This window comes from Amblyomma maculatum, unplaced genomic scaffold (assembly GCF_055883805.1).
Source record: "Amblyomma maculatum isolate TAMU_Amacu unplaced genomic scaffold, ASM5588380v1 scaffold_28, whole genome shotgun sequence".
Taxonomy (NCBI): Eukaryota; Metazoa; Arthropoda; class Arachnida; order Ixodida; family Ixodidae; genus Amblyomma; species Amblyomma maculatum.
The window spans coordinates 1,321,296-1,465,474 of NW_028146753.1; the positions used below are offsets into that span (position 1 = coordinate 1,321,296).

Below are 144,179 nucleotides of genomic sequence, written 5' to 3' on the forward strand. Positions count from 1 at the left end.
TTTGTTGCTATAGCCGCCGCCGAGTTGCTTAGTTCTTTCCCGGGCGCAAGTCAGCCCAATAAAGAGTGAATTTCAGTACCATCAAGACTGTGTCTTCTTTGGTGTCTACGGCCTCGTCACCACTACGTGGCATCTGGTGGAGGTGCCGCCATTGAACCTTCAGGCGAGGATCCCAGCCTTGTCTGCCTGACCCCGTGACTCCAGAAGGCATCAACTTTGGAAATGGCCCAGTCAACAGCACCAGTCGTCTTAGTCCAGCCCCAAGAGCGTTCTCCCTCATTTACTAAGGACTGCCCAGTGATGATGCGGTAGTCTGGATTGACATTTTCAACCGTGTGGCAGAATTCAACGGCTGGAACGCCGCTGCGAAACTCAGGCAAGTGTACTTTGTTCCTCAAGGACATGACCGAGCTTGGTTAGAAAATCACGAGACTTCTTTAAAAGATTGAGAGATACTCACAGCAGAGTTTTTGATGGCCTTTGCAGGTTCTGTCCGAAAAGAAAGAGCTCCGGCCCTCGTCCAATCAAAACTTCAATTCCCAAACGAGCCCGTCCTCCTCTACGTAGAAGACATGAAGCGCCTGTTTTGCCGCGGCGACACTAACATGCCCAAACGTGAGAGAGAGAAATTTTTAATGCGGGGCGTTAAATCGCAGCTTTTTTGCAGGGCCTGTCCGTGACCCGCAAAAACCTGTGGACGAATTTCAAGGTAAGGCATCCACCATCGAGAAGGCGTTGGACACCCGGATTTGCCAGTACGAGCGACCACTTCAACCAGACTACTTAAGCCACTACACCAGCGCATCTGCAAGCGGGAGAACCTTCGGAACGTCATCCTGGAGATCGTGCGAGAGGAGCTCCGCTGTTTGCTGCCATCATCGCAACAACTAGAAGTGGCGCCGCTCGCGGACGTCGTCTCTGAAGAAGCCCAGCAGGCGCTGGGCGTTCCTGAAGCGACGGCTGTAACAGTTACAGCACAAGAGGCAACAGCGATGAACTACGCTGCTGCATTACGTCACCCGGCGCCCCGACGCGATTACTTTCCAAGCCCTCTCCGCTACCGTCCTGTTCCAGAAAGATGCCTCTGTCTCTGCCCGCCCAGCCTACCAAAGACACCCAACCCCCAGTAAGTGCGATGCCTGGAGGACAGCGACAAACCGGTCAATATGCTTCCACTGCGGTGAGGCCGGTCATATTCTGCGCCACTGACCGTACCGACGAATCAGTCTCCGCAGATTTGCAGTCCACGACCACGCTCAAGTGAATGACCGCAAGAAATCGACAAATATCTGCATAGCGGTGAGACTGCGCCACCAAGCCGTCGGTTCAGGCCTCCATCTCCGTACAGTGCCCGCTTTGCGTCGCCAGGCCGTAACTACGATGAGAGTGTGCGCGGAAGGTCCCCAAGCCCACGCAGGGGAAACTAAAAGCAACCTTTGGAGGCGAGGTCGCTTCACAGGGAAAACACGAAGATCCTCCATCGCCGACGATGAGTTATGACGACGCAGCCATTAAATCGGCGATCCACTAGACAACGTCGACGAGATCACGACCAGACATCAAGTTGACATCGCCGTCAAGCGACGTTACGACGGTGTGCCCCGGCCGTGACCTCAGCACAAGACAAAGCAGAGAACGAACACCGAAGCCAACGTGCAATGCGAGGACACGAAAAAGCGACCTTTAGGTTGCTGTCGACGAACGCAACAGTTAGCGCCCTAGTGGACACCGGTCCCGACTATTCTGTCATCAGTAAAACTTTCGCCTGCCATCTGAACGAAGTGACGACCACTTGGGATGGTCCGGTAATCCGCACCGCTGGTGGTAGCCTTATTACACCGTCGGGGCGATGCACCGCAAGGATTGCAGTATATGGACGCACCTACCCTACCAGCTTCTTCGTCCTACAGCACTGTTTCCGCGATGTGATAGTGGGCATGGATTTTCTGAACATACATCGAGCGATCGTCGACCGCCGATCCAAGCTAATCAAGCTCTCGACGACAAAGCCATACCTGCTACGAGAACTTCGACGCATCACGTCGCTCTCAACGTTTTCGAAGGAGAATTGACAGTACCGCCCCTATCAAGCGTCATCGTCTCTGTGGTTACAACAGAAGTCGAAATCACACAAGGGGTTGTCGAAGGAAACATCTGTTGTTACAGGATGGAGGACTTGGCATCGCAAGAGGCATCGTCCGTTTCAGTCATGTGCACGCTGAAGTGCTCGTTACGAACCTTACCGACGAATAGCGGCACCTGAACAAGGGCATGACGATTGATTTCCTTCACGAGTTAGCGGACACCAGAGAAGTCGTATCGAGTGGACTAGACGACGACACGTCGTGTGTCACTTGCCGGGACAAACTGCGCCCCAGCGTTCATTCAGCACTGGTTTTGTACAAGATGTGACTAGGCGGGTAACGCCGTTATCACAAGGGGGGCGTATGTTGCCATGAACACAGACCGCGCTATATGCTGGGCTGATTGCGATGCAGATTACGATACATTCCCCTTTGTAAACAAAAAAGAAAAAATGAAAACAAAAATAACTTTGAAAAAAAAAAACGAGAAAGAAACTACAGCAGATGTCAGAGAACTGAATCAGTCAAGGCACTTGTTGAAAGTTCGCGTCATACATTAAGCGCAGAGGTGGTTTGTGTTGTCTTGTGGACCTTTTTGGAGCAACTGTTTCTTGCGGGTTTGTCGGCACAATTCTAGCTGTACTGTTTGGATTTTGCGCCGCATCTGGGTCGTGTTGTGTGCTGGCAGGGGCAGCGCATTCTTAAAAATGACTTTCGTCGTCGTGAGAAGGACCACTAAGGCGGAAATATTCCCTGGTGGGCAGTAGATGCTCGCGATTGCGTCGCCGGAGTTGCCCATCTTCCGTCATGACTACGTAGGATCTTGGTTGACCAGATGAGCGAAGAACTCGAGCCTTTCTTTTCCATGCTGAGCAGTCTTTTATTCTAACCATACCACCATTGTTGAGTGGCGCGAGTAGCCCTCTTGAGTGGTCATTTTGCTGGCGTTTGTCAAACCGCTGGCTTTGACCGGCCTGCACGGCTGGGAGGGTTGTTCGCAGGGAGCGTCCCTGTAATATTTCGGCTGGTGACCGGCAGCATTCCAGTGGAGTTGACCTGTAGGCGAGAAGAACAAGCCAAAAGTCTTGCTTAGCTTCAGTAGTTTTTTTTTTTTTTCAAGATTCTCTTGATTACTTGTACTCCCTTTTCAGCGAGTCCGTTGGAGCGGGGAAAATACGGGCTTGAGGTTATGTGTTTGAAATCGTATACTTTTGAGACCATAGCAAATTCTCTACTAGCAAACTGAGGCCCGTTATCAGTGCATACCTCTACAGGTATGCCATATCTCGAAAATATGGCGCTTGCTGCATCCACAGTAGCTCTTGCTGAAATGTCTGCTAGGTGTTGGACTTCAGGAAAATTGGATAGGGCATCATAAACACATAAGTATGACCGACCTCCGTGGCTAAAAATATCCATGCCGATGCGGTACCATGGTTGGTCTGGAACTGGACGCATATTCGAAGGCTCTTTTGGCAACTTGTAAGCGCATGTATTATACATGCCTTTACAAATGTTTTGATTGCAGCATTCATTCCTGGCCAGAACACCAGGCGCCATGCCCTTCCTTTGCATTTGTTAATTCCCATCTGGCCTTGACGAATTCTTGCTAACATATCGCACCTCATACTGGCTGGAATGACAATCTTACAGCCTTTCAAGAGAACCCCTTTTACTTCCGACAGCTCAGTGGCAAAAGGCTTGAGCGGTCCTCCAATTGGTTGCCCGTTCTCCAGTTGCTGTAGCACAGCGGTGAGCTGCGTGTCCTTCGGCGTCTCAGAAGCCAGTTCTTTCCACGTGGTTTCGCTCACTTGAGAATCGACCACACTTACTGCGTGCACTTCGACGTCGTCGTCGTCGTTCTCTGCGTTATCTTCTGCGTCCTTAACGGGAGCCCTTGACAGCATGTCCGCTAGCAGAAGCTGTTTTCCTGAAACATAATGCATGAAAATGTCGTAGCGTAGCAGACGCAAGAAAACTCGCTGTAGTCTTGGCGGCATGTCACCGATCGCCTTCTGCGAGATGGAGATCAACGGACTATGGTCTGTCTCAACGACAACCTTCCGCCCATACACGAAATCGTAAATTTTTCGCAGTCGAAAACTATGGCCATTGCTTCCTTTTCAATTTGTGAATAGCGTTGCTGCGTCTCTGTAAGCGCTCTCGAGGCGTAAGCAACCGGCTTCCATGCACCGTTGTGATACTGCAGCAAGGCAGCACAGGTTGTTTTGTGATGCATCGCATGATAACCTGGTTTCTTTTTCAGGGTGAAAGACTGATAGCAAGTGCTGCTTGCTAAGGTTGTCGCACAGCGCTCTCCACTCTTTTTCATGATTTGCTGACCATTCGAAAACAGTGTCTTTTTTTTTATTTTTTAGCAAGCTTCTGAGACGCGCTCTTCTTTCCGATAGTGCTGGCAAAAACTTTCCGAAATAGTTCACGACCCCCAGCATGCGTGGAACGGCTAGTTTATCACTCGCGGGTGGCATCTGCAACATGCACTCGACAATGGATAAATTTGGACGGATTCTCTTTTCGTTTATCACGTCACCAAGGAATCCAGTTTGTTGAACGCCAAACTCACATTTTGCTGGAATGAACGTTAGGCCCATACGTTCTGCCGCTTCTAGCACTGATCTCAGACGTTGGTCGTGCGCTCGTTGGGAGTTACCCACACGAGTATGTCATCGACATACACTCTCACGCCGGGAAGCGCGTCAAAGGTTTCACTTAGGGTTTGCTGAAATACTTCGGTGGCCGAGGATATTCCGAAAGGCAGTCGCAAAAATCGATAGTGTCCGAAGGGTGTCGCAAAAGTGCATATCCTAGACGTCTCATCCAAGGGAATTTGGTGAAGCCCTGCGTTTGCGTCTAGACGAGTGAATATTTTTAAGCCGGCCAGCTCGGCCTCTATGTCTTCCCGCCTCGGCATCGCTTAGTGCTCGCGCTTGAGGCACTCATTTATTTTCCTAGGGTCAATGCAGACTCTCAGCTTCCAGTCTTTCTTTCGTACGATAACAAGGGACTTACCCAGTCGGTTGGCTCAGTGACTTTTGCAATTATTCCGGCTTGCTCCATGCGTGCCAACTCCTTCCGTAGTAGCTCCTCTAAGGCTAGTGGTACTCGACGAGGTCTCTGAACCACTAGCGCGGCGTCCTTGCGTAGCACCATGTGGTTTGACGCAGCCAGTGACAAGGTGACGAAAACTGACAACCACTTCTTCACAGCTGTTTTGCGACACGCTGTTCACGCGCGAATTCAGTCCCAGGTGTTCCGTCGCCTCAAGTCCTAGGATGGCTTGGCGCCCCTTTCGTGCCACGAAAAAGCGTAGCATGGTAACACGACCATTTAAAGAGACTTCTGCACGCATGGCGCCAATGTGATTACATCTCCGCCGTAGGAGCGTAAAATCGCACTGCTAGGGTACAGAGTCGGCTGTGGGTTCATTTTGGTGTATATTCCATAAGGTAACAAATTTGCCTGTGATCCAGTGTGAACCTTTAACTGAACTGCCACGTTTTTGATTTGGACTTCCACCGTCCAGTCATGCTTGCTTGACACGTTTTTTGCAGATACGTCAAGTACCTCGAAATCATCTTGGCCGCTTTGTAGCTCGCCAACAACTGCCGTCGCTTTACAATATTTCGCAAAGTGGCTTTTCCGCTGGCATCTCCGGCACGTTTTACCAAAAGCAGGGCATCTTCTTGGAGCGTGTTTTCCCCCGCATTTTCGGCAGTCACAACGTCTCCGTTCTCGGCTTTCGGGGCTTGCGGCAGCCCTGCTGCGGTAGCCCTGCTGTGTTCTTGGTTCCAAATTTGCTTGCGAGCTGCTGATGTTTCAGCTGCTTTACAGGCTTGTTCCGCTTTCTGCAGGGTCAACTTGCTGTTCATGAGGAGCTTTTCAAGAACCTTGTCGTCATTTGTCCCGAATACAATTTGATCCCTCACCATCAATTCGTCAAAGCACCAAAGTTGCAAGCACGTGCCTGAGTCTTTAGGTCTCGTATGAAATGCTCTACTGGTTTGCCGGCTGCTTGGGTTCTTCTCCTGAATATGTACCGATCGTGAACCTCACTGGTCTGGGCAATGCAATACTCATCGAACTTTTTCACCACTGTGGCATAGTCATCGTTCTCGCCTTCTACAAACGTGAAGGTGCTAAAGACTTCAATGGCTTCTGCGCCCGCGACGCTTAACAGCAACGCTGTCTTCTTGGACTCAGGTCGAGGCTTTTCTGCGACCTCTGATGGCGTGAAGAAAATTTAAAACCTTTGTTTGAAGAGCTGACAGCTCTTGCGCAGGTCGCCTGTTGTAAGCAGCGGCTCCGGTGGTTGTACGAAATCCATTTCCCACTGCAGTATCGTTGGTTTTCACGCGGCGTGCAGGAAGTGCAGTGCCGCGCTAACCACTTCTGACACCATGTATCGAGTGGAATAGACGACGACACGTCGTGTGTCACTTGCCGGGACAGACTGCGCCCCAGCGCTTATTCAACACTGGTTTTGTACAAGATATGACTAGGCGGGTAACGCCGTTATCACAAGGGGGGCGTATCTTGCCATGAACACAGACCGCGCTATGTGCTGGGCTGATTGCGATACAGATTACTCTACAGTCTTCGCCCTCCTCAGCCAACTTGAATACTATGCACCCAACCAAGCCAAGCAGCCCAATCTCGATATTAACCCAGCGCTCCCCAGAGACAGCTAAGACCGGATTCGCACTACAGCGAGTGCTTTTCTTCAGCGTCAGAGGTGCGGTAAATCCCATTGGCCAAGCATCGCATCATGGACAAAAGCGCTCGACCGCTTCGTCATTGCCCCTACAGTGTATCGCCGCGGGAATGCCAGGCAATACCTGATGAAGTTGAGGAAATGCTGCGTGTGACGTGATCCAGCCATTGAACAAACCATGGGCGGCACCATTCGTTTTGGTGAAGAAGACAGCACACTTCGCTTCTGCGTTGATTACCGCCGCTTCAAAGGCATAACTAAGAGGGATGTTTACCCGCTTCCCCTCATCGACGACACTCTGCACCGCCTCTGTAATGCGATGTACTTCTCGTCGATGGACCTGAACAGCGGGTACTGGCCAATTGAAGTCGACGAAAGAGACCTCGAGAAGACAGCGTTCATAACACCGGACGGCCTCTTCAATTTCAAGGTAATGCCATTTGGCTTGTGCTTCTCACCAGCCACATTTCAACCGATGCTGGACACTCTCCTTGCGGGCTTAAAGTGGTAGATTTGTTTGGTATACTTGGACGACGTCGTTGTATTCTCGTCAAACTTTGAAAACCATGAGAAGGCTTCGAGCAGTACTTGACGCAATCAATTCATCAGATTTAACACTGAAAGCAGAGAATTGTCACTTCGCCTACAACGAGTTGTTGTTCCTTGGTCATATTGTCAGCAAGGAAGTAGTTTGCCCCAACCCGTAGAAAACAGCTACGCTCGCAAAGCTTCCACAGCCAGGTGACAAGAAAGCTGTGCGTCAATTCCTCGGACTGTGCGCATATTACCGACGATTCGTCAAGAACGTTTCGTGTCTCGCCGAACCTTTGACACAGCTTACAAAGGCAGTCGTGCCATTTCAATGTGAAGCACCGCAAGCGGGAGCCTTCGATGACCTTAAGCGCCGCCTACAGTCTCCTCCTGTGTTAGGCCAATTCGATGAGAACGCCTAGACTGATGCATACCGACACGAGCAGTCTGGGCCTAGGCACCGTTCTCATTCAGAAAAAAAAAACCGGACAGGAGAAACCAAGCACCTACGGTAGCAGGTCCCTCTCGAAAGCCGAAGCGAATTACTCGACCACCGAGAAAGAGAGCCGTTTGATGATCTCGACCACTTCAATGTTCCGCCCGTACATATACGAGCGACCATTCAAGAGGGTAAGCGATCCCCACGCGTTCTCCTGCTGGTACATTTGAAGAACCCCTCCGGCCGTCTTGCCCAATAGAGCCTACGCCTTCAAGAATTCCACATGACAGTCGTCTACAAGTCGGGCCGCAAGCACTCCGATGCAGACCGCTTGTCATGAGCCCTTGTTGATGCGCCGGCGAAAGAAGACGACGAAGATGCCTTTTTGGGACCGGTACGCGCCACCAGTTTCGCAGAACAACGATCAGACCGTGAGCTGAAAGCGCTATCCAGGTACTTAGAAGAGAAGACCGCTTGCCCTCCTGCTTTGCTCAGGTGACATTTATCATCGTTCGCGTTAAGCAATCGCCTCATTGGTAAGAAATTCGCACCCAACACGACTGCGCAGCTTCTTGAGCCTAAAAACCTCCGGCAGGAAATTCTGCGGGAGTTGCGCGATGAGCCTACAGCAGGCTACCCGGGTTTTCACGCACGTTGCGTTGAATCCAGGAGAAGTACTACTGGTCGCGACTGCCTGCCGAAGTTTCCCACTACGTAAAGACATGTCGCGAGTGGCAACGACTCAGGACGCCGCCGATCAGACCAGCCAGACTACTAAACCCGTTTGCGCCTCCAGACCTGTCCTTCCAACAAATTGGGATGGATCTCCTCGGCCCCTTTCCAGCTTCATCTATGGGTAACAAGTAGATCATCATGGCCACTTACTACCTTACCCGTTACGCCGAAGAAAAAGCACTGCCCAATGATACCGCGGCAGAAGTTGCCAAATTTTTTGTCGAGCAAATTCTCTTGTGACACGGCGCCTCAGAAGTGCTCATCACGGACAGGGGATTGGCGTTTACGGCAGAGTTGACGTAAGCCATCCTGGAAACAGTCATACAAGCCATCGACAAACAACTGCATACTATCCCCAGACCAATGTCCTTACGGAGCGCCTGAATAAAACTATCGGGGACATGATCGACATGTACGTCGAAGCTGAACATAATACCTGAGACGCCATTTTGCCGTACGTGATCTTCGCATATAGCACGGCAGTCCAGGAGACGACCAGAGCGACCCCGTTCAAGCTTGTGTAAAGCAGAGAGCCCACGACGACGCTCGGCGTAATGCTGCCGCACGTAACCAACGAGGACAACTTTGACGTCGCCGCCTACCTGCAGCGTGCAGATGAAGCCCGACGACTCGCACGGATGTGTAATCAAAACGAAGAGCGCACAGACAGCCGACGATGCAACTTATGACGATGCCACGCAGAGTACAATCCAGGAGACCAAGTATGGGTTTGGACTCCCATTCGCCGGCGTGGACTAAGTGAAAAGCTGCTGCATCGATACTTTGGGCCATACAAAATCCTGTCCCGCGTTGGACAACTGGACTATGAGGTCATTCCCGACGGTACGACAGCATTACAAAGGCGACGCGCGCGCCCAGATATCGTACAAGTTGTTCGTCTGAAGCCTTATTACGCGCGTTACAATCCACGGTGTTTAAATTTTGTGATGTTTCTATTTAGGTTGGTTTGTTTATTTTGGAACTTCGAGGCGATATTTTTTAAGGGGGGAGTAATGCCGCGAACTGTTTAAATCTTTATTTGTTTCTGTTCAACAGCTGCTGGCATGCAGCCTTATCATTGAGATTCTGGCGCGCTTATCATTTGTGTATCCTGTGTTTGTTCATGGTCGTCGTCCCAATACGACGCGTTATCATTTTCGTTGTCGCAAACGATGCGCCGAGATCTGTCTCGAAGATTCCGATCACTTGCGTATGTTTCTACTATGTTCCAGGTTGCGCTAGTAGCGGTTTGCGACGTTATCTAGATTGTTCTGAGCAGCCTTTAAATTGGGCGTTGACGAGTGTGACGGGCATTCTTTGTTCGACGATCGACGAGCACGTTTGTTGCTATCGCCGCCGTCGAGTTGCTTAGTTCTTTTGCGGGCGCAAGTCAGCCCAAATAAACAGTTTATTTAGTGCAATCATCGACCCTTCAATTGTGTCGTCGACCTCGTCACCACTACGTGACATCTGGTGGAGGTGCTGCCTTTGATCCTTCAAGCGAAGACCCAAGCCGTGTTCCTGTCGCCCTGGAAGACCAGCCTACAGGTCACCGAGCCAGCCGCCGACTTCAAGGCCTACAACCCGAACACGGTCTGCTGCTTGACCCCAGTCGATCTCGGAAGGCATCGACGCTGACAATGGCCCAGCCTACAGCACCGTTTATTTTCGTCCAACCCCGGGAGCCCCACTGCTTCCATGGACTACCGGATGAAGATGCTGGAGATTGGATGGACCTTTTCGACCGTGTGGCAGATTTCAACGGCTGGAATGACGCCGCGAAACTTAGGCAAGTCTACTTTGTTCTTCAAGGACATGCCCGACTTTAGTTCGAAAATCATGAGGCAACTATGAAGGATTGCAAGACTTTCAATTAAGCGTTTCTGACTGCCTTTTCAAGCATTGTCCGAAAGGAAAGAGCCCAGGCCCTACTTCAGTCAAGACTGCAACTTACTAACGAGTCTGTCCTGGCGTACGTTGAGGAGATGAAGCGCCTCTTTCGCCGCGCCGACCCTAACATGACTGAAGGTGAGAGAGTCAAACTTTGAATGCGAGGCTTCAAAGAATCGCTTTTTGGAAATCTTGTCCGAAATCCGCCAAAAACAGTGGCGGAATTTGAAATGGAAGCGTCTGCCATCGAGAAGACGTTGTACACCCGGATGCGCCACTACGAGCGGCCACTTCAGCCAGACTACTCAAGCCACTACCCTAGCGCATCTACAAGTGGAGAGAACCTTCGTGACCTCATCCGGGAGATCGTGCGAGAGGAGCTCCGCCGAATGCAGCCATCATCGCAACAACCCCAGGTGGCGACGCTCGCGGACGTCGTCCGTAAAGAAGTCCAGCAGGCGCTTGGCGTTCCTGAAGCGACGGCTGCGACTTTTCCAGCACAAGAGGCAACAGCAATGAATTACGCTGGTGCATTACGTCGCCCTCCGCCCCGACGTGATGACTTTCCGAGCCCTCGCCGCTACCGGCCTGTTCCTGAAAACCGCCCCTTGGCTCCCGCCCGCCAAGCCTACGAACGACCAACAAGCCCCAGGAAGCGCGACGCATGGAGGACAGCGAACAACCGGACATTATGCTTCCACTGCGGTGAGGCCGGCCACATTCTGCGGCACTGCCCGTACCGACGAATCGGTCTCCGCGGATTTGCAGTCGACGCTCCACGACCACGCCCAGGTGAACGACCGCAAGAAATCGACAACTATCTGCGTAGCCGTGAGATTGCGCCACCAAGCCGTCGATTCAGGTCTCCATCGCCGTACAGAGCCCGCTTTGCGTCGCCAGGACGTAACTATGATGATAGTGTGCGCGGAAGGTCCCCAAGCCCCCGTAGGGGAAACTAAAGGCAGCAACCTTTGGAGGTGAGGTTGCTCAACGGCGAAAAGACGAAGATCCTCCGCCGCCGACGACCACTAACGACGACGCAACCATTACATCGCCGCTCCACACGACGACATCGACGACAACACGACCAGAGTGCAAGCAGACACCGCCGCCCAGCGAAGTAACAACGGTATGCCCCGGCCATGACCTGAAGAAACGACGGAGCCGAGATCGGACACTAAGGCCCACGTTCAATGCGAGGACGCGAACAAGTGACCTTGAAGGTGATGTCGACGGTCGCAGAGTCACTGCTCTAGTAGACACCGGAGCTGACTATTCAGTCATTAGTTGACCGTTAGCTTCTCAGCTAAGAAATGTTACCACCGCTCGGGATGGCCCGCTGATTCGCACAGCATGTGGCAACCTGATTACTCCATTGTGACGATGCACTGCAAGAATAACCGTAAATGGGCGTACTTACCCCACCAGCTTTGTGGTCTTGCAGCAGTGCTCCCGCGACGTGATTTTAGGCATGGACTTCCTAAATGAACATAGGGCTATTATCGACCTGCGATCCAAGCTCATCAAGTTCTCTGCAGACAAAGCCATTCCTGCTACGACGACGTCGATGCAACACATCCCTCTAAACGTCCTCGACGAAGAATTCAACGTCCCGCCCCGATCAAGTATCGCAGTTTGCGTAGGTAGCGCCAACATCGAAACCGCTGAAGGCATTGTCGAAGAAAATATCCAATTGCTCTTAGAACGAGGTGTCGGCATCGCAAGAGGCATCACGAAATTCCGGAGAGGTCAATCAGGTTCTGGTAAAAAATTTCACCGAAGAATATCGGCATCTCAACAAGGGCACGACGATCGCCTTTCTCGACGAATTAGCGGACCTCAAAGATGTATTCACCCTCCACGACCAAACGCTGGAAGACGCACCGGACCTATTCCGTCAGCCCACATTTGACATCAACCCGGCATTGACCCACAACAGGAAAGACCAGATTCTCAGTCTGCTTCGAAGCTACGGGGAGTGCTTCTCATTGTCATCGAAGGTAGGACAAATACCACTGGCCAAGCATCGCATAATAACGGACGAACACGCCCGACCTCTGCGCCAGAGCCCTTATCGTGTATCGCCGCGAGAACGCAAGGCCATTCGCGATCAAGTTGAGGAAATGTGCGTGATGACGTAATAAAGCCATCGAACAGCCCCTGGGCGGCACCAGTCGTTTTGGTCAAGAAGAAAGACAGCAGACTTCGCTTCTGCGTTGATTACCGCCGCTTGAATAGCATAACGAAGGAGGATGTCTACCCGCGTCCCCGCATCGACGACACTCTAGACCTGCTCTGCAATGCAAGGTACTTCTCATCGATGGACCTGAAGAGCGGATATTGGAAAATTGAGGTTGACGAAAGAGATCGCGAGAAGACCGCATTCATCACACCGGACGGCCTTTATGAATTTAAGATGATGCCATTTGGCCTCTGCTCCGCACCAGCCACGTTTCAACGAGTAATGGACACAGTCCTGACAGGCTTGAAGTGCCAAATTTGTTTGGTATATTTGGGCGACGTTGTTGTCTTCTCGTCAAACTTTGAAGACCACCTAAAATGACTACAGACAGTGCTGGAAGCCATCAAGTCATCGGGGCTAACGCTAAAAGCAGAGAATTGTCACTTCGCCTACGAAGAACTCCGATTCCTAGGTCACATCGTTAGCAAGGACGGTATTCGCCCAGACCCGGAGAAAACAGCTGCAATCGCACAATTCCCACCACCTGCCGACAAGAAAGCTGTGCGCCGATTCCTTGGGCTGTGCGCTTATTATCGACGATTTGTCAAACTTTTCACGGATCGCCGAACCGTTGACGCAGCTTACAAAGGCTGACGTACCTTTTAAATGGGAAGCGCCGCAAGGTGAAGCCTTCGACGAACTTAAGCGCCGCCTGCAATGCCCTCCTGTACTTGGCCACTTTGATGAAAACGCCGAGACCGAAATTCACAGTGACGCGAGCAGTGTAGGCCAAGGAGCCATTCTCGTCCAGAAGACTGCCGGACAGGACAAAGTAATCGCCTACGCTAGCAGGTCTCTCACAAAAGCCGAATTACTCGACGGCCGAGAAGGAGTGCCTTGCGATCATCTGGGCTACTTCTAAGTTTCGTCCATACCTATACGGCCGACCATTCAAGGGGGTAAGCGACCATCACGCGCTCTGCTGGCTGGCTAATTTGAAAGATCCTTCCGGCCGCCTTGCCAGATGGAGCCTACGACTTCAAGAATTTGACATGACTGTAGTCTATAAGTCGGGCAGCAAGCATTCCGACGCAGACTGCTTATCCCGCGCTCCCGTCAATTCTCCCCCGAAAGACGATGACGATGACGCCTTTTTGGGACCGGTAAGCGCCAGCAGTTTCGCAGAACAACATCGATCATACCCTGAGCTGAAAGCGCTAGCCGATTACTTGGAAGTAAATACCGCTTCCCCTCCTGGTGTGTTCAGGCGACATTTATCATCCTTCACGTTAAGCAATGGCGTCCTCGTGAAGAAGAACTTCGCACCCAACAAGACCGCGCAGCTTCTCGTAGTGCCTAAAACCCTTCCTCAAGAAATTCTGCAGGCGTTGCACGATGAGCCCACAGCAGGCCACCTCGGATTTGCGCGCACGTTGCGTCGAATCCAGGAGAAGTATTACTGGCCGCGACTGCCCGCCGAAGTTTCCCACTACGTGAAGACGTGTCGTAAGTGCCAACGACGCAAGACGCCACCGATCAGACCAGCGGGACTACTAAACCCGATTCCGCCCCCAATCCTGCCCTTTCAACAAATTGGGATGGATCTCCTCGGCCCCTTTCCATCTTCGTCTATGGGTAACAAGTGGATCATCGTGGCCACTGACTACCTTACCCGTTACGCCGAAGCAAGAGCACTACCAAATGGTACCGCGGCAGAAGTCTCAAATTTTTTGTCAAACAAATTCTCTTGCGACACGGCGCCCCAGAAGTGCTCATCACGGACAGGGGAACGGCGTTTACGGCAGAGTTGACGCAAGCCATCCTGGAATACAGTCACACAAGCCATCGACAAACTGCCTACCATCCCCAGACCAATCGCCTTACGGAGCGCCTGAACAAAACGATCGCGGACATGATCGCTATGTACGTCGACGCTGAACACAAGACCTGGGACGCCATCTTGCCGTACGTGATCTTCGCGTATAAGACGGCAGTCCAGGAGACGACTAGAGCGACCCCGTTTAAGCTTATGTACGGCAGGGAGCCCACGACGACGCTCGACGCAATGCTGCCGCACGTAACCAACGAGGACAACCTTGACGTCGCCGCCTACCTGCAGCGTGCAGAGGAAGCTCGACGACTCGCACGGCTGCGTATTAAAGACCAACAGCGCACCGACAGCCGACGATAGAATTTACGACGACGCCACGCAGAGTACAATCCAGGAGACCAAGTGTGGGTTTAGACACCGATTCGCCGTCGAGGATTAAGGGAAAAGTTGTTGCGTCGACACTTTGGACCATACAAAATCCTTCGCCGCGTCGGACCACTGGACTATGAAGTCATTCCCGACGGAACGTCAGCATCACAACGGCGACGCGCACGCCCAGAAATTGTACATGTTGTACGACTGAAGCCATATTACGCGCGTTAAAGAATCTGTGGTGTTTAAACTTTGCAGTGTTTATGTTTAAGTTTCTCTGTTCTGGAACATCGAGGCGATGTTTTTTAAGGGGGGAGTAGTGCCGCGAAACCTTCAAAACAGTATTTGTTGTTTTTTAAGAGCCACCGGCATACAGGCTTATCACTCTGATTCTGGACCGCGTATCAGTTCCGTAATCTTTGTTTGTTAATGCTCGATGTCGCGAGTCACACCTTTATCAGTTTTGTTGTAGCGCAAGATGCACCGAGATCTGTCTCGAAGGTTCCGGCCACTTGGGTGTCTTTCCACAATGTTCCAGCCCGTGCTGGTAGCTGTTTGCGACGTTATCTAGATTGTTCTCCGCAGCCTTTAAATTGAGCCTTGCCGAGTGTGACGAGGATTCTTTGTTCGACGATCGACGAGCACGTTTGTTTCTATCGCCGCCGCCGAGTTGCTTAGTTCTTTTGCGGGCGCAAGTCAGCCCAATTAAACAGTTTCTTTAGTGCAATTCGACCCTTCAATTGTGTCGTCGACCTCATCACCACTACGTGACAATATAATAAATCAGCCAACGTGGGAAGGCTGGAAAGCGGCCCTGTCCAGCTAGCAACACTTCACGCCATTTGGTCTGAGTCCTTTTCGGCGCAGTCCAAATTTTGGGACCAGAAGGGAAACTTATACCATATGGTATGGGCTTATGAACAAAATACTAGTATTGAAATAATAAATAAGCCAATGTGGAATGACTGGGAAGCGGCCCTGTCCAGCTAGCAACACTTCACGCCATTTGGTCCGAGTCTTTTTCGGCTCACGCAAATTTTGTGGCCAGAAGGCAAACTTATACCATGTGCTATGAGCTTGTCCACCCAATAACAGTATTGACATAATAAATCAGCCAGCGTGGGAAGGCTGGGAAGCGGTCCTGTCCAGCTCGGACCTCAAGGAACAACGAACCCTTCTCTTACCAACGGTGTCTCGGCTTTTACTAACGGTGTCTCGGAGTAGAGACCCGATCAGCCTTCCCCCTAATCTAAGCCAGTGTGGCCTTCAATAAACGTTTTCATCATCATCATCATCTGCACAGCAAGTATGACATACTGCGCCTTGGCTTTCCTGTGAGCCATTTTAACAATATTATTAATATTATTACTATAGATATTATTGCCCTCTGCTTTCCATAACATCGTTTTATATTCATTGTGACTTGTGCTGATCTAAACTTCATCCTTACTGCCACTGGCATGCATCACGTGGTAGAGCACCCGAGGACAAAGTTGTCCATTTTTTTCGCGCATGCGCACTAGTGGCCAGTTTTATACACAGCGAAATGCGCTGCTGACAAGCAGAGTGTAGGTCTGGCTACCGAAGAAGAAACTACCTATCGGCCTCGTCGATTTGCTGCCACAATCCGCTCAGATGTCCATCTATGCTGATGATATCTGTTGGCGTCAAGTGTGACTCGTCCCCAAGTCCGTGCGAAACTTCAAAGCGCAGCATCAGTCGTGACGTCTTACCTACATTTGCAGGGCCTTAGCATTTCCAGAGAGAAATGCTCTCTTGTGGCCTTCACACGAAAACCAATGTCGCACTATACTATATCTATAAACCGGAAAGCCATTCCCTATGAAAAAAGTCATTGCTTTCTTGGAGTTGTCATCGACCGGAATCTCTCGTGGAGCCCACATTTGAAGGACAAGAAAAAGAGACTACTTGCCATTGCCCATGTTCTCTCCTTGCTCGGGGGAAGTCAAGGGGTGCTTCATTGCACGAGATGCTACAACTTTACCGATCATTATTCATTAGGTACATGCGGTACAGCCTTCCAATATTCAACAACATCACGAAGACGAACATTCGGACTCACCGAAGTTTGCATAAATGTACCTCAACGACAGCAACTATTCTAGCCGGGGAACATCCTGTCACTGCCTATGTTGCCCTCGAGATGCAGAGAAAACTTATTAGACACCTCGCTTGAGTTCCCAGTCATCACCTGGAAAATGTCCTAGCAACTAGACGATGTACTGCCTTTTCCAAAACCATTGAAGTTCACCGCAGGTATCTTCTTTCGGAGGTCACCCCTGCTTCAAGACCGTGCGCACCCATATGGAGCCTACATGAACCTCAGATTCACCTATTAATTTCTGGCATAAAGAAGGAATCTGGGGTACCACTACTTGCCTTGCAAGAAATGACGCGAATCACCTCCACTCTAAGCACAATCGCTGAATAGATGTGTACGCTGATGACTCAGTTACGTCAGCCTGCTCCGCGGGGTATGTAGTAGTACCGGCAAGGTCCGTCTTGATTAAGCTAAACACTGCACATTTCATCTCTTCGACTGGCACGGAACTAGCTGCCTTAGGGGTGCAGTCGAATATATCAGCCAGGAACTCTCTCAAGGATGGTCAGTTTTCATTGCCTCCAAAGCGGCGCTTCAAGGCATGCAAGCGGCACTACGCCACGGCTCAAATGAACAACTAATTGCAGAGTTTCGCACGTTGCACCACTCCCAAATATCCAAAGGCCACGACATCATCCACTAGTGAATCCCAAGACAATGTGGCATTGCAGGAAATAACCAGGCGGACGACGCTGTCCGTTCTACCCACAACGATGGCTGTTTGGCAGTGGACCCTACACATTCAGCGTAGAACACCGGAGAGTTCTCAAACCGTCCCCTTAAGCCATTGAACCCCGGACTACGCCTGCGTATTCCCTACCACACAAAAGTTTGTGAAACAACGTTACTGTGCCGCGTATGGCTTCGCTGCATTCGCAAACAAATACGCCTTCCTGATCGGGATGGCTGACAGCCCTCCTTGTGAATGATGTTGCGGTAGTGAAACGATTGAGCACTTCCTTTGTGATTGCCCTGCTTTTGCAACTGAACGACATACCCTGCGTACTGCTTGGGATCACCTGGACGTTCACCCCTTAACGGAATAGATCTTGCGACCATGGCCACAAAAGTCATCTGTGCTCAAAGCCTACAAGGCACTTCATCGCTTTTTAATAGAGGATAGCAGGATTAATAGATACTTTCTCCCCCCCGATCCTCTTCTTCCCTCCCCTTTTAATCCTCCACTCCCCTTCCGCAGAGCAGGGTAGCCAACCGGAATTCTATCTTTCTGGTTAACATCCCTGCCTTCTGCCCTCCTCCTCCTCCTCCCCCTTCTCCTCGGTTTTAGACGCCTACATCAGAGTAGTTATATGGTCGTTTTCATATGCATTTAAAGGCATAATCACGGCCTTTGTTGAGCGTCATGGGCGCGTTTGCACGTTCTTTGCGGTTTGTTTTCTTGCAGCTTTCTCTGTGAACACAGCTACACAAATGTGCATCGCAGTCCCAAAATACGCCGACTCTGCGCCTCTGCATTGCTTGCGGGCGCAGTCAGAACGGCATCGCTCTTAACGCGTCCAGCGCCTCTGAAGTGGCATATTACAGCAGAAAAGGGTTTAGGAAGCAGCACTCGCAAACGACTTGTACCTAACGCCAGTCACGAATGAGCAGTATTCTTATATCACCAGGAGCGCAGTTCACACTTCAATTCTTCACCTCTTCGTACTGCCGCTTAAACTTTGCGACATAATAATCATCATCATCACCAGCCTGACTATACCCACTGCAGGGCGAAAGCCTCTCACATATTTCTCCAATCAACCCGGTTCTGCTGTAGCTGCATCCACTTCACCCCTGCGAACTTCTTAACCCCATCCGCCCACCTAACTTTTTGCCGCCCCCTGCTGCGTTTTCCTTCCCTTAAAATCTAGTTACCATAAGCGACCATCGGTTATCCTCTCCTTGTACTACATGTCCTTCCCACCCCCATTTCTTCTTTTTGATTTCCAATATAAATTCAGTAACTTGAGTTATTTCTCTGAAATTACTACACTTTAGAATTTAAAGTCCTAAAATAGGGCACTCGAGATGCATTTTTACTGGTTGTTGCTCCGGCGAATATATTACCACGCATCTATTGTAGTTACCCTTGATTCGCTGGCTTTAATTCCATGCCATGTACCGTGAGTATTACTATAACAGCCTATTGTTTGAGGCAGTTATAGCGTTAACCTGCCAGACACATGTTGCATAATGTACAAATAAAAGCGAGCTAAATCTACGACCCTGTCCGCAAGCTGAATGTGAAGATTTGGCTGTTTGTATAACATTTCTAGAACGCTGTCGGGCGCAGTTGTACAGGCTCATTACTAGTGTTCCGCAGGATGGCTTATCAATAATATAGGTTTAACCTGCCGAAAAAAAAGCCTCATGTTTATTTTCAAAAATTTTATGCAATTAGTGAAAGAGATGCGACTTCTATTATGATGCTACTTTGAAAACCATAAATATTGCCCAACCATGTTAATGCAGTGGTCGCGGCACTCGGCTGCTCAGTGTATGGCTGCCGGTTCAAATCTCCGTCGCGTTGGCTCATTTTTAATGCAGGCATAAATCAAGACGCTCATATACTGTGCTACATCACTGCAGTTTAAAAATCTCAGGTGGTTGAAATTTTCGCCCGCATCCGATACGATGAACTTTATAGTATACTTCCCTTAGAGATATTAAACCACCAAACAAAAGCCAGACGAAATCAATTCGCTAGTCACCCTGCTAAATTTGTCAAACTTCTAGCGTTTGCCATTGTGCAGAGTGGATGGCACATGAAATATTGCGTGAAGCCCCAATATTTGGCAGCTGGCTCATCCTCAAAATTCATGCTCGACATCAACCTTAGTACAACGAGCAAATCTTCTGGAAAGAACTTAATAAAAGTATATGAAGAGGTCTTATCTGTATATAATTCCATGTCAATCCAGTTTAACTTCCAAGAATATTTCACAAAGAAGGTTTCGTGCATTGCGAGTGCTATGACATAATTGTTTTGGGATGGCTTAAAATGAGTCGCGAATTTCATTGCATATCTGACTGCGGCTCTTAACTGGGTTTGTTTTTAAAGTAAATGATAAACCAATTTTTGCTCACTGAATAACATTATTATATTTTAAATGCTGTTTACGTTTAAAGTGATAAGCCGTTCATACATTGCACAACACAAATAAGTATTTATTGTTCTATTCACTGACATCTGTTATTCAGAAAAAAAGAAATTTCTAAGGGCTAATGAGATATTCCCTAATATGCCAAATTTCAGCGCATGTCATTACTTAGGAGGCACCAACGGCAGGGCCCTCAATGAGTTGGCCTTACTTTCAGCTTCAGCGGCGTGCAAATCTGGATTTTCAAATTGGTGGTGTAGGACCTCGGCTCAGGAAGATGGCAACTCGAGCTTCCCAATTAAGATGAGGTTGTAAGATCAGAATACTGCCTTTGAGGACATATAAATCCCGAGTTACGCTTGGTTGTCCAGGCAGCGCAGGCACGTTCGTACGGCCAGCCTCAAGGCCGGCTGTATATGTTAGTCAGTCATTTCAACTTAGAGTACATGACAATTCTCCTCGCCGACGTGCATGCAGTTTTTATTGGACAGATGACATGGTGGCGCCGGCAGGTCCCTAGATGTGACACGCCACGTGTCCTAAAGACACTTGCACTTATGATTGCCTACGCTAAGCGGTTGCGAAACGTTGGCAGTACATTTCTTAGCAGCACTTGTCAGGACCTCAGAAAGGGTTCTTCAAGCGGAATTTCCCGAATTTTAACCGCCGCATTGCGTCAAAAGCCGTCAGGAGATTGGCGGCACTGCTATCTGGAGCCAATGTCTGCGAACTTGAATTAACAAAAACGTAAAAAAAAATACAGGAAGAAAAAGCAGCGTTCCCTAAGACAAAAAAAAAATGAGCTACATTAAGCAACGGCTTTATGCATGATCGCATACATTCTTGCTGTAAACTGCCACAATTCAGTGTCCAAATTAAAATATACATTCTTAAATTACAGTAATGCATATAAGGTAAAACTAAGTCAAGCTGACAATGCTTCCCCTCGAGCATTCTGCTTGACGACGTTAAAACGCGATGTCGAATTTCTTCAGTTTTTGTAGTGTGCCTCCCGGGGCAGATAAGCACCTGCGTCTGTATAGCCATGTGAACTTTATATCCAGAGACGTTGACGCAGACTACTTCAGTGTGTCACAATAGCACGTGGATGTAATTCCGTACAGGGCGAGTCCGACCTTTTTTTTTTTGAGAGTTGCAGGTGTGCTGCGACGTCAAGGCTGACCTCCTGATATATGTTTGTTATTGTTGGACTCCAAAATATGTGCTGAACAGAAATTAGGCAGGCGACGAGTAGTCAGGCTAAAATGGTGCAGAATTATTGTGTTCGTTTTTTACCTGCACGTCAAGTGTGACCGCAGTATTTGCTTTTATACACACTGTAAAGCACCTCTTTGAAAGCAAGGCCTCGCCTTGATTTCAATATAAATGTCCTATCCGGTGCTGATCAGGTTTATCGCCATTCCGGTATCTTTACACCTATAAATTACAGCATAGCTAATTTCTGTAGAATTCAGTTTTCCGGATTTTGAAAAGGAAACGGACATTGTACCTTTCTTTCCGATCCTATTTATTTATTGGTCTTGTTCATTCCGCTGTACTTTCTGCCTTGATATATTGTTATTTTTGCGTTTTATTTAGTAAAAAATGAATATATAATGCCACTGAACTTTAATTCGTAATTTATAATGCCATATTTTTTTATTTGTAATCGAAATGAAAGCATGCTTAAGAGAGTTGTTTTCTTCTGGCTTTTGAATTTTGTCTGCGTTTTCAGCTTCCATTTAAAATTTTATCTAGTCCGAGTGTAGCTCTGCGACTGTATCGGTTGCAGGCATTTGCAAAACCTCTTCTCCATTGTTTTGCTTGCTCGATCTCACTGAGAATTCTTACAGGGGACGTTTGAACTGAAGATAAATATGCTTCGGGTTCTGGATGACTGAATAAAGTATGCGTTATAGCGGTAAACAAACTCTGTGGTGTCAGGCAACAAATGTTCTAAATTGATAATGTAATTGGCAACTTAGATCAGTAATACTGCGGGGTTTGAATCTAGAGAGTAGGTTAAGCAATGAAATGATTATTAACTTCAATCTTGACGCTTTCGTTGCAAAAGGAAAGAGATCAATTTTAATCTGTTTGTTAACATTTCCTGTATTAGTATGGAGCTGTGCTTAAGCTGAACAGCTTTTTGCGTCTTGCATCGCTGACAAAAAGTTTTCACAGAATTAGATCGGGACCGGATTGAATGCGGCTAATACTGATAGTAAAATATATAATGCAACGTTCCTATGGTCTCTGTGGCAACTGCTATAAATGGATGTGTGATGCATGAAGAATGCTTCTTCCAAAGGTTTATTGCGCACAAAAACGTACATTTGCTTGTTTTCAGCTATACTTCCCATGCGCACGCCGTTCTATCAAATTGTTTAGAAATGGCTGTTTAGAAATCAAACGCATTAATTTGTTCATTTATTCATTCATTAATAATCCAATTCATCTTGCCCTAGGCAGGGACTTCACACTAAGAGTGGGCTGGTTCAAGCAAGGAATTTGATATTAATCCCTTAATTAGTCGGACGGGATGAATGACAACTGCTTAAAGTAGATCACCCAAGCCCATCGCTTTTGTGGACAGAATGAAGGAAGATGCGACATAGTATCCTGGTGTTTATATACGCTGACAGTGAGTGATGAGAAAACGTTACCGGGAGATATGAAGTTCTCTATTAAGAACATAATAAAACTTGTGATAAAACGTGAGGCTAGCTAGTTTACATCTTGTTTCGAGTTGGGATAATTCGGATTAGGTTTCAGTGCTGTGACGTCAGTGTAGAAAGAATAATGAAGAAAAATAAGAATAGCTCGTAAGTTTTCGATTAATTCAATGGTGTGAGAAATGTTAGTCTTAGAGGTCTGAAAACTCTTCATCCATAATTTAGATCTAGTCAAACAAGAGACGGTCTTTACGGAAGAGAAGACAAATTTGAGGCCTTGCCGGAAAAGCCGAGGGTGCTCTTGGTGTAGAGCTATTTTTGTTATGTTAGCCGAGTATGAAATATTGTGTGCAACGATATATATGAGGTGTCTATGGGATGATACAGTTTATCTTAGGGTTACCAAATGATACCGCAGGTGCCATATAAGTATAGCGGCGATAAAAAAAGTAGCAATGCTTTACTGAGATTTTCATCTATTTGTAAACCCGATTTTAAAATGTGGACGCCTCAACAATTGTCCATAGGGCGGTAAATAGCACAGTCAAAGCAAATAAACGTTTTATTAGAAGACATGGCATTACGGTGGTCAGTGATATAAATTAAGAATGGGACCCAGAACGGAACCTTGTAGAACCTTGTAGTGGATATTTGTCAAAACGCACTGATAATTTCCAGTCTGAAAGCTATGTAAGCAGTCGGGCGATTAAAATGCAGCGGTGAAACGTTTCCCAAAATTTCAGGATGTGACACTTTATCAAAATCTTTCTCCAAGTCTCAATATAAAGTTTTGTTATTGTAGTTGACAGCAGATGGTGATGGCATATGTGTAAGTTGTGCACGATACGACAAATTCTTGAAAAATCTATTACTACAAGGAAACAAAACCTTGTTAGAAAAAAAAAACATCATAATGTTAAAAACCATGACACTCTGCATTAGTTTAAAACAGATCGTAGTAATGGACTGTAGCCGGTACAGTCAGGATGAGATGTAGAAGATCTGTTTTTTGGGACCGGGGTAATCTTGCGTGTTTTCCAATCTAGTGGTACCACTATTGACGAAAGAGAATTGTGCAATATGTAGGTCTGAATGGTACTTTTAATTTTGTTTGTGTTTGAGATGCTGGTACGTTAGTGTCGTCAATTCCAGCAGGTGATAGAGCTAAGGTTACAGTTGATTAGAAATACCGTGTTGTTAAAATTTTACAGCAAGCATTACATGGAAAGGCAGGAAATTCTAACCGCTTCGTCTTTGCTCCTGCCCCGATGAACCAACCGGGCTTTGAACACACTGCCTGCGTAACGACGAAACTGACTTCAATTGCGGCATGATAACTGAGCTCGGGCAAGCGTTAGCGCAGAAGGCCTAACACAGAAAGAAGGGATCGAGCAGGCAAGATTGCGCATTTTTGTTACGCATTGCAGTGATGCGCCAAACTGTAGAAACAAGATAAGAATGCGCTTTAAGTGTCATTCTCTAATATTAGGGTCATATGAGACCATACTACAGCTGGATAGTTTAAATCTCCGAGTAAGAGGATTCGTGTTATAGAAAAGTAATGTGTCAGAAGACAAAGCGTATACTGGAAGTCTACGACCAAAATTGAATTGGCTTCGGGGAGACACCAACGCGCTCCTAGAAATAGAGGCGAGTGGAATATTTAGTTCCAACAAAAACATTCTTGCGAGGAATATACAGTACATATGAAATAGTACAGCTTATTCGCAGCTGCTATTGGCACACTTATTGGTCGATTTACTTCCTGGTAAGAAAAAAAAAAGGTATAAAAGTTATTTAAATCAATCTTATGTTTTATGGCTTGATAGCCGGCTTTGCCAAGACTTCAGTTAAAATATCAACATTGTTTTCAGTGGTACCAGAAATGTTACAAAGTTAGTCAACCTTCGGCAAAATAATTATGTTGTTTATGTAAAAAATTGAACGAACCTTTTTGTCGCTGCTATTAGGATTTATCTTGTCACTATGAAGGACGTTCAAGAACTTCATGAGTAGCATGTTCTTCAACATAGGCACTGTTATGTACTATTAAACATCTCGTTCGAAGGTGATGTAATGTTACTCCGGGCGTTTTTCAAATTAAAAAAAAAACTTATATTATTTTATTTTTTTATGGTTTATTTTGTGGGCTTTATCGTGATAAATTCCCTCAGAATATGAAAAGTTTTCGCCGGCGCGCCAATTGTTTGATGAATATCAGGCAAGACACTGAGACCGGCAACTTTCGTGTTACCTGAGTGTGACAAAACGGGTCTATATTTCAAAATGTTCAAATTAAACGTAATAGACAGATCATTACAACTTTTATTAGGATAAATATGTTATGCCATAGTTAAAAATTTCAGTGAGCGGACGCAATGATCGTACGCATCCATTTGTGACGAGAGCTGCGAAGGCTTCCATTTTCATTCTCGTTGGTTATCAACATCACCTAACCTCTACTTTAGTGCTGAAACGAAGGATAAATACTTCTAATTCTAAGTAGCTCGCAGCTCCAACAGCTCCATACGATGCAGCATGCAACGCAGGATGCAACGCCGAAGACAAAATACTCGCAGGCATAGGGGACAATAAAACCAGCTTGTATTAGGGCGGCTTGTGTTCGTTAGAAAGCTGAAAAATCCGTACGCGGATAGCAAGAAAGGGGCTCCGTGTTTGTCACAGAAAATAATTAATGGTACTCTTCGCTGCCATTAACATAAATCGGCCAAAGGACATTTAAGACAGGATGAGCAAACCATCTTCATTGTTATGAATAGCATCGAACATAAACGCTTTTCTCGTCCTGCCTATTGACTACTTCAGGCATAAATGAACTAACAAACAAACAAACATTAGAATTGTAACAAGGTTTTTCAGCCTGGGGATCTGAGAGAGAGATCTCGCTGAAGCGTCAGTCCGAGACTTCTTCTACAACACAATCTCCCGTCATGCGCTCGCGTTGCGCATGTCTCCAAAACTCATCTTCCTCTTTACAATTACCCCCCGGCGAAAAGACGAGCCATCCTGGCGGCTCACGGCGATGGCAACACAGACGGGTTATAGTATGGTTTGAGGCGGCCTACATAGACAGTTTCGCGGTTACGTCGTCGGAGATCGAAGGGTGGCTTCACGAGTTCCACGATATAGTTGACTGGGGAAGTGCGGTCAAGAATCCGATAGTGTCCATGATATTTCGGTTGAAGTTTCGAGGAGAGACCGGGAGTTGTAGATAGCACGCGAAGCCAGACGAGAGAGCCGGGTAGGAAGATGTCAGGAGTGTGAGCAGAGTCGAAGCACGACTTTTGGCGTCCCTGCTCTCCTGATGTCAAAGACTGAGCGAGCCGACGGCATTCTTCAGCGTGTTTGGAAGCTTCAGAGACAGTAGTATATTCAGATTCCTCTGGCCGATAAGGCAGAATCGTGTCCAACAGAGAGGAAGGTTCAGGACCGTAGAGAAGAAAAAACGGTGAGAAGCCAGTTGTAGTCGATGTGGCGGTGTTATAAGCATACGTTACGAATGGTAGGAGCCGGTCCCAGTCGGAATGGTGTGGTGCGACGTACATGGTGCGTCCCATGTACATGGCCCAAGGTGCGGATAAACCTTTCCGTCAAACCATTTGTTTGTGGATGGTATGCCGTAGTAGTGCGGTGAGTGATGTTGTATTTTTGCAATAAGGATTCCACTACCGCCGAAAGGAAGACACGTCCTCTGTCACTCAAGAGTTCGCGGGGTGCACCATGGAGCAGAATGAAATGGTGCAAGATGAAGGATGCAACATGGGATGTCGTAGCCTCTGGGAGAGCCGCGGTTTCAGCGTAACGAGTCAGGTGGTCAACGGCTACTATAACCCAGCGGTTGCCGGCAACAGTAAGTGGAAGCGGTTAATAAAGGTCGATCCCGATGCAGTCGAAAGGTCGCGAGGGGCAAGGAAGAGGCTGCATCGCGCCGACGGAGGTGTGAGGGCCAGACTTGCGACGTTGGTATTGGGCGCACGAGCGGACGTACTTGCGAACGTAAGTAAACATACCGCGCCAATAATAGCGAAGACGAAGCCGTGACTACGTTTTAAAGGCGCCGTCATTAGCGTACTGTGGGTCATCGTGAAAGAGTGCGCAGATTTCCGACCTCAAGTGAGCAGAGATGACAAGTAGCCACTTGCTACCGTTAGATATGTAGCTACGGAGGTACAGGAGGCCGTCGCGAATGGCGAAGTGAGCAACCTGGCGGCGATAGCCCGAGGTACTGGTGAAGCAGATGGATGCGAGAGGTTCGGGGATCGATACCCAGCGCCTCCACCAAGTTGTAACAAGGCTTTTAGCCTGGGGATCCGAGAGAGAGATCTCGCTGAAGCGTCAGTCCAAGGCTTCTTCTTCTACAACACGATCTCGCGCCGTGCGCTCGCGGTGCACATGCCTCTCAGTCGAAAACACTACAGAACTGTGTCAAAAATACGACAAAATATCCTGTAGTTATGTCGTAACCATCAGATTTTTCTGTTCTTCTGTAGTACTTTTCTGTAGTTCTGTAGTTTTTTGTAGTATATTTCTGTTGTCTGTAGTTCTGTAGGACTTTTCTGTTGTAACTACAGAAATTTCTGATGTTACTACAAAATATTCTGCTGTCACAACAGGTTTCCCGTCAAAAACCGCACAGAAATCCCGTCGTAACATCAGAAAATTTTCTGTAGTTTTTTTCAACTGGGCTCCAAAACTCATCTTCCTCTTTGCAGAATAGATGTTAAATTATACGAAGATTTACCGTCACACAAATGTGTTAGGTTTAGCAAAAATGCAGGGCAAAATGTATGCAGCCTTTACTACTTTGAATCAGAATCGTCGGTGGGCTGGTTACCTTTAGTATGCGGCCAGTCGTGATTACTGGCCAGCATAGCGGCCTGTTTATTCATGGCAAAATAAAACTCGAGAGAGCGCAAATTTTGCTGTGCGTCTAAGTTCAGAAGTATCCGCATAACCTTTACATATTGTCTATCTTGGCAGACAGGCGGGTAACCGGAACTATAGGCAATTCGCTTAATATAAATTTGATAGAAGCAAGAAGCGCATCTAACCGGCTGCTGAATTGAAGTTCCTTTTAAATGTGCCATCGCGGCTAGAATTTTGCGGGATGGCATATTAAAATCTAAATTCATGCTGATTGACCTGCATTCGAGCATCCATACGAATGCGTATGCACAAAATTACCAGAACATGAACAAAAAAAATACGCACTGAAAGACCGTGTACATGGGGCTCAAAGAATTTTTCTGCAAGAAAGAACGTTATATTGCACGAATACGCTATTTGTGTTACCCATCCTAGACAAGAGAGTAGACGCTCAACAGACACTCAACTGGGTATCAGATTTTTACAGCTATCAGAACGCCGGAGTTCCTCGATATGGTTTTCAGTGAAAGTTATGATGTCTGCAGGGGTCTTAAACAATAATGATTGGATTGAATAGACGGCAGCGGATAGGACCTAGCTTGGCGACCATATGGAAAATTGTAAGCCTATTTCAAAGCACTATCACATAGACTGAATTATGCTGCAGTGAATCGTAGATTTAGAATAATCAGCAGGTGTGAAAAACTTACTGATGTTGCCATTTGCCAGAGTTAAACAGCAATTTATAAAGGGGTCCTAAGAAAGCACAGGCAAGTGAACAGGGAGCAGTGGATTAGACTACGTTATGTGCCGTGTAAAAGGAAATTTTCAGCAAGAACTGATTGTGCACAATAAGTAGGTGTTGTTCAAACTAACTCTACAACTGTGAAATTTTCATTAGCGTCTTATGTACGTGAAATATAATCCGTCATCAGTGCAATATCTGCACAGGTTGCAAGAAAGTTTAATGTGCAAATTATTCCAACAAGAAATTACCAACTAGCCAAACTTGAAGTTTTAATGTAATGTTCATAGAGAAAACACAAGCCAAGATGTCAAATGACTAGAACACTGACTCATATGCTTTTTTTGCTGTTCGTGTATTACACTTGAAACAAAAATAATATCGCGAAAGAAGGCATTTGTTGACCTGATACAGACACCAATTTTTACCGTTAAAAGCAGGCAGGTAGCGCGCTCTTATTCTCGACGCCAGGGGCCATCTGTCGGCCGTGTGCCGCCAGGGGACTGCGGGTCGCGTGGGCGCCTCACGTTGAATACGTGTTGGCGAGTGAGCGTTTTTCGACTGTGTCCTTAACGCGCTCTACAACCTATGCATGTAGGTGTGTGCTGTGACTGTGTGATGTGTGCTAATGTCGTGGTGTTCATAAATAAAGCGCAACAAATTAGCCTACCGTTACCTTGTTAACTCTGATGAACACAGCGATAATTTGTTTATATGACTGCGCAAACAACGCAAACGACAAAACTGAAGGAAGAAGATCACACTGAAAGTGGAAATATTTGCGAGTCATACGCAAGAGTAATGTTTGCAATTGTCCACAAAGGTTTTATCGTCTCTAATGGGGCAGACTTTGCTTTACTGCGTGATGACCACTAGCACAGCTCACGTAAACCTCAAAATAAACCCCTTCAATAACAAGTTGTTTCCAACTCTACGACAGGAAAATAAACTCGCTCTATTACAACCGTGCGGTGAAAATAATTTTGGCGATGTACTCTTGCCGCCGAAGGCTAGCTAAACGTGGTTTCCGTGCAGGCGCAGCTGCGGCCACACTGCGGCCTTGCGTGCACCATGAAAACGCCCGCGCGGCAGCGCGCTAGTCGGCAGAAGATGACCGCCCCCGGGAGCGGCTGAAAATCTGGCGTATGCAATTCTTTGCATTGTCACATGGTGTTGACAATGACGATGGAAACACGGGGAGTGTCTTGCGGCGCAATGAAAAGAACTCTATGTTTGGCTCACTTGCGCAAGCAAAAGAACTAAGCATTTCGGCCACGGCGATAGCAGCTAACGGACTTGACGATCGTTGAACTACACATGCTTGTAATGTGGCATAAAAAATGCTTATAAAGAAATTCGGGAGACAAGAACATTTCAAAAGAATGCGGGAAGAACAAATACTTGCGAATGGCTCGTTAGATTAAAAACGAAACTCGGTGCACCTTGTGGAAGAGCTAAACTTGAAATGATGCGCCTTCGTGATACTGATCGTGAAAACAAAAAGAAACCATTATTTTCATCTCTGTGCTGCGAGCAAAACTACGAAGGCTGCTATGTTTCGATTTTTTAATAGTAACAAATTAAGATTACTGTAATTGGTAGCAATATTACTGTATATTTCAACCTTTTATTTTACGTTATTGTCATTTATTAGATTTCCTATTTTATTTGATCGATATTTTGCTGTCTGAGTAGGAAACATTTCCCTGAAACTGAGATACTACAAAACAAATCTCAAAATTTCAGTACCGGTGAAGCTCCACATTGAAAGAGGAACGTGATTATCGCATTTTCCTACTTTATCTTTTTGACATACCTCATCTCATAAGTACTGATAGTTGAAATATGTTGCACGACGCACTAATGTCATGCACTACCCATACGCCTAGTAAAGAGCAGAGATATTACACTGCCAACCAATATCCGTATAACTCGTGCTATGGTCTTTCCAGTTGTGATGTTTGGATGCGAGAGTTGGACTGTGGAGAATGCTGACCGCCGAAGAATTGACGTGTTTGGATTGTGGTGCTGGCGGAGACTTCAGAGTTCCTTGGGCGGCCAGAAGATCAAATCAGTCAATATTGTCGACCATAAACCCTGACTGCTCACTGGGGGGTCAAATTCTAAAGTTAAAGCTCAGACACTGATAAGCGGTCATCTGATAAGCAAAGAGGAGTCGCTAGAGAAACCTTTGATGTTGGGAAAGGTTGAGGGTCACCGGAGAAGAGGTAGGCAGCGAACGCGATGGTTAGATATGGCATCCTCGAGGCGCTGCAGATGAAGTTATGTGACGTTAGGGAGATTGTGAGAGACCGGAAAGCGTGGCGTGATATGGTCCATAGGGTCACGAAGAGTCGGACACAACTGAACGACACTACTGAACTGAACCCATATGCACAATACTAAGTCTCAAACACGACAACGCAACTAATAGTGCCCCCTAACATTCCTGCGCCCGATCGTTTATAGCCTGTATTTTACAAGCCCGTTTGGCACGCAGTAATTGGAATTATATTCAAAACACAAACAAGAAATCATTTCAGTAAATATAAATATTTTTATTTTTAAAGTACATCTATGAGAGGATGCACCTACCCAACTATAATGTTAATTCGACATTGCTTTGATTTAGCGCCCTGCTTTTCAGATTCTCAAAATGTTTAGAATGGACGCTATCAGCTCACGCACCTTCTTTTCGGTGCCATGAGCGTTTTACCAATATATCATATATACGATGAAATAAAGATTCCTACCATATCTGTTGATGTACTCAGAACAAATTCCATTATTCTTATGCTTGAATTGGTTGCCTTCGCTTTGTAATTCTTCTATACGTTTAGAAAATGCGAAATGAGCAGTCACTGAATTTAAGCGCAAATGTTCCTTGTAGTATCATAATCATCATCATCATTATCATAACCGCTATTATTGTCATTTATAGATCTCTCAAATGTCCCATAGGAATATTACATAAGGGAGAGACAATGGTGTGAATTTATACTCATTCATAAGCAAGTGGACATAAACACATAAATTCAATAACAGTAACAACTTCACTAGAAACTTCAGATGATTACAACAATGCAAACAAAAATATGAAGACGCTAAACGGAATAATAAGGAACACAAAAGACCGATGATATAGGTCAAAACGAACTACGCTGAAAGCAAGTCACAAAAAAACGAAGAATTATAGAACAGATTGTAATGCAGGACTTCAAGCAACTCAGATTGATGCAGCAGAACGGAGAGAAAAATACCTATCGCTGGTTTAAATGAACTGTTATTAGCTGCCCAAATGTTTCAAAATAATAGATCAGCACAAATGAGCAAGTAGTAGTAAGATTTCATTCAGGGCCGGAAAGTTAAAGTATAATTTTTGGAAGAGAAAAAGCACTGTAATTTTCCTATGAAACATGCAGAGTAAAAGACCGACAGACGAATTCGAGATTTGCAAAGGGCAAATAATAGCGACCTTTTTCAATTTTGAAAACAAGTACGTCAAAAACGAGCATTGTAGGACCAGGCGTACAAGACAGTTCAACAGCTGGAAATCAGAAAAGGCCAAAAAGTCAGTCTACGTTCATAAGACATTGAACGCAGAGCAAACTTAAGTGTGATAAAGTAAAACAAATTACAGAATTTTATATTTCTTCGGTCATTTTTCCTTTGCACATTGCGCTGCCTTTGCCTAGTAGTGACCTCCACTATTTGATATATACTCATGTACTGTACTAAACATTTAGTTAAAACGACGACATCAAACCATTTGTGAAAAAATCAATGTCAGCATTAAATACCGCAATTAGCTGAGAGCGATAATGACAATTTCGCCTAATAGTCAATAGTGGGAGAGATAGCACCAGCCAAATGCAGGCTTTGTGCTGAAATAGCTTAACAATTGGAAGAAATATTGGCGATTGAACCATCATGGTTCTCTGATACTTTGTACTTTCTGAACTTTTGGCTACGCAATAAAAATAATTTGGTGGAAACAACTTTGCAGCTTGTGCAAGAAATTTTTGTTCGAAACCCTTAAACAAACGCTCGCTTCCGTCGATTTGGTAAGCTAGGTTTCTCCACCAAGAAAACAGATTATTTAGATGCAGTGAAAGAGCAGTTGCTTCTTTATTGTAATATATCAAAAACTGAATCGGACTGCAAAAGGTCGGCTTGTATATCACTGCATCTAGATCACTTGGGAAAGAAAGATGAGAACGTGGTATAGCAGAAAACATGAGGCATATTATCCTTTATAGTAAGTGTCTGAAACCCCAGTGTTAGTTGCAGTCCACAGCAGAAAAGAAATGCGATATTGGTGGGCTAAAAAATGTACATATTCATTTTTTGGCGGCAATTGCCCTCCTACGTCGGTCGTGCGTCATACTCGACAGCAGCCTGCACTGCGGCATGAATGCTGACGAACAGCTACACAAAACAAAGGCTAAAACCCCAGAGGGAACCACTGTACTATCAAAAACACATTTCCTTATATTGCATTCGTAAATGATGAAAAAGCCCCTGATATTCATTACGCTTAACCCGGGGTTAGACGCTGCTTTTAATGTAAAGTCAACAGTGCAGAATGCGTTTATCGCTTTTGCTAGTCTGTACCTCAGATAGAGATATTTTTTCGTACGACACCACACGTGATCGGAGAGCAGATAACAGAGGAGCCTTTTGCGTTACTAAGAAGTGCTGTAAAATTTACCTCAGGGCAGTGCGTCACCCAATTCTGTACGTGGCCTTATCGCAGTAATTGTAGCGTACGGATCGATTTCGTATTATTTGTTTATCCATGCTCAGTGTCGCGAGACGCAGCTTTATCGTTTTCTTTGTCGTGCAAGATGCGGCGAGATGTAACTCGAATATGTAGCCACTCGCGTGTGTTTTTTCAAGCTATGCCAGTCACAATTTCTGGTTTCATATAGATATCTCTTCACCGCCTTTAAGTTGAGCACTGAGAGCTGCGATGTGCCTACGTAGATCAAGGAACGCTCTGCAAGCTTCGTGCCATTGCTCCTGCCGATTGCTTCATCTTTTTTCGGTGCAAGTCAGCCCAATAAAAAGTTTCCTCTAGCATTGTCACAAGTACGTAATATCCGGTGGAGGTGCTGAGTACATATATCTTCTGTTAGCCCCGAAAATAGCTCCAGTCAAACAGAAGCGACATTTTGTTTTGATGCAGCCATGTGAGGTCCCATGCTTTCAAGGCAAACCGGATGGCCATGCGGAAGACTGGCTTAACTATTGGAACGCGTTTCAACGTACAACTCCTTTAATGACAAATGAAGCTCCGGCAATGGTAATTTGGCCTTAGATATCTGCTGGAACCTGGTTTAGAATTACGATGTTATGCTTGAAGCATTGGAACACTTTCAAGACAGGGTACGTGAATGCCTTTACAAATGTCTTCAAAAAAGAAACTGACCAGTTAGACTTTCAGTCACGAATCCAACTCCCGAATGAGTCCGTCCTTACCTATGTAAAAGAAACGAAGCTACTTCTTCGCCGTGCAGACACAGAAATGACAGGAAAAGAATGTCAAATATTTGATAAGAGGTGTTAAAGAGCAGCGTTTTGCCGGATTTTTAGAAATCCGCAGAAAACTGTAGCGTAATTCGAGAGCGAAGCGTCCACGATCGAGAAGATGATGGAAGCCCGGATGACCCACTACGATCGACCACTTCAACTTTCCGGCGGATGCCACTACAGCATCACATTTGCGAGCGGAGACATCTTTCCCAAGTTTGTCTACGAGGTTGTTCGAGGAGAGCTGCGCCGGTAGCTGCCATCGCCGAAGCGGCACCAAGTAGCGAGGCTGACTGGCATCATCCGGGAAGATCAGAAGGCTCATGGTCTAAGTCTGGCATCGATGGCCGCTCCCTAACAACCAACGGCCGCGAGATTTGCCGGTGTGCTACGTAGCTCGCCTTCGCGACGTCTTCTGTTCTCGAAAGCCGCCCCTTGTCTCTCGCCCGCAAAACCTACGAACGAGCCTCAAGCCCCAGAAAATGCGACGCCTGGAGGACATCGATCAATGAGCCTCTATTCTAACCTTGCCACCCGATTAAAGATGGATCGGAAAGCACTACCATTTAAAACAGCAGCAGCATTCGAAACCTGATTTGATAATCCTAGCGGATTACATTGAAGGCTAGACCCCCGTTTCGCCGCCTACTCTGCAAAGGCGTTTTTTGCGATTTACGTTCCACAATGGAGCCTTCTTGAAGATATTCGCACTGAACAGGATAACATATGTCCTTGTCGTACCTAAAACATCTGAACGAAAAGTTTCAGGCTCTCCACGATGAGCTGACAGTTGGACGGGATTGCACGGACGTTGCATCGAAACCAAGACAAACATTTAGCCATGATTACTTGCCGACGTTTCACAGTACGTGAAAACTGCCTTGTCAGCGACGCAGGAATCCTCCGACCAGACAGGAAAGGCTACGTAATCCCCTGCCAAGCCATTGTAGCAAATTATAACTGTTCTCTTTCGCCCTCTTTCGGCACCATCTATGGGGAAGAAATAGGTCATAGTTCCACTGATCATCTCACTCGCTATGCCGAAGGAAAACCACTGTCTAATGGCCCCCCACCAGAGAGGTAGCCAAGTTATTGTCTATCCCATTCTCCTGCAATAGGCACCCCCGAAGTAGTCATCACGTACAGGTGAACAGCATGTACAGAGGAACTCACTCAAGCCATCATAAACAACACCAAGACAAATCTCCAAAAGAGACCACCTACTATCTGAGGACAAACTAACTTACAGAGCGTGTGAATAAAACTTTTGCAGCGTGCTCGCAATGTACATCGGCACCAAAGACAAGGCCTGAGATGCGATCCTGCCCTAAGTGATCTTTTCATGTAACACAGGCGTACAGGAAACAGCCTGAGAGACCCCGTTCAAGCTTGTTTACAGCAGGAAGCCCAAAAACGCCCTCGACGCAACATTGCCGCACGCGACAGACGCAGACAATCTCGAAGTTGCCGTCTACGTGCAGCCTGCAGAGGAAGCCCGACGACCCGCCCCGCTGCGTATTGAAGACCAGCAAAGAACCGACACGAAACGATAAAACCTGCGGCGCCGAGTACAAGCCACGAGATGATGTCTGGGCTTGGACGCCTATGCGCCGTCCCGGATTAGGAAAAAGCTCTGGCGGCAGTACTTCGGCGCAACGAACAACTGCATTATGAAGTAACCCTTGACGACATGACCACATCCCAGTGGCGCGGGGCGCGCCCAGACATCGTCCATGTTGTGCACCTCAAGCTTTATTACGCGCTAACAGCCGTAGTTATTTTATTATTTTTTTGCCTCGCGGTGTTTTTGTACGCATGGAGGTGATGCCTTTTTAAGGGGGATAATGCCGCGAACCATTGATGTCTATTTCTGTGTTTTAAAAGCCACCGACATGTGGTTTTACACTGTGATTCTAGCTCACTGATCTATTCCTTATTCATTGTTTGTTCATTCACGTGTCGCTAGATGCAGGTGTTAAATTTTCCTTTCGCGGATGCTGAGCCGAGATTTAACTAGACGATTACGGCCGCCTACATGTGTTTCTACAATAGTTCAGGCTATTCTAGTCAGCGTTTATGGTTTATGTAGATATTTATGCCAAATTATTGTTGATAGTGGGATGGGCATTTGTAAATTGAAAATCGCCTAGCACACGTCTTGTTATTACCGCCACCGATTGTGAAGTGTTATTGCGTTCGCAAGTCAGGCCTATAAAGAGTTTATTATAGTGAATATCAGTCCTCCTTATTATCCCCAATGACATTTCCACCACTACGTAACAATATCAGTTTTTCCCTGTCTAAGCTTCTAATTCACATTATTCATATATATTCGCTGAATGAAAAATAATTCGTCAATATTCTTCAGTATATAAATATAGGACGAGCTTTGGAGTGAATTCTGTTTTTTACAGAGCGTTTGTTTGTGCAAATACTTTAAAATTTGTGCTCACTTTCTGGAAATGGCCGCCTTCCCTGAAATATCCGGTGCTAAGTTTAAATCTTCCATTAACCACCTCAACCCTTTCGCAGTACGGATGCAGAACTGTTCAGCTACAAAAGAATAAGACATTGAAATTATTACGCTTACTTCTGATAGCTTATGTTGAGCGTATGCACAGCGCAGTTGACACGATGGGAAATGTTTTCTACAAATCTGCGATATCCACGAAACAAGCCATCGAAGATGTTCAGAGAGCGTATATAATCGAAAGGATTTGTTTCCTTGCCCGCTTCAATGTATATTAAGGCTGTAAAAGCGCTTTTTAAAATAAAAGTTCGTTTAGAGATGCTTACATATTTGCAGAGATATTTACAAATCTTTCGCCATGTTCAACCATAAGTCTACAGGTAGTATATAAGCGAAGCGAAGTAAAATGTGTGATGGACTTTCGTGTACAGAGAGCCTATAGAATTGTATATGTATCATATTATTAACCACCATCATCATCATCATCACCAGCCTGATTATACCCACTGCAGGGCGAAGGCCTCTTACATATTTCTCCACTTAACCCGGTTCTGTGCTAGCTGCATCCACTTGACCCTTGGGAACTTCTTAATCTCATCTGCCCACCTAACTTTCTGCCGCCCCCTGCTACGCTTTCCTTCCCTTGGAATCCAGTTTGTTACCCTCAGCGACCATCGGTTATCCTCTCTTCGCACTGCCTGTCCTGCCCATGTCCATTTCTTCTTCTTAATTTCTACTAGAATGTCGGTAACTTGAGTTATTTCTCTGACCCACTCTGCACGCTTTCTATCTCTTAATGTTACCCCTACCATTTTTCGTTCCATAGGCCTCTGAGTTGTCCCCAATTTAAGTAGAACTCTCTTGGTTAGCCTCCACGTTTCAGCCCCGTAGGTGAGTACAGGCAAGATGCAACTGTTGTATACTTTCCTCTTGAGCGATACCGGTAAGCTGCTAGTCATAATCGGCGATTGCTTGCCAAATGCGCTCCATCCCAATCGTATTCTTCTTGTTATTTCCTTTTCGTGGTCCGGATCTGCGGTTACTACCTGTCCTAAGTAGACATATTCGCCTACTACTTCAAGTATTTCGCTACCTAATGTAAACTGCTGTTCCTTTCCGAGGCTGTTGAACATTACCTTAGTCTTCTGCATATTGATTTTCAAGCCTACCTTTCTACTTTTCCTGTCTAGGTCATCAATCATTATTTGCAGTTCATCCCCCGAGTTGCTTAGCAAGGCAATGTCATCAGCAAATCGCAGATTACTGAGGTATTCTCCATCTACCCTTATCCCTAACTGCTCCCATTCCAAGTCTCTGAATACTTCCTTTAAACAAGCTGTGAATAGTACTGGGGAGATTGTGTCTCCTTGCCTAACACCTTTCTTTATGGGAATTTTGTTACTTTCTTTATGCAGAACTATGGTTGCTGTGCAGCCACTATATATATCTTCCATCACTTTCACGTACGGCTCGTCTACCCCCTGATTTCGCAATGCCTGCATCACCGCCGAGGTTTCAACTGAGTCAAATGCTTTTTCGTAATCAATGAATGCTATGTATAAGGGCTGGTTATATTCCGAGCATTTTTCTATCACCTGATTGATGGTATGGATATGATCGATAGTAGAGTACCGTTTCCGAAACCATGCTTGATCCTTTGCTTGATTGCAGTCTAAGTTCGTCCTGATTCTATTAGCGATTACCTTAGTAAATACCTTATACGTAACAGACAGTAAGCTTATTGGTCTGTAATTTTTAAGGTCCTTAGAGTCCCCTTTCTTGTGAATGAGGATAATGTTTGCATTCTTCCATGGTTCCGGTACCGTCGATGACACCAAGCACTGCGTATACAGGGTGGCCAGTTTTTCTAGTACGATATCCCACCCGTCCTTCAGCAAATCTGTAGTTATCTGATCTTCTCCAGCTGATTTCCCCCTTTTCATAGTTTCTAGTGCTTTCTTGACCTCGTCCTTCGTCACTGGTGGAACGTCTGACTGTTTTTCCCTACCGCCAATCTCATTACGGTCCTGACTACTTTGGCTACTGTAGAGATCTGTATAGAACTCCTCGGATACTTTGACTATCTTTTCCATATTAGTGATGACGTTGCCCGCCTTGTCCCTTATTGCATGCATCTGGTTTTTGCCTATGCCCAAATTCTTCTTTACCGCTTTAAGGCTTCCCCCGTTCTTTACAGCATGCTCCATTTTCTCCATGTTATACTTCCTTATATCGGCCACCTTGCGCTTATTGATCAGCTTTGATATCTCGGCCAATTGGATCTGGTCTGTTGGATTGGAAGCTTTCATACTCTGGCGTTTCTTAATCAAACCTTTCGTCTCCTTAGACAGCTTACCGTTATCCTCTCTAACTACCCTACCGCCTACTTCTACGGCGCACTCAGTAATGATATCTCTGAAATTATTGTTCCTTGCCTCTAGGGTAATGTCGCCATCCTCAGTTAGAGCTGAAAACCTATTCTGTAGCGAGATCCTGAACTCTTCTGCCCTCCCCCTCACCGCTAATTCGTTGATGCGTTTCTTTCTTACTTAATAATTATTAAACTATTATTAACCATTTGACCTTAAAGACAGTCATAGAAATCTGTATTGATAAAATGAATGCCTTCTTCATATCCATAAATTATATAAACTTTTGCAAAAATTGAGATAAGCTATTTAAAAATGTATCTCATATTCTCAGCAGCTTCAACATACACTTCAATTGGTACCCGCATACAGTGCAAAACCATAGGTTTTTATAGTCTAGACGCCCGAAGCGCAGAAGAAATTGTGGTGTCTAAAGCTGAGCATATGATTGATACAACAGAACAATCTCAATAAAGCACTTTGTATCAGCAATCATCCGTTATCTATGTATGCTGTAAATTGACTTCTTTATTTAGAAAGGAGAAGACTGGTTTATTATCTCATATTTGTTTATTCCAGGTCCCTTAATTGATTTATTTCTTTGATTTCGCTTCTCCACGTGTTCCCTAGATCCTGAATGAGCTCAGTCACCAACGAGCACCTTCATTTGCACATGATAGACCGAAACCTATTTCCGAGTACCCCAGGAAGGTGGCTTCGTTCGTGGCATATCGCTCAAAGTTTGTTGTACAGCAAACGAAGCACAGGCGCAGGAACTGCAGTGGTAAAGAGGCAGTGATCAGCGGACTCCACCGTGAAAAATAACAAAACCGCAGCCGATGTTCTGCATGCTGCTAGCCCATTATCGTAGCAAACTGAGCATATATCAAATTCAGGTCGTCTCTTTTGGTGTACATTCTGGATAATTGCGGACGAGGGCTTTAAATATGCATAACCCCTCAATAGCGACCATTCCTGATGGTGAATGATTTCAAACTCAAGCCTCTCCATCTTATGCAAATAAGTACACCTCCATGCGTACTAGAACTCCTGCAGTTTAGATAAAATATCCATTTTTTGTTAAATTGATAGTGCTTTGCACTTAATTTACATAAAACATTTTTAAACAATATATTCATAAATACAATATAATCATAAATATCTAAGGCATCGCGCGAAGAAAATGCCCAGCCGTACTCAGATGTATTCATTTTGTTATTCCGAGTAACGGGTGGCCTCACACATAATTATATTCTATAAGACGCAACGGTAAACATTACTTTTATACAGAACATTGCAAATAGCTTATAAGTATTTTGTGTTTGATCTGGAGATTGCGTTGGCGGCAGGTGCTGGTAAAAGCAGGGGAATCCGCCGCAGCAGCTGGAGACGGCGGGGTTGAGCGAGCACTGTTGCCCTCATCCATGGAGGAGCGCCGTCGAAAAAAGCGAAAGCCAGAACGGAGCTCCAGGGAGGACGTTAGTTGGGCCTAATGCGAGATTCGGGGCAAACGAATAGCCCCTCTACCACTTGTAAGCCACTGCTCCAACAAACATCCTTTCGTGCACGACAATCTAGCACCCGACGTCTGATGCTCCTAGAAGACGCGGATGATGGTGATGGGTTTATACAGATGAAAGAGGTGAAATTTCGCACACTGCGCTCAAAATATCATTTTTATTCTGTTTTGTAATTTTTGTGTTTTTAAATATTTTAATTTTTATTACCCTGAAGGCCCTCCATTGCCCTCCCTCTAAATAAGGACAAAAATAGACAATTTCACAAAAAGTGCTTATATGGTATTCTTATGTGGGGCTGTTCTTCAGAAAGGTTAAGGTTAACTAACTTGTTTCGGAGTGTTCGCAGACGAGGCCTTGATTTACGCCATTTATTTGTAATAGACTCTGGTAAATGCTTTAAGAAACTCAAAACTATTTCTTGCCTCATGAGTGGCGTCATCAGGGCGTCTACTCAAGAACTTACATTTAAGGAAATAGACAGTGCCCAAGCTAGAAGTCCTCAGACTATATTTCTCTGTAGTGGATATGCGATGTCCTCTTCTACAACTAATCCTTTAAACCCGCTATTGCTACTAAGACATTACTATAGTTGCATGCGTTATTTGCAAAATTTTATGAATTGTCACGAAAACAATATAAAAATAAACACACAGTAACACATCTCAACAATAACCAGGGCTCCTCTCGCGCCAGAGCCGATCTTCTTAGCAACACTTCCCGGTGCCGCCGAGCGATCGTCCCGATCGATTCGTTGAAGTCGATGATGACGTGACGGTGTAGATGTTCAAGAAACGATAGGAGAGATTGAACCGCTTGCCACCCCGTTGACGATGACCACGATGATGCTCGGGTGATCCGCCTCCCCTGGAGCTCTTCTGACATGTGCCACCGAAGCATCCATAGAACCGATGACGCGAGGTTGCGTTGTGCGGCTGGGCGGGGCGGGGATTGCGTGTTCTTGTCTTTCGGTTCTTCTGATCCGTCGGGTCTTTGCTCTGGTCTGGTCTCTGGTCAATTGATGTATGTGCCTTATTCTGATCCGGGCTGGGGGCTGAGCGGCGGTAGTTATTCGCGTCTGGTCATGACGGGCTGGGTAGAAGTTGCGCGGCGTTATCCCAGGGCTCTCGGTCGATGGTCCCGGCGTACGACTGGCGTCTATGCTCCAAGGCGAGGATGGGGATGATGTAACCCGCACCTCCATCAAAATGTTCCGTGGCGACAAGAAAGAGTACGGCAGAACATGGTGACTTGGTGAAGGATGATATAGCATTTGGCATAGCGCGATGGCTCCTCTCGTGCCACGGCCGATCTTCTCGGCAACAAGATCAACAGGGATCATCTAAATATTTAATGGCTTCAGGAATCGAATAGAAAGTGTAGTAAAATAAAATATTTTTAAAGGTTCGTTTCAAGATATCACAGACCAAAATTGCGTCCTTGCAAATGATGAAACATATTCGGAACTATCTGCGAATATTACAAAGGAGGCGTTTCGTAGATGACACAAAAAGGCCCTTTTTCTGATGCCACGTTTTCACGGGCGATGGTTTTATATTTCAAGACAAGAAGAAAGTATTAGCGCGAGCTAAAAGGACTATCCTTTTTACTCCGCGAAAATCATCCATACTATAACATTAGGACATGTTCAGGAAACGAGGTGATTGAAGCTGTCTCACACATTTTGAAACAGCACTGTTGACATAAATATGTTTCTAAGTCCGCTGATGTTTATTTCTCAAACAACATAACTGGCTTTTGTCACATTAGTAATAATAGCAAATACGCCTACGAGAAGACTACGAAGCATAAGTCATTTAGGCCTACGAAACATACGATGATCTCCGCCATTTTCCGATATAATGAAAGCATAAGACTCGAGCCACATTATATTTTGAGTACTTCACGACCACGGTTTTACGCGATATTCCTAATTCGTCATATTGAGCGCAGCGTCGATCCAAGAGCGAAACATTTGCGGCAAATCTGAAGATTAAAAACAGGCACCTGTACACAACCAGGGGTACAATACATTAATACATGTTTAACTCGCTAATCATGTTGAATATCGTTGCAATGGTTTTTATCCTAGTTTGATGTACCGTATACGCTAGACACAAAGTATAAATTCGAAATTTTAAACTCATTCCAGCTTAGCCCATCCTAATGATTACCTCCATAACAGTATGCGCAATATCTCTCACTTTCCTCGCAAGTAATAATTTGCGTAAAAGAAGGGCTTGCAATGCAAGTGTCTTCGATGGATAACAATGAAGAAAGCAAGGATTCACAAGATGTGCGTGTAATTGAACGCTACCAGTGGGGTTTGTCCACAGTCAGCACGTAAATACCGCCAATTATATAAAATATTAGGAGTCAGAAGAATGTAACCAGTGTGTTAATGACCGATGCCAATGCGGTACAATGGTCCTACGATTGAGAAAGGTGTCATCAACGGGCCGGCTGAGTCGGGTTAGAGTTTTTGTTTTGTATCCTTTCTGTTATAAACGGACATGCCAACGTACGAAGCTCAACGGACTGCATTAGCACCTGTGAAGCTACACAGGAGTGCGCTCGTTTTGATAGCTTCATAGGAAGGCTGGAAATCGGAAATGCCGTCCGGAACCTTTACTAAATAGACCCCTAACATGCTGAATGGCGAAATACACCCCCACTAGCAAAAATATTTTTTGTGTTTATTCTTCTCGGCCCGATGTTGTATTCCATGTCAAAACATTTCGCATGAAAACAAGCTGCCGACAATATTTGTCCTTTCTTAATAATGTCTGGTTTCTTCTTGCGCGCGTTACATCATGTTACTTATTTAAAAGCATATTACTTTCAAACATGCTTGCCTAAGATAAAAGGCTTGAATTCTTCAGCGACCGCGGATAACGCATCCTTCTATTTGGGTGTGAGTTGGCAAGTCCCAGATTTTTTAATGTGGACGCATTCATAAATATCATAGATACCAAATAATGCAAACGACTTCCTTTTCGGAACGGTTTCCAGCCTTCTGTAGGAATGTCTTTTTGAAGACGTTCTAAAAAAATTTCAAAACTTTGTAGGTCGCTCGACCATAGAATTTGACAGTTCCAAGGTGTTTCCTTTTCAAAACGGCATCATGCTTGTGCGAAATTTTGAGAGTACGTGTTCACCTCTTCTCTCGTTTCCTATACTATCCCCAAATCGATTTCCCAGCGGAGAGTAGACAATAATAACACCACACTGGTTAACAATTAGTTTTTTTTTCCTTTTCCCCTCTCTTATGCTGTCATGAATTACCTTGATGTGAAAAAATGGCCACAGTAACGCAAAGGTTAGCGAGACAGACTGAATCCGAGAGTTAAGCTGAAATTCATGTCTTATGATATTTGATTAAACACGAAGAATTACGCCGTATTTTCAATATATTACCATTTGTATCATATATGTACCCCAAAAAAACTTATTTACTGTACTTGGAAAGCGTGAAGTTGTCTTTGAAACTCTTGAAGTTTCACAGCTTCCATAATCTTCATTAGTACCGTTCAACGCAATAAATAAGCTCTCAGTTCTTTTATAAATGAAATATGAACATTTTCCGTATATTTTTGTAACTCAGGATACAATAGGGATCAGTTTTAGGATACTTAAAGGAATGGTCTCTTTGAGTATATAATACGTGAAGTGACCAAAATGTGCACCTTCAATGTTCAGCAATGTTCAGCCATTTAAAGAAACGATCACCACTGTTTGATTTCCAATATTTACATTCCTCAATTGCAGTTTACTTTATTTTTCTTTAGATTAGCCGGTAACCTCCAATATGGAATATATAATCCGTTATCAGATTTTTTTATTCGCTGTGATAACTTAAGTTTTTAGAAAATCCCAATCTACTCTCAAAATTTTAGGTTGATTCTTTTCATTTGGCACATTATTCATGTTGTTAAAAAAATGTGCCTTCTCTTGTATCTGCATCCATATCTTGCTTAACATTTTTCGTCGTTATTGTTTATTTCGTAAGACATAGCTATTGCCTGGGAGGCAAGACTAAAGGAGAGAAAAGGTCTCCTAAGTCCTGACCCCGCAGGCAACTTGTACGAATGACATATTACATAATAAGAGTAGAATGAACAACTCTAAGCAGCATTCAACAACACTCGTGATGTGAAATAAATGGAAGACAAAATGAGATTGAGTTTAGGCTGATCGAAAAATATTGCATCGCCATTGCATTGACGTGATATTAGGGCGGTGATGGTCTGGGCTGGGGGTTCAAAAAGAAAGGCAAAGGAGTGGCGTAGCGTAAGTCGGCGTAGGACGGGGTGCATGAGGGTCCAATGCCATAGGGTGGGTGATTGTTGCCAACTCTTGAATGAGGTTGCGTTACACCATCGTCTTTAGAAGGTGCGGAAGAATGATCGCACCCGTGCCTGCAGAAAGGATTGACGGCTTTGAGCTACTCACAGATGGCCACTAAAATCAGTGCCCGCAAACCAAGGTTAGCAGAGGTCAGGTCAGTAGCGAAGCTGAGCTGTAATCGGGAGGACTGCAGGCAGTCGAGGCGTTGGCAGGTCGTAATAATGGAATCAATACCTGGGAGATATTGGGGAACAAAGTTGTTGGTATTTATAAAATTGATTCCTTTCTTCATTCATTTTCCGGCATGGTGGGACTAAGACGCTGGCAAACTGCAAGTACGTCCTCTATGTCCGACGCATATGATTCATCGGGACGGACGCATATGATTCATCGGGACCTTGAATGCGGGAAGCGAGCTTGATCACGCGATCTCCGTCCGAACAGCCGGGTCTGCGAATTATTGTCGAAACTGCTGTTTGAAGTTGGGCCAGTTAGTAGTGCGTGGTTTGTGATTAATAAACCAGATTCTGGCGATCTCAATGGAACAGAAAGAAACGTTTGTGAAATTTTAGAGCATCGTCCCACCGGCCGGTCGCACTGAAACGTTAATAGCTAGGTGTCTAGCCAGTCATACGTCTTCGTTGCGACGTCCGGCGAACAGTGGCGAACCGCGTTGTCGTGTGGGCACAGTCAGAAGGCGCGGAACCGCCGATGTAGAGAGGCTGCCCGGTTTGTCGGTACTCTCGGCTGGCTTGACGATTAAGGAAGGTGTAAAAGAGCGACCGGAACGTACCTCCAGTGCAAGGCACGGCACAAGGCAGCAAGGGGAACATGTCTCACCTCCACCACTTGTGGAAGAAGGCCAGGTCTAGATCTGGAGTCTGGCGTTTATTTTGATGGCGAATTGTATCGCGTGCCACAGGCGGCGCCCCGAGATGATGACAGTGGTATGTACAAGTGAAAGAAGATCCATAAAAGGCTCAGAATGTGATTGTCTAAACAATGGTACACTGAGTTGGTGTCCTGCAATACAAGAAAGGAGGAACAAATCGACAAATGGGGCACTGCTATACAGAAGTAGATATAACTGATAGTCTGCAGACAAATGTCAATATAGGAACAAAAACATTTAGATTCTTCAAAATGAATGTATCTGCAAGATATTTATTTTCACAAATTATTTAAGATATATACTTACATTAAAACTTGCAAAGATGCCAAATTCACTAGGTTCAATGTAAACATCCAGTGAGTGAAACAAAACAAAGATTTTAATTTTGAAACATTAGTGAAAGCGCTTTAAACATTTAAAATTTGCTGGGATATTCTTGCATAGCAGCACGATCCCCTAGGCTGTCTTTTGTTAATGTTAACTAGAGCATGAATCTGTCTCTGTGCTGTATTATTCAGCCATAAATCTGTTGTAGTCGGGTCCAGCTTTCTGTATCATGTACATTGCCAATTAGGCCTATCACCATTGCAGTACATTGTAATATCAATTCCGTGCAATCATGCCTTCCAGTGGAGACACGTGTGCGAACTGCCCTCCTAAGTAATTTAGAAACCCTGTATGCGTCACAGCAGTTATTTGTTTCACATACTACTGCACCATAGCTCTGGTGAGAGTGCACCATTGTAAAATACATTTGTTTTTCTTAGCCATAAGAGCAAAACATTGCAGTTGCCATTCAATGGACTGCTTTCTTGAAATTAAGTTTGTAATTTGAACCTTTAAAAATATATTCAATAACTGCGAAACGCAAAATGAATGTTACATCCATGAACGAATCTTGTGCTGACGGCAGCTTTAGCTTTTTCGCGAGCGATTGAAAATGTAAAATGCACGCTATCCACACTATGGTATGATAACATTTACTCTCTGCTTGTGGCTTGCGATGTTTCATAACGCTAGCGCTCAATATGCCTGATTGCTCCTTATAAAAAAAATCCAGCATTTTAATTGTACTTTGCATTGTGCGCTCTATTTTTGACTGTTAGACCGACTATATTTTTTTACTTCTTTCCCTTTGTTTACGTGATCATTTTATTGTTAATAAAAACAGCGCGAACAGGAAGACACAAGACAAGATAAAAGGAAGGTACAGGACAAGCGCTTGTCCTGTAGCTTCCTTTTATCTTGTCTTGTGTCTTCCTGTTCGCGCTGTTTTTATTAACAATGGATGCTTACCAACTCGCCCAACAAAGTATCTTAGTGATCAGTTTAAACGCCTTGATTTGTCTGCTCAACATGAGCATTGCACTCTATTTCTGAGGTTCATTTTGTGGAACATATGTCATATTCGTATCGACGCATCATTTATACCAAATATGTAATAATTTTATTACATTTAACGGGCGCCTCAACCAACCAAGATTGGCAGTTTTACCGATATCTGTCTGTTTAGAAGTCTTTGGCTCGCTGTTTTTCATAACGTAACCATTTTTTACTGTAACAGCGACCGCCCATCTATCTGTTCGACTGTCGTTAATATTTGGCGGGTCCTTCTCAAAAGCAAGCGCATGGCATTTTTTAGTTGTTAGCTTACATGAAAAGTTACAGATTTGTGAGCAATTTCTGTGACGTCTTGACACCTTATGCAATGCTGAATTTGCAGCAGAACCAAAAGCAGGCACCATTTTTAAATTGAGAAGAGATCTGACTAGGAGCTTCGAATCCAGCCTAAGATATTGCCGCAGACCATTTAAATCTCTATTTGTTCTTTTTTCGACAGCCGCCAGCATGCGGCTGTATTAGTCTGATTCTGGCACGCGTATCAATTCTGTGTTCTTCGTTTTATCAAGATCGTTGTCGCAAAATGAGGTTTTATCAGTTTTATTGTCACACAAGATACTTCGAGATGTTTCTCGAAGATTCCGGCATCTCGTGTACATTTCTGCAACGTTCTAGGCTGTGCTAATCACTGTTCGCGGTTTTAACTCGATCTTTCTTGGCAACCTTTAAATAGAGCAAAGACGCGTAAGACCAGAATTTTTAGTTCGAAGATCGACGAGCACATTTATGGCTATCGCCACCACCGAGTTTCTTAGGTCTTTTGCGGGCGCAAGTCAGACAAATAAACATTCAATTTCTGTATTATCACGCCTGTGTCCTCGTTTGGTGTCTACGGCCTTGTCACCACTACGTGACAATATACTACGGTGATGCACCGCCGTGTTTTACGATTTGTTCCAATACCGGCCTTTTTTATGTAGGGTAGTGTGTACGTAACATGCAAGCAACTTGAACAAAAAAACCAAAAGTTGAATTTTCTGTCAGAATGAATAGAAGCAGGTGCGGTCTAGAGGCTGCTGTAATACATGAACAAGCAGCGCAGGGCCGGACGAAGAAGCTGTTTCGCAACAAGAAGCATTTTGTGGCATTGACCTCCAAATTTACATAAAGTTTCAACCAACGCGATGCAGTGTCTAATCTTTCTATATGATTTGAAAATGGGGACGATATGTTTGTATTTAGTCGTACTCAGTGGGAAGCGAGAAATGGTTACAGCAGTTTTATAAAAACAAAGTCGATACAGTCGGCGGAAGAGGCCTCAATAGCAGTGGTTCTTGCTCAGACCGAGGAAAAATACATAGTCAGTGACAGCAAAAGCGCAATCAAGAGCTACACCGCTGGAGTAATAGCAAAGATCGCGGGTATAATCCTCGATTAAAAGCGAATAGAAAGAGACGTCACCCTTGCTTGGACGCCAGCCCACGCAGGCGTGCCCGGAAACGAGGCGGCACACAAAGTAGCCCGAGATCTCACACACCGGGCTGGAGGAGTGCCACCGGAGCAAGGCAAACAAGAGGACCTGATTAACTATAGCGAAATAACAATGCACTACAGACTGAGAAGGAGGGTCCTACCACCACCAGACTCCACGTTAGGCAAAAAGGAAGCAGTAGCTTGGAGAAAGCTACAGACAAATACATATCCGAACCCTGTTCTTGTCAACCATATATGGCCAGAAATACGATCAGACCTATGTTCACTATGTAAGGAAAGGGGATCTCTATATCACATAATACGGGAATGTGCAAAGTCACCAGGAAGGGCTAAAAATATAACTAAAGACGCCTGGGAGACCCTTCTGCGAAGCTCAGACCCAAGAGCCAAAAGAGAAATTGTTCGACTGGCCGAAGATGCCGCCTGAGTCCACGAACTACCGGCCTGCAACTAAGGCGACTGTTCCACCTTCCGGGTCTAACCCCCGAAGAGCGGGATAGTCACTCTGTTGGATGAATAAAAGTTCTTTCTCTCTCTCTCTCTTGCGCGGCCTTTCGTTAGCGGGGGTACGAAGGGAAAATAAATGAAGTCTGCTGGCATTCAATGTTTTTCTTTCATCTCAATTCATTGTTGTCCTCTGTCCTTCTCAGAGTCTAGAGCGGATTCTCTTCTATATTCTCTTTACAACCCATCGCTATAAATTGAAACGCTGTCTCTATTTCCAGCATCAAATATTTGCCGGCTATCCTGTCAAAACACAAGAAGGTCATATCTGCCCAGGTGCCAAACAGTCCAAAAACTACCTGCAACCCAGACTTTTAACAGCGCACCTATTGAACTATTCAATACGGAACAGAGGCGCTCCTCCTGAAGACATATCTACTTTATTCGGGCCAGACCTTGTTGACTATATTCTCCCTGCGACTGACAGTGTAGACCCCTTTATATGGACCTCGGACAAAGATCTGCATTATTGCTATTACACTCACTCTCACGGATACTATTCCTTCACGCTGCAATTTCGTTTCACGCGAAAGCATCACTTATTTACAACCACGCTTCGTGCGTCAGCTAATCTAACCTTTATGCGTCCTTGACAAATACTTCGCCTTTGCTTGGTTGAACAGGATAAAGAAGCAAAGTTAATGAAGGTAAAAAATTTCGACTTAAAAGAAACGAACAAGAGTGAGATCTCGTGACCAAACTCGAACCAAAGGCCAAACAGAAACGGAGATAAAACTACTGAATCAAACGGTAATATATTTTTTGAAACAAGTGACGGAACCTATCGCAGTGGGATTTTAAATGTCAGATGCTCCTCTTTAGGCGGCTTTTGAGAGCAGGGACCAATATATGCGCGGAATTCAAAGCGATAAAATTGTTCCTGTCGCCCTGGAAGACCAGCCTACAGGTAACCGAGCCGGCCGCCGACTTCAAGGCCTACAACAAGAACACGCTCTGCTGCCTGACCCCATTCGATCTCGGAAGGCATCGACGCTGACAATGGCCCAGCCTACAGCACCGGTTGTTTTCTTCCAATCCCGTGAGCCCCCCTGCTTCCATGGACGACCGGATGAAGATGCTGGAGACTGGATGGACCTTTTCGACCGTGTGGCAGAATTCAACGGCTGGAACGACGCTGCGAAACTCAGGAAGGTCTACTTTGTTCTTCAAGGACATGTCCGACTTTGGTTCGAAACTCATGAGGCAACTATGAAGGATTGGGAGACTATCAAGGAAGCGATTCTGACTGCCATTTTAAGCATCGTCCGAAAGGAAAGAGCCCAGGCCCTTCTTCAGTCGAGACTTCAACTTCCTAACGAGCCTGTGCTGGCGTACGTTGAGGAGATGGAGCTCCTCTTTCACCGCACCGACCCTAACATGACCGAAGGTGAGAGTCAAATTTTTAATGCGAGGCGTTAACGAATCGCTTTTTGCAAATCTTGTCTAAAATCCGCCAAAAACCGTGGCGGAATTTGAAACGGAGGCGTCTACTATCGAGAAGACGTTGGCCACCCGGATGCGCCACTATGAGCGACCATTTCTGCCGGACTGCTCAACCCACTACTACCCCAGCGCATCTGCAAGCGGAAAGAACCTTCGGGACCTCATCCGGGAGATCGTGCGAGAGGAGCTCCGCCGATTGATGCCATCATCGCAACAACCCCAGGTGGCGATGCTCGCGGACGTCGTCCGTCAAGAAGTCCAGCAGGCGCTGGGCGTTCCTAGAGCGATGGCTGCGTCAGATCCAGCTCAACAGGCAACAGCAATGAACTACGCTGCTGCATTACGTCGCCCTGCGCCCCAACGTGATGACTTCCAAGCCTTCGCCGCTACCGTCCTGTTCCTGAAAGCCGCCCCTTGGCCCCCGCCCGCCAAGCCTACCAACGACCCCCAAGCCCCAGGAAGTGCGACGCCTGGAGGACAGCGAACAACGAGAAATTATGCTTCCACTGCGGTGAGGCCGGTCACATTCTGCGGCACTGCCCGTACCTACGAATCGGTCTCCGCGAATTTTCAGTAGACGCTCCACGACCACGCCCAGGTGAACTACCGCAAGAAATCGACAACTTTCTGCGTAGCGGTGAGATTGCGCCACCAAGCCGTTGGTTGAGATCTCCATTGCCGTACAGGGCCCGCTTTGTGTCTCCAGGCCGTAACTATGGTGAGAGTATGCGCGGAAGGTCCCCAAGCTTGCGCAGGGGAAACTAGAGCCAGCAGCATTTGATGCTGAGGTTGCTCAACGGCGAAAAGACGAAGATCCTCCGCCGCCGACGACCACTAACGACGACGCAGCTATTTCGTTGCCGCTCCGCACGACGACATCGACGACAACACGACCAGAGTGCAAGCCGACACCGTCGCTTAGCGAAGTAACAACGGTGTGCCCCGGCCATGACCTGAAGAAAGGACGGAGCCGAGATTGGACACCAAGGCCCACGTGCAATGCGAGGACGCGAACAAGTGACCTTGAAGTTGATGTCGACGGCCACAGAGTCACTGCACTAGTAGACAAAGGAGCTGACTATTCAGTCATCAGTGGACCGTTAGCCTCTCAGCTCAGGAAAGTTACCACTGCTTGGGATGGCCCGCTGATTCGCACCACAGGTGGAAACCTGATTACTCCATCGGGACGATGCACTGCAAGAATAGCCGTAAATAGGCGTACTTACCCGACCAGGTTTGTAGTCTTGCAGTAGTGCTCCCAAGACGTGCTTTTAGGAATGGATTTTCTAAATGAACGTAGGGCATGATCGACCTGGGATCCAAGCTCATCAAGCTCTCTGCAGACAAAGCCATTCCTGCTACTACGACTTCGACGCAACACATCGCTCTAAACTTTGTCGATGGAGAATTCACCGTGCCGCCCCGAACAAGCGTCGCAGTGTGCGTAGGTAGCGCAAATATCGAAACCGCTGAAGGGATCGTCGAAGGAAATATCCAATTGATTTTAGAAAGAGGTGTCGGCATCGCAAGAGGCATCGCGAAATTCCGCAGAGGTCAAGCTCAGGTGCTGGTAACTAACTTTACCGAAGAATTCCGGCATCTCAACAAGGGCACGACGATCGCTTTTCTCGACGAATTAGCCGACCTCAAATATGTATTCACCCTCTACGACCACACGCTGGAAGACGCACCGGACCAATTCCGTCCGCCCACATTTGACATCTACCCGGCATTGACCCACAGCAGGAAAGATCAGACTCTCAGTCTTCGTCGAAGCTACGGGGAGTGCTTCTCGTCAATCGAAGATACGACAAACACCATTGCCCAAGCACGGAATTATAACGGACGAACCCGCCCGACCTCTGCGCCAAAGCCCCTATTGAGTATCGCCGCGAGAACGCCAGCCCATACGCGATCAAGTTGAGGAAACGCTGCGTGATGACATAATCCAGCCATCGAAGAGCCCCTGGGCGGCACCAGTCGTTTTGGTGAAGAAGAAAAACGGCACACTTCGCTTCTGCGTTGATTACCGCCGCTTCAATACCAATACTAAGCAGGAGATCTACCTGTTTCCCCGCATGGACGACGCTCTCGACCAGCTCTGCAATGCAAGGTACTTCTCATTGATGGACCTGAAGAGCGGATATTGGCAAATTGAGGTCGACAAAAGAGATCGCCAGAAGACCGCATTCATCACACCGGACGGTCTTTTTGAGTTCAAGGTGGTGCCATTTGGCCTCTCCTCCGCACCAGCCACATTTCAACGAGTAATGGACACAGTCCTGCCAGGCTTGAAGTGGCAAATTTGTTTGGTATATTTGGACGACGTTGTTGTCTTCTCGTCACACTATGAAGATCACCTAAAACGACTGCATACAGTGCTGGAAGCCATCAAGGCATCGGGACTAACGCTAAAAGCAGAGAAGTGTCACTTCGCCTACGAAGAACTGCGTTTCCTAGGTCACATCGTTAGTAAGATGGTGCTCTCCCAGACCCGGAGAAAACAGCTGCAATGGCACAATTTCCACCGCCTGTCGACAAGAAAGCTGTGCGCCGATTCCTTGGGTTGTGCGCTTATTATCGACGACTTGTCCGAAACTTTTCGCGCATCGCCGAACCGTTGACGCCGCTTACAAATGCTGACGTACCTTTTAAATGGGAAGTGCCGCAAGGAGAAGCCTTCGACGAACTTAAGCGCCGCCTGCAATGCCCTCCTGTACTTGGCCACTTTAATGAAAACGCCGAAACCGAATTTCACACCGACGCGAGCAGTGTGGGCCTAGGAGCCGTTCTCGTCCAGAAGAGCGCCGGACAGGAGAAAGTAATCGCCTAGACGACCAGGGCCCTCACAAAAGCCGAAGTCAATTTCTCGACGACCGAGGAGTGCCTCGCGATCATCTGGGCCACACCTAAGTTTCGTCCATACCTATACGGCCGACCATTCAAGGTGGTAAGCGACCATCACGCGCTCTGCTGGCTGGCTAATTTGAAAGATACCTCCGGCCGCCTTGCCAGATGGAGCCTATGACTTCAAGAATTCGACTTGGCTGTAGTTTATAAGTCGGGCCGGAAGCATTGCGACGCAGACTGCTTATCACGCGCTCCCTTCGACGCCCCCCCCCCCCCCCCGAAGGACGATGACGACGATGCTTTTTTGGGACCGGTAAGCGCCAGCAGTTTCGCAGAACAACAGCGATCAAACCCTGAGCTAAAACCGCTGGCCGATTACTTAGAAGGAAAGACAGCTTCCCCTCCTGGTGTGTTCAGACAAGATTTATCTTCGTTCGCGTTAAGCAATAGCCTCCTCGTGAAGAAATCTGCACTCACTAGGACTGCGCAACTTCTTGTACTGCCTAAAACCATCCGGTAGGAAATTATGCAAGCGTTGCATGATGAGCCCACAGCAGGCCATCTCGGATTTGCACGCACGTTGCGTCGAATCCAGGAGAAGTACTACTGGCAGCGACTGCCTGCCGAAGTTGCCCACTACGTGAAGACATGTCGTGAGTGCCAACGACGAAAGACGCTGCCTATCAGACCAGCAGGACTACTAAACCCGATTCCGCCCCCAGACCTGTTCTTTCAACAAATTGGAATGGATCTCCTCGGCCCCTTTCCAACTTCGTCTATGGGTAACAAGTGGATCATTGTGGCCACTGACTACCTTTCTTGTTACGCCGAAGCAAAAGCACTACCAGATGGTACCGCGGCAGAAGTCGGCAAATTTTTTGTCGAACAAATTCTTTTGCGACACGGCGCCCCAGAAGTGCTCATCACGGACAGGGGAACGGCGTTTACGGCAGAGGTGACGCAAGCCATCCTGAAATACATTCATACAAGCCATCGACGAACAACTGCGTGCCATCCCCAGACCAATGGCCTTACGGAGCGCCTGAACAAAACGATCGCGGACATGATCGCTATGTACGTCGACGCTGAACACAAGACCTGGGACGCCATCTTGCCGTACGTGATCTTCGCGTATAACACGGCAGTCCAGGAGACGACCAGAAAGACCCCGTTCAAGCTGGTGTACGGCAGGGAGCCCACGACGACGCTCGACGCAATGATGCCGCACGTAACCAACGAGCACAACCTTGACGTCGCCGCCTATTTGCAGCGTGCAGAGGAAGCCCGACGACTCGCACGTCTGCGTATTAAAGACCAACAGCGCACCGACAGCCGACGATACAACTTACGACGACGTCACACAGAGTACAACGCAGGAGACTAAATGTGGATTTTGACACCAATTCGCCGTCGCGGACTAAGTGAAAAATTGGTGCGTCGATACCTTCGGCCATACAAAATCATTCGCCACTTCGGACGACTGGATTATGAAGTCATTCCCGACGGAATGTCAGGATCACAACGGCGACGCGCACGCCCAGAAATTGTACATGTAGTACGACTGAAGCCATATTACGCGCGTTAAAGAATCTGCGGTGCTTAAACTTTGCAGTTTTTATGTTGCTTGTTTGCTTGTTTTGGAACGTTGAGGCGATGTTTTTTTTTTTTTTAAGGGAGGAGTAATGCCGAGAAGCCTTCAAAACTGTATTTGTTTTGTTTTCTTTAACAGCCGCCGCCATACGGCCTTATCACCCTGATTCTGGATCGCGTAGCAGTTCTGTAGTCTTTGTTTGTTAATGTTCGATGTCGCGAGCCACAGCTTTATCAGTTTCGTTGTAGCGCAAGATGCACCGAGATCTGTCCCGAAGATTCCGGCCACTCGTGTGTCTTTCTACAATGTTCCATTTTGTGCTGGTAGCTGTTTGCGACGTTATCTAGATTGTTCTGAGCAGCTTTTAAATCGAGCTTTGACGAGTGTGGCGGGCATTCTTTGTTCTTTGTTCGACGACCGACGAGCACGTTTGTTGCTATCGCCGCCGGTTGCTTAGTTCTTTTGCGGGCGCAAGTCAGCCCCAATAAATGGTTATTTCAGTACCTTTACGCCTGTGTCTTCTTTTGGCGTGTACGGCCTTGTCACCACTACCTGACAACATAATCCATATCTGAACCGGTAACCGGACCTTATATGGCTTTATCAGGGGCATATGTGGTGTCCTAGCGACATTCTGTGGCCTGATAAAGGGCATATACGGCGTCGTCGTGACCTTATATAGACAGACCAGGGCCATACGCATGGAGTCGACTGGACTTCATATAACCTCATCGGGGCCTTAATTATGTAGGCGCCATAGTGACTGTATATTAGCAATATATGGCCTTCGTCTACCCTCTGCAAATATCCAATTTTGGCATCATGTGGTTGAGCTTCAATTTTTCTACACTCAGCATGGTCTGCATACTTAGTGGTAATTGTATCCAATTTAGAAAATAGCTACGACTCCTAATATTTCAAATATTCTGCAGATTTCGCTGCACTATAATTATTATACCGTGTGTACCTTAATCCAGGGGGGCGCTGGGCTATGCCTACATGCTCCGCTTTCCGCCTACTAACTTGCATTTTCATTTGAAATGCGGCGGCAGTCCGGTGCACGAAAGCATGGTCAGTTAAGTTGAGCGATTCAAAATATCACGAAAATTATGGCAGTTGAGTATACGGCCATATTAATTCTATAGTAATAATGAGATGATGGCAGGCATCGTTATTAGGCTTAATAAGCGATATAAACTGAAGGTTGTACAGGCCTATGCACCTACATGTAGTTATGATGACCAGGCAGTTGAAAGCTTCTATGAAGATGTAGAAACGGCAATGCGAAGAGTAAAGACGCAGTACACTGTGCTAATGGGCGACTTCAATGGCAAGGTAAGGAGAAAGCAGGCAGGAGACCAGGCAGTAGGTGACTATGGCATTGGTTCTAAGAATAGCAGGGGGAGTTACTAGTTGAGTTTGCAGAGCGCAATAACTTAAGAATCATGAATACCTTCTTCAGCAAGCGGAAGAACCGGAAATGGACATGGAAAAGTCCTAACAGGGAGACTAAAAATGAAATTGACTTCATAATGTGTTCAACCCCCGCCATTATGCAAGATGTAGAGGTAATCGGGAAAGTGCGATGCAGTTACCACAGGATAGTGAGGTCCCGAATTGGCCTAAATCTGAAAAAGGAACGCAACAAATTAGTAAGAAAGAAACCCATCAACGAATTAGCGGTGAATGGGAGGGCAGAAGAGTTCAGGATCTCGCTACAGAATAGATATTCAGCTCTAAACGCGAGCAGCGACATTGCCCTAGAAGCAATGAACAATAATGTCAGAGATATCATTACTGAGTGCGCGGTAGAAGTAGGCGGTAGGACAGTTAGAGAGGATACCGGTAAGCTGTCTAAGGAGACGAAAGATTTTATTAAGTAACGCCAGAGAATGAAAGCTTCCAATCCAACAGACCGGATCGAATTGGCCGATATATCAAAGCTAATCAATAAGCGCAAGGTGGCCGATATAAGGAAGTATAACATGGAGAAAATTGAGCATGCTGTAAAGAACAGGGGAGCCTTAAAGCGGTAACGAAGAAATTGGGCATAGGCACGAACCAGATGTATGCGATAAGGGACAAGGAGGGCAACCTCATCACGAATAAGGACAAGATAGTCAAAGCAGCTGAGGAGTTCTATACAGATGTCTACAGTAGCCAAAGTAGTCAGTACCGTAAGAAGATTGGCGGTAGGGAAAAACTGTCGTACGTTCCACCAGTTACAAAGGACAAGGTTAAGAAATCGTTAGAAACTATGGAAAGGGGGAAATCAGCTGGAGAGGTACACATAACTACAGATTTGCTGAAGGACGGGTGGGATATCGTGTTAGAAAAGCTGGCCACCCTGTATACGCAGTGCCTGGTGTCATCGAAGGTACCGGAACCATGGAAGAATGCAAAAATTATCCTCATCCATAAGAAAGGGGAATCTAAGGACCTTAAAAATTACAGACCAATTCGCTTACTGTCTGTTACGTATTCTCGTCTCGTTCCTTTTCGGTGGCAGACATCGCAGTTCGGGGTGGCTGGCGGGCGTGCTGCATGTTGTGTATGCTGGTGTGTGTGTGTGCCAGCGACTGTTCGCTATTATCTGTGTGCATGTAACAAAAATACGACAGCAAACCTACTAGAGCTTCAGTCTGACCGTCGGCACAGGTTAAATTACTGTGCCCCACTGCGGGTGGAAGCTACCTCCCCAGCCTTGGCAGCGAACCTGATGGTCGATTGAGCTTTTCGAGACTTCTGCCCTGGGTGGGCCCGGCCAAATCTTCACCATTGTGTAGAAACTGCAGGCGGATCGCATCCTCATCGTGTCGCCTCATCTTCATGCCCGATCACCAAAACCGTGAGCGAAAGACTTCTTGTCGGGAACTAGCACTTGCCAGCCTCAGGATATTGTTCACATTATTATTTTAATAGAAAATAATTTTCCAATCAGTAAATTGGATGATAATTGCCAGTATGTGATATTTTTCCGTACATTTCGTTGCTAATTTATGTTTCGCTCCAGCAATTTTGACAAATTTCAGTAGGTGGATAGGGTCCTTCATTGTTTGCAATTATTATTATTTTCACTACCTAAATAGCTTCATGCTTTATTTGGTTTAGGGGCAGAGCTGTCGCTGTCATGATAAATGCCATCGGACATGTTTTCGGACTTAATTTCAAAAGTAACCGTGAGTTAGGCGCGTTCGCTCATTTTGCACTGCAGTCTCTGCTTAAGGTAACACCAGTACTTCCTGACAGCCTATATGTAATTTGCTAAGGTTTAGGTATTATCAGCAGTCCCAGCACTGCGTGGTTTATGGCCCTACTGTTTAGCGGTACCTTTTCCGGGTATCGCCAAACCTTTAAGTTCGATTTCAATAGTCTATAGTTCGATTAACAGCCGCGGTTCTGTATTTATTTTCTTTAGCTGCGCAAATAAACCCGCTCAAACTAAAAGCATTTACTGGTTAAAGCTCTGTGTGTAAAACAGTAGCGTAAAAATGTAATATCTAATTTAATAGGTCAATGTCTTTCCCCTTAGCATGTAGACAGGTAGGTCCATTATTCTGTTCAGATATCTCATTAGTTTGTTATAGTACTGAGCGCGAATGAGTAGAATATCAATATTTATTAACGGATGAGCATGTCTTTGATCCTCGGTAATTCAGGCCCGTCTTTGAGCAATTCCATATAGGCAGGAAAAAAAAAACCTGTTGTTTCAAGGCTGTTTTCCTGTAAGTTTTGAAATAAAAGGGGAAATTCAGGTTTTCCTTGGCAAACTTGATTGAGCGTGCAGGACGTTTAGCTGGAATACTAAAATTGTCTTGTGTGTGTTGTAATAAAGTGTTATGTTGATATGCGGATATATAGATCTATAGTTCAAAACCTACATTCCATGCGGGCTAGATCTTTAAATCAGAAATTGGGTAGATAAGACATATCTGACCAGACAGATATGCATTATCTGGTACTCGAAATCAGGAATTGGGCAGATGAGGCATATACAACCAGATATGCCTTATCTGGTACTCTAAATCAGGAATTGGGCAGATATGCGTTATCTGGCCCATATCTGTCCTATTATACCATATCTGCCCAATTCCTGATCTACCTGATCTTGATTTTTTTAGAAGTCGAGATATAGCATTTCCGTAAGGGTTGGGTCGCAGCCAACATTCTCGCTAACATCATCTTCTATTAGCGGGAACAACTCGAACATGGTTTAAAAATCACTAAGCATAGCTCGTTATTTGGGATATCTGCAAGCAAAAGCTTCAGAACTTGTTTGGGAAATCCGATTGGGCGGGCTCTGGCTGCAAAAACGGAACTTTCGTCTCGTGTCCAATATCCTCCACGGAGTCCTACCTTGCCTACATTCAGGACGTACTTGCGTTGTGTCGGAAGGTCAACAGTTCCATGCCGGAAATTGACAAGGTAGGGCATATCATTAAATGTATCGCGGATGATGCGTTCCACATCCTGTTCTGCACGGACTGCTCTACTGTCGACTCGGTGCATCAAGTCTGCAGAAAATTCGCGCAGGCAAAGCAAAGACGTCTTTTGCATCACTTTGAGCTTCTTCCAAACACCGCGGCTTCTTCATCCTGCGATGACCTGGCCCCTTTGCACCAGCCCTCCCATCCAACGGATCCCGCCGTCACTCGGATCATCCAGAGAGAGCTTGAAGCCCCGACTCCTGCACCTCTCCCGCCTCCGCTGCCCGGCACCGTGGCAATGATACAAGCCGTTGTCCACCAGGAACTTGCAAATGTCGGCCTCTCCTTCAGCCCCGTGCCGCCCCCGCCATCATCGCACCCTGTTCATTTAGTGGCTGCTGTAAACACCAGAGAAGCCCACCCACATCGCAACGCTGGTCCCAATCCTGAAGAGTGGTGCACCTCAGATGACAGGCAAATCTGTGTTATTTGCTGTCGCGCCGCCCACACTTCGCATTATTGCCGTAGCCGTACCTTCCCCACCCCTCGCTCCTATTACAATACTGACCGTCGGTATTATTATGGACCTCGACGCATTGCTGCTCAACCAGCCGAGCCCCGCCCTGCCTATGAGGGACATTGACAATTTCCTCCTCAACTGGAGGAGCCTTGCACCAAAACCGTCCCAACTGCTCGTCGCTCCAGTCGATCTCCATCTCCCCGCGCTTGTCGATCTCGTTCACCGGTACCTCGTCGCAGCTTCTCCACATCATACTTTTACCTGACACTACGGCTGCAGTATTGGCACGACCTGCACAGTCCCCGCCTACGGAGTCCCACATATCAGGAATGGTAGCTCCTGATTTATGTCCTGATCGTTCTCAACCACTTAATCGCCTCTGACTTCGTACAGTGACAATTTTAATATTGGTAACCGACGCTTGGGACAAAAGTCCCTCGTTACTCATGACACCAATACTGGAGACGCCAAACCAATCCACAGAAGGCCTTATCGCATCAGACGTCGCATCATACAAGATGAAGTAGGCAAGACGTTCGCGAGAAATATTATAGAGCCTTCGAGCAGCCCCTCGTCGTCACATGTGCTTGTTAAAAAGGACAATACCTGGAGGCTCTGCGTTGATTACCCACATCTCAACAAAGTTACAAAGGACGTTTACCCACTTCCCAGGATAGATGATGCCCTTGACTGCTTGCACGGTGCCAGTTATTTCTCTTCGATTGATCTTCGTTCCGGTTATTGGCAGATCGCGGTCAACGAACGGGAGCGAGAAGAAAACCTTCGTCACACCCGATGGCCTGTATCAATTGAAAGTGATGCATTTCGATTGCATAATGCACCTTCTACATTCGAGCGTATGATGAACTCTCTTTTACGTTGTTTCAAATGGATGACGTGCTTATGTTATCTCGATGAGTCATTGTCTTTTCTTCGGCCTTCGAGAGCCATCTTCACCGCCTTGAAGCCATTCGTGGAGTCTTCCAAAGAGATGGACTTGAACTGAATTCAAAGAAGTGTAGCTTCAGCCGATGCAAACTCAAAGTGCTCGAACACGTGGTCGACACCCATGGCATTCAACCCGACCCCGACAACTTTCGTGCTAAAGTGCATTTCCTACACCCCACTGTACCAGTGACGTTCGTAGTTTGCTTGGCGTTTGATCGTGTCTCTGGCGGTTTGTCCTCAACTTGCGGACATGGCTCGTCCACTCACACGTCTTCTGAAGAACGACGTTTCATTTTGCTGGGGCCACGAGCAATCTCAATCTTTTTCGGCGCTCATTGTGACTCTCACCAACCCACCCACTCTGGCACACTTCAATCCCTTGGCATCAACAGAGGTACGCACCGATGCCAGTGGTCACGGTCTTGGTGCCATTCTCGCATAACAGGAGACGGGCCGCACTCGCGTCATTGCGTATACCAGTCGCCTCATTCAGTGGCCGAGCGGAGTTTCGCCCTTACTGGTTTGGCCGCCCATTCTTCGTCATCACAGACCACCACACCTTATGTTGCCTTTCTGTGCTGAAGGTCGTCTTGGGCATTAGGCGCGGCGTCTTCAGGAATTCAGTTTTTCTGTAGTTCACAAGGCCGGCCGGCTGCACACGGATGCCGATTGCATTTCCCGCAACCTAGTAGATCCATCGCCTGAACGCCAGTGTGACGATGACACTTGTGTGCTGTCCATCTCTGACCTTTAAACATTCGTCGTGAGCAGCGCTTATTTTCCTAGCTTTGCGGCATTATCAACCGCATCAGTACTGATCACCCTGATGCCACCCTTCGTTTGTGCTCGACAACGACACTTTATATCGGCGGAATATGCGACCAGATGGCGCTGACCTTCTGCTCGTAGTCCCCGACCACCTGCGTGCCACTATTATTCTGCAGCTGCATGACGCGCCCAATGCGGGTCATCTTGGCATATCTTATACGTATGACAGCGTTCGCCTGCGCATCTTTTGGCTAGGCCTCTACCGCTCTGTTCATCGTTACGTGGCTTCTTGTGACAGTTGTCAGAGGCGGTAGAAGGCCTCCGATGTGCCTGCTGGATCCCTATAGCCAATCGACATCCCAATAGACCCATTTTACAGAGTTAGCCTTGATTTCCTCGGGCCTTTCTCTCTGTCTGCTTCGGGGAATAAGTGAATTGCGGTGGCTACGGATTATACTATGCGCTATACCGTTACACAAGCGATACCCACCCCATGTGGAACTGACGTGGCTGCTTATCTCCTTCACGATGTTATCCTGCCCCACGGTGCTCCAAGCCAGCTGCTCACTGACCGTGGCCGTTGCTTTCTTGCTCGAGTAGTCAAAGAAATTCTTTGATACTGCTCTATTAAGCACTACTTCTCCACCGCTTATAATCCACAACGAATGGCCTCACCGAATGCCTCTATCGCACACTCACGGACATTCTGTCAATGTTTGTATCGGCTGATCACCATAACTGGGATAATAATTTACTGTTTGTTACGGTTGCGTATAATTCCTACCGTCAAGATACAATGGGCTACTCGCCCTTCTATCATCTGTTCGGCCGTGACCCCTTTCTCCCGCTTGACACCGTACTGCTTCACACCGCTGATGCAAGCTTCTATGTTCGTGACGCCATATCCAGAGCTGACGCCACTCATGTTGTTGCTAGCCTCCGACTCGCTTTTTCCAGAACTCCCGAAAACTGCGCCATGATTCTCGACATCGTGATGTCCACTACTCTCCGGACTCTCGTGTTATTTTGGACTCCCGCTCGTAGAGTTGGGCGATGTGAGAAGCTCTTGCCGCGAAACACATTCCTCTACCGTGTTTTACGGCCAGTCACCTCTGTGACATACGAGGTCACCCCTGTGCGTCCACACCGACAGTTCAATATGCCATGTTTCGAAATCGTTAAAGTCGCACGCATGAAGCCCTAGCACTCCAGCAGTAGTTCCCCGACGTAGTATGCACTGAGACGGTGCTTTTCATGGCGGTGTAATGTTGCGTATATGCCACCAGAGAGGACGACGATGGAAAACGGTTAGAGATGACGAAGCTGAAGCCACAGTTGGTGCTTGCCAGAACACGTATGTCTGACATGAACTTTTGTGGTTTACCTGAACTAGCCCTCTGCCACGTGTCAAAATTAGCTTATTTTACGGACGACATCAAGGAAGAAGCGGGCAGTGGCGCGGACAGGAGCGCTCGCGCTAGGCCCGGCAACATTTTCATTAAACGTCATCTCACTGTCATCGACCATCTCTCTGTCCTGTGTTCTCCTGTTTTCATCGGCTTGCCGTATCGTAACATTTGGTTGGAGGTGCTGGTACTTCATCATCACCCCCGCCCCCCCCATCCTGGTCCGGAGCATCAGCGCCCTGCGACTTCTTGCGCCATCGGCGAAAGGTTAGGAGGCACTGCATGGCTGTTCCCCAGCCTGCCGGACCCAGCAAGACCTTGCCGTTCCTCCGTCCCGTCCCCCCCCCCGCCCCGACCACAAGACACGACGAAGGAGAGACTGACTCGAGACGCCACACATAACCACAAGACACAAGGAGAGACCCGAATGACCTAATGTGATCCCACTGACCTGATGTACCGACCAAGGACCCTACTACCCAAGACACCGCTACACTTCAAGACATTCTCCCCTGCCTATGCCATGCGGTGCGTGCCTTGGCCTCCGCCATCGAGTCGTGGCAACGTGTGGCCCAAGAGTGTCCTGCCAAGGTTCATCGCGAATCATTGTGCCGGCAAGCCAGTCTATTTTTCCTTCTTCCTCTTCTTTTTCAAGCATCTAGACACGCCCATCATCATGCCATGGAATCATCAACATCGTGCATTTCCTCGTCCACGATCGGGACGATCGCTCGGCGGCCCCGGTTCATGTTACGGACGACATCAAGGAAGAAGAAGCGGGCAGTGGCGCGGACAGGAGCGCTCGCGCTAGGCCCGACAACATTTTCATTAAACGTCATCTCACTGTCATCGACCATCTCTCTGTCCTGTGTTCTCCTGTTTTCATCGGCTTGCCGTATCGTAACATAATTGTAGCAATGGACATAATTGCGTTTATGGAAGTATGGAAGGCACACATTCGAAATATTCGGACAGAAGTTTTATGGAGGCAGACTGTAACAAACTTTCATGCAGTTTTGTGGAAATGTGCTCATATGTAACATTACATTGTTTGCAGATGAGAAACTTTTGCGCCCTATGGAAGTTCTTTTTTAAACCATTGGTGTGCAGATATTCCTCTAAATGCCAAGAAACATACTACCTACATGTTACCCGAAGGCTTACTAAGGAGGGCTGCACAAGTAGTAAATTAGTACGCGATGAACATAAACTGTACCGCGAGGGCGCTAATGGGTGTTTTGTGGATTGAAGAATTTGTATTAGACAATAAATTGCTTCTAGCTTCCTCGAAACTCTCTCTAGAAGCGATAATCAGCAGCTGTAGCAACTTGTATCTGAATGACTTGCACACATGTATTTAAGTTCTGTTAGCAAACAGTGTTAATGGTCGAGTTATTACCAGAAACCATTTACGTTTTAATACAGTTGTCGCTCAGTAAACACACGACTACATTTCCTGGCATAAATGCGATGACATCCTCAATCACAGCGTTCATTTTGTGGTGATTCATATTTGTATTTTTTGCACCTTGAGCCAGGACCTTGCTTGCAGCTGACAATTACTCATGAGGCACACGTTCGTTCACCTGCGACATTTCGCCAGGAAAAACACCAATGTATATTAAGGAGGCCTTTCATTTCGAGCTCGAACCAAAGAGCGAACTTTGGTTGTGTATATTTCATTGTTGATTCACTACATATGAGGTATCCCATAGACTACCTCACTAAACATTGGAGTGCAAGTAAAAACATTTTGACGCATTATTAACATAACGATTCTTTGCTTTAAAGGCATTTTTCTCTCACGGCTATCGATACTAACAACATTTGTGTGCGGATTTTCGGAATATAATATTTAAACTACAGCGTCATACGTGTCTACATCTTCCACAAGCAGGTGGCAGTATATTTCGGATAAGCCCCTGTAAAGCAGGCAATATCGCTTATAGATTTAATGCACGCAAGGTACTTTCGGGGCATATTAATCATCTGTGAGTGCCGGTTCTTTGCGTATCGCATAATAAGTCCTCCCCTTATGCCGCTGAAGTATGGCGATTAAGTAAGGTTCTGCCTATGTCTGAAAGGGACTATGCAGTCCATCTACTCAGGCATTTGCTCACCAGATACATTGCTAATACCAGCATTTGGCGAGAATAAGTTCTTTAAGAGTGAATCGCAGATCCGATGTCCTCTTACGCAACTCTTGAAAATCTTTATGAAGGCGGTTTGTGCAACCACCATCATAGTGGATTATGGTAGTGCGCAAGGTAGTTTGGTGGGCTGATGGTTGAATATGATAGAGATGGTAGCATGGCTGCCATAGTGGGCTGATGGTTTAATATGATCGAGATAGTGGTATGGTCGCCATAATGGGCTGACAGTGGTGGCCTGGTGGGTACAAGGTCGATCAAAGGTGTGCAGTCGCTAGGAGGGCGGTGCAGTGCACATTAAAATCAGGCCTGCTATTAAAGCACTATATTATGGCTTGTTAGGCAATACCAGAGAATGTTGTCTAATGACCATATTTTTCTTGGTGGCTAAACAACCGACACTACAGTTTCTAAAGTACATGTGACATATAGTCGGAATGCCAGCTAGTGGCTTTTATGCATCCAGATGGCAGGAGGAAAACCTTACATGGCACAATTCTAGCTATCTGAAACAAACAATAAATTTACTAAATACAGGAAGTTGAGATAAGGTTGCATTTATTTGCAGCCTGAGACGCGGAGTCTTCTTACTCCATTGCTGCTGTCTGACCTCGATAAAGAAGTGCCACAGATGCTGTCAAGATAGTTAAAATATAACTTCGTTAGCACATTCCCTGCAACAAACAGCATGGAAGAAAACCTTCATGTGTATCTTCTCTATTTTGCTTTATCAGCTAATGCTATGGACAAATTATGCTTGTGTATGTACAATAATAATAGCACATAATAGCGAATAATAGCACATAAATACATCCCAAACAAATGTGCCTGGTCAATTTTTGTACAATTGTGTGCATTTAGAAGGGCATACAATTGAAAGTATTGTTGTGTGTCCCTCACTAATATCCATCATCATAAATTTTGCTTAAGTTCGCAAAGCCGCTTTCTCTCTTTCTCTGTAAACTTGAAATGCAAAAGAAAAGGTGGCAATGAATGCATCACATAGTTTAGCCAAAGAGAAGGTGGAGCTGCCAATCAGTTGCACTTAGAGAGGAGCTCATCACAGCTTCATTCCTCATAGCCGTCATTGGGCAACATTGTAAAGAACGAGTTACTGTAGGTTGAGCAGCCACACGTTGTTCACGTGATTTCAATTTTGACTTCTCTTCCTCCCTTCATATCAGTCGCTCGTCAGCCTTAACAGACTGCAGATGTGTATGTGTGGTGCTCATTATTACTCGGCTATATGCCACGTAACGCATGACAAGATGTGCTCCGTTGCGCCACCCACCCTTCTGCTTGCCACTGCTGTTCAAATGAATGGCCATCAAGCTTTCAGGCTGCAACTGAAGTCAAGATTTAAATGTGGTTAAATTGGTTTTTCCGGAAAAGCTTCCAATAAAAAGAGACCCTTTCCCCAATTTGACTGATGATTTCACATTACCCTAATGTACGGGGAAAGCAACTCACCCCCCCCCCCTTACGGTGTACGACACCAATGCCAAACTGGCCATCCTAATCCAATCCAAGGATATAATCCAACCCTTTTTTACATCATGAATCCTAATCAGAAATAAAATACATACTTGGGAACTGCACTCTTGTGTTCTCTGGTGGCTAAAGTTTGTCATTGTCATAGTGAATTTCACCTTGTTAAGGGGTGAGCTCGCATGGACGTTTTCGATAATTCAACCTTTTGAAACCCAATTATGAACTGGTGACCATGCCAAGTAATCTGACATTATTTTCACCATCACAGTTTTCATTGTTTTGTACAGCCTTAATGTAGAGATCAAGATATTTATCATGCTATGGAGGAGGAGTCCAATGTATTGCGGACGGAAGAAATGAAGCGCCAGCCTCTCAGTCGGTTGGCTGTCATAGTAATCGCGCAGCCTTAGGCGACAGGCAAATTTATCTATGCCGTTAAAGAGCTGAAATTTGTTTATGTTGCCGCTGGCTGTGCAGAAACTCAGACCTGTCAATAAAATATCACACTCTTCCTTAGAAAGAATCACGTCTGAAATATTCACAATTGTTGTTCTAGCAGATGTTTCAATATTTTTAGAAATGTTACCACAGTCAATGATTTTTTTGGTGGGATGTTTTGTTCCTGAACCGTGGCTGAAGAGGTTAATGTCATCTCGGCGGAGTTTTTTCTGTTTTCTGCCTAATATTAGGGTACTTTCTTCTGTTTTAAAGGATTTTAAAGAGCGCTTCTCGCGGTCTGTGAGCAAGTTTGAGTCTAAATAATTCCTTCCCTTGTTATAGCAAACTTCGGAGGCGCTCTACATTGTGCTCAATTACGACATCTAAAAGCTGCATCGACGCATGCCTCAAGATATCTTTCCATTTTTTCATGCGGTAAGGTGATAGGTCTGAAATAGCTGGTTTAACAAATGAAAATATACCATTTTGTAGCACATTCTGGCACTTATAAGAAGTTAAAGTACTTACATGCATGATGTTTCTATCTGATTCTCTTACCAACAATTTTGCATGCTTTCAGTAACGTCTCGACCAATCAAACCTGGAAGGTTCACCTGCCACACTGTCGCGTCAGTTAGGCGTACTTTGGCGGGCTGAATCCAAGGCAGTCATGCTACGAAAGCTGTAGCGCCGTCCTGCTGTTGGTGGAGGTGGGATATCAGAGGTCGGATTCCTAGGCATAGCACTGTTGGTTACTTCATACGAGGCATGGTCCATCCATAGGTCCTGGCTGCGGGCTGAGTCTCGGAGGATGATCTGTTGGAGATGGCTTGCAATTAGTGCGACGGCTTTAAAACTCAGATGGAGGCCATCTGCAGCTAGTACCCGGCCAGCTGGAATATACTCAAGCTCATGGTTGACATAGAAGACACCTCTCGTGCGGCGGCAGTGCTGTCGCAGGAGACTATTGAGCCTTTTGGCCTGTAGGCAGCAGCGCTCGACGAATTGACGGTTGCGACCATCACTGCGCTGGTGCGGAGCCCGAGGGAGGAGTAGCGCCGCGTAGATTCTGTTTGGGCGCTTCTACCGGATAATGCCAATCAGTTGTCGGTATTTCTCGAACGTGATCCTTGCTGAGTTCTTCAGAATGTCGCTGGTGCCGACCAACAGGATTACTGTTCTGCCGGTAGGAGGAACAAGTCGAGTACATGTGCGGCATCTTCCACAGTTGCTCCAATTTGTGAAATGAAGCAGGGCGTGCGGCTTCGCTCAGGATGGAAGTGATTGTGCAGATGCTTACATTGAGAGTCGACGATTACCACTATAGTAGTTACTGTGCTTGCAAACTTCCACGCGCTGTTCTTTGCCAAGACGTTTTCACCTGTCAGGATGGTCCTATAAGCGATATCAAACATTGTCAAGGCAACTGATTAGAAGTATGTTCAGAGTCACATTTAAAAACTTTCAACACTTATTTCGATGTTTAGGTCGCAGCACGACCTTTAGCAAGAATGGTTTGCAGGTCTGAGCTTCTGCCTTGCCAGCGGCAATATAAACGAATTTCAGCTCTTTAGGGACATAGATAAATTTCCGCATCACCTAAGGCTGCGCGAGTACTATGACAACCAATCGACAAACAGAGAAGCTGGCTCCTCATCTCTTCCTTGAGCAATCCATTGGACTCCCCCTTCATAGCGTGATAAATATCTAGACCTCTACATTAGGGCTGCGAAAAACGACAATCTTTCAGAATATAGAAGGCGCTCACAATAAAGGAAAAATATCTCAATCGAAGAAGTTGTGGCTTTGAAAGCTCTTGGGACACGTTCCGTTATAGTTATAAAGCGGGCGGACAAAGGAGGAGCGATTGTTGTCATAAATGCTCGTGACTACAACAATGAGGCGCCACGACAGCTAAATAACAATTCTTTCTACAAGCTTGTAGCTTCAGACCCAACTTTGAATTTCGAAGGCATGGTTCAAACTACGGAACATCACCTTTTAAGGGAGCAAAAATAACTGATAAAATCGCGAAGACTTCCGTAATCACCTGTCCCCGGTAGGTTCTACCTTCTGCCAAAGATACATAGGCAGAATTACCCCTGTGAACCTATCCTTTCAGGGATTTCGTCCACAACAGAAAAAATGTGCGGTTTTGTTGACAGCCTAATCTGCGATATCCCACCCACTTTCCCTTCTCTTGTCAAGGACACAACTCAGTTCCTTTCAGACATAGTTTATCTATTCATTTCAGTAATAGCCTCCTCTTTAGCCTCTACACTGTGTCTTTAAGTACTAACATACCCCCTCGGATGGAAAATAGACCGCCGCAAGTGCTTACAGAGGTTCTAAAGTTGAGAAATTATTTGAAGACATGACCCTTGAAAGACTACTGCGCTTAGGGTTAGAAATTAATCACATAGAATTCGACAGCCTTCATTATGTACAAATAAATGAAATGTCAATGAGCAATAGGGTTGGTCCTAATTATGCTAATATATTTATGGCCATTCTGGAAACTAAATTCATTAAAAGTTGCCTTCTCTAGCCTCTTTTCTATAGGAGATTTACAGACGGCATTTTTCTTATATGGTGTCATGGTGAAAAACGACTGAAGTTCATCGCTAGTTTTACCAATGTTCGTAGCAATATCTCTTTCTCTCATACTTATTTCACCTCTGTAATTAGTTTCCTGGATGTTACGCTTCATGTGTCATATAACCAACTCATACCATCCATATTTAGGAAGTCGACGTACAGACACCAGTACTTACATTTCAAAAGTAGCCACGTAAAGCATTGCAAGAAGGGCATCCCTTATAGCCAGGCTCTAAGATTCAAGCGCATATGTTCTCGCGAGGAGGACCTCCGCAATGATTTGGCCCGACAGCGCTGCCTGCAGCCCGTTATTAACGACACCGTCAAAAAAGCTGCAGCGCAAGATCGCCGTACCATCCTAAATCGCAAGAAGCCTGCGCAATTTGGTTTCCAAACTTACCTATTCTTAACCTGCGCAGCATCAGCGCCAAACGTCAGTGCTAAAGAATTCTAAAAAAGCACTATAATATTCTTCTGCGAAGTGAAAAATGAGGAGCCTACTTCCTGAACCCCACCGTGTCGTGTACAGAAGGGCGAAAAACATCAAAGACCTAGTGATGTCATCGAAATTAATGAATGACAAAGTCTCAGAATGTACACCCTGCAATAAACCTCGCTGTAGGGTTTGTCCAATGATTAATACAGCCACAACGGTTCAAAGCACAGCCACCTCTATCTCATTCAAAATTAGAGGAAACTTCAACTGTGACAAAAGTAATGGGGTCAATCTTCTCGAGTGCGGCATGTGCTGAGCAAGATATTGCGCAAACAGAAATACCTTTCCGATTAAGAATAAACAACCACCGGACACATATACGATAACTGCCAAGTCTTTCTATCTCGAGAAATGTAAGCACAAATAAAGGGCTTTCGTTCACTCCTTCAGGTTGACGCTACTTCACTCATGCTTCCAAACATATTATGACAGAGAAGGTTGCGTGTTTTTTTGCGCGCACGTCCGACTCAATCTCATATGGCGTGTTTTCTTCAAGAAAGTTGTATGGACAGCATTTACAGTGATTTGGGGGGAGGGGGTGAAAGATGGTTGTTCTTGGCTCTACGGGGCTGGAACTGGTAGGTCAAAGCCGCTTGCTGCGGGGGCTAGCCTGGCACCAAATTTTCATCTGTAGTATGGCGTGTTTGCACCCACCACCACTTAGATGGTGGACGACGGCTGTTGCAGCACGCGTCTTTCTCTTCCTCTTCTTTTAGAGCGCAGCTCTTTGGCGCCCGTTCCTGGGTTTCGCGTAGGCCGCGTCGCCTTCGTAACCAGCTCCGCTTCCCTTTCATCCCCCCTGTACGAGCCGGAGCTTCGGCAACCGGAGCCTCGCAGGAAGATGGTGGGGGGGGGGGAGAAGGGCGGTCGCCAGAGGCAGCACTAGCAGTGACTGATTGATGCACTGATGTCGCTGCCGCCGCTAGCGAGTCAAGACAACGTGACTGCGTAGACCACCGGCACCACCATGCAGAAAGAGGAGGAGGGGGTCCCCCATCTTCCTGCGTGGCGGCGAGGGTGCTCTGTGGTTGTCGAAATGCCGGCTGGCTATCAGCGGAGCATGTTGCGTGCATCTCGTTCTCACTCGCTTCACTCGCTAGCAGCGTCAGTGGCATCAGTCAGTTGCTGCTATCTGTTCGTCGCGCAACGTTCCTATGGGCCCACGCGCTGCTTCCCGCAAACTCCCGGTAACTCAATTGCTCTATACACTTCTCCGACTACAAAGCTTCTTTCATGACAGCCAAGAACTGTTAAGTGGAGTGTTTCGTAAGCGAAAACGTGTGAAAAATTGAAAAAAAAAAATGTCTGTAATTGTACATACGTGTCTTGCTCAAAATCTTTGCCTCAATCTATCAAAAAAGTAAAACAGGTAATGAGCTGCGCTCAAATTTCGCATTATGAAGTAACGTAATCGTGGATAATTTTTCTTTCTTCTCTACTTTCTGTCATTTTCAGTGCCTGTCTTATGGAATGCCAGCCACTGGAATGGTGTCCCGCCTGCAAATCTGTGGAGCTGTAATACAGATAGCGTCCTTCTATTTAACTTTATCCTGCGAGCGGCCACGACACCAGATAGGAAAGATATTAGGCAATGAGATGTTGCTCATTACCGCCGAGCCAACCCAAGTCATCTGAAATAAAAGAAAGAACTCATCTATTTGACGCTTTAGGAAGCGCCCACAGGTACTAGTACGTTCGTTTTCACTCGCCCCGTGCAATCCGAGGAGCTATAAAACATACATCCGCCCCACACCAAGCATTACAAACATTACACTTCGAGACTTTTGTAAAATCTGCTGGTAAAATTCTTATTGTCGTTAGCAACCAAAGTTTGTTGCTAAAATAGATAACTTTGTTATTAATAGATGGTGCTACAACTGGTAGTTTCTATATTTTATGTTTAGTTTTGTAGACAGAATGCCTGCGATGACAAGTGAAGTTTCGTGGTTACTATTTCAATGCCTTGGCAGAATTTAGCTCTGATCACACGCGGTGCCCGCAGCCTGCTCGCATTGTGTTATTACACATGTAATGCAACGGTAACTGGTGCTTCAGAAAGCCTGTCGTTGACATGTACCTGTGTGAGCAGCTTTCTGAGCATTTTCAGAAAAAACTCCCGTCGTCAGGGAATAACACAGTGGTATAAATTCAATGGGTCAGCCATCGGTGCTTACAGTACCACATAAATCTGCAATCGGGACATGATGTAGATTACGCGCGGTTCTGATGTTTTGTAGTTGTATGCACATTCGCGATAACAAGTTACGGGTATTCTAGTGGAATTAATGCACAGAACTAAACCACTTTACGAATTAGGAGCAAGCGACGGCAGTCCTTGTCAGGAGAGAAACAACATACAAGTCTTGCTTTGACCATTTCTTGATTTTCCTTGTTATTATTTAGGGACAAAATCTTTTAGCTATGTTCCCTCCATCTAGGAGTGATATATCACAATGCCAACGCAATCCCTGATTTCAACAACACAGACCTGCTTTATTTGCGACTTAGGAAAGCAAGCACTTTCGAGTAATCCATTTTTCTCTCAATGGGGAGCAGCTGAGCACGGCAGCGGTCAGACCTGCGAGGTAGAAGAGATTGCTAAGAATTTCCGGCTCCGGACAGGCCGCGCTTTTAAACGGACGCTAAGAACGTTTAAAAGGCGTATCCGGAGGTTTTACGGCATTCCAATATTAAAGTAAAAGTTTTACTGTACGTGTTTTCCCTGCCCTGAAGCATTTTATCAAAATTGGCCGCCGTGCTATACTGAATTCCTTTAGAACACAATGTCAAAATGTGCAGTTTCCGGGCTTTCGCTGTGAAGATTTCTGCGGGAAACATTGCTTTCATGACGCCACAGAACATTATGCATGCGTTAATGTCCGCCATTGCGTAACCATGAACATTTGAGGTCATTTTGTTTACTAGCAGCTTACCGGTATCGCTCAAGAGGAAAGTATATAACAGTTGCATCTTGCCTGTACTCACCTATGGGGCTGAAACGTGGAGGCTAACCAAGAGAGTTCTACTTAAGTTGAGGACAACCCAGAGGGCTATGGAACGAAACATGGTAGGGGTAACATTAAGAGATAGGAAGCGTGCAGAGTGGGTCAGAGAAATAACTCAAGTTACCGACATTCTAGCGGAAATTAAGAAGAAGAAATTGACATGGGCAGGACATGTAGTGCGAAGAGAGGATAACCGATGGTCGCTTAGGGTAACAAACTGGATTCCAAGGGAAGGAAAGCGTAGCAGGGGGCGGCAGAAAGTTAGGTGGGCGGATGAGATTAAGAAGTTCGCAGGGGTCAAGTGGATGCAGCTAGCACAGAACCGGGTTAAGTGGAGAAATATGGGAGAGGCCTTCGCCCTGCAGTGGGTATAATCAGGCTGATGATGATGACTCGTGTTTTTGGTGTATATTGAGGCATTTCGTGTACTGCGCCGTAATTTCCATACTTTATTTGCACCATCCAATGCGCCTGTGATTATTTGTTAAATACTGTATGTCACTGTTTTGTCAACGAGAACGTCGTTTCAGGCCGTGAAAGCTTTGTTGTCTCAATTTACTCCTATTTTATTCATATAAATAGTTCTTATTGGAATTTCGGAAAAAAAGACTTTTGTGATTGGGTCAGGGTAAACCGATGTCTGCAATACAATGAAAAACTCAAAATGAAGAAAAACCGCAGGAATTCCATCAGCGCATGTGACGATGGTATAGCAGTTATTTTAGATGAATTAACAGATCTGAAAAGGGGTACCATAGTGCATAGTTATTCTATGAAGCGCAATGATGGTTGGTTGGTTGGTTTGTGGGGTTTAACGTCCCAAAGCAACTCAGGCTATGAGAGACGCCGTAGTGGAGGACTCCGGAAATTTCGACCACCTGGGGTTCTTTAACGTGCACTGACATCGCACAGCACACGGGCGCTTTGCTTTTCGCCTCCACCGAAAAGCGGCCGCCGAGGCCGGGATTCGATCCCGCGTCCTTGGGAACAGTAGTCGAGCGCCGTAACCACTGCGCCACCCCGGCGGGTGAAGCGCAATGAGGCACACACTCTGCTAAAGGACGGGAAGATCCCTGTTGTTGACGTTTACCGTTGAGAAGAAAAGTTATCGAGCTGCAAATCCGAACACAGGAATTGAGGCGCATTGAACAGCAGAGCACGCTGTCATGTGGCATTTATGAAATATTACCGTCGTCATCACCTGTGGCTGATCATGTTCATAGCAATAAATTGCTGTCTTGTTTGTTGGAAGCTAAATTGCCCAGGGTAATTGCATACGAAACGCCCCAGGCTCCAAAAATGATGAACATCCGTTTTTCAGATATAAATTGGGCATGTTGGCAATTGTTGGAGAGGACTTTTGTAAAAGGATATTTATCAAGATTTTTTTTCTGCTCACGCAAAGACTATTTCAAGATTCCTTTAGGAGGCACGAATTAACCTCAGTAACAAAAAGTTTGTGGTAAGGGGTACAAATTCGCCTCAGAAAGAAATATTTGAACTATTCGCAAATCAAGGTGCAATTTCGGATATAATTTTAGAGCATGGCAACTGCGTTCTTCTTGTTTGTGAGTTCCTAATTAGAATAATATAGGAATATTAGCATTTCCTTTTGTCACTAAAGATATACGAAATGTACAGCTCTAAGAAATGATTCAGTAACATTTGACCTGAAGCAATATTGACGCCTTTATGAGTTAGTGCATGTTAAGGATAATTAAAGCTTGTTCTACGAAGCGGTCTAGTGAACAAATTACTCCAAGGTCCGCAAAATTTTACTTTTTCCTTGATACTTACGTGCCTGTCTTGCGAACACAAAGCGCCCAGATAAAGAAGAACGAAATACCTAATTACTGACATCAACATTTAAACTTTTATTCTAGATTTTCTTCGAGTAAACTTTGTTAGATTGACAATATTTTTTTTTTCATATTCGGCGCGCTGATGAAGTGTGACTTCATTGAACCTCACCGACAAGTCACCGCCTATAATTATTGTTCGAATATCCCCTGTGGAGTCAGTGTCTGCAAGTGATGTGCTGGAAGATGAAGGCTGCTGAGAATGCTAACTTTTCGCGGCTGTAAACCAATTTCTACGGTGTGCTTATTATGCTCACATCACATTGCAGAGAGTGATACATGTGGATATAAGGAATGAAAATTTGCGTGACGTAAAAAAGGAATATTTTCAAAGAATGCTTCGTAGAAACTAGGCAAGAAATATAATTTTTTGAGCTTCTGCTATAATGAAGGAAATCTTAATTTATTGGAAGATATTTATTCAATACTCAAAGCGTGAAGTGTGATGAAGGCTACATGCGACACACTAAAAGAGGCGGCAGCAGGATCAAGCTTGTAGAGGTAATACCTTTAAGGAGGAAAAAACAAGAATATGTAAATACAGGCGCCAGAAATACGACAAACGGAATTACAGTAATTTGGCTACCAAGTTGAAAAATAGAAGCATGAAAGTAAACGGCCTTCAATATTATATCTTGGTAACCGCAGTCATAGTCGATTAGGATTAGTGATTTCACTACTGCTATGATTTAATTATTTCTTCTTGCAATATTATAGAACTCAGTCATGAAATTGAAGTCAAGGAATGCATGGGAGCACATAGATGGCCTCACTTTGCATGGCACTAATGATTCAATCCTTGAAAATTTGAACATGAGTTGGTGAGATAACGGAAAGCTAAGGAGTCAGAAAGGTGAACAAAAAAGCATTTGTAGGCAAAACTTTTGAATGAGGTACCGTAAAGTTTTTGATGCACAATATTATTTCTGCCTTAGTACCAGACAGATTTAAAGAAAGGTGACCAACCACTGATATTGCAAAACCAACACCAATGCTGTACTAAATTAGCTCAGCACCTGAATATCCCAAAATTAGATATAGCCAACTGACGAAAATATATGGCTTGCGATGCATTTGGATTATTATAAAGCGACACAGGTAACTTAGCAGAAAGCCAAAGCTGCATACGGGAAACCATGGTATTAGGCGGTGACACGTGCAATGAAGTCACAGTTCGGTAGCGCTTAATACTGTGCCTGTTTACAGATTTTAAGAAATAACGTTTCCATTGAAACAAAATTTACTCTCAAAAACATTTCCAAATTAAAAGCTAAAATGCTGATACTGCGTGCAATGAGCGAACTCAAACCGTCTTAATTCGAGGGCAGTAAGTCCCAATACAAGCATTAAAACAAGAAAAGGTCACTTTTGCGGAGTTTAAAGCATGTTGTTTCAGAAACCGCTTCGTTCAGTCGACTAGTATAATTTTTACGTTTGAATACAGGAACTAGTAAAAGAAAAAATGTTTTGTTGTTTTAACGTCGGGGTTGAAATAAATTTCTTAAAGCCACTTTTCTGTGATATTATCGATCCAAAATAATGCGAGAAATTCTGGCATTGCTTCATTATTCAGATCACATGACAAAACAACGTGAGTGAAAATAATGAGTAATATAATATGTTATTTCCCCTTTATTTGGCGCATAAATAATAATATTTTCCTTAGTACAATTCTTGTTCCTATAAGGGAATCTGCTCCCCAAGTGTACAACTCTGACTCATAATTTTGCGACAGCTTTGCAATCCTACTGGATTATTTGTTAGGGCTCCATTCTCTCGCGTCGTTTCCACTTTCATCAACATGTTTGTCGTTTAGACACTTGGGCCATTAGATGGCCTAGTCATACAGCCCGTGTTTAGATCATTAGCTCTTTGCCATTCATCAGCGAGTTTCGTGTCATTCCAGCGTCGACCAAGTGAGCACCCGTGAATAACATTGCACTACGCACGTAACGAAAACGTATGCATGCCAAGTAAGATTGGATATAACGAACAAATTAAGGTATATTTCTGAGGATAATTGTGGCAGCTGAGATTTGAACACGCACCAGAGCGAACACACAAGCGTCCCTGGGCCAGACACGAGAGCACTACGGAATTCTCGCTTTCTTCAAGATGGTATTATTACATTTAGACATACTTTTATGTACATAACTCTGTACACATAATTAGGAAAAAACAACTTCTTATTCAACGAAGCGCAGCTGGACAAATGAAGCTAAAAGGCATCTAAAGAAGAGGCAATAAACCGCCTATCAGTAAGAGCGAATACCACATCGGTAGGAACAAGGCAGTGTACCTATAATTTCTCAAAAAAACAATCAATCTATAGAAAATATCATTTGCGGGAGACCAAATTCGGAATTTGGGTACATTGTGCGCGTTTTTTTTTGTAAATCAAAAAGAAAGCCGATCAACAAATGAGTGTAGTAAGGTACCATCACAGTGCGGTGTAAAATAGGGTAATTTTCGTTAAACGTAATTTTCATGAAATCCTAAAGAGTAATGGACCTATGCAATTAGTGAAACAAGGCTGCATGATATCTGGATAATCACATGGGCGGCTTTTTCACTAAGAGGCCTTTTTCGGCGGGTTGTTTCATGCTGAACGGAACGACAAAATAGCGCTAGCAGATGAAACAAGTGCCACTTTGTAATTACACTTTAATTACCTCCTACTACAAAAACGAGTCTACAGCATTTCTAACTGAACTACCTAAGCACAGTTAAACGCAAGGCGCTGCATTTGAACTTTTTTTGCAACGTCATAAAATATTCTTATTCACTGATACCTTGCGCTACATAACTATAGAATAAGTTTACGATGCTATAAAAGAAGTCTCTGTATTGTGAAATATAAAAAAAAAAAGAACGTTACACACGTTTCTTGAATGTTGTTATTTTGAAGCCTATATGAAGGGGACAGATGGTACTCCTCAAAGGCATCGACAAACGATCAACACAAGCACAAATATTGTACGTGCAGCTACCAAGACCCTAATTGCTCAATGTAGCGCAAAGCGTGCTTTCACTGTCTGTTTATTAAAGAGACTGGGCTCCACTTTTAGATTTTCTTTTGTCTTGTTCCATTATAACCCCTGCATTTAGGCCTATGAGGGCAACGTTAAAAAGCAGTGGTAAGAGAACAGCTCCTTGAGGCGTTCTTCGGGCTCTCAAATTGATCGGTCTGAATTTTTCATTGCCCAGTCTGATATAAGATTTCCGATTTTCGAAGTTATTGATATAGCTAAATGTTTTCTCGCCGCAAATGGTGGTGTTTAAATGCTTCACAATTCTACTGTGTTTGACATTGTCAAAGGCCCTTTTTAGCCCTTGAACTGCCGAAAGGGGGATCAATGATTTCCCTGTTGATTTGGAGCAGTACATCTTTCACTAATAAATGTGACCGGAAGCCGAAAACAGAGGGCAGCAGCAGCTCGTGCTGTTCCAAATAGTCGGACAGCCTTTGCCATACTGCCGTCACCAAGAGCTTAGCAGCACAGGACGTGATAGAGATTGGTCTTAAAATTTCTGTGTTTATCTTTAATCTACCGGGGTTTGGAGATGAAAGTAACTAGGATGTTTTCTAGTCATTCGGGAGCACTCCCGAGTCTCAGCAATCAATAATTTAGGCCGTAAAATCTTGTATAGTTTCATCATTAAGGTTGGCCAGAAGGCCGATCGTTATCTTGTCCTCTCCCGGTGTCATTCCTCGCCCATACTCATTAATGCGCCTTTGGTTTCCTCGACAGTAAATTCTGCGTCAATTTTATGTTTTTGTATCCAGTGCATGTTCGAAATTTATCATTTTGGTCTACGGTCGTACATAAGTATATCTATTCTAATTTTCGGCGAGCTGTTCGTACGTATCTTTGAATTCATTCAAAAAAGCGAGGATAGATGTAGTAATCAAAATAGAGACCCAGGTCCAGCCTACAAACCTCAGCTGTTGATTTCGTGCGAGTGAATTGCTATACTAGAAAGTGGAAAGGCGGAAAGAAGAGATTTATAAGCTCTGGTGCATTATTCGCCTATCAAAAGTAGCAGAAATTAGCCTCTCAGCAGGTAAGCAGTATCCTTGAGGCAAAAACTTGATTGTAAACATCCTACCCTCATGCAAGCCCGCCAGATTCCCCTGGCGTAGTACGCGTAACTAAGAAGCAAACTAGAGGTAAATAATGAGCTGTTAATTAATTTAAGTAAATGAACTTTTCACTCTATATAACGTGCTCTCTTTGCAATTTTGCATCTTTACTGGGAGTTTTTCCAGAAATATGACAATATGCATGCATGCGTGTGCCCGCCATGTTCGATATAAAAATATATTCCTGCCGTTTCTTGTAGAACAATAGCAGAAGTAAAAAGAATGCGTGTAATTATGAGAATACGAGAATACAGACAGTTATATATAGTTTCCCCTCACTTCAGCTGAAAAAGCACTCATAGGTTGAAACATCTGCAATCAAATTTGCGGCATAGCTATTAGATGTTCTATGCTTGTCTTCTGAATGCACGTAGCGATATGTATGTATGTATGTTTATATAAATGCGCAATATAAATGACTTAAACGCTCTTAGTTCCAAATAAAGTACATTCTGCTTCCATTTAATCAATTATAATAGTTCGTATGTTTGCATTTGCATTCCACATTCCGACGAGAGTGTGTGGCACCAGAAGCACGCTCGGAAAAGGCAGCCGCTATCCTTATTTTACATGATACTTTAGCACTGATTATTATCATGAGTCAGCGGGAGCTCTTTAGAAAGCCTGGAAACCACGCGCTCCCGTGTTCCCACTGCTATTGCTTTTAGCTGATTACTATTAAAATGAGAAAACATTTTTGGCATTATGAGTGGCTTCGCAGACTTTTGTGAACAGAGTGTATCTTCAGAGCATGATTCAAAAGAACTGACACCTAAAATAAAAATTCAGGTCTTCAGATATACTTCAACTTTCATGAGCGTTAGCCACTGGCCGCAGCCGCAGTCGGTTTGACACTCCGATATATCGCTAGCTTCCAGCCTTGGTAAGCTTCTCAGCAACAAGATATGCTGGCTTTTCACTGCTCGGAAGTCTCGGCAGCCTGTCTGACACGCCTGCGCCGTCTGGATTTGTCGACATGGGAGATCTGAATGAGCATTCGTGAAGACAACGATATTCAATGCATAGAACGAGAATGTTTTGCAGTTGGACTTGATTGAAGATAATGATGTTTACTCCACAGCACGATAGCGAGCTGCGGTTTTAAACATCCCGTAATCGGCTGCAGCGATAGCTTATAGTTCCCTCGTTAATGACAACGGCGATGAAGTTGACAAATATTTGATAGCTGCTCATGATGAAGGCAATGATGTATTTGCAGTGAGAATCGTCGTTTTCACAATGTTTCATCCGCGCCACTCCCTATTTAACCTAGGTAAACGCGCAACACAGAAACGCTAACGTGAGAGTGCGGCTGGTGTTCGCTAGCCTATTATCGTACGAATGCCAGCCATGCTTGATGGAGAAATTGCAATACTTTCGTATATAAACGCCTAATGAGTCCTGAAAGTACTCTGAAAGTTTTTACTGTAGCTGCAAATATTGAATAATTTAAGATAACATTATTATTTTAGCACCATTCTTCACTACAGGAAGGCAGATATGATTTTAAACATTTTTACAAAATCCAAAGCCCCTCGATCAATTATATTACGTACTCAGTACGTAACTCGGTACGTAACAGGGAGTTATTTTGTAGTCTAAGCACACCAGCTTCTGTTCTTCTTTTTCCCATCTTCTTCTTCCTGCGTCTCCTGATGCTCCGAACCAAGTGAAACTTCCCCCCTCGCAGACGAAGCCCCCGGGCAAGCAGTTTGAGTAAGGTGCCGAGGATGGAAAATTTTAGCCGAGCCACATGCACCACCTGGCTCCTACGCGAGCATCGGCCACTTTTATTTCGGCATGAAATCACATAGGCGTGAAGTCACTCAGGCACTCCACAACGCCTAAAAGGGCCGCTATATTGAAACTGTACCTTCTGGGCTGAGCTGCGCTGGCGCAGCCGCGTCCGCATCTACAATAAATCACCGGATACATAAAAAAACACGTGGGCGTCGGTCGTCGTAAGTCTCCTTCGAACGTTCATGGGCGTCCAGTATGGGTAGGCGGGCAATGCGGCATGATGCTTCGGCTCGACATAGAGTTGCGGCGATAGACGGTTCGTTAAAGAGGGAGAGAGGAACGATAGTGTCGAGACAGCTGCGGAGAACTCGAGCATAAAGGAGGTAAAATGGACTGTAGCCATTCGTCTCATGCTGAGCAGTATTATACGTTATTGTGATCAGATCCACGTGCATCACCAACCTAGTGGTCAGAGTGCGGTTAGTGCGTTAACAAGCCCATTCTTTTGAGGTTAATAAGGAGTTGAAATACAGTAATTGCATTCACAGAAAGGAAATATTTCTCAATAACTTCAGCCGTAAATTGGCGCCCACGATCACTGATCAAAACTCGAGGAGGGCCATGTCGCAGGACAAAAAATCGCAGATAAAAAGGATACTTCGCAAGCGGTAGCTGAGGGTGTGGCGGCTGTTTATGAATATCAATTGAGATGGTCAACGCATAACACTATTCACTGGTTACCATACACTGGTTGCAATAGGGTGCAGCGGTCCTGGTGGACGGGAAGTAGAGAGCTTGTACTGCTAGCACTTGGCACAACTGGCTACATATCGCTGAATGGTTTGACACATTTTCGGCCAGTAAAATTGTTCCTGTGTGCGATGAAGGGTCCGGGCGACACCCAAGTGTCCCGACGTGGCATTGTCGTGCATCATTTCAAGAACGGGAATGCGGAGGTTTTCCGGCACGACGAGAAGAAAGCGTGCACCTCAGGGGTTGAAATTATTCTTGTAAAGCAGGCCGCCACGAACGGCGAAACGCGCGTCTCTTGAAGCATGGGCGGCCGAGAAGAGCGGTGCCAAAGTCGGATCACTGAGTTGTTTTCTCTGGAACAGTTGAGGATCAGCAAAGAGTGCTGAGGTAGACACCAGGTAGTTATTAAAGTTGTCACCAGCACTACAAGTTGACGAAAGCGGTAAGCGTGACAGACAGTCAGCGTCAGCGTGTTGGCGGCCGCTTTTGTATGCCACAGTGAAGTTAAACACTTGCAACCGCCATGCCAATCAGACAAGGCGGCCGAAGTGGTTTACGGATATTCACGAGCCAACAGAGCGAATGGCTGTCGGTGAGATGGTAAAGACATTGCCATGTATGTAAAAACGAAATCATTGCACCGCAAAAACCACTTCGAAGCACTGTTGTTCGTAACGATGTAGTGGCGCTCCGACTTGCTCAACGAAGAACTAGCATAAGCTACCACGTGCTGGCCGCTGCTATGGCACTGGATGAGCACAGCGCCAACGTCCAAGCCACTAGGGATGGTGTGAACTTCATGGGGGCAATAGGGCAGAAGGGGCGTAGGATAGGTCACCATATCAGAAGGAATTTGAGGTGGCGGAAGGCTGAATCAAAGCCAGAACTGTGCATCTTTGTGTAAAAGGACTGTGAGCAATTAGGCAATGTCAGCGAATATGGGTACACAATGCCAAAAATAGGAACATAGTCCTAAAAAGCTGCGAAGTTCCTGCACTGATTTCGGCGCTGTCAACCTGCTTACAGCCTCAATCTTCTGAGGAGGTCGTACACCATCCTTGCCGACCAAGTGACCAAGGACAGTTGTCTGGCGTTCACCAAAGTAGCATTTATTAGAGTTGAGGACGAGGTCTGCTCTCTCAAAGAAGTCAAGAACGATGGCGATGCGGCTATGGTGCTCTTGAAAGGTCTTGCCGAACATCGCCCAAATAGCACAAACAAATTTTTCACTCGAGTCCGCGCAGAACGGCGTTCATAAATCTTTCAAACGTGGCAGGCGCATTGCATAATCCAAACGCTAATACATTGAACTCATAGACAATCGAGTGTCACAAATACCGTCTTTGTAGCTTGGGCTCTTTGGTATCGGCAAGTACCCCGATCTCAAGTCTACCGAGAAGAAGTATGACGTCGAGTGAAGGCAGTCGATTACTTCGTCATTACGTGGAAGCGGATAGGCATTGTTTTTGGTAACGGCATTAGGGCAACGATAATGTTCATAGAATAGCCATGCATTGTCTTTCTTCTTAATGCGGATACCTGAAGCCCCCCCAATGACTTGAAGATTCCTGGATAATGTCACGTAGGAGCATGTCGTGAACATGTTCGTCTATAGGCTGATGTTCACTAGACTACACACGATAGGGCTTCTGTCTGATCCGGTGAGAGGTTCCGGTGTCAATAGATTAATAAATGCGAGAATTTTGAATTGGTGGCGGATGATCTCTGGCGAAGTCGGAAACCGAAACATGCTTGGAAAGCAGGCTAGTCAAGATACGGCGCTCCTGTGTTGCCCAAAGATGTGTTGATCATTACCTGAATTCGAGACTGCAAAAGTTGGTGTTTTCCCTTTAAGAGCACACACACTTAGTCCCGCCACGGAATTCGACACACCTTCCTCAAAATAAGCGAGTTTCATGCCACGAGGTAGCACGGCTGGCTCGACTGAATAGTTCACTGTCCTCAACAAAGTGTGCCCTCTGGTAACTGAAACTATGCAACGAGGCACCAAGACACTCTTTCTTTGCACACGTCAGTGTTGTAGGGTCCACTGCGGCGTCGAAATTTTCCACATATTTGTAGATGAAAGAATTTGGAAGAATTCTCCAGACATCGCAGGTACAACCGAATCTTCAAACACACAAAACGCTTCCAAGTCGGGCGACAAGGCTTCTACAAGAGCTGACATCAACGCAATATTTAGTGAGATCTGTCCACTGTGGTAGTCTAAAGTTTCACCACATTGTTTCGAAAAGTCTATACCTAGAATTACCTCATGTGTAGAAAGAGACAACACTGTGAATTCGGTTCGAAACGCTTGGCTGCCGGTCCCAACGTTCTCGCAGCACACACCCAGAGGCACCAATGATTCACCGCCAACACCCCGGAATACCACAACTTGATTTACGTCCCAATCTATTTTTGAACCCTAAACTCATAACATAGACTGTTGCTCTAGTGTCAATGAATGCGATGGTGCGAATGCTACGAACGAATAATTCGAGTTAGATTTTTTGACGTAAATACAGATAGATGTATTGAGAACGTTGATTCTCCGCCGACCTCAGCATCATCGGCCGTGGCTTCAAGTTTCCCGAAGGTGATGAACGGCGCCGAGAAGACGGTGTGCGTCGCTGTCTTTGCGATGGCTGCTTCAGGATGCTGTCGGAAGCAGGTGAGGAGTTTCGCATGTTTCGGGCGCTAGGTATTGTCAGCGTATGTAGGCGTCGATGGATAAAATTCCGTATTAAGGCAATCAGAAGGGTTGGACCGCATGTGACGATCTTGTGGCAACAAGCCTCGTCGACGACAGTACCGGGAGATGTGCCCAGTCATGCCACAGCTGCAACACATGGGTTGCGAGTGCCATCGGTCAGATTAAATGTGGGTGCAGACTTGTTCTGGCTGGCAATTGTAGTCGGGCCTGCGTTTCTGACGAGCTACCCCGCGTGTGTAGGAGGGTCTTCAGTCCATCCGCTGTTGGCAAGAGATAAAATCGTCATATTGTCCACGGTCATCAAAGCGTGGTGCATTTAGAGCCAGAATCCAGGAAGATGATGGGATCGCGGATTCTGCTGCAGCGCGCAACCGTCATACAGGCGTACATTCCGGCATGCAGAATCTTTGTTACGCAGAAATTGTTCTGCTATGATCCGGCGTATCAGATCAGCCATCGACTACGGCGCACTGACATCAATGCATGCGAAGGAGGTGACGTTGTCCAGTCGCCCAAGTTTCGCTGTGATGCGACGCAACTTCAAGCATTCGAAACTGTGGCAATGTCTGATGAAGTCAGCAGTAAAGTTCAAACTCTCTTTGCCTATGTGTACACGTATTAAGCGATCCTTTTGGGTAAGTGTCCCACTTTATCTTCCTCGAACATTTGTGGGTTTACGAGTTTGCACAACTTTACAATGTTCTTACAAGTATGTGGTGCACGTCTCGCCCGGTACTTGTGCTCTTTCTAGCAACGTTTGTTCTGCACAATTCTTTTTTGCGGATCCGTCGCCAAAACACTTCTTGATTTTTTCTGTGCAACGATACCAGCTGGTGAGTCTTCATGATTCTCAAAACCAAATTAACCCCGTGCCTTCCAAAATGAAAAAGACGTCCTTAAGTTTCGCAGTTGAATCCCAATGATTGTAGTGACGAACGCGTTCATAGTTGGTCAACCAATTGTCCACGTCTTTGTGATAGTTCGTACCAAAGGTGCGCGGCTCGCATTAATGCTACCAGTTTCCAACCACAGCTGTTGCTCCACCGGCGTCACCATCATTAGCCATAATGGGTGTTTGGGTATGTTCATCGTAGATCAGCGAGTCGGCGTCTTCGTCGAAGGCGCAAGCTCCATAATAACTGTTACGTACTCAGTCCGTAACGGGGGTGTTTATTTGTAGCCTAAGCGGTGCGAGTCCGCAAAGCACACCAGCACACCAGCTTTTGTTTCTTCTGTTTCCCAGCTTCTTCTTCCTTCTGACACTCCGAGGCACGTGACAATATGTTTTCCTAATGCCCTCATTCGATTTGTTCTTTAAGAAAGTTTTCGGTCACCTTAAAGTTTGCACAGACAGTCCTGAAAATTTTCACTGGTCTTCAAATGATGTGATGGAGAGGGAAGGCGATTCCACTCTGCACTCGTCTTGGGCAGAAAAGAATCAAGGACAATTTTTCCAGGACCGAAACCCTTATGTCGGTGATCTATGTAGGATGATACGTACGTGGGTTAGGCTAAAGCTTCACGTTTCAACGAAGAATTATTAAAGAAAACCTATAAAAACGACAGACAGGAAATTTTTCTTCTAACTTTAAAATGGGGTAGACTAAGTTAGACTTCAAAAGCGAAACACTGGTTGTACGAGAGTAATTGAAAACTATAAAACAAGCAGATCTATTCTGAGCAACTTTGATGGCATCAATATGAGTCCGTCTGGATGGGGTCCTAGTTTTTGATGCGTATTTAAATCTAGGACGCACTAGGGACCGATAAATTTTAGTTTGAGATGTAACGGAGATGGTGAAAAATTTCCGCTTTATGTAGCCAAGAGTTCGGTTTCATTGCATATGATGTAGCAAAAAACAAATTAAACCTTGTTAGGTTCTAGAAGACTGCTGCCATATGTGCTACAGCCTTCATTATTGAGTGTCAGAAGAAGTGATTGAATTTAGTCGGTGTGCACATCTTGTGCAGGCATAGGTCCGCGGGACGTAGATTACAGAAGTTGTGTTCATTCGTTCCAACACACAGCTTATAAAGTGTCTAGTTTGATGAACGATGTCGGAAATGAGAGGAGCAGCAGTTTGTTGTAGAGCTTGTAGGCAATGTTCTGTGTTTGTTTCTGTGCCTCTTTTCCTTAGCGCATTCTTCTTTTTGTCATATATATAATTTACTCGTGATTTGTTTTTTGTTTTTTCTGGAAAATCGTATGCGGAGTTTATTCTATATCTGAGTTTGTTCTGCAATGAATCATGAGGCAGTAAGGTCTGACCACGTTTCCGCGTTTTCTTCTTCCTGGTACTAGTCTAGTTTTTCTACATTTACATTCGAATGTGCTTTTGATATTCCTGTGAATTATATTGTACTGTTTGAGGTTTATCTCATTTTTCCTAACATGAAACACGAAACCATATCTACATGCAACATTTCTGTATGTTCATTGTGTGTTTTTATATATGTTTACTCTTGCTCGTGCTTTTATTTTTCTCTTGCAAAAGTTAACATGCAGTTCAAAGTTTGCCACATTTATCTACAAATAAGCCGCGCGTAAATAAGTATCTTACATTTCGACATTTTAAGCTATACTCTACTCTTTTAATATCAATGGCACCTCTTTTATTTTATCAATTTGTTCGTAATTTAACGTTTCCCGTATTTCTCGTTAGTTCCGTGAGCCATCTGACAAAAAGAAAAATGAGAAAGAATGTGCGCAAAAAAAGACGATCACGAAAGTAGAGGAGACAGGACGGAACAAGCGGGGACTTCCACTAATGTTTATTCGAAAGGGAGGCACTCTTACACAGTTGGCCAGTACAGGCTCAACACGGTATCAAAGTATATCGCAAAAAAGTGACAATGATCACAAGCAGAGGGAAGGCAGGGACAAGTCATGGTAATGTACCTTCTAGAAAACGCTTCTCAATAACGCAAAGCTTGATTGACATATCACTGATTCGTTCTGCACATCCTTTATTTATGTAATCTGCTTTGGCAAGTTCTCATATTTTATATCTTTGCACTTGCGCAGGGCCATAGTGTCTTCAGCAACGGCTTGTATTTATTAGCTAGCCAGTGTTTCGGTAGGTGAAGTGGATCTGGTTTCCGAATTCAATGTCCTCTGCCGAAACATTGCCTAGGTCATAAATGGAAGCCGTTGCTGAAGGACACGATGGTCCTGCGCAAGTGCAGCGATAAAAAGTACGAGAACTTTCTGAAGCATATTACATAAATAAAGAGGGGCAGAATGTAATAGTGATACGTCATTGAAGCTTTACGTTAGTGAGAAGCGTTTTCTCGAGGTACATTACCATGACCTTTCCCTGTCTTCCCTCTGCTTGTCATCATTGTCACTTTTTTGCGATATAATTTGATACCGTTTTGAGCCTGTACTGGCCAACTATGTAAGCGTGCCTCCCTTTCGAATAAACATCAGTTGAAGTTTGCGCTCGTTCCGTCCTGTCTCCTCTAATCCCGTTGTCGTCTTTTTTTGCGCCTATTCGTTCCCATCGTCATGAACCAACTCGCCCAGCAACGTATCCTGCTGAAAAAGAAAAATGCTGTTTAGCGTGTGTTCTGAGTTTGTTCTATTAAATTCCAGAAGTGCACATAAAATGCGAGTTCCATTCATTTTCTTATAATGTTTGGAAGACAGATTAACGTTCGCCGCATTGACATCGCATCATTGACATACCAAGGCACTGCAGTACTGGCTATGTGCTTGTGCTCGCTTCTTCCCAGATCTATAGATTGAAGAGTGAACGGGATGCCTCTTTTTACTGTTACGTTGTACAGTGTTCAAGCGTGTTCACTTGTTATATCTGTATTTTTATGCAACGGCGGGAAGGGGGGGGGGACTCCTCTTTCTTGGGACAAAGTGGTGGCCTGCAAACTGTTTCAATAAAAATAAAATAAATATGCATTAAAATAGCTGTAATATGAACCAGAATAATTACACAGTCGTCAGTTCAGTTCCGTTCAGTTCAATCGTTCAGTCGTGTCCGATATTCGTGACCCTATGGACCATATCACGCCACGCTTTCCGGTCTCTCACTATCTTCATAACATCACATAACTTCATCTGCAGCGCCTCGAGGATGCCATCTAACCATCGCGTTCGCTGCCTATCCCTTCTCCGGTGGCCCTCAAACTATCCCAACATCAAATATTTCTCCAACGACTGCCCTCTTCTCATCAGATGACCAAAGTAGCTGAGTTTTAACTTTAGAATTTGACCCTCCAATGAGCAGTCAATGTTTATGGTCGACAATATCGACTGATTTGATCTTCTGGCAGTCCTAGGAACTCTCAAGAGTCTCCGCCGGCACCAAAATTCAAACGCGTCAATTCTTCGGTGGTCAGCCTTCTTTACAGTCCAACTCTCGCATCCATACATCACAACTGGAAAGATCATAGCACGAGTTATACGGATCTTCGTTGACAGACTAACGTCTCTGTTCTTTACTAGGCGGACAAGGCTAGCCACGGCTCTCGTTCCCAGAAGCAGGCGTCTTCTGATTTCATGGCTGCAGTCTCCTTCCGGGGTAATCTTGGAGCCCAAGAAGAGAAAAACTGTCACAACTTCCTCTTCTTGTTCCTTAATGCTCCAGGACTTGATAGGGCAAGACGCCATGATCTTTGTCTTTTTAATGTTCAGTTTAAGCCCAAACTTCTCACTGTCTTCTTATAAGCGCATCAGAAGTCTCTCGAGTTCCACTTCCCTCTCTTCCATTAAAGTGGTATCATCCTCCAATCTAAGGTTGTTGATGCGTTTTCCAGCAATCTCCACTCCAGCTGAAGACTCGCCCAGACCGGCCTTCCTCATGATGCACTCAGCATGCTATCGTCAGTTGCCCTTTTTTAGTTGCATAATCACCAAAAACAAATGTTTTCAATCAGTAACGTTTTAAAGCATATGCAACAGTAATAAAAGTTAGATTACAATTTTGCATTATTCATTTCATAGCAGAATTAAATGCGAATAAGTGTAAAAAGGTTTAATAGATATCTTTAATGGTAAAATTGGCTCTAATGTTCCCACAAGAAGAAATGGCAGCAAGCTGTATTTGAAAAAAATAATAAATAAAAGCATTCATATAGCTACATAGGTGATATAGAATTCTCCGAGGGGGTAAAACTTGCTGAATGTACACCTAAAAGTCCTCCTCTGTCTTCTATCTACTTCTTTTTGCCTGTGCGCCTGCACGTTTTTCTTCGTCTTTCTTCGGCATTGATAGAGTGATTGAAGTATTTTTTGCTCTTGCCAAGCAAGCGTTCTACATGGTTTCATCTTTTTAATGTAGTTAAGGCCAGTAAACATCAATTCGAACGCATAGAAGTAAACGAGGCTGCGAACAGGTAGCCTGCAGATTCTATTCGCGAAGGAAATCTTCAGTTTATTTATTTATTTATTTACGGCGCTGGGTTTGCACACGGCATAAAAGGTGGTGGTATAGCGTCACAGGAATGTGTGGAGTGCAGACATGTGCAAGAAGTCACACAAACTGCGTGCATAAATGTTGTTTGTTGTCCATAAGTGGAAATGAGAGTCATTACTTGGTGAAAGTCCAGCTTTTTGTAGAATGGTGTTGTGCATATGCGAAGTTCCTGGGCATGTCCATATTAGATGCCGTACAGTGGTGTCGCAAGCCGGTTCTTCGCAGTGTGGGCATTTGTCGGGAGCTGGAATAGTAGTACTTTGCCACTGGTGTCGAACGGCGGGCGTAAGAGCCACTCCGACCCTCAGCCGTCTCAGAGATACCTCCTCCACCCTTATTAGATTGGTGGGAAGGGGGTACGTACACGGGGGCATTAGAGCACGTGTACGCTGCCTGAGGGATGCTGATGATGTCAAATGGGTCAGGAGTGGATCCGGTGGCAAGGAATCATGAATAGGTTGTGACACATCATCTGCATGAGGAAGCACGTCTGCCGTTATGGTATTCAAATTTTTGTTGTCTTGAACCCAGTGAATGGTTATAGTCACTGGGTAACGGTGACAAGCAGCATGTATAGTCTCTGTGACCCTAAGAGTGCCATGGACTTTCTTTAAATGTTTTAAGGCTTCTTTAGAGTGAGTCATTATTTGTACTTTTTTAAACGTAGGGTCGGCAGGTAACGCTTCTACGGCGTTTAAGATAGCTTGCAGCTCGAATGCAAGAGTTGATTTGGCGTCGGTAAGGTAACTTCGGTTGGTGTTCAGGTGAGGGTGGGTTGGGCTTATAAAAGCAACTGAACCACCTGTTGGGGTTACGGCTGCATCTGTGTAAATTATACAGTCATCATGTGTTGCGCAAGACGTTATTGGGAATGATGATGAGAGCTGCGACTCCTTGGTGAGCAGTGGCTTATTAGAAGTAAGGTGGTAGTAGTCCCATGGAGGTGGTTGGTTCTCTAATTCAAGACGAAGGGAAGCTTTTCTTGCTTTGCTTGTCTGTCTTTGGGCAGTTAATTCTGCCAGCGAGTTAAGGGTGTATTGTCAATTGTCAACGCAAATGGATTAGCTTGGAAACTTCTGAGGCCGGCCTTATTGCCCACATGGACATAGCATGTTTTAGTGAGGTTGAGGGATAGGCCTGTGTTGTTGAGAAAGTTTTGAAGGATATTTATGGCATTTTGCAGGGAGTCTTGCTGCACCTGCACAGAGCGATTTGTAGACCACATAGTAATGTCATCTGCGTACGCTAGCACTTTAATATTAGGAATTGAGGCAAGTTCATGTATGAGAGGAATAAATGCAATATTAAACAAAGTTGGGGCTAAAACTGAGCCCTGCGGTACTCCACGATTAGAAATGAAATGTCCTGTTGGTTTTCCATTTACACGGATAGCAAACGTTCGTTGGGAGAGGAACGCGTGAATTGCACAACAAAGCTGTAAGGGCATTCCAAGTGATGACATAGTATTGAGGATCGCTGTGTGGAGGATGTTGTCGTAGGCTTTCGTGATATCTGTTGCCACGACTGTGCGGACGAGACGACTGTGAGATGAACAATATATTACTTCATTGGCAAAAAGTTGAAGACCATCTTCAGATCCGTAACCAGGCCGAAAGCCAATCTGTGAAGACGAATATTTGTGATGATGGTCAAGCCACCAGGATATTCGAATGGCAAGTAGCTTTTCGTACAATTTACAGATAGTTGGGGTAAGAGAAATCGGGCGTAGAGCACCAAGGGTTGTAGGTGGTTTTCCGGGCTTTGGTATGGGAACTACTACAGAATGTTTCCAATCTGGTGACATTTCACTGGAAATCCAGATTTCATTGATAATTCTCAGAAGTGAGGTCAATGATTCACCTTCTAGATTGCGGAATAGTGTATAAGACACACCATCATGACCGGGTGTGGTGTTTGGGCGGATGTCTTCAATCGCAGCGATCAGCTCAGCCATGGTGAAAGGGTTCGTGATCTTATCTTCTAGGAGATGGTTGTCGAGACTGAGTGGAACCGGTGCAGGTTGGCAGTCATAATTGGGGAAGAACTGAAGAGCTGCTTGCTTGGCAAATTCTTGCGGTGAAAGACGCAGGGCTGTTCGAATACTCTCTGCGTAGTCTTTAACTGAGGGTTTTCGTTCCATTCAATGAAACACACGCCATAGGTGGCGGTTTCCGATCGGAGTACTTATGTGAGAACACCAGTCTGTCCAACGTTTGTGTAGAAGGTGCTTAGAATACCGACGGGCTTTAGCGGTTAGTTTATGAAGTTCTGCTATGGCAATATTATTGGACGGATGCTGACTAACTATACGTCCATTTGCTTGTGCCGTGCCCAGAGGTTAAGGAGGTGAAGGTCAGGGTTTGGTTGGTCTTCATTGATGGTTGAAGACACAGTGTGCTGATTTAGAACTTGCATGAAAGTAGAAAGTGCCAAATCAGGAGTTATTGAGATGAGGCGAGCATCTGTACGTAGAGTATCCCAAGAAGTAATGTGAATTTTGCGGCGAATTTTACGTAGTGTGCTTGAGGTAAAATCGATTAGAATGGGGTAGTGGTCAATGCCCCAGGTGTCTGGTTCGCAATTCCAGCGAGGATTCCCAGGTCCTAGCCACCACGTAAGGTCCGGAGTCGACGCCGGTGCACGCGGGCGGGTACATTTTGTCAAACTGTTGAGAAGTGTAAACGACTGGTCAAAAAATGTGTCGTAAATTTGACGTCCACGCTTAGAGTCTTGTATATAACCCCAGGCTGTGTGCGGGCCATTGAAATCTCCTCCAACAAGTATGGGTACACCTGGATATGAGGTGCGTAGATGTGTGAGCCATCCAAAGTTGAGTACAGTAGATATCGGTCGTGCGTAAAATGATACTAATATAACTGGAGTACGTTGGGGCTTAGTAATAATGGCGGTCACTTCTTGACGGGTATTGCACCAACGGGATAGGTCTATTGGAGAATGAGGAGTGGATGAATGAACATGTATTGCCGCTTTACCGGGAGCAAGACCACTGCGGCTGTCGGGTATCGAGGGGCAGTGATATATGCAGTAACCAGATAGAGGTGGAATAGCGTTATGCTCTTGTAAAAGGAAAGCGCATGCATTAAGTTTTCCTTCTTGAATACGGAGCTTCAATTCAGGTAGTTTGTTAGTGAGACCCCTACAGTTCCATTGCATTATAAGGGATTTATGGTTAGTGGCCATTAGTTTGCAGAACAGATGCTATCATTTCAGGCAGTTTCTGCAGCAGTGTAATCAGTGATGTCATTGAAGTTGTAGCTGCAGATTTTTGAGGTTGGGCATAATTTGACTCAAAATGACTGTACTCATTAGAGCAATGATGTACTTGACGTGTAGGCTCAACAGGCGATTGGTGCGAACGTTGCAGTAAGATTAACCGACGTTTGCAAAGGTGATCAAGGTGTTGGCCAACTTTGGAAATCTCTTCATCTATGACAGAAATATTGTTAGGCATAGGGGAACTAATTGGTGTAAATTCATCTTCTGTTTGACGAAGAGTACGGGAACTGTGCTTCGAAACAGATGCATAAGATGAGCGGATTTGACAGGGCGGAGGTAAATATGTTGGCGTCAAGTCGGTACCATCCTCCTCTGTGTGGTTTGATAGAGCAGCAAAACGGTTTGAAATCTTGACTGCATCAAAAGTAGGCTTATGTACTACACGACGTTTCTTGCGAGGGCACTTGGGATACGTAATGTCGTGATCGTTTGTTTTACAGAACGGACACGTGAAGGAGGGGAGGCCGTCCGCTGATTGTTTTGGTAAAGTGTCCTCGGATGCAGGGCATAATTTTTTGATGTGGCCTTGTCGTAGGCATCGGTAGCAAAACACTGGGGCAGGCCGGAAAGGCTTCGGATGAACGACCAGCCCGTTGTAGAACAAATGAGTAGGAAGTTCTAAAGGACCCTTCAAAAGTAGAAGAAATGTGCCTCGGTTACCTAGTTGGCGGGCATTTAGCACAGAGTGCGTGTCTGATAAAAGATCCGCCATAACCTCATTTGGAGGTGCCTTAGGATCCAGGTTATAAATGACACATCTTTGCAAGCCAGGTCCAGATGCTAGGTATGCGTGCACAGGTACATATTGAGAGTCACTGATATATATTTTATCAATATGACAGATTTTCTCAGCATCGCTAAGGGAGGCTACTTGCACTGTGATTGAATTAGAGGGACGGTGGTAAATAAATCCTCGGTAGCCTGTTGTACCCAGTGCGCGGTCAATAAGCTGTTGCACTGATCTTGAAGAAATTTACGTTATGTCATATTGAAATGTAGGCTTAATATGTACTCGGAAGGAGCAGTCTGCGTCAGGGAGCCCGTATTTCGATGGGGTTCTTGACGAATTATGATCGTCTGAAGAGGGGTTTACCTTCTTTGCAGCTGGTTTTGTTGAATCGGTAAGAGACCGCATAGGAATGGTCACAGGAGTAGGCAAGCTGCTGGAAGCTGAAGTCGGTTGATCCCCTGAAGCTGGACGCGGCGACTTTAGTAGCGATGAAGTAGGTGCTGAGTTGCTTAAGAAACATCCTTGAGGTGGAAGGTTAGGCGAAGCAGTAGAGGTGGTGACAACTGCATGCGATCTTTCCATGTCATAGTTATTGTTCATGTCCGTTGGCCAAGTTGAGATGGGCCTGGGCGCCTCACGAAGTGAACGTTGGCATTGTGATGGGTGCACTGGAGGGGTCGTCTTGGGGCTTTCTAAAGCTCCTGGGATCTTTAGGCAGCGTTAACAGCTGACAGTATAGGCGGCGAAGTGGACACAGCTTAAAAAGAACAAAAATTGCCAATCGGTAGAGACAGGGCGACAGCCCAATTTCATCTTCATCGTCGTCGTCGTCGGAAATCTTCAGCCTACACCACCTATGTAGTCTTGATGTCTTACCTCCCACGTGAACGTTCTTCTTACGTGCAAGCAAATATAGGCGTTCTTCACGAAAAGAAGAGGAATTAGAAAACTTTTAAAATTAAAAAGAAAAAATACAAAACCACTATAACAGAAAACTATTTTCACTTACACATGGTATCCGATACTAGCAATTTCGGTTTAGCATATGTTGTTTTGAAATTGGATTCCAAATTTACATATTCATTTTTGAATGAATAGGAACCGTACGCTTTTCAACGAAGCCATTCTCTAGTTAGCGAAGCTTACAAACCTCTCAGCATAGCTCAATATTGATTGTAGACTTCTTTTCGGATCGAAGTCTGGTGTTCCAACAGGATCAAAGTTAGGCCCTCTTCTTTATCTCATTTGAATGAAATGCCTGCCCTCCCGAACCTCTTCTAACGTTGTACTTTAAGCGGACAACTGTATTATTCCGTGAAATAGTTCCTGATTATGAGGTTGATATTCTTCTATCAGAAAAAAATATGAATATAAAAGGTGCAATGCCTGGCAAAATAAATTAAATAATAACACGTGCAATGTGATACATGTCTCCTGTGCATCTAACAGTACTTTTTGTTATTACATGACACACAGTCTCTTAGCCTCTGCCCTTTACAAATACTCATGCGTTCTCATCAACTCTGATCCAAAGAGGCCTCTGAAAGTTTCGAAGGAAACAACGATAATCGCTTGTCAAGTGATTTATGCCATACCTTTTGTATAACTCATATTCTAAAACTTTGGTTTTGTTTTGTTTGGTTTGGTTTGTGGGGTTTAACGTCCCAAAGCAACTCAGGCTATGAGATACGCCGTAGTGGAGGACTCCGGAAATTTCGACCACCTGGGGTTCTTTAACGTGCACTGACAACGCACAGCACACGGGCGCCTTGCTTTTCGCCTCCAACGAAAAGCTGCCGCCGAGGCCGGGATTCGATCCCGCTTACTTGGGAACAGTAGTCGAGCGCCGTAACCACTGCGCCACCCCGGCGGGCTATCAAAGCAAATGTTCCAGCCTGTTGCTAGCAACCATCGCATTTCTGAAACTCCGCTCGTCAACAACTGCATAAACTTTAGTTCCGCTAAAATTAATTTGAGGTGAATCTACATTTAACTGAGCATCGGTATGCTGAGAATATTCAGTAATATATGTATATATATGGTTTTGTAATATATGGTTTTGTGCAACCATCATTCGCTGAAACCTGTAATGCGGCAGTCCAAAATGGGATGAAGACAATAGAGAGTTGTTTTTTTGCCTCGCATGAAATGGAACTTCTGCACACTTCATCTTTTGTTATTATAACCATAATTACTATATAACATAAATGAAACATGATATCTCTCTTTCTTCTTTAGCACTCCCCAAAAAAATGTCTGTTTAACATTTTCATAACCATTATTATCACTCGACCATTCATTATGAACTCAATGTTTAAGCATGTTGTACGGCTGTCCATGTTGACCACCGTCTTAAGGTAGGTATCGAGTGTTGAAATAATAAAGCCGTTATTTACTCTTATTTGCATCGAATACCTCTACACATCTGTCATCTTTCCGATACTGTTTTCATTATTGATAACATGTGATTGAAATGGCCTTACCTACTTAAAAGTTAACATGTCTTACGTAGGTTTTTTCGTCAATATTGAGGTGCACTAGTGCTTTCTCCACCTACCATATTCTGTAAAACTTAAGCCTTCGTGCCAAAAAATGAACTAGGCCTGTGGAATGAAGCGCAGGCGACGTTTTGTGAAAAGCGTTGAAAGAGAAACCTGCAAGATTCCCTTGTCCAGCGGCCATAGCCCCAAAGGATAGACTAGGAGGCTTATCAATGTCTGAACAATTGAACACGAGACTAATGTGGAACAAATACAAGAAGACGCCATTTGCAGAAGCATGTAAATGGGAACTTTCCCGTTGACTTCAGCATTCGTTGCAAAAAGAAAGACTCGGAAACAAGAAAACTAATACAAGCGTTTTATGTAAAAAGGCTACTTGTGCACAAGTGGCATATGAATAGTACACAGCTATCAGCACGCTTAGCACGAATGCCCGAGAGGGCGAGCTCGGCGACTTTAAGCCGCCAAAAACTGAAAAGTGGGACTGAGATGAATCTAGTCTGCCTAAAGGTCAACAATGACCTTAATAGGCCACAAAAACTATCAGAAGCCCGACTCCATGGCAGCCGATAAGGCTGACCGGTGGAAATAGTGGTCCAAAATAAATGCTTCAAGCATGATAATCCTTTCATTTTGATGCTGGATTTCTTATCTGCGCCTACAGTGAAAAGCTGTGCTTGTAGGTTTTGTGTTCACGATGACATGCTTAGAAACGGCATTCCTTCTGGTGTTCTTTTTTGTTCGTCTTTTTCGCGCCTTTGAATTTTAAGATTGCACTGTAACAAACCAGCCAAAGAGGAAGATGTACATGACAAAATTTAGGAGAGCCTGAAGCCTGCTTCGGTGCAGTAAGGCGCGAAAAGGTTTTTTTTGTTTTTAATTTAAATAATGTTTTTATTCTTAATTTTAGCCATTGTTATTTTTTATTTTATTATGATTTCTATTTCATTTTTGTATAGTTTTTGTTTTTTATTAAAAAATATTTAGATATTTTAACCAATTTATCGTTTCCGTCTGTGAGGTTCTTTTCTTTAAATCTTCTGGCCACCTTATTCTGTGGCTTATTCCGAGACAGTAATCTAAATAGACGACCAGACTGACCAAGCTAACAACGAACACTTTTATGTACACATGGACGGGACGAGAGTAGAACGATCAAGTGGGTCAAAGACAACACTAAGTTATCTACAGTCACCAGTTAGTTCGTTGGGTGGAGAAGCCGGTGCAGACGCTTCGGGTAGTCAGAGTTCTGCAGGGTCGGTGCAGTAGGGCCTCGGTAAGCCCAGCGGAAGGCTAGGCCACCGGACGGGGCCCAGTAGAGGCAAGAGGCCTCGAGTGGCCTTTCCACGGCCGATGCGTTAGGCCTCCCCGACGTGCCTGGGCTCAGCACGGCGCCGAACGCTCGTGCCAGTGAAGAGCTGGCGCTGTGGCACTCCCGGACCCGACCACCGTTCCGATTTTCTTGGACGACCGGAGAACAGGACAGGATACGGCCGGCAGGCCCCAGGTCTGGATCCCCGGGTCAGACCTGGCAGAAGACGCACCGCTCCGAGCTCCTTGGACAGCCGATCGGCTCCGCTGCTCGCCTGTTCTCTCCTGCTCGTGCCTCGCGCTCCTCGAGCCAACCTCCACGTTTTCCTCTTCTTCTTTCTCCTCGTTCTTTCTTCAAATTATCATATGTTCTTCACACCGTCTTATGTGGCTACTGATGAATTGGTTATGTATCCGTCTAGTTTAACATGTTCCTCCGGAACCCTAGAGGCAGTTGTTAATCGTGTCAAGCCTACACGTGCATATTTTGTCGAAGTTAATCTATATGCAAAATTTTGTATAGTGTCTAAATTTGGAGGACATTTTTCTGTTGACAGTACTCACTTCTTTCGCTTTGATTTCTAATTTATTCCTTCGTATGCTTTCGTTGGGGAAAATTATTGCTTATATTTTTTATTCCATTTTATATGACAAAATTGAACTTATTGATTTAAAGCTACGAGTCACTAGCAACAAAGGCTACGCGTGGTTATTCATGAAAGCAGCTGCATAATCAAAATCATGCAGAAAAGTAAAGGCGCAGTATATGTTGCACGTGTGTGGACATATGCCCCCTAACGTAAGGAAAGAGAGGAAGGTGTGAAAGTGAAAGGAGGGAAAGCAGATTCGTAGTGAGGAACAACCCAGTAATCTCGACCACATGAGGATCTTTAAACGTCACAGACATCCCACAGCACACGGACTCCTCGCCGTTTCTTCTCAATCGAAACTCAGCCGCTGGCGGTCGAGTTCAAATCTTACAAAATAACATTACTAGAGGACCTGTTATTGTTTTATTCTGAACAAAACGATGATTAACGCTATTAAAATAGTTCTAACAAAACACTTTAGGACTTCTTTATTTGTGTTTGCCTGTGTTTGTGACATTTTATTGGCTTACAACGACTATCATGGGCGAACTAATATTATGCCTTTTTTCTTTTGCTGAACCCGTTGTTGAGAATTTCGCAGACACCTTTTTCCCATTTCCATATCTCAAAAACTTGAGGAGAGCAGTGTAAAAAGATGGCAAACTGACAGCAACCTGAAATTGGTTTTTCTCCATCCGTCGTCCAGAGTGTGCAATCCCTACCTGAAATTTGAAGATACCAGAATGAGGCAGAGAGTTTTGATATATAACCTACTCTTTTTCTGTGGCTAAGAACGAAATGTGTGCAGTGAATAAAACCCCCTTTACATTCAAGCACTGACACTCAACATCAGGTGATAGCCTTTATAGAATGGCGATTACCAATATTAGACTAAAGTGTAGCATAAAATAGGGTCAAATATTGATAGTGCAGTCATGTTCTCTAATGTTAACTGAGGTGATCACTATTATACTTCGCCTTAAAGTTGGAAACGGTATCTCAGATATTATTATAATAGCAGAAATATGGCATTATATTCTTTAAATACACCCCTCCCAAATTCTGCAATGAAAAGGCCGATGGGACTACCAGCTGTTTCTGCAAAAAAACTGTATTAGTAAAAGCAAGTGAAGCTCGAGAGAGCTTTCAAATTTGTGTTTATAAGCACCAGAATACGCGAGAGGTAAATGAATCAATCGAACAAAGCCATCCTTTTATTCAGGCTGGCAGTTTTAGTGCAGACAGCGTTTATTATTTTGACGGACAGCTATTTCTCCTTGCAAATATTACCACTACCTTGTAGAACATTCCCTTATGAAAATGGAATTTGCCTTTTTACTTCCTTTGTTTTTCCTTTTTGCTTCCTGAACAGCCTTCCTATAGACTTTTCCTTTATTTTGACTAAAGGAAGTTTCCTTTGAGCTCACCTTGTTGAGACTTTCCTTCCTTTTGACAGAAGCAAGCTCATTTTTAAACTGGCTCTCTTTGGCAATACCAATAATGACCTTCCGTCGTTTGTCCTCAAGTAAAGAGGAAGTAAGTTCCCTTTACTCTTTATGCATCATAACCTTCTTTTTTTGTTCTTAAGTGAAAACATACGAAGCTCATTCTTTTCAGCTCTACTTCTCGTTTTTTTTCTTTCATGAGTATCCCTTGCACTTTTTTAACTTCTGAACTTTTTAGAATAAACCAATCATACATTTATCAAAATATACACAATCGCATTCGTTTCTTTGCTGTGCAAGTAAACTTCATTTTCATTTTTTTTCATTTTATTTTGAATTCATGCTATTTTTTTTTTCATGCCCTAGATCTTATTTTTAGCGCGAGTTTCTTCTTAGTCACCACACAAGGACCAAGAATATTCACCCCTTCCTCCCTTTGTCCTTAAGTGGAAAGATAACTTTCTTTTCATGCATTTCTTGTGCTTATTTTTGTGTGTGTGGCATTACTTGGTCTATGTCTTGCCCCTCTGAATTTTTTTTTTACATAAAATATAACACATTCAAGAATTTTTATACATGTTAAAGAATGCCAGGTGGTTCAAATTCATCGCTTTCGCAGCCCGCTGCTTCGATGGCGATGCATGCGCAAGACGGCGTCTACATCTGTGACCGCTGCTTCAGCACTCTGACACGGTACGCAACGAAGCTCGGCGTAGGGCTGGCAGGGTTCTTCAGTATTTGGGTCGGCACTGCAGCCTGGCAACGCTTGGCTCGCAGCGACGCTGTTAGCAAGCGCGGCCTGCTTCCGTCGTGATTTAGTGCACCTCGGTACGGCGCGACGTTGACGTCGCGCAAGTACGCTTTTACCGTGGTGGCACCTCCAGTGCGTGCGACAGGTAGGCGACGGGTAGGCGGTTATCGCAGCACCATCGATAACGGCTTCAAAAGCCTGCGGTTAAATGCACTTCACGATATGCCTAGTGCCGGACGTCACACTATTCACGAAAGTCAAGCTCGTTTACCTCCTATCACAGTTTAAAGACCAGCAATTAATACGTCGACGACGTCGGTACCATCGTGCACAAGAAGCCCACGCAGCCGAGGTTACCAAGTACTGCCAGTAAAACCAAAGTTCTCACGTTGAGTAAAGCCAATGAAGATTGACACGCACCACAAGAATTCCGCTTCAAAAAGAAGAGCGCTGCTGTTGCTAGTGACAATAATTTGCTTAAATTATTTGCGTTTGTTACGCATCACATATCATTAGTAAAAAAACAAACTCTTAAGGTTGTTTTTAATCATAGTTTTTATTTTAAAAGTTTGTTAAATTTGCAAAAGTGAATGTAAAATTTTGATTCGTTCGAATTGGCGCTTGAGACTCTAGCGCTATCGTTTTCGTGAGAACAGCCGGCGGCATACTTCACTATGTATTTCATGACTGTAGGAAGTTGATTGTTCGCGTTCGTTGTGATCGTCGTGTTTTCACAGCGTGAGTAGTGCAAATGGCCGATCACGTCTTGGTTAAATGGGCGACCGCTCAGAAGTGGTACGCATACCCCGTAAGAAACCTACAATCAAAAGAACTGCAGGCGAAACTGGTCGATAATCCAAAATACTGGAAGATTATTCTGAACCAAGGAGTGCTGCATGTCCAATGGAAGGAGGGGTCGTACTCTCCTGCGTTCAGCCTCGGAGTGGGTAAGTAGTCAAACGTCTCTTGTCTCTTTTCGTTTTCGTAATAATGTTCACCGGTGAAAACACCTTCCTTTGCTACTCGCGGTGAGTCGTGTCGCGAAATCGTTTACATGCCCGCATTACGACCGCATTGTGTTAACCGGCAGGTGACAGTAGTGCACATGGTGCACGGGGTAGACAGACAGTTGATTCCGGGAATTACGTGAAATAAAAAAAAACTAATGAACAGAATTTGCGGAAATAAGAAGTAGAATAAACGCGCCTGCTGTCGTTACGTGGACCTGATTCTCCCTGTTTACACAGCAAATGGCATTTCTAGGTGTTTCGTGATAACAGAAGTAGGCTTCCAATTTGGGCTTCGGAAAAAAAAAGTCCTGTTCTTACCGTTGTCTCGGTACGGTGCGGCATAGAGAATGGCGGCTCCTTGATTATTGAAGCTGATTTAGAACAAGTTTTAAAGATGCCCAGGGTACTCGTTCCGAGACAACTGGTAGTGTAGCAGCGAAACGGACGCTTTCACAGCTGCAGGCGACTGAAGTTTAAGCAGATAAAAGCGCCCAACGTTTTGTCGCATTCATTTATTTTCATGTTCATTTCTTTGTTTCTTTTTATTGAAGCATCAAACATGCTTCCTTTCTTTGCTACCAGCCTTTCTCCAGATTTCGCGCAGAGAGAGAAAACTTTATTTCAAAAAGAAAAAGAAAGGAAAACAAAAGAAGTGTGTGTGTGTGGGATGGGGGGGGTGCAGTGCATGGGGTCGCCATTCCAAGACAGCAGTGACCTGGGCTGCCGCTTTTGCCTGAGTTACCGGACTACGCTGGGTCGCTAGGTCAGAGCGTAGCAAGGCAAGCAGTGATATCAGTTACCAACAGCATAATGCTTAGTGGGTGGAACAGCACGAAAAGACGAAGCACACAAGAAGAGAGTGTGTTTCGTCTTTTTGCGCTGTTCCACCGACTATGCAATTGTACCAACTCGCCAAACTGTCCATCCTACTTCAAAGCATAATGCTGCAATGATTTTTAGCTGCCGATCTAAAAGTTGCTCCCAGTGCATGGGGTACGGCCAACAGGTGGAAGAGCACCACTCTCTCCAATTCATTTTCAATGCTGCCGTTGCGCTTTGCCACTAGTTCAGGACGAGGTTGTCTGCCACGGGATCGCGTGCTCCCTTTCATAAAGCTCACGACTGTACATGGGTACAATCCCAGCATGCATGGCCGCATTTTAGTGGAGGTGAAATGCAAGTTGACTGTGTACTGTATGATGTCATTTGCACATTAAAAAACCCCAGGTGAGCCCACCACTACGGCATCCCTCATAGCTATAGCTTAAGTCGATTTGGGACATAAAACACCATGAACCTACCATAAAGCAGAGTGGCTATGTTTTACGGTATGCGTGGGAGCTCAAACTGTTTTTCTGGAAATGCGTCCTTTGTTTTGTCCACTAAAAGTGGGCATTCTGCCCACTTGAGCAGTAGTGATGCTGGATGGTGTCAGCTCGCAGTTAAACATTACCGTGTCCTTTTATGTGCCAAGGTTTGCTCCAGGGCTAATGTTCCTCTTAAGAGTGTTGCTTTGAACCCTAAACAGTGTCCATGCTACGTTTCTCTTGTCAGTGGTCTTCATTTGGTCACTATTTTGCTTATCTCAATATGTGGAACCAGATATCTGCACAATGCATTATACTGAATCATTTTTGTTTGATGCATTTGAGTGCAAATACAATTTAGTGAATAGACCTTGCCACATGTCGTTTTGCAGGAAAACTGCAGCTGTGACAAAATGTCTCAGCCAACAGATGCAAAAAAGAGAGTCCTGGAGCTTGAGGATGAAGTGGAGTCTGCAAAAAACAAAGAATGAAGAAATATAATGCCGCAAGAGATCAAGCACGTCAGATGCTTGGTATGTGATTGCTTTTTTCTGAAGCCATTGGAATGCTGATCTCCATTGCCATGAGACTGAAATTATTTGCTGTGTCACTAGATGCTACGTAAAGCATAACAAATTCAAGTGCTAACTCTTAAATGAATAAGACCTCTTGGTCTGTAGCACATCCTAGTAAAAGCACCAGTAAGATTATGTTGCTGCAATAAGGTTCCCCCTACACTGAGGATTAGGATTGGTGTTCTTCCTGTAGTTGTCTTTGCAACACATTATAGGTGGTGTACAGTAGTGCTCAGCTACACCGTGGCGCTGCTGCATGACGCCACCAACCACCATGCTTGCAGTGCACGTAGCAGATGAACTGCTGCCACTCCTGCTCTGCAAGCATGCTTTGTTTGTGTTACAGTGACTTGCGTGTCACATGTCATTGCTTGGGATCGGCATGCATCTGAGATTGAGCCTGTTGTCGTGTGTGATAGCTGCATGGAAATGCATGGTAAACAAATGCCACTCAAAGTGAGCACCTGTGCTGGTTTGTGCTGCTCAAGCCGAAGCTGAAAAACAGGCGCGGGATCGAGTTCCTTTCTGTTCTGGAGTGGTCGGTGACAACAACGCTCCAGTGAACCCGGAGAGCTGCATTAGGTTCAAACACATTCACGGGGTATAAGTTGTAGCCAGATGGCTGCGGCAGGTCTGTGGTGCTCTTGCATTACTGCGGATGGCGTATCTGAATGGAACCCTTGATTCCCTCAGACTTTAACCTCAGAGTCTCCTGCAAATGATGAGGTGCATCTAGAATGAGCGCAGGAGGGACACCAAAAATCTAAATTTGTATGAAATTATCATATGTGGCCTCGTCCTGTCTTGGACCTTGGAGTCCTTAGGCATGCGCTTCATTTTCCTGTGCCATTTTGGTCACTTAGGTGGTGTTTTTTTTTCACAACAGAAAATTTATGCTTGTCCAAGCTCGGCACCTGGCTCAGCAATCTGCCTAACTTAACTCGGTCACCACACCATGTTAGCAAATGTCGAAACGAAAGACAGACACGAGATAGGTGAAGCATGGGCTATCGAGTATCAGCTACAGACTCGAGTGTCAGCCTTTGTCCAAATGTATGGCGTATTGCTGCCGCCATACATGTATATTGCATGCTGACCTCTTCAAGGCCCTTGCTACCGACAAACTGTTTCAGGGATGTGATCTGACTAACTTCTGTTAAAGCGCTCACAGCTATCTCGGCATCGTCATCCGCACCCATGAATTCATTCTAAGCAATAGCAGCACCCGTCAGTTGCACTGTAGTTACAACGTCCTCTGCAGTTAATTCAATCCAGGCATTTCCACAGCGAACAAAGAGATCAGAAGTGGGATGTCAGCATTGGCTTCATCAATTGCTATCAGCATCCCCTTGATTATGTACCGCTGATAGGGCGCCTTGAGTGCGTGAGTGATGCCAGTGTCTAGCTGCTAAGTTTTGTATGGCACATTTGGTGACAGAAAAGGGTTGGTCATGCAGTCAAGGGCAAAGAAAAGGCTTTTCTCCTGTGGTGAATGTTACATGGGCTGCTGCTGCTAGTGATGAAATAGTATGTTTTGTTTCAGCTTTCCTTTTTTTTCAGATGTTGCTGAGCTGGTCAATCAGCTTACGGAATCCGTTAATAATGCTGCGTGTACAACACAAGCAGTTGGGCCGCCAACCGAGGCTCAGGTTAGTTGCTTTAGTCTAGTGTCTCCATGGTTGTCCTCATTACTGCCTTTCTCGATGAAACTTTTTTAAGGGTCACACAAGAACTTGGTTTTAGCTTTATGATAGCACTGCCACAAGTCATGCACTTCCATTGAGAAGTGTGCAGGGATAGGGAAATGAGGAGCTCGTTATCCATGTGAATGAAGTCAGCAGTCACTGAATTTAGAGATAGGCAAGAAGCAATGCTCTTTATGATTGATTGGCTCTTAGGGTTTAATGTCCAAAGCGACTCAGGCTATGAGAGATACTGTAGTGCAAGGCTCTGGAAATTTCGACCACCCGGGGTTCTTTAACGTGCACCGACAACACAGAGCACACGGGCACCTTGCAATTCGGCTCCACTGAAAAGTGGCTGCCGTGGCCGGGATGCTCTTTATGAGGCTGGGCTCACAGACTGCATAATTAGTAGCATAATGATATTTTAAATGAATGTCAATTTAATAGAAACGACAGAAGACAGAGTGCTATTTTCTTAAATTCGTCAAAACAACCATGAAAAAAAATCCCAACTGCTTCCTTTCATTTTAGTGACTGTTACTTCATTCGTGTGTACATTGATTAGGAAGAGTTTTTGTGAAAGCTGTAGTTATTGGAAGTGCAAGGTTACTTTTGTTTACGCTTCCTGTTCTTGGGCTATAGCAAAGCCCTTTTCATCAGAAAAGAGATTTCCATTAGCTTGTCTAATATTCAGCAATTTCTTAGGTTATCGATCTTGGAAGGCCATCTTTTTGCACTACAACTCGAATGACGCAGCTGGTGCTCCTCTAATTAGTCATTTTAGCGGCTTGGGCCAGTCATCATGGTATTCAAGCTAATGTGCAGATAATGCACTTGCACCTGATAGCCACCTGCAATGTCACTCTGGCAAGTCAAAGGCAATTAACCACCATGGTATTGCCAGGAGGGTCTCCTTTGAGAAGGAGTTGTGGCTTCTTAAGCTGATCCAACAATAGTTCAATTTCACTTTAACCCCTTGAACACTATTATTTCGAGATTTCTAGCTAAAATTGCTTAAAATTAAGATATCGTTAAAGGCCCCATTACATAAAAATTTGTTGTCTGTGTTGTGAGTGAAACATCAAGAGCATGGCGCTGGCAAGTGGCATGGCCGAACACACATTTATTTATTTATTTATTTATTGAACCTTACAGGCCCCGAAGGGCATTGTGTAAGGGGGGTTACAATATCAAGGTTAATGGCTGTAAACAAGGAGCAGACACTAGGTATTACATAATTTCAAACATAAAAGAATTCCCAACGTAATTATACATGGTCGCTACAGAATAGATTACATACAGATGCATATAAAAATATGAGAGAAAACATTTAGAAAGAAAGGCAACATGATAATAGTATAACATAGGTCAATTGAACTAGCAATACAAACTTAACACTTTCTCACGGAATGAAGCAGGACTATTTATCGATGCAATTGAATCAGGAAGATCATTCCAGAGTGAAATGGCGCGAGGAAGTGCAGATGAGTTGAAAGCTTTCGTACGGCCAAAGATGCGAGAAAAACTAAGATGATTGTGCAAGCGTCTAGACGTGCGCAGTGGATTGCTTAGTGGCAGCGGCGAAGGCCTATCCGTATACACATACTTGTGTAACAAGCACAGAAGCGAAACTTGGCGGCGATTTTCTAGAGGCGGGAGAACATGTTCTTTTTTCATTTCAGACACACTAGATTGGCGGATATAGTTGTTGGAAATAAATCTGGCAGCTCTGTTTTGTATCGATTCTAATTTTATGTTCAGATAGTTCTGGTGTGGTGACCATATCGAAGACGCAAATTCAAGCTGGGAGCGTACATAGGTTATGTAAGCTAATTTTCGGACATGAGCGGGCGCTTTTTTAAGGTTACGGCGGAGATAACCAAGAGAGCGAGATGCTTTAGCACAGATGGAAGTGATATGTTCGTTCCAGGATAGGTTCGGTGTTAAAAGAATGCCCAGGTACTTGTACGACGATGTCTCAGACAGAGGCACATTATTTAAGAAGTAACAAAACTTGGATTGAGAACGTTTACGGCTGAAAGTCATTATTTTACATTTGGAGGGGTTAAGCGTCATGAGCCAGCTTTCACACCACCTAGCAATATTATTAAGATCCTGCTGAAGAAGGTGATGGTCATTAGTCGATTTTATTTCTCGGTAAATTATACAATCATCAGCAAACATACGGACAGTGGACGATGTATTAGTTGGGAGATCATTAATATAAATAAGGAAGAACAAAGGACCGAGAACGCTGCCTTGAGGAACACCCGAAGTAACAGAAGAAGATGACGAGGAGTAATTATTAACGAAGGTAAACTGTTCGCGAAGAAAAAGAAAGTTTCGAAGCCATGATAAAGTGAGGGAATCAAGACGAAGTGCTGACAATTTGGAGATTAGACGACAATGGGCTACTCGGTCAAATGCCTTCGAAAAATCAAGAAATATGCAGTCTGTTTGTTCATTTTTATCCATATTAAAATTAAGATCAGTTGTTAGCTCGAGCAGCTGAGTGTCACACGAATAACCTTTTCTAAAGCCGTGCTGATTAGGAAAGAAAAAGTTATTAGACTCAAGATGACGGCGGACGTTAGAAGAAACAATGTGCTCGAGTAGTTTACAGCATATGCATGTGAGCGAAATGGGCCTGTAACTGTCAGGAGAACTTCTATCACCGCTTTTAAAAACTGGAATTATTTTTGCCATTTTCCACTCAGCAGGGAGTTGACCTGTCTGTAATGATTGCTGGAATATACGGCACAATATTTCGCTGCAAATGGGCTTTAAATTCTTCAGTACCTTCGAGTTGATATTGTCAACGCCAGACGAAGTAGAAAGGTTCAGATTGTCGATTAGAAGAGATATGCCTTCAACTGTTATAGTAATGGGTTCCATATACGGCCAGTCGAATTCGGGGACAAATGGTACGCTGGAATGATCTTCCTTCGTGAAGACAGATGAAAAGAATTTGTTGAACTCAGACGGGCATTCTTCATCAGAAACAGGCACGTGAGCGTCCCTACGTAAAGAAATGCGATTGCAATTTTAGCAAAGCGGGGAGATCGCAAGAAAAGTATTTAACTTTCGAGTCACGTATGGCAGCACAGTATGATTTGACACACTCCTTGTAATTCTTCCAATCGGACTGATTACAAGTAGACGAAGCTTTCATGTATAATCGTTTCTTTTTATTTCTAAGCCTTCTGAGGGATTTGTTAAACCAAGGATTAGACTTATCGTTGTTCACACGCACTAACGGGACGTATAAGTCGACCAACTCGCAGATCTTTTCCCTGAAAAGAACCCAGTTTTCGTGTACCGTTCTAGAAGGAAAGTGTGGCAGGAATGTGTGGCGAAAAAAGATGTCAAAATCCGCGTTCATTAGCGAAAAATTGGCTTTATTGTAGTCTCGTATATTTTTACTTTCGCGACCAGAGTACCTATGATTGATTCTGATTGGTAACTGCATTAACTTGTGATCACTAAAGTCATCAAAAAATGCAATATCGCCTATGGTATCAGGAACGCTGCTTAGAATTAGGTCAAGAGTATTCGGGCCACGTGTCGGATGGCTAACAATTTGGGATAGGTTAAAGTCCAAAGTCAAATTTAGAAAGTCTCGAGATGTGGTGTTAGCGGTAGTTAAATTAGGCCAATCAATATCTGGAAAGTTAAAGTCACCAAAAAGGTATATGTGGTCGCATGGATATTGCAAGGTAGCTGCATCAATACTTTGGCGTAGATTGTCAACAAAGCAGTGACTTTGGTCCGGTGGTCGGTAACAGGCACCAATAAGTACCTTAGTCGAAGACGAGACGAAGGCTGTCCAGACAATTTCGAGTTGTGAAACTGTGTCGACTACAAATGATCTGAGTGTTTTTTTAATGGCTATCAAAACGCCTCCGCCTTTCCTTTCTGAGCGGTCATGACGATAAATACAGTATGCATTTATGTCTGGTAGAACTTCACTGCTGTTTATATCGGGGTGCAGCCAGGTTTCTGTTAATATAAGAATATCAGTATTGTTATCATCAATGAAAGAACATATCTGATCGCGCTTCGGAAGCAAGCTGCGAATATTAGCGAAAGTTACTGATAAACACGGTACCGACTGACTTTTTGCGGCGAATGTAAGTGTATGAGGACCTGATTTCCGAGCTAGCTAGCTGCAAGAGATGACGGAATCTGTTTCACTGTCGTAAATGTAGGTCTTGTCGCCCATGCGCATTTTGTCTACAGACAACCTGAACTTCTTATCCTTTGCTTTGGCATGCTGTATCAATTTTTTTCGTGCCACCCGGGTGGCAGCAGAAAAATCCTCGCCGATAGAAAATCCTGAGTTCTTTAATTTGCGAGCAGCAGCTAAGATTGTTTGCTTGTCCTTAAAAAAAGCGAATTTCGCGATTATTGGTCGTTGCTTGTCGGAAGCAAACTTGCCTATACGGTGGGTGCGCTCAAATTGCGATCCAGTAATTGTGATATCCAGGTGCTCTGAGCAAAAGTCTATTAATTTTTGTTCGGAGGCTGGCCAGTCTTCTTTAGCATCGTCGCTGATGCCGAAGAACAGCAAGTTCGAACGCCTAGATCGATCCTCGGCGTTATCGCATCTAGAATGAATGGAATGCAGCTCTTTCGTGATATCAGACATCACATTATTAGAAGAAACACTGGTTGAAACACTGCTGGGAGAAGCAATAGCGGTTTCAAGGGCAGATACCCTATCCATTAGAAGTTTGATTTCATTGTCAGTGGCTATTTGTTTTTCTTTAACGCCCCTCAGTTCGCCTAGTATCTCTGCCTGCCCTGCTTCAAGTCTTTTCACTGCATCAAGAACAGATGTAAGAGTGTTGTCGTCAGGGCCCGGGTTCTCTTCAATATCGCCACACAGAAGCAGTAAGAATTCAAGCAAACAAGCGCGAAATTGTGTCAGCAACAATAAGTATCTTCTAGTCATATCATACAGTTCTATTGGGTACGACACCGCTACGAAACAGTAGTTACTGCTTTAAGTACAGGTGCAATGATTCAAGTAACTAACCTGGAAAAGTAGGAAGGGTGAGTGCCCCATTCTGGCAGCGGTGTCGTACCCAAACGAGGCCGGTGCAGGTGGGCGTTTATATGCCGCGCCGAGTAATCCGATAGTGGCTGCTGACGTTGAATGCCGGTGTTGCCAGATGAAGGTTTCGTTGAAGGCCAGGCTTGACCATGTGATGCATGGCTTGGACGAGCACAAGGTGTGCTCCTCGAGGAAAGTGGGTCTAGTAAGTCGTTCTTCAGCAAGCCAGGCGAACGCGCTACACAGTAGCGGGACCTGGAAAAGTAGGAAGGGTGAGTGCCCCATTCTGGCAGCGGTGTCGTACCCAAACGAGGCCGGTGCAGGTGGGCGTTTATATGCCGCGCCGAGTAATCCGATAGTGGCTGCTGACGTTGAATGCCGGTGTTGCCAGATGAAGGTTTCGTTGAAGGCCAGGCTTGACCATGTGATGCATGGCTTGGACGAGCACAAGGTGTGCTCCTCGAGGAAAGTGGGTCTAGTAAGTCGTTCTTCAGCAAGCCAGGAATTCTTCAATGATTTGTGTGGCAAATCATTGTTTTTGTTCTTGCAGGTGCACATTGGCGGCAATGTTATGGTAAATCAGCAGTTGATTGACCGCATGAAACTCAGTGCGGGCAATCAAGCAACAAAGTTTGTGTGTAACTTGGTGCGGGTTGTGTTCTCACCCGAAGAACTGGAAGAAAGCTCACTCTATGGCCGTGTCTGCAATGCCCGCAAGGAAGAAGCTCCAAAAGAGGCACTGGGCTGCCCAAAATCGGATGCTGTTATCTGTAAGTCCTCGAGCTCATAGCCTGTGCATGTGATGCAAGAGCATTCTGAAATATTGTCCAAACAGCTGACTTTTCAGTGATGGTCAGGGCCATAATGCTTGCCTTAATGCATATTGCTGCGGTGCCTGCATGGCGCTCACACTGTCCGTGCTCTGTATATTTAATTTACAAAAGCTAAGGAAGGCTGGATGGACTCTAGCTTGTTCATTGCAGTCATGCTTTTAATGTTTTTTTTTTCTTTTTGCAGCCAACACCTGCTTGCTCAATGGAGTACTGGCCAAGGTGGTCACCGGCAGTTGCGCATGTTTGCACTGGGATTGTGGACAGTGATCCAATTTTTTGTCACAGGGTCTTCGAAAGCAGGCCTAATTGCAAGGCCTAAACAGAGGAAGTACATCTATCCAAATAAATATAAGCTCATACAAACAAATGCTTCAGTGTGAACATACTTCCTTCGAACATCCACCAAATATCCCATAGTCATCATTCCTTCGAACTTCGTTTGAACCAATAATTGGCCACTGCCTGTGAACTCAACTCAAACTGACAATGGTCTGTTCACTGGGAGCTCAAAGGAAATTCACAGGAAATTCACAGGATGGTCAGAGAAAGTTAATTCACTGTGAATTCAAAATCAGTAGCCAATTCTCAGTTCAGAGTAAGTTGCTTCCTTCTGACTTTTTTGAGTTCACATTGAACTCAAAGAATGTTCCCATTTTTATAAGGGTAGGGCCTATAGTGCTTTGAACAATGTTTACTTCCGTGTGATTAAAATGCGTTTAAAGTAATAGGTGAGTAAATTATGAGATTTAGCTACATTCAGTTCAGTTCTGTCGTTCATTCGTGTCCGACTGTTCGTAACCCTATAGAGAATATCTCGCCACGCTTTAGGGTCTCTGACTATCCTCCTAACATCGCATACCTTCATTTGCAGCTCTTCGAGGATGCCATCTAATAAGCGCGTTCGCTGCCTACCCCTTCTCCGGTGACCCTCAGGCTTTCCCAACATCAAATCTTTCTCCTGCGATTCCTCTCTTCTCATTAGATCACCGAAGTAGCTAAGCTTTAACTTTAGAATTTGACCCTCCCATGAGCAGGCACGGTTTATGGTCGACAATATCGACTGATTTGATCTTCTGGCAGTCCAAGGAACTCTCCAGACTCTCCACGAGCACCACAATTCAAAAGCGCCAATTCTTCGGCGATCACCCTACTTCACAGTCCAACTCTCGCATCAGCTACATTAGTTATAATACATATATGGGGTTGTAAAATCGTCTCAAGAGAGGTAAAGGATGCTTCTTCGGTTTGTTCGTCTAGCGGATAGATTAGCGAGTGGTTGCGGGACTTTTATAGCCCGCTCTGATCATATCGATCGACTTATAGCCTATGTTTGGTTCTTAAGACAGGGTATTTTTATGGCCTAACTTGTTTCTTCCTAAAGGGAAAATAAACCTCCAAATGCCTTTCGTATTGCCTGAATATTATAATATAGCCTCACTGAAAGACTACCATTGCTAAACATTTTACTGCTTGAGTTTTTCTCATCGTAATATATACAGCTGCGTGACGAATGCATTAATGCTGACTAGTTATTATGACGGTGAGTGTTAGTGGCGCAAAATCCTTTCTAGGCAAGACAGCGCCAAACAAAGCAAACAGTGGGGCGTCATGCTAGGGAATGCAACCTTCGTGTAATAAACAGTGAATGTAATGTGATTACGGAACCTATTCATGGCTAATAGACCACTTGATTTTCATTAGTGCAGCACGATGTGAATGTGGGTGGTCAGAAGGGTAGTTGTTATGTTGACATACATATTTTACACAAAAATTGGGATGAGAACCAAAAGCCAATCACAATGGCAGCTATAATATTGTCACGGACAACAGGGCTAGACGTGAAAGACGACGGGACGGAGCTGTACCAGTAGGCAAAGTTCGGCGCACAGCACGCGAGTCAACTTCAGTGTCTTCTTCTTCCAGGCGCAGCAAGAACATGGGGACACCAGGTGGCAATACTCCCCCTCTTAAAAAAGAGAAATAAGGGACGGAGCGCGAGGTAAGGTGTCCTACGCGACAACGAAACAAGCGCATAGCGCACTACCGCGTGAAATAGGGCTTCATGCGGACGACGTGCACGACCTCGGAGTGTGGTTGCCGACGCGAAGGCTGCACAGTACCCACTGGAAGAACTTCGTATGTTACTTCCGTGACTCGGCGCAGAACTTCGTAAGGTCCGAAGTAACGAGAAATCAGTTTATCACACAAGTCGGGCCGACGCATCGGGGTCCACACCCAAACTTTCTCTCCGGGATGGTAGGCGACGTGTCGATGACGGAGGTTGTAGCGGTGTGCATCCGTGCATTGCTGTTGCTGAATGTGATTACGGGCAAGTTGCGTGCTTCCTCAGCGCGCTGCGCAAACTGCTCGGCGTCTGGCGTGAGTGGATGACCATCTGTGCAGTTCGGAAGCATAGCATCTAACATCGTCTGAACGTCACGTCCGTAGACTAGGCGAAATGGTGTAAAACGCGTCGTCTCTTGGATGGCCGTGTTGTAGGCATATATGATGTAGGGGAGAATTTCATCCCAATTTTTGTGCTGCGAGTCTATGTACATTGCGATCATGTCGGCGATGGTTTTGTTGAGTCTCTCCGTGAGGCCATTCGTCTGCGGGTGATATGCAGTAGTTTTTCGGTGGCTGGTATGACTAAGCTCGAGCACGTCGTGCATGAGCTGTGCCGTGAACACGGTGCCTTGATCAGTTACGAGTAGGGACGGTGCGCCATGACGCAACACAATTTGCTGCATAAAGAATTGAGCGATCTCAATTGATGTGCCCCCCTGCACTGCCTTGGTTTCCGCATAACGTGTAAGATAGTCGGTCGCGACTATAATCTATTTGTTACCCATCGATGACAGCGGAAATGGGCCCAGTAGGTCGATGCCGACTTGGTCAAACGGCGTCCGAGGTGGAATAATAGGTTAGAGCAAACCCGCGGGTTGGAGAGGAGGTACCTTTCGACCTTGACACTAGCGGCAGCCTCTGACGTAGCGATGGATGGCGTCAGAAAGTTTAGGCCAATAATTGGCTTGACGAACTCGAGCGAGTGTGCGTGCAAAGCCGAAGTGGCCGGAGGTGGGCTCATCGTGGCAAGCAAAAAGGATATCGTCGCGAAGGTCGGCCGGCACGACAAGGAGGTACGCTCGATCAACAGTGCTGGAGTTTTTCTTGAATAAACTGGCATTCCGAAGACAGAATGCAGACAGGTGCCTTCCAAACTGGCCGGGGACGTCAGCAGCGCGACCCTCCAGATGGTCAATGACAGGTCGAATGTCTGGATCAGCCAGCTGTCGGGTCATTATGTCGGAGGCATTCTGTAGTCCAAGAAAACCTCTGTGGCGTTATCGACAAATCCAACGGGTGCCCGCGAGAGCGCGTCAGCATCTTCGTGCTTCTGACCAGATTTGTACACAATGGAGTAATCAAATTCTTGAAGGCGAAGGCTCCATCGTGCTAGGCGCCCCGATGGATCACGGAGATTGGCCAGCCAGCAAAAATAATGGTGGTCAGTAACGAATTTAGACGCGCGGCCATAGAGGTAAGGCCTAAATTTCATAGTTGCCCACACAACTGCGAGGCATTCCTTTTCCGTAGTGGAATAATTTGTTTCAGCGCGGGAGAGCGTGCGGCTGGCATACGCAATGACCCTTTCCACGCCAGCTTGGTGTTGAACGAGTACAGCGCCAAGGCCGATGTTGCTGGCGTCAGTGTGGATTTCGGTGGCAGAGTCTTCATCAAAGTGCGCAAGAACAGGGGTAGTTTGCAGTCGTCTGCGTAGCCATGCAAAAGCCTCCTGTTGCTCGGCGGCCCACACGAACTGTGTATCATCACGCGTGAGGCGGGTGAGGGGTGCGGCTATCTTGGAAAAATCGGCGATGAAGCGACGGTAGTACGCACACAAACCCAGGAAACGTTTTAAACTCCTCTTCGTGGTAGGAACGGGAAATTTTGCGACAGCGGCAGTTTTGTCGGGGTCTGGCCTAACGCCTGCGGCACTCACAATGTGACCAAGAAACTTCAACTCTTTGTAGCCGACGTGGCACTTTTCGGGCTTGAGCGTCAAGTCAGCTGCCCGGAGGGCATCTAATACTGCTCGAAGGCGTTCGAGGTGTTCTCCAAAGGTTTCAGAGAACACGACAACGTCGTCGAGATAAACTAAACAGATTTGCCATTTGAGGCCGGCGAGAACGGTGTCCATTATGCGCTGAAAAGTAGCCGGCGCTGAACATAGGCCGAATGGCAGCACTTTAAACTCATACAGTCCATCTGGGGTAACAAAAGCTGTTTTTTCGCGGTCCCGCTCATCAACCTCAATCTGCCAGTACCCGCTCTTCAAGTCAATGGAGGAGAAGTGCTGGGCGCGACGAAGCTTGTCGAGCGAATTGTCGATATGGGGCAGCGGGTAGACGTCTTTTTTTGTGATGTCGTTCAACTTTCGACAGTCAACACAGAAGCGAAGGGTGCCATCCTTTTTTTTTCACAAGCACGACAGGGGACGACCACGGACTGTTGGAGGGTTGGATGACACCATCACGAAGCATCTCCTGAACCTGTGTGTGAATGGCTTCACGTTCCGTCGTTGAGATGCGGTACGGCTGCTGGCGTATAGGGCGGGCATCGTCGGCAGTAATTATACGGTGCTTCACAAGAGGCGTCTGCCGAATTTTCGATGATGTCGCGAAACAAGCACTGTATTTTAGAAGTAGAGAACGTAGGTCGTGCTGCTGTGTTTCCGAAAGATCTGTACTAATATCCAGACGATCAAGGGATAGGTGCACATTTTCAACTTCTCCGAACGTAAAACATTCAGAAACGTCCGCTAAGGCGTCGGCGAATGCGATTGCGGTAGCGCGGAAAAGATGGCGAGGCTCGTTCGTGAAGTTAGTCACCAGGAGCTCAGATCGGCCGTTACGGAGATGTTAAGACGCCCGACTACTGCGCCGGAGTTCCCGGGTTCGAACCCGACCTCGGCGGCTGCGTTTCGATGGAGGCGAAACGAAGTGGCGTCCGTGTGCTGTGCGATGTCAGCGCACGTTAAAGATCCCCAGGTGGTCGAAATTACTCCGTAGCCCTCCACTACGGCTCCCCTTTCTCTCTATCCACTTTCACTCCCACCTTCATGCCTTCCCTTACGGCGCGGTTCAGGTGTCCACAGAGCAAGTGTGACAGATACTGCGCATTTCCCTTCCTATGAACCAACCAACCAACCAACCAAGACTCCGCGCCGAGGTGATGCCGTGGGTGAGCAAAAGGGACTGGTTGCCCTCAGCGACCGCCGTTCCGTCACACAGTTCATCGCAGTTAACGGTCATAAAAACACTGGTACGTGGCGGAATAGAAACGCTCTCGGCGGAAAATCGAAGAGGGGCTTGGCTTTGGCGGTCAGCGGTGTCAGTATCATCCGCCTTCTCGGTCGAAAAGGTCACGGTACGCTCCCGGAGATCGATAATGGCCCCATACTCCCGAAGAAAATCGACACCAAGGATACAGTCGCGGGAGCAGTCAGGTATTACAAGGCAGCTTACAACAAACGTGGAGTTGCGAATTTGGACTCTCGCCGTGCACTGACCGCTCGGAGTTACCACATGCCCGCCAGCGGTTCGAATCTGCGTGCCAGACCATGGCGTCATCACTTTTTTTAGAAGCGCCGCTAGATTCCCGCTTAAAATCGAAAAATCAGCACCAGTGTCTACCAATGCGCTAACCTTATAGCCGTCGAGGACCACGGGTATATCCAGCGAGAGTCTATCTTCACGTGTACGAACTGTCGTCGGGGCCGTCAAGTCGCGGTCGCTCACAGGTGGCGTTGTCGGGGGGTCTTCGTCGCGTCGATTTGAAGCGTCCTTGCCCCCTGAGGTCGCTGTCTTTAGTTTTCCCGGCTCGGACTGGACGGCCGTCGCTGCGCCATCCAGGAGGAGCTGGGCTGCGAGGATAGTCGGTGTGGAGACGGAGATCGTGACTGCCGTCTAGAAGTTGGCGCCATGCGCTGCTGGGCTACGTAGTCCTCAATATCCCGGGGTCGGTGGCCTAGAGGAGGGCTACGCATGTCGATGGGGAAACCCTTCAGTCCCAGTTGTCGATATGGGCACTGTCGATACAGGTGGCCAGGTTCTCCGCAGTGGAAGCACAGGCGCTGCCGATTTGGGGCACGCCACAGGTCTGCCTTTCGGTGGAGTGGTCGGCGGTTGCCGATGTACGGCTCGGGGTGGGCTGAATACAGCTAGCCTTGGTCGGGTGGCGGTAATTGTGTGGAATCAGTTGGGGGACGTCGCAAGATGTCCGCATAAGTTGGCCGACAGGACTCGGTGGAAAAGGATGGCGGGTTAGCAGATGGTGCCGAAGGCCGAAATGCGTGTTGGATATCTTCTCGGGCAATAGCTCTTCACGCAAAATGGAGCGGATGATGTTGCGAAGAAGGTCCGGACTAGCCCCGAAGGCCGAATGCGGCTCCGTGAGCGAAGCGGCGAGTACCGGCCTGTCATAGGTCGTAGACCGCTGCTGGAGCATCCTTTCCATGGTGACTGCCTCCGAAAGAAACTCGGCAAAAGTGCGTGGCGGATTGCGCACGAGCCCAGCGAACAGTTGTTCCTTAACGCCGTGCATGAGATGGCGTACCTTTTTCTCTTCGGGCATGGCCGGGTCAGATCGTCGGAACAGCCTAGTCATGTCCTCCACGTACATGGTTATGGTCTCGTTCGGCATCTGTATGCGAGAGCGTAAAGCCCTTTGCGCTCGTTCTCGGCGATCCGGGCTGGTGTAGGTGTCCAGGATGCAGCGGCAGAACTCGCGCCACGATGTTAGGGCGCCTTCGCGATTCTCGTACCAAATACGAGCGCCATCTTCCAGGCTAAAGAAGACGTTCCTGAGCTTTGCGGCGTCGTCCCACTGATTAAATGCGGCGACGCGTTCAAACTGGGTGAGCCAGTCTTCGACGTCTTCCGTCTGACAGCCGTGGAAAGCCTTAGGCAATCGTGGGTTCTGGAAAGTGTAATACGTTGGAGTTTGCATGACAGGTCGAGGGCGGCTGCAGTGGCGAATTCCAACGGCCCGTGCTCAGGTGGTAGGCCTAGGTTCCTCCGGCTAGCGCGGTGAACAGGCGTGTAAATTGGCACAGGACCTGAATCCTGGGTATGCGGAGGAGTGCGGGACATATACTGGGATCGATACCCTGCGCCGACACCAAAATATGTCACGGACAATAGGGCTAGACTTGAAAGACGACGGGACGAAGCTGTACCAGCAGGCAAAGTTCGGCGCACAGCACGCGAGTCAACTTCAGTGTCCTCTTCTTCCAGGCGCAGCAAGAACATGGGGACACCAGGTGGCAATATGTTATGGTGAAGCTAACAGGAGTATGTAGGGCAGATCGTTTAGGAGTGTGTTATTCCCAAACATTGCGAAAGCATGGGACTACCTCCTCCTTATTTATAAGCTTCCTATTTCAAAACAATCCTTTCTTAAAAACCATTATTGAGCACACAACACCTCGTTAGTTTAATAATGTGACCAATTACAGGAAGCTGAGAATATGCAGGGAGCAAACTTGGCCTTTACATACGCCCCGTCGGGGTGGTGCAGTGTTTTCCCCGTATTTGTCCAATGGGACTCCCAAATAAACTCCGGGCTTTGTAGCCCAACTCACTCCACAGAAAATTTCCGGTTCCTCTTCCCATTCCCCGTGGCAGACTCCGAGACTTTTCTTTAAATTAACAGCACTACCAGTCTGCCTGCAATGCCTGATGGAAGAAAAGGGCCTTTTTGTACCTTGGGGCTCAAACTGTCTACTATGTAGGAAACTTGAAACAGTTGAGCACGTTTTCCTGTATTGTTGGGATGCGGTGTTTTACTGGGATGTGTTACAAAGGGCACTTAAAAAAGACCTGCCATTGACGCCACTTGGAATTCGGTACTTGACAACTGTTAATGATGATTTTCAGTATGACCTCATTTGTCATTCAGTATGACCTTCACAGTATTTGGAGAAGTAGGATGGCTTATAGACACTGTGATGTCTGTATGTGATTATTTTGTTGAACAGGTGTATAAACTAAAAGAAATTTTGAAGCAGCAAGACGCTGCGGAGGAGGTCTTGAGTCTGATGGGCGAACTTGTGGTAATGAAAGTCCATTAGATACGGTTGTCAGCTAAGGGGCATGGCAACCACGATCTTTTACTGATATATTTGTACCAATTCATGCAATAAAGAAAAAAAAAGAGAAAAAAATGCCGGGGTAGTGCAGTGGTAAGACGCCCGACTACTGTGCTGGAGTACCCGGGTTCGAGCCCCACCGCGGCGGTGGTGGTGACAAACTTTATTGCCACAAAATTAACATTTTTCAGGCTGGGGCGAGTCTAGGGTGGCCTCCAGTCAGAAGCGGTCTCTTGAGCTCACGTGACGAGGGTCAGTTGAGTAGTTTTTCTTGGGCTGGACAACAGCCTGTCCCATTCCTTCGCTGAGGGAGCTGGCAAGAGTGTTTTTGGAGGAGGATTGCTGGCGCATTCCCACAGTATATGGTCTTGAGTGGCCTGCGTCCCGTCACCGCAGCGCCGGCATGTAGGGTTGAATTCTCCGTTTGTAATTAACGATAATCGGTAGGGGCTAAGAATGGCCTTTGTTTGTAAGCGTCTGAGTGTCGTGGCTTGCGCCCGGTCGAGGTCGGGGTGAGGGGCGGGGTGCGTGCATCTTAGGTCGGGATAAAAGTTTGTTATCTTCGCTTATGTGCGCGGCGCCTCGACAGGCGCGTCCATTCCCCACAGATCTCCCGTCTCCCGGTTGGTTAAGCCTCGGACTAGACGGTCGACCCCTTCGTTTCCGGAGTTACCCGCGTGAGCCGGAACCCATACGAGATTGATGTTGTGATTGAGAGATCGGTTGTGCAGAATTCGCGCCGCGAGTGCGCTTACAGAATTTTTGGCGAAATTTTGAACGGCGCTTTTTGAGTCGCTTACAATAGTTTTGGTGCGGGGATCCGCAATGGCCAGTGCGATAGCTACTTCATCTGCCTCGCATATGTAGCTAGCATGAAATGTTATGGCGTTAATGAAGGTTGACTTTGGAGTGGCGATACATGCCACGTATGCTCCGTTTTTGATGTGTTGAGCTGCATCCACGTACACTGTTTGTGGATCGTCCTCGTACTGTTTCTAAGGGTTTGTGCCCTTGTCTTTCTGCGGGCATCATGTCTGCCCGGTAGCATGTTTTTGGCTAATGATTTAACAACTAGTCTACTAGTTATGTAAGCCGATAAATGGGATATTGCGCACACCTCCTCAGTGGGGTGTATGTGGAGGTTGTCGAGAATTACGCATCCCGCAAGGCTGCGTGACAAGCGGGTCACTTGTGCTGTCTTATGGGCTTCAATTAGTTCAGATAGCGTGTTAAAAATTCCCAACTGCAGTAGCCGATCTGAGTTAGCGTATACTGGCAAGCCAAGGGCCGCTTTGTATGATGTTCTAATTATCATATTAGGTGAATCTTCCCTACGACGCAGATCAGAGTACGGGTAAGCATAAATGATTCTCCTTATCATAAAGACTTCAATGATCCTGCACAGGTCGACTTCTCTCATACCCCTGGGACGTGTGGCAATTTGTCTCACCAGCCCACCACTCTGGTGCGCCGTGACGCATAGCCGGCGTATAGCTTCTGTGTTCGGCGTATTATTCTCAATCAACATTCCGAGAACTCTGATCGTGGCTACTGGGGGTATCAGATGGTTGTCAGTGTGTAACTGAATAGGTTCTTTAGAATCTGGTTCTGCCAGTGAAGCTTGTTTGTTCCTTATGACTATTAGTTCTGATTTAGCCGGTGAACAGGTAAGGCCGTTTTCCTGCACCGTACCGTACCGTACCGTGTCGATAGCTCGCTGTAGTGACCCTGTAATATCTCCATCGGAGCCAAAATTGGTCTACATGGTGATGACGTCGGCGTATATGGAATGATGTATCTGTGGGATATCATCTAACAGACGCGGGAGGTCGGTCATAACGATGTTGAAGAGAAAAGGTGAAAGTACGGCGCTTTGCGGTGTTCCTCTCGTCCTTGGTGTATTTTGTCGCTAGCTTTGTCAACGAAATGGACCGTAGCCGTATGCGCATTCAGAAAGACAGCGATGGAGTCATATGTCCGTTTGCCTACGTTTAACTGTGAGCGGTAAGTCAGGATGGAAGCGTGTGACATATTGTCGAAGGCCGTACTCACATCGAGTCCCAGGATGGTTCTCGTGGCACTTATGCGATTTGTATCTAGAATGTCGTGTTGAATTTGCCACATGATGTCCTGAGTCGAACGACCTGCTCGAAACCCAATCATGGACGGGGGAAACGTGCCTTGCGCATCGGTGTGCATAAGGAGCCTGTTTAAGACAACGTGTTCTATTACCTTCCCGAGACATGACGTTAGCGAGATTGGGCGGAGGTTCCCCATCTCGATTCTTTTGCCCGGATTAGGTATGAAAATAATTTTAGCGTACTTCTATTTCTCAGGGACGCTGCCCTCTGTCCAGTACCTGTTGTAGAGGTCCTTAAGAGCCTCTACCGACTGGTCCTCTCAATTGCGCAACATCTTATTGGTCATGCAATCTTCCACAGGTGCCGAGGTGGTGTTAATTTTGTTAAGAGCAGCTGTGATCTCTGCTACGTAAAGACGCTATCCATGCGAGGATTATCCAATCCTGAGTACCCATCTGGCTTGGGTATATCCTGGGAGGTGTTAATATATTTATTTTTTAACGTGGTCATGAGCTCTTTGTCGGTGCCTTGGAAAGATTGCGAAAACCTATCTAGGCTCTTGTTGGATTCGGCCTTCGTTCTCGTAGGATCCAGTAAATGGCTAAGTAAAATCCACGTGTTCTTGCTGCCCAGTTGCTCATTAAGGCGGTCGCAAGTCTGATGCCACTTTTTTCGGCTAAGTTCCGATGAGTAAGCCTAAATTTCCTTTTCAAGCCGGGTTAGCCGAATTTTGAAATGTCGATTCTGCTTATTTTTACGCCATCGAGCATGGATACTTCCTTGTGCTTCAATCATGTGCACTAGCTTAGCGTCCGGGCTGGGACTGCTGTCCTCCAGAGTAACAGTTTTTGAAGTGTTTGCGGCGTCTTGCAACAGACGATCCGCCCATTGTCTTAAATCTACTATACCTTCTGCTGGCCTTTGCGAGCGGACATATCTATAGGCGTCCCAGTTCGTGTGCTTCACTTCCTGGCGACGCATTTTGCAATGTGTGGCTCGGAAAGTGGTACATAGTATATGGTGGTCGCTTCCTACGTTTGTATTTATGTTTTTCCATCTCGCGTCGGGGATATTTCTGGCAAAGGTAAGGTCAGGCCACGCATCCCTGGTTACACTGTTACCGATGAGCGTAGGTTTATCTGAGTCGACGAGTAAGGTATGCCCTAGCGCCTGGGCTGTCTCTCATAATTTAGTTCCCTTTCTACAATTAACTGAGTAGCCCCATTCTGCATGGGGTGCGTTAAAGTCTCCAACAGTCAGCAACATTTCATTATGAACGGCTACATGCGCCTTACGGAAGAATGTGGCTATTTTCGTGCAATTAAAAATGGCTGAGGCTTAGCTTGGTTAAGCCTGGTCAGATGCGAAGCTAATTGATTGCTAAACTCGGCTTTCCATGGTTACACTTGGCTAAACTTTTCTTTCCTTGGCTACACGTGCTTTTACACGGTTTAAACTTGTTTTCACAATGCACAATGCACAATGTTTTCCCATCGCATAAAACTAGGTAATAGCATGACTCGTTCATCTCTAATCTTACTGTGTTACCGACACGCACTACGAACATGTCGTCCCTCAGGCCAAAGATACTCGATTGCCACTACGCGAATATGTACGCAAAGCAAGAGCTCTTAGAACACCGACGTGCTAAAGGAATCAACGATTTTGATTTCCTTGGCAACAACATGGTCGTATGGAAAAGCCTCCTCGTAAACTACCCGTGTCCAGCTGGCTTGACGTGCACCAACGGTCGCTACTGGACCCCCGTCTCTCCTCTGTCGTGACGTCAGCGTATCACGTGGTGTGACGTCACCATACCACGTGGTCCGCACGGCGTGCAACCGCAGCCGACGGCGCGAGCCGGTCCCCCGTCTCTCCTCTGTCATGACGTCAGCGTATCACGTGGTGTGACGTCACCATACCACGTGGTCCGCACGGCGTGCAACCGCAGCCGACGGCGCGAGCTGGACCCCCGTCTCTCCTCTGTCTTGACGTCAGCGTATCACGTGGTGTGAAATAGCATTCCACATTCTTTGCACGGCGTGTAACCGTCACGAAGGGCTGTGGTTTACCTCTAGCAATATGCTTCGCATAAAACAATGAGAGAAGAAAATGGATTCAAAAGAGCGAACGCAAAAATGTACACACGCCAGGTGAGAAAACATGTAAAAAGACAAGTAACAAAGCTGTGTACTGGAACTAGCATCCAATTTTCACAAGCCAATCCTTCACTATCTTTTTCGAATTAGCAGAAAATATTTATTTGGGCAGCCGGATAAGAACAGAGGGAACATAATGGTTTCGAAGACGCTTGCCATAGCGTGTACGCACTCTAGGCACGAGAAAACGATCGCGACTTCGCAGATCTTTCACAAGAACATAAGGTGTGCAAAAATTATTGACCTGATGTGTTTAAAAACTATGCAGTGATGGCGCCAAAATACACACATGCTGGGCAATTGATATCCTAATAACTAGGATGCCGTTTTCACACAAAAGAAGGGCAATAAAGTATTTATCACCATTGACTTCTGAATCTCCCAGGACGATACATTCTGAACTGGCGTATATCACAGGCACTGTGTGGTGTGGGTTCAAGTACAATTTACCTGGAGTAAATATTTGAGAAAAGTATTTTCTTGCTGTAATGTCTAAATATTTATTTAGCGTCTCATAGCTGTAGTACGACTTTCTAAAATTGCTTTAAAGGTCATAATTCTCCGCCATTCTTTTATGACATCGGAAAAGAACATCACTAGAACCAGACGGCTCTTAGAGCATTTGTCGACTGCTTCCTCTCCTTTCGTCCGCGAAGATATTTGAGCACTTCCTGTGTTCCTGCCCTCTAACTGGCTTTCTGTAGGTATTTATTGGAATATTTTACCGTGCTGATTGACATAACAGTTCTGGGCATAAAAGCTTTTTGGCTGCCAACATTTGCTGGGAGTTACTCTTGGGATAGAGCTAGCTGTTTCATTTCTGGCGGCTATACATAATTTACTTTACACATATTGGTGGTGATTGGTTCCGACGAGGCGGTGGTGATTGATTCTATGTTTTGACTCCTCGCGCTGTGATAGAGGAAAAACAGTTCAATTCCTCAGCCGCTTCGTATTAAATCCCAACTGTAGAACATCTCCGGGCGATATACGCTGTATTATACTGCTCCCAGATGATGGCGAGTTGCATATGCTTAAAATTGACCACTTATGCACCCCACAGCCATGACCTTAGATGGCAATGTGAACACATACATGGACAGCATCTCTTCTCTACATAAGAAGCTTAAGTCTATTTGCTTATGCCTTTCGAACCTTATCAATGTTCCCACTAGAATTTCGTGCTCTACATGCTACTGGGTGTATCAGCGCTAACATTTGCGAAATTTCGTGTGGAAAGGCTTGTAGAATCCAATTTGGCATATTGGCCACAATCTAGCTTAGGCGTTCGTTATAATTCTGAACTTTAAATCTCTCAGGCAAACTATTACTGGTACCTATCACAGCAGAGATATAGCTCTGGCACGCTTCCGAGAAAAATGTGTACAGAAACGTTTGAAGACGTGATGCGTTGAAAACACAAACATGTGCAAAAAGCAGCATTAAAAATAATCCCATGTACAGTACTACGAGGCGTCTTGGTTCACTTTTACCGTAAACAAATCTAAAATGCACTATATAAACCAGGACCGACTGCTTGAAACTAAATGACAATATAAACGTTTCCAGTATTTATATACCTTGTGACTCTAAGGGCTAGAGAATTTTAAGGGTAATGGATTTCTCTTAACGAACAGCAGTAGTAGCAATATCTATCTTTTAATACCAAACTTTGTATCTGATGTCTGGGAATTATGAAGTGCGGAATAGATTCAACCAAACAAACATCAGAAAACGAACCTGCAATCTCCTGCTACAACAATAATGAAGAAAGCATAGTCATTAGTACAAAATTATCTAGGGTAACTATAACGGTTATTCTTCAGCGTTACAAGAACGGTCCTCTATTCCGCCTCTGCGAATGCAGCTTAGGCTTTGCAAATTTCTACAGGTCTGATTCAATATCGAATTCTTTCAAAGCCACAAGGTCGTTAACGTTTTTAAGAACCCGATGTATCTGTTGTCGACTTATCAAGTAACCTTGCAAACAGTGGTCACTTTACTAAGCGCTTTTCTAGAAAAATCTTATCTTGTAAAAGTTACTCCCATTCATAAAACAACACTACAATGGTTTTATTAAATTAACGGCATATCTTGATCCTGCCCATGCTATTGAAGACTTTAAAAATGCAAATTAGAAGAATCAGGGTTCGGGCTTGTGGGTAATCTGCATGAAGTTGCATATCGCACAACAAAGAAGGGACACAATAGGAGCACTAACTTCTACTAAACGGATTCTTATTTGCCTCTGACAGCTTTATACAGAAACTAGCACCGTTTATCTTGTCAATTATATGAAGAGCCAATAAATAATAAATAAAAACACAAAACCAACCTACATGTGACCACTTTTCCCAAAATCACCTACTGCTCCGAATCCAAACAATTATGTCTTTTTTGATAATGAAACAGAATGACTACTAACACACTTTTCTAATACCTCATTTTCCTCTGCCGAAGCTTCAATTATTTCTCTCGTTTTTTGATCACCATGTTTGTCTATCACTGAAGAGTCTTCAAACTTGGGCGCGGACTTGTGACCAAGCCAGTGGTAAGCCAAATTGCTTGAACCCTCATCTTTAACTTCTTTGGTGCTCACCATGCGGAATATTTAGGCAGCGACCTGTCTACCATATACCAAACTTCCCACACGAAAGGGGTAACTGGCACACTACGTTTTCGTACATGCCGCGAACAGGATCTTAAGCCGAATAGAACAGGAATTACGATCAATGTCATCAGACCATGTGCCCTTACACATACGGGATCATATTTCAAGTGCTGACATGCAAACTTTTACATCAATCTTCTGTGCAGTCTTTTAGAGCGCGTGAGAAAGTTTGTGAATGTATGGCATTACAATCATGTTTTTGTTATTATCTTCACCTTCATCTGTCAACCTTGTGCTTTTGCTCTGCCTGTGTAGGCTTTCTGTTATTGCAATTACGAGGCGCATCGGGTAACCCGCTTCTTGTAGGCGGTCTACTCGATCCCTTGACTTGTCTAAATTAGGGATGTACCGTCTTTGCCAAAAGTACCCAGGCTGAGTGTTCCGCTTATGAGTGGAGTATAAGAGGATTCATGCCACTTCTGAAGTTGTCAATCTGTGCAAACTAAAGGCGAGCTCCTGTCCTTACTTCACAAGTTCGGATTCTTTAAGAATTCATGTTCGTTTTAGAATACGAGCGAGAAGCAAAAACATGAAGCCTGGCTACTTTTGGCATAGACGGTACATGACTTATTGAGTGCATTAGAAAGGCATGTTTGTACTTCATCCTTCAGCATCCTTCATCATCAGCCTCGCTATACCCACTGCAGGGCGAAGGCCTCTCCCATATTTCTCCAATCAACCCGGTTCTATGCTAGCTGCATCCACTTGACCCCTGATCTTAACCTCATCCGCCCACCTAACTTTCTGCCGCCCCATGCTACGCTTTTCTTCCTTTTTACTACCTCTCTTTTAACATACTTCGTGTGCGCCAAGGAAAAGGCAAAAGTGCCTTATTTTCTTTAAGCTCATACATCAAGGAAACTCCACTCACAGAAACAAGTTAATAAATATAAAAAAAACGAACAGTGCCCTTTACAGGAAGCTCCTGAGTAATTGACATTGGTTCAAGACACTTCCTAATGATAGCTATTGTGCTGTCACCTGAAAAGTGTTTCCACTGTTCTTCATAAGCATAAGCAAGTAATCATCTACAAACCTGAACGTTTTTATCACCACCTCAATGTCAAAATTATCCTGGAGCCTCCAGTCCATACTCGCCAGAAACAAGTCTCTAAGGGGGGGGGGGGGGGCGCTATGAAGCGCCCAATACGCACTCCCTTTTTTTGCAGGCAGACTTCCCATTACACTTCACAAAGGTTAACTTAAAATACAATGACACCAAATTCAAAAAGCCATCCACTGACACATCACATTTATTTTGAAAGCGGACCGCACCATATTCCGCAGTTTGCATGCTGACATGGAAATAGGAGTTTGCATGTCAGCCCCAGAAATATTATCCCGTATGTTTAAGGCCACATACCCGCATCACAATGATCAGAGTTCCTGCTCAATACTGCATTAGAAACCGTTCGTGGTACGTACTGAGAATGTCTTCTACAGGCTAACACTTTCTTGAGGAAAGTTGTATATAGGACAGAAAGGTCATTGCCTAAATAGGCGTCTTAGTGAACAGCACATAAATTTTTAAGATGATGGTTTGGGCCATTGGGCTCGTCACTGCCGTGGTCACAAGTGCGCGCCCAGAGAGAGAGAGAGAGAAAACATTTATTGCTCTAAAAAGTTTCTGGTTTTAGCGGCGGGCCGATGTCTTCATATCTTCGGCCTCTTCACAAGCTCGGCGCCCCTATTCCAGGGCACCGCTGTGTCTTGCTGCTTCGCAGGCCCGCCGCACCAGTGCCCTTTGGGCCGTGATCTCGCTGCTGGTCAGCAGACCCTCCCATTGTTCCGCACTCGGGTTATTTAGTTTGTGGAAGGCTCTGTTTCGTTCGCATTCCCATGTGATGTGGTATAGTGTGGGGGTTGCCCCGCACCACGGACATGTGTTCCTGTATTGTGTAGGGAACATCTTGTGTAGCATGTATAGATTGTGGAATGTCCCTGCTTGCAGTCTCCGCCTGCAGACCGCCTCGTGCTGTGTTAATGATGTGTGGGGTGGTGGGTGTTTGAATCTCCGCCCTCTTTGGCAGTTTAGTATTTCTGTATACGTTGCTTCCACCGTTATGGGGTCCTCCAGGGCTTCTGACTGCCCTGCTCGGTTCGTGATCTCGCGAACTAGGCTGTCTACCCTCGAGTTACCCTCTATCCCGGTGTGTGCCGGTATCCAGAAAATCCTGTGTCTTAAGGTCTTATTTGGAAGCCTTGCTTCGAGGAGGATGCTCAGCGCTTCCTTGCTTATTTTGCCCCGTGTGTAGTTCCTGCATGCTCCTTTGGAGTCTGTTAGGATTATGAGAGACTTGTTCCTACGGTAACCTTCGGCCGCCGCTAGAGCTACGGCAGCCTCTTCCCCCTCCGTTGCCGTACAGTTTTTTAACGTCGCACTGCTGATTGGTTCCCCCATGTGGTCTACCACTGCTGCCGCGACTCTGAACTTTCTGGTCCTGCGGTCCCATGGGTATAGGGCCGCGTCTGTGTATACTGTATTTTCCATTGTGGCTAGGTTCCGCTGCACATAGTCTGCCCTGGCCTGCCTTCTAGCGGCCTGGAGGTTGGGATCCATGTTTCTCGGCAGGGGGCTGACATCCAGTGTTAGACGGACCTCGTCTGGAATGGTGACTGTTCTATCTACGATCCCTTCTACGTCGTGTCCTAACCTCTCTAGGAGCTTGCGGCCGGTGACTGTCTGTTGGAGCCTGACTATTTGCGTACTTAGCTGGGCGTCCGTTAGTTCTTCGAATGTGTTGTTTAGGCCCATTTGTAGCCGCTTTTCATTTGATGTGTTTTTTGGTAGGTGGAGTGCCGTCTTGTACGCTTTTCTTAGAAGCCCCTCCGTCTGTTCTTTGTCTTTCTTGGTCATATAGGCAAACATGATGAAAAACGATAGAGATAATTGAAGCGGCGGCAATGGAAACAGAGGTGTTAGAAAAGTCTGTTAGCAGTCCTTCTGTTTCATTATCAAAAATAAAATGTTGGGGGGAGTCCGGGCAGTTTGCGATAGTGTGGAAAGTGCTCAAGTGTACGGTGTTTTTTTATGTATTGACTCATTATGCTATTGACAATATAAACGTTGCTTGTTTCTGTATAAAGCTGTGAGAGCAAAATAAAACAGAGGTCAGGACTAGAAAAATTTTCCCGTATGAGTAAGGTGTCATGCCCGGATGACAGTGATCGGAGTCCCTGCCCTATACAGCATAGGAACTCCTTCGTTGCATGTACAGAGAATTTCGTTTACAGGTTACCACATTCTTGTGCGCAAATTGTATATGGGGTAGTCAGGCCTTTGCCTATATAAGTGACTTAGTAAAAATCAGAGAAATGTTAAATATGAGGGTGCGGACAATTTGGCTAGTCCCTGCCGTAATCAGGAGTTCACCCCCAAGATTGTAGACTGTTCAGTGACAGGCAGTCATGGTGATCAAGAAACGAGGGAGATAACTGAAGCTGCGGCAATGGAAAAACAACACTTGGGAAACGTGTATTAGTAGTCCTTCTGTTTCATTACAAAAAAAAGACAATGCATTTTTTGATTTAGGGCAGTAGGCAGTTGTATGAAAAGTGCTCATATGTAGGTTGGTTTGTTTTTCTTTGTTCTTATCTTTTGACACATCATGCGATTCACTTCTCCTGTACAAAGCTGTCAGAGTGAAACAAAATTCGTTTAGTTGAAGTTAGCGCTTGTGTTAGAGCTTGAAAACTTTATTTTTCTATATTAACGAAACTCTGAAATAAGAATCCTATGTTCTGGGATCAACAGTTCGCCTTGAGACATAAAAATTCCTCAAAACGGAATTCGTTAAATAAAAAATAAATAAATAAATATTCAGCGTAAAGAATTGTCTCTTCGTCAATACTTATGTAGTTGTTATCCGTAACTTGCTGCAACAAAACTTAGAAGAGTACGGAACTATAGTAGTCACTTCGTGTCTGCTGCAATCATACCTAGCAATCTCTCAAGAAATGGTTGCTGACAATGCACATTAGCAAGCCTAATGCATATTCACAGCGATATGGACATTTTAGTTGGTGAAGCATATAGACAACTTCTATGAATCGATGCACGCTTGCTAGTCCATCATATTGTTACTTAGCTGTATTCGCTGTTCGTGATGAGAATGAAGAAGTGCAACAGACTCGGAGAAGACGACGACGCTTAGCATTGTGAAATCGGTGCCCTCATCAACGTTAGTTGTGCGGACAGCTTTGGGACTGTAGATCTTCCACGTAACATCTCTTGGCGGAGGTGAATCAATTCGATCCCCTGTCGCAAGCTGGATCTCCGCAGCGGCCGCCACTTCGCAACCAGCACGATGACTACCGACGGCTCTACCTCTGCAGCCGCCGCACCTGCTGTTGTAATGGCCCACCCCCGTGACCCCGGAACCTTCTGTGGGACCGACGACGTCAACGTGGACGACTGGCTAGCCCTATACGAGCGCGTGAGCAAGCACAACAGGTGGGATGCCACACTCATGCTCGCGAATGTAATATTTTACTTCGCTGGGACCGCGCGGGTGCGGTTTGAAACCCACGAAGATGAGCTAACATCTTGGGATATTTGCAAACAGAAGCTGCACGACTTATTCGGAAAGCCTATTGGCCTCCACATTGCCGCCAAAAGAGCGCTCGCCTCTCGCGCCCAAACGTCTACGGAGTCTTATCTCACTTACATCCAAGACGTCCTGTCTCTATGCCGCAAAGTCGACCAAGGCATGCCTGAGGAGGATAAAGTCGGCCATATAGTAAAAGGCATTGCCGACGATGCCTTCCACCTCCTGTTGTACAGGGATTGCTCCACCGTGGACTCTGTGCTACAGGTGTGCTGACTTTTCGAGCAGGCGAAACAGAGGCGCATATCTCACCGTTTCGACCGGCTGCCGAACACACCTGCTAGCTCCTCCTGTATTGATATCCCGACTCCTCGACCACCTGCTAACGACAGCACTTTGACACGCATTGTCCGCCAAGAGCTTTAGGCAATGACTCCCGCGGCCTCGCTGTCGCATACACCCGACAACACCCTGGCTACCATATCACTTATTAAGGCTGTTGTTCGCCAAGAGGTTGCGAATATGGGCCTCCCTTCTACCAGCACCACCGACACCACGGATTCAGGACCTGCCCCTCCAATAATCGCTGCCACCTCAACCAACGCCGGTTTCTCGCCCCGATATCGTTACCGCAACCCAAATTAATGGCGTACCCACGACAATTGCCCCATCTGGTTTACTTGTTCTTGCGTTGGCTACATTTCTCGCCACTGCCGTAGTCGCTGGTACACGCCATCTCGTCAGTACACCTACGTCGACTGCCGCGGAGACTATGCCCCTCGCTATTCCCCACCTCGCCCCGACCAGACCCTTGCTGACCCCGGTTCCACGGTTCGTGCTGCCAACCGTTCCCCATCCCCGCAAACACGACTTTCGCGTTCTCCTCTTCCTCGCCGCAGTTCGCCACCATCATTTTCTGGCCATGTACCAGAAAACTAGCCAATGCAGCTCCCCGAGGTGACGCTGTTTTTTATGACCCGGACCGAAAAACCTCTGCTGACCCCTGCCCTACAAAATAACTGTATCGACGTCCTTGTGGATGGAGCTCCCGTTTCTGCTCTAATTGATACATGCGCCCAACTGTCCGTTTTCAGCTCCTCATTTCGCCGTCGCCTCAAGAAAGTCTTTACGCCAGCCGTTTCGTCCACAGTTCGCGTCGCCAATGGCAGCCCTGCTGCCGTGGTTGGCATGTGTGCGGCGCGAGTTACGATTGCTGACCGTCATGCCCCAGTGTTGTTCACCGTCCTACATGAATGCCCCCGCGACGTTATCCTTGGCATTGAATTCCTAACAGCCCACTCTGGCCTTATTGACTGCTCTAGCGGCCTACTTCTCTTGGACATTCCGCTCTGCTCTGAAGACCCCTCCGGCTCACCCCACCTTCGATCAGCACAATTTAGCCTCCTTCCTCCTGAAACTGCCGTTTGCATCCCTATGTCGCCATTTCCACCCGTCCCAGATGGCGATTATCTCGCTTGTCCCATTACTGATGTCATGCTGCAGCGGCACGTCACCCTTCCTCATATAAATGTGCACATCTCCCAGAACCGCACCTCTCTCTCTGTCCTTAACTTCAGCTTTTCAACTCAAGTTCTGTCCGAGGGAATTTCATTAACTGCGCTGTCCCCGATTACCGATTGTGCCATTTCGGCTCTGTCTACAGATCATACAACTGCCGTCCCTGCCAACAACCCCTCGTCGTCCACATGGCGCCCTGATCCTCTTAAGAGCATGATTGCAGCTGATCTGCAACCTGAATTCGCCGCTGTGTTACACAAGCTTTTGTTTACCTACAGTGACCTTTTCGACTTCGGTACCCGCCCATTGGGCCAAACGACAGTTGTCACCCACCACATTCACACCGGTGACGTCAGTCCTATTCACAGGCGGCCCTATCGCGTTTCGCTTGCCGAGCGACGCGTCATTCAAACGGAGGTCGAAAAGATGCTAGCGAACGACATAATCGAGCCTTATATTAGCCCCAGGGCATCCCCTGTCGTGTTGGTCAAGAAGAAGGATAATAGTTGGAGATTCTGCGTTGACTACCGTCATTTGAAAAAGATAACCAAACAAGATGTATATCTGCTCTCGCGCATCGACGACGCGCTTGATAGTTTGCACGGAGCCAGCTACATTTCATCCATCGACCTTCGTTCCGGCTACTGGCAGATTTCTGTCGACGAGAGAGACCGTGAAAAAACAGTGTTCATCACCCCTGACGGCCTTTATCAATTCAGTCATGCCTTTTGGCCTATGTAACGCCCCAGCAACTTTCGAACGGATGATGGACTCATTGCTGCGCGGCTTCAAGTGGACGACTGTTACTTAGACGACGTCATTGTTTTCTCGTCCATTTTTGACAGCCACCTCTCTCGCCTTTCTACCATTCTCGAGCTATTCCGCAGCGCCGGCCTTCAACTCAACTCAAAGAAATGCAGTTTCGGCCATCGGAAATCAAAGTGCTTGGCCACTTGGTTAATGGTTCCGGTGTTCAGCCTAACCATGACAAGATACGTGCCGTCAAAGATTTTCCCACTCCGCGTTTATCCAGCGATGTCCGAAGCTTTATTGGCCTATGTTCTTATTTCCGACGATTCGTCCCGAACTTCGCAGTCCTTGCTCGTCCGCTCACCCAACTCCTCAAGAAAGACGTTTCATTCTATTGGGGGCCTGAACAAGTTGCAGCTTTCTCAGAGCTTACTGCTGCTCTAACTACTCCACCAGTCTTGGCCCACTTCAACCCTTTCGCCAATACTGAACTCCATACCGACGCAGGCGGCTTTGAATAGGAGCTATACTTGCTCAGCGACAACACGGCCGTACAAGGGTGATTGCGTATGCCAGCCGCCTCCTCTCAACACCCGAACAAAATTATTCTATTACAGAGCGAGAGTGCCGGGCGCTTGTCTGGGCTATTACGAAATTCCGCCCTTATTTGTTTAGCCGCCATTTTACTGTGATAACAGACCATCATGCTTTGTGCTGGCTTTCCTCTCGCAAAGATCCTACTGGCCGTTTGGGGCGCTGGGCGCTACGATTAAGAATACACCTTTTCCGTCGTCTACAAGTCCGGCCGGCTTCACCAAGATACAGACTGTTTGTCACGTCATCCCGTCGACTCCCCTAGTCCTACAGACTCTGACGATGATGCATATGTCTTGTCTGTCTCCGCCTTTGCCAACATTGCCAAGGAACAGCCCTTAGATCGTTCTCTGCATTCCATTATCCTCCGTCTTACCTCCGACTGCCCTGACCCATCTCTCGCCTTATTTGTGCTCCACGAGAACACCCTATACCGACGTAATATGCGACCAGATGGCCCAGACCTTTTGCTCGTAGTTCCCCAGCACCTGCGATCTACCATCCTTGAACAGTTCCATGATGCTCCCACGGCTGGCCACTTGGGTGTCTCTCGCACATACGACAGCCTGCGCCGACGTTTCTACTGGCCGGGGCTCTACCGCTCTGTCCAGAAATACATTGCCGCATGTGAACTGTGTCAGCGTCGGAAGAAGCCCACAATTTCGCCTTCAGGTCATATGCAGCCGATACCCATACCACCTGACCCGTTTTCCCGTATAGGTGTTGACCTCCTTGGCCCCTTTCCAGTTTCTACCTCGGGAAACAAATGGATCGCCGTCGCCACCGATTACGCTACTCGGTACGCTATTACCCGAGCCATCCCGACCAGCTGCGCCACAGACGTCGCTGACTTCCTTCTAGAAAACGTAATTCTTCATCATGGTTCTCCTCGCGAACTACTAACTGACCGTGGCCGCTGTTTCCTGTCGCGAGTGGTTGATGAAATTCTCCGTTCGTGCTCCGTCCGCCACAAAATCACCACCGCATATCACCCTCAGACCAACGGCCTCACGGAACGTCTAAACCGTACCCTCACAGAAATGCTGGCCATGTATGTGTCTGACGACCATCGAGATTGGGACGTTCATCTCCCCTTTGTCATATTCGCCTACAATTCGTGTGTCCACTCTACCGCTGGATACTCCCCATTTTATTTATTATTTGGCCGACACCCGTTACTACCCTTCGACACCTCTCTACCCGCGGCAGACGCCACCAGTACTTACACCAGTAATGCCGTCACCCGCGCTCATGATGTCCGCCGGATAGCTGATGCCAGGATCTCTGCATGCCTAGACTGTCAAAAAATCCGGTACGGCAGCCGTAACCGTGATGTCCACTACAGTCCTGGATCTCTCGTTTTGCTGTGGCTCCCGTGCCGTAGAGTGGGCTTGTGTGAAAAACTTTTGCCCCGTTACACTGGCCCTTACCGTGTTTTGCGACCCGTGACTGACGTCACCTACGAAGTTGAATCTGTGGTTCCGAAGTCCCCGTCCACAGCTCCAACCTCCGAAATAGTGCATGTGTCCCGTCTAAAGCCCTATCATCAACGTTCTATTTCGCTAACATAGACCGCACCGGGACTGTGCTTTTCCCGCGGGGGGAGTAGTGTTACTTAGCTGTATTCGCTGTTCGTGATGATGAGGAAGAAGTGCAACAGACTCGGAGAAGACGACGACGCTGAGTGTTGTGAAATCGGTGCCCTCATCAACGTTAGTTGTACGGACAGCTTTGGGACTGTAAATCTTCCACGTAACAATATTGTCGGGCGCAGTTGTCGCAGTCGCCACATGTGCAGAACAGCTCAATGTACATAGTCGCATACCTCTTATAAATGGGGCTGCAGACATGTGTTGTGGTGGGCTGTAACAGCCGAAACCGTCCAAAGAACGGCGGAGAAAAAATACCAGAAATGTCAACATTGCTTTCTTCAGGATTCCTAGAATACCGCACAGCGCATTTTTTCCATGTTCATCGACCCCTCAATAAATCTTCGACGTTTTCTGGGCCATTTTTTTATTGTACAACTATCGACTAGCGCGGCCTTCCTCGCGCCATCGCTTCCATAACTTGGCCACCGACGTTTGCGACCAACGTTCCTGCTCAAGTTTGAAAATTGTTGCCTCCAACTATGATACCTAGTACCACATATTATGCAAAATCGTGAGAGGGTCTCGTGAGGATGACTCAACGTTTCTCAGAATATGGTATTCAAAAAACCTCGAAACTAGAAGGTGTGTTTTGTGAATGAGCTAGCGTCAAGCACGTTGAATTTTCTTAAGAACTATGGCGCAGGTTTCAAATTTATTTTAAATGGTAAAGCAATACAATGAGAAAGGTACAATGAGAAGAAAACCTTTACCACTAGTATAATAAATTGTTACAGTGATATTCTGCATTATGCGCATTATTAATTTACCTAAAATAATTCCTATTGTATTATGAAAAAAAAATTGAAAAATGGCAGTCAGTTTATTCCTTCTTGAATAATATAAATATGCAATAAAACAACATTTTGCGCGCATCTTGATTTGTCTACTTTAGTACATGCCGCAAGCATACATTTAATGTCTTGACAGATTCAGTTTAGTACTCATAACGGTTGATCAGAAAATGTTCCTAAAAGGCACCCAAATAACATTTTTGAAGAATTACATTAGAAGTGTTTTTCTTGTTTGAGGACTCATATATGCGCCTGGGGCTTGTTATTTCATTTCTTACTGCTCACTTAATTTTAGAAATCCTATTCTGCTTGATTTGCTGGGCTTCGCTTGCTTTCTTTTTACTTTGCCTATGCCCCAGAACTATCATTTGGCTACCTGAGTACTGCCCATCTGGTTTAGGGCCACCGTACAGAACACCCCCAGCGGTTTGCCGAGCGGCATAAGGGACTTTCTTTCTTGCATTATTTCCCTCATTTTAGTAGCCACTTGCACTGCTCACATTAACGGCTAGCAGAAATAGGTTGAACCAACCCAAAATAGCAAAGCTGTCGCCCCGTGCATATATGTGTACTGTTAGAGATTCGAAATGTGAATCTGCAATCAGAACGAAGGGGAGGAAGAAGGAGAAGAGGCTGGCGACTGGTGCGCGGGAGACAGGCTCAGCGCCATGTTTGCACATTGATAGCCAGGGACAGTCAGATATTAAACGCCGTGTAGAGGCGGCCTGGTGTTCGCCCTCCTTCTCCTACAATGTATGGTGCCGAAACCCGAAAGGTAATGTGAGCTCCTCCAATGATCTTTCCTAGAGTTTGCGAAAGGAACGGCAACGATCCTCCAGGAAGATACCAGCAGCTCCGCCAGAGAACCGCACCGGAGAGGGAAGAAAACCCTATTGCAAAAACTAGTGTCACTGGGTCCCAGCGCCCCAGCGCCATACCTTATTATGGTCCCAGTATGACGCTGGAAACAGGGCGCACTGGGACGCGGAATACTGGCACGCTCCGCACTGCGGCACTATTTGCGCAGAAAACAAGGCCTGGGATAAAAATTAAAAGGTAAAAGGTAACGAAGTAAGTTAGGTACATAAAAAACCTAAAAAAAGAATAGCGGCACCTAGCGCGGTTCGAACTCCGTACCTAGGCACCTATTCAATATCTAGCTCTCCACGCTTACCACTCGACTACGCCGGAAATTTTTTACCTTCTTCAGCATGGTATTTATTACATGCTTTTAAATTCAGCGTAGAGTTACAAAACATTATTAACAGAGTAATCAGCCTGTAGGCGAAAAGTGCAATTGGAACATACAACACACCACACGACTGGAATACGACTTAGCACAGCTTCACTAAAACGGTGGCAAGGAAAGACAACACATCAACAATGGCAGCCAGTCCGGTTGATAGTCACTATCTTCGTAAGCGTCTCTAAGCTGCTGTACCATCCAGCCGAAATGAGTAGCGGGAGAGACTAGAGGTTTAGCATTCCGGTCCAACATACGCGTTTTCAACAGGCTGTGCAGTCCAAGGAGGAAAAAATCATGTCAAAGGGTTCGTAGTCATGTTCGGTGGTTATCAAGTAACACACATTGGAAGGTTTGGAGGACAGCCAACGGATCTCCTCCCAGAATCTCGATAGAATTAAGCGGGAAAGAAATTGTGCAAGTAGATGAGATCCGATTTCTGGGCATGCTCATAAGCAAAACAGGAAACAATCCCACGACTATAGCTAAGCTAGACGCGCATGCAAACCAAGTGGTAGGCATCATTAGAAAAATCTCGGCCAGATGTAGAGGGCTAAAGGAGAAGAACAATTTGAGGCTGGTCCAGGCCTTTATCTTGAGTCGGATCTGCTACTCAACCCATTCCTCAACATCAAAAAAGCAGACAAAAACAAGTTAGACGCCATAATAAGGAAATGCACGAAGCGAGCACTGGGACTCCCAATCTCGACCTCAACCCTGGCACTAGAGGGAATGGGTGTGCATAACACATGGGAAGAGTTAGTGGAAGCAACGAGAACGGCGCAACTCGAATGTCTAAGTCTAACTGAGACAGGGCAGCAAATTCTAATCTGGGTAGGACTACAAGGGAACAGAGGCACTAAACACCAGACGTTCCACATTGAGTCCAAAATTAGGAAAGCCCTCACGATCTCACCGATACCCAAGAACATGCACCCACAACACGATCAGGAAAGACGCCAGCACAGAGCCAAACACTTGGTAACAAAAATAAGCAGAATGCCACCCGAGACGGTTGCCTACACAGACACCGATTTTGACGATGACGGGAACTCTGTCTCGGTGGTAGTCGACGGGTCCGGAATAGAGCAAGGCAAGATATATACAAGCGGCGTAGACGCCACGGCAGCGGAGGAAGCGGCGATCGCCCTAGCGTGCGTTAGTACGAACGCGAAGGTGATCATCAGTGACAGCAAATCAGCAATAAGGAATTTCTGAAAAGGCAAAATATCACACTACGCGTTGAACATATTATCGAAAAGCAACATAGACAAAGGGATCACCCTAACCTGGGCCCCCGCTCACACCAACATACCAGGAAATGAAGCGGCCAACGCCCTTGCCCAAGTGCTCATTATCCGGGGGGGGGGGGGGACGCTGGCCTCAACCTAACTTTAAGGTCGAGACGCTCGCGACCTACAAGTTAGGACGGCGGAAATATCCACCCCCAGATAAGTCCCTCACTTCCACAGAGGCAGTCACCTGGCGCCGCCTGCAAGCCAAGAACCACATGTCTCCCAGATGGAGATACCTCACGCAAACTGGAAATCCGGAGGACCAATTCTGCAAAATCTGTAACGATATAGGAACTTTAAAACATATCCTCTGGGAGTGCAGCCACTCCCCGGGCTACAATTTATTCAAGGACGCAGAAGCATGGGAGACCGCGCTTCACAGCGAAGACCCGGCGACACAGGCCAACATTGTCCGTCTAGCAACCGAAGCGGCAAACCGCTTTGTCTACTAACCCCTGCCTCTTAGGGTGACTGCGAGCGGTACCGGAATTCCGGTGTCACCTCTTCCAGACAATAAAAGTTTTCACTACCACCTGGAAACATTTTTGCATTTTATGTCATGACCGCCATTATAAAATTGGGACATCATGTTTCGCAGTGTACAAGCCATTGCTGCTGCTCTAACGATTACTTCTTGACCATTGGAGATTGCTGCCTGCTCTCACGACTTGCAACTAATGTTCTGGATGTCTATGCGCGCTATTGTGTGCATTGGAATCATTTTAACATGTGGAGGTTGACATCGCTGGCAAATTTACCAACGCTGGCTCTTTGATGGTGCTCTGCTAGCGTGGGCGTAATTTTCGCTCAACACGGAGCTTTAGTACAAACCAAGAAAAAAAGTGCGACCAAGCTTCAATACCGGCAAGCCCAGCAGCGACGACACTATTTTGCGTGTAAATTAACCTTATTTGTATGTAAACATTTCTGGAAGCGTGGCGATGACCGAGGGCTCGGCTGCTTTATACGCAGAGTAAGAAGGAGTGCAAAAGATTGAGAAACACGTAAAATATTACGCATTACAAACGCTGTATGTTGCTATTTTTTTCTTTCATGGGCTCATCACTCGGTAAACTACTCTCTTCCTCGTTTTATTTTTTGTGCTGTTTATACTGAGCCGTGGTGCAGGCTACGCTCGCCTGCGCTTGAGCGCGCATTGAACATTTTGGCAGTAATCATTGTGTTGGAGTGCCCTAAAATCAGCTGAGATGTTTGTCATTCATGGTAGCCCACATTATTTAATTCCAGTTTTAGTTGTACGTTAATCGTCAGTGTGTCATGAGATATCAGAGGCACGGCTGTCGTGGTCTCTTTCTGCTTGAAACGAGCTATCGGGATAAGGAAACTCTGGAAAAAAATACTGCCTTTGTTTTCCTAAAGGTGCGCAACGACTTCTCAGCAAAAAGCGCTTGCTTGAACCATATTTTTCACATGCGCCTCGATGGTCGATTGCGAGTACGCTGTTGTCATCTTGGCCCCTGAGGGATGCTACACCGGTCGACACCGCATGCCGCACCGGCTATACTGGGGCACTGGGACCAGTGCGGCCCCAGCGCACATACAGCGCTCCTCCCAGTGCATTGTGGATGCCAGCGACATACCCAGCGCCAAAAAGCTAATCCCAGCGTTTTTCTCCCATTATACCAGTGCATGCAGTCTTCCTGTTACTGCGCCAGTAAATATCGCCTGCTCAGCAGATCCAGTGCAAACGCAGCGCGAAAATCTTACTGGTTTCGCACAGGAAGACGCTAGGAAACGCTGGTTTTGCAATAGGAAAGGGCCTCAACGAGACACCATGGACCGCATCAGGAGGAAACGCGATATCCAACGAACTTTTCTGACCCGGCTGTTACATGAGGCAAGCGAACTTTTGAATTCGAACGCAGTAGATATTCTTGAGTTAAAGCGTTTGCGGGCGACGCTGGGGACATGCAATGATGGCCTAAGTGTACTTAACAAGAAAATGCATGTTTTTGAAGTCGACATCTACGAGGAAGAGTACGAGATGACTGCCACACGCAAAATGAGTCTCCTCAGCTGCCGCATCGTCGCCCCATCATACCATGACAGTCCACCCGCAAGTTTTAGTCATTCCAACACAGGAGCAGAGGAGAGGAACAGTGGTGCATTGTAACCTATCAGGAGAAAATATGACGATGAGAAAGACTCAGACAGGAAGGATGCTAAGGAGGCTGGGTCTGAAAGGAGGACGAGGAAGATGAAAATGACAACGCGGATAAAGAGGACAATGACGACAGTGAAAATGAATCAAACGTTGGCGAGCTGATTGCAAACATCATTAGGGACAGTGATGACGAGTCTGAATTTGAGAGATTTGGAAAGGAAGATCTGTAAACAACAAAGAAAAAAGGCAAAGGAAAGAAAAAAAGAAAAGTACTGTCTGACAGTGAAGGAGAGGATGAAAATGAAGAGAAGTCAGAGGAAAAGGAAGAGGCGGGTTCAGATGAAGACGATTAAAGGACATGGGGGCATCAGCTCAGCCAGCGGAATCGAGGTAGACGACAACGAGCAGCCAGCGCCGGTCCTATCTGGCGAAGCGGTTCCTGATGTGTCCAGCTCTGACGATGAGCTCGAGCCAGACAGCCGTCGATCTCACGGTGGTTCTGACTTCATGTCTGACTTTGACGGTTGGCCAAGAAGAAAGAAGAGAATTCTATGCGTAGAAAACTGAAAGATGTTGACATCATTAGTGACACTGATCACATCATAGTTGAAATAATTAAGGAAATGAAGGCTGCGGCAGAGGAAGACAAGGAGCGACCAACAAAAGTAATCCGGAAGCAAACAATGAAGAAAGAAAATGAACGATCGAACAACATGAAAAAGCGCCGACCATAGTACCAAAAGCACAGAAAGAAACCAAGGCCAGGGTACAGAAAAAGAACACGATGTAAAGCCAGTGTTTGTCAGAGTTTTGTGTTGTTTCATATTCTGTTTATGAGTGTGTCGCGCTGCCGTTGAAGGTGTCCGTCAAAACGTCGAGCTGCGGCTTGTATTCCAGTACTGCGCAATCGATGTGCAAGTCGATGCTGACTCTGCTCGTGCCTGAGGGCAGGGCTGAAACAAGCAGATGCCGTAGCAAAGAGCAGATGCAGTAGCTCGCAGTGAACGTCTTTCGCCAAAGCACCAGGTTTCCTGAAAATAGAGTAATTGTAATGTCCCAGCTCATACCTGGAGAGGTGGTGCTCTCGTCGTCGCTCAACATAACTAGAACCTGGGGACATCGTGCAGCATTGGTCAGGGTCCCATTTCTACGATGAGAAGCAAACATATCAGCGATGATATCTAACTGTTACAACTATCAGGTGAACCACGACTATAAAGCGATGGACGAGAGCAATCAACGATACATCGGGATCACTCAGCGCCGGTGAATCAGTGCAGTCGGTTGTTGCGTGTACAGCAGAATGAGGATCGGAAGAAGTTGGACAGAGTATATGTGGCGCTGTGCGATTCCGACCTGCGCTGTAACGCTTTATGGATCCATTTGTTCTGCACAGTTGGTGTCCTGTTGTGGAAGCTGTTTCGTGGAGTGTAGCATGCAATTATTCACTGACGAGAGTCACGATCGAGTTTTCAGTAACGATTTCATAACGGTGGCAACTGAAGTGAAGTGAATGATGACACTGTTCCAACTTCGAGCTGTCTAACCACAGGGCGCGGAGCGTGTTGCGGATTCGAAATAGGAATCTGCAATCAGAACGAACAGGAGGAAAAAGGAAAATAGGCTTGCGACTGGCGCGTGGAAGAGCGGCTGAACGCCATGTTGACACATTGATAATCAGGGGTAGTCGGGTATTAAACGCAGTGTAGAGGCGGCCTGGTGTTCGCCCTCCTTCTACCTGCACAACGATATTGTGAACGCGTCTTCGAAGCTGGCCTAAATATTGATTGAAGCTAGGTTTGAAGCGCTTCAAAACTCGACTACCGGTATAGTTAAGACCTAAGCAAAAGCACAAATTGATCTGTGAATATCGGAAATAGATTATAACTTTTTACGTAAAAAACATTTAAGGAAAACTAATTATACTGTGAGAAACCCCTCCTTATAAAAGGGATGGGTTTGTTTTGTGGTTCTTTAAGACTGCTTCTTTCTTAGAATGGAAAGCTGGGAGAGTTGGTATACGTTCCTTTTGGGTGAATAAACAGCGCCAAGGGACGTAAGACAAAACGAAGAAACCACACAGACGAGCGCTTTTTGTGTACTTTTGTCGCGTTTTGGTCTTTTTGTATCACGTCTCTTCGAGCTGTTTATTCACCCAAAATGAAAGCTTCTCTGATTTAGTTTTAAAGACATGTTGTTTAAGTGCACTATTTTTATTCTGAAAATTGAAAAAAATATATTTTTTTTGCCGATTTTGTCTGCCACCTCCTTAAAGCAGTAAAATGCAATGAAGTGCGCCTGCGTGATTGAGAGAAGGCGAAGCAGCTCTCTGAATGAGACCGACAAAAATATGTTGCAAAAACAGACCCGTGTTCGACGCCAATCCAACTAAGTACCAAACAATTCCTCAAAAGTAAACTCATGAATATTGGCGATGTCAAGTTTCAGCAACAGGTCCAAAACCCATAGTACCAAGGTATGGGCAGAAGTCTCAAACCACAGTGCAGTAGTAGCATAAGAGGGTCCACAAGGCACTGCTTTGATTTTTGTTCATAGCGCGCCCAATCCTTCGTTGCAGCATGGACGCGTACGTTGCTAAGGGATCTGCGACATCTTGACCGCACGTAAGATCAGCGCATTAGTAACAGTGTGTTTGATTTATGCACTGTAGTAAACGACAAGTTACTCGATATATTCACTGGAGCATGGCCGCACTGCATGATATTTTGCACTGACTCCTGCTAACTTCTTCATAAAGGACTACTCGGCATGCACCGTTTGTTGTACGCTCCCTACAGAGATTTTCGGCTCGAGATGATGCCACTGTCGTTATCGTCGTAAGTTAGTTTTGACAAAACTTGTCGAACAAATCTGTTCACGTGGTTTTGTGTATAAACAGCTATGCGATCATACCACATGCGGTCTGCCGGGGAGGCGCAGGGGTTAGGGCGATCGACTACTATATGCCAAAGCATGCGGGATTGAATTCTGACCTCGGCGGCCGCATTCCGATGGAGGTGAAAAGCGAGGTGTTCGTGTGCCGTGTGATGACATTAGCACTTTAAAGAAACCCATGTGGTCAAAATTTTCGCAGTCCTCCACTACGGCTTCTCTCGTAGACTGCCTCGCTTTTGGACTTAAAACTCCACCATCTAAACAAAATCATTCCACGTGCAGTTTTCGGGATGGTTCCCTGTCAATAAGACTTCTATGGCTTCTATATTTATAATCCCTCTGCTTTTCAGGTTGGCGGATAGTTTTAGACAGGGAATCGAAGTAGGACTTATGAATGCCTTGGTATTCATTTCATTTTGAGTAGGCATTACCCTAGAACTGAAAGAGATACCGTGCCTTTATCACCCACATAAAATAAAAGGTGGTGCTGAAGGCGCTACTGCGCCTCTTAAAGCGACCTTTAACCGTCGACATTATTTTCCTTTCTTGCATATAGCAATGACATATTCTGCGAATCTTACTTCGGACACTCTGAGCTCTGCTGGGGATATAACAGAATTATTTTTTTCTATTTCAGAGAAAAAATATACGCTCTTCAACTTCCGCAACCATGCATCGAATGAATCGTTTTAATTTGCGCCTTAGGGGCTTATAAATGAAACCACTCAGGTTACTTCCAGGTAAAGTTGCTCAGCCTTCTTTAGAACCATGGTATAACAAGTTTGTAAATCCCCTGCAGAAATCAATGCCATTTATTCTTTTCCACTTCTCTCCAACCTTAAAAAGCAGTCTCTTGTCGTGACGCTGGGACTAAGTCGACCCGGCCTTCACTTGGTAGCATGCAGAGACTCCGGGTTGATTAAGGATTGAATCTTTGAAGGTGGTAAAATATATACAAGCAGGTTTAATGGCACTTTGAGAAAACTTATTTACATGAAAAAAGGGTATATCAGCAAAATGGCAAGCATTTAGAGTTCATAGCGAGACG

General features: G+C 45.8%; 1 pseudogene; it reads right to left on the reverse strand.

The window, feature by feature from the left end:
• Window positions 1-4,453: 4,453 nt before the first annotated feature.
• LOC146170905 (uncharacterized) lies at window positions 4,454-82,620 on the reverse strand (annotated as a pseudogene).
• Window positions 82,621-144,179: the final 61,559 nt, after the last annotated feature.